The sequence below is a fragment of the Salmo salar genome, chromosome ssa11 (genome assembly GCF_905237065.1).
Source record: "Salmo salar chromosome ssa11, Ssal_v3.1, whole genome shotgun sequence".
Classification (NCBI taxonomy): Eukaryota; Metazoa; Chordata; class Actinopteri; order Salmoniformes; family Salmonidae; genus Salmo; species Salmo salar.
In genome coordinates this window covers 76,405,029-76,549,207 of record NC_059452.1, presented here as the reverse complement: position 1 = coordinate 76,549,207, position 144,179 = coordinate 76,405,029, and the positions used below count along the sequence as shown (strand labels likewise).

At 43.6% G+C, this 144,179-nt stretch overlaps 6 protein-coding genes across 17 annotated transcripts in view; all 6 read left to right on the top strand.

The window, feature by feature from the left end:
* LOC106563116 (breakpoint cluster region protein) overlaps positions 1-9,563 on the top strand; it is a 134,710-nt gene extending 125,147 nt beyond the window's left edge. Inside the window, 5 exon segments of the mRNA XM_045689934.1 lie at positions 2,809-2,948; positions 3,632-3,766; positions 3,878-3,983; positions 4,162-4,324; positions 4,429-9,563. Coding sequence (XP_045545890.1) covers positions 2,809-2,948; positions 3,632-3,766; positions 3,878-3,983; positions 4,162-4,324; positions 4,429-4,518 — 634 coding nt within the window. The 3' untranslated portion in view covers positions 4,519-9,563.
* Positions 9,564-10,061: 498 nt separating this feature from the next.
* Positions 10,062-35,243, top strand: LOC106563144 (cytospin-A). 5 transcript variants are annotated; one of them, XM_045689936.1, is made up of 15 exons: positions 10,062-10,243; positions 16,302-16,494; positions 16,617-16,779; positions 16,894-18,596; positions 18,752-18,959; positions 20,696-20,769; positions 20,981-21,150; positions 21,233-21,518; positions 27,260-27,338; positions 30,454-30,543; positions 30,707-30,824; positions 31,496-31,598; positions 33,255-33,371; positions 33,614-33,673; positions 34,369-35,243. In XM_045689936.1, exons 2-15 carry the CDS (start codon positions 16,339-16,341, stop codon positions 34,456-34,458), a joined length of 3,417 nt encoding a protein of 1,138 aa, XP_045545892.1. In that variant the 5' UTR covers positions 10,062-10,243; positions 16,302-16,338; the 3' UTR covers positions 34,459-35,243. The 5 variants fall into 5 exon arrangements, 3 of the variants coding, with proteins under 3 accessions (XP_045545892.1, XP_045545891.1, XP_045545893.1); XM_045689935.1 differs by having other exon boundaries at positions 30,451-30,543; XR_006757637.1 differs by lacking the exons at positions 31,496-31,598; positions 33,255-33,371; positions 33,614-33,673; positions 34,369-35,243 and having other exon boundaries at positions 27,262-27,338; positions 30,451-30,543.
* Positions 35,244-53,697: 18,454 nt separating this feature from the next.
* LOC106563117 (adenosine receptor A2b) lies at positions 53,698-59,256 on the top strand. The gene is made up of 2 exons (XM_014128343.2): positions 53,698-54,495; positions 57,529-59,256. The coding sequence occupies exons 1-2, from the start codon at positions 54,164-54,166 to the stop codon at positions 58,601-58,603; spliced, it is 1,407 nt and encodes a 468-aa protein (XP_013983818.1). The 5' UTR covers positions 53,698-54,163; the 3' UTR covers positions 58,604-59,256.
* A 7,752-nt stretch (positions 59,257-67,008) lies between these two features.
* Positions 67,009-72,408, top strand: LOC106563120 (small nuclear ribonucleoprotein Sm D3). Its single transcript, XM_014128352.2, has 4 exons — positions 67,009-67,140; positions 71,531-71,669; positions 71,808-72,000; positions 72,139-72,408. The coding sequence occupies exons 2-4, from the start codon at positions 71,544-71,546 to the stop codon at positions 72,204-72,206; spliced, it is 387 nt and encodes a 128-aa protein (XP_013983827.1). The 5' UTR covers positions 67,009-67,140; positions 71,531-71,543; the 3' UTR covers positions 72,207-72,408.
* A 138-nt stretch (positions 72,409-72,546) lies between these two features.
* Positions 72,547-95,483, top strand: LOC106563118 (calcium/calmodulin-dependent protein kinase kinase 2). Of its 3 annotated transcripts, XM_014128344.2 has the most exons (18): positions 72,547-73,486; positions 74,347-74,438; positions 79,614-80,200; positions 81,648-81,695; positions 82,290-82,343; positions 83,170-83,221; positions 84,381-84,514; positions 84,828-84,864; positions 85,109-85,130; positions 85,251-85,342; positions 86,515-86,714; positions 86,851-86,904; positions 87,041-87,114; positions 87,198-87,285; positions 87,377-87,508; positions 88,089-88,201; positions 88,638-88,691; positions 93,246-95,483. In XM_014128344.2, exons 3-18 carry the CDS (start codon positions 79,682-79,684, stop codon positions 93,316-93,318), a joined length of 1,746 nt encoding a protein of 581 aa, XP_013983819.2. In that variant the 5' UTR covers positions 72,547-73,486; positions 74,347-74,438; positions 79,614-79,681; the 3' UTR covers positions 93,319-95,483. The 3 variants fall into 3 exon arrangements, with proteins under 3 accessions (XP_013983819.2, XP_013983820.2, XP_013983822.2); XM_014128345.2 differs by lacking the exon at positions 74,347-74,438; XM_014128347.2 differs by lacking the exon at positions 88,638-88,691.
* A 279-nt stretch (positions 95,484-95,762) lies between these two features.
* Positions 95,763-129,210, top strand: LOC106563119 (dual specificity testis-specific protein kinase 2). Of its 6 annotated transcripts, none has more exons than XM_014128349.2 (10): positions 95,763-96,339; positions 96,792-96,916; positions 116,119-116,315; positions 121,324-121,445; positions 123,160-123,208; positions 123,530-123,679; positions 126,309-126,485; positions 126,632-126,715; positions 127,608-127,694; positions 128,424-129,210. In XM_014128349.2, exons 1-10 carry the CDS (start codon positions 96,218-96,220, stop codon positions 128,523-128,525), a joined length of 1,215 nt encoding a protein of 404 aa, XP_013983824.1. In that variant the 5' UTR covers positions 95,763-96,217; the 3' UTR covers positions 128,526-129,210. The 6 variants fall into 6 exon arrangements, with proteins under 6 accessions (XP_013983824.1, XP_013983823.1, XP_045545898.1 ...); XM_014128348.2 differs by having other exon boundaries at positions 126,309-126,515; XM_045689942.1 differs by having other exon boundaries at positions 95,763-96,374; positions 126,309-126,515.
* The last annotated feature ends 14,969 nt before the right edge of the window (positions 129,211-144,179 follow it).

Sequence of the window (144,179 nt, the reverse complement as noted above, 5' to 3'; positions counted from 1 at the left end):
CCCGTGTCACTACTCACTCACTCCCCCAGGTACAAACCCTGCTCAGGAACTGACCCGTTCCCCTCCTCCTTTAGTCTACTAAGAGAACACAAACATTGTTTCTGGTGTACAGCTGGCAAGCTTCTGTCAAGCCACTGATTAGCGCGGTCTCTGTCTGCGTCCCAAATGGCACCTCCTCCTTATACAGTGTACTACTGTTGACCTGGTCAAAAGAGAGACTCTGTAATTTTAGGGAAGGTAAATGTTATTGACAAGATGTCAACTCACACAGTCTCCCATAGATGAAAAAAAACGAATTTCCTACTTGCATTTCTCCTTGTGGACATTGCTCTGAGGTTGTCAACAGAGAATAAAGAGAGGGGTAAATAGGGACCATGAAAGAAGGGGTGAAGGGACGTTCAGATAGAGTGCAATATGTTGTTAAACAGTAAGGGACAGTTGAGGCAAAGATAGTGTATAAAGAAAGATAGTTCACTCAGGCTGTTTACCATTGAAAAAAATGGCCAGTTCCTGTCTACTTAAGGGAGTGGCTCTCCCATAGACACCAATGCGATAGCAGCTGGGTCTGGTCTACTTAGTTCATTGACTTCCATTGAAACAGAAACAATTAGGGAGTGGGATATCTCGCTTCCTCTTCCGTCTCTGGTTGAGGCCAGGCTTATGGCCAATGTTGGTGAGTGACGCTAATTGGATTGCTGGTAACGAGCGGACTAATAAGGTTTAACAGCAGAACCAATTAAGGCGACAACAGGCCCCCAATAACACCAACAGAGCGCCACCACCATCACTACTGGACCTTAGAACAACTACATAGTCACACAGAGCTGCCTGCCAGCTCAACCTGCACATTTGTAGTACATGAACCCACAACAAAACACACAGTGGTTATTGTGCATTTTGTATCCATAATAATTAATGAACGTGATAAAGTACACAGCTGATGTGTTTGGGTTCACAGCCTACAACAATGCAGCGAGAGCCAGCAGTACAGTACAGTACAGTACACACGTTATTGTCAGTGGGAATATACAGTACCAGTCAAATGTTTGGACACACCTACTCATTCAAGGGTTTTTATTTATTTTTTACTCTTTCCTACATTGTAGAATAATAGTGAAGACATCAAAACTATGAAATAACACATATGGAATCATGTAGTAACCAAGAAAAGTGTTAAACAAATCCAAATATAGTTTAGATTTTAGATTCTTCAGAGTAGCCACCCTTTCTTTGCCTTGATGACAGCTTTGCACACTCTTGGCATTCTCTCAACCAGTTTCACCTGGAATGCTTTTCCAACAGTACTGAAGGAGTTCCCACATATGCTGAGCACTTGTTGGCTGCTTTTCCTTCACTTTGCGGTACAACTCATCCTAAACCATCTCAATTTGGTTGAGGTCAGGTGATTGTGGAGGCCAGGTCATCTGATTCAGCACTCCATCACTCTCCTTCTTGATAGCCCTTACACAGCCTGGAGGTGTGTTGGGTCATTGTCCTGTTGAAAAACAAACCAGATGGGATGGCGTATCGCTGCAGAATGCTGTGGTAGCCATGCTGGTTAAGTGTGCCTTGAATTCAAAATAAATCACAGACAGTGTCACCAGCAAAGCACCCCCACACCATCACACCACCTCCTCCATGCTTCACAGTGGGAACCACACATGCGGAGATCATCCGTTCACCTACTCATCGTCTCACAAAGACATGGCGGTTGGAACCAAAAATCACTAATTTGGACTCATCAGACCAAAGGACAGATTTCCACCGGTCTAATGTCCATTGCTCATGTTTCTTGGCCCAAGCAAGTCTCTTCTTATTATTGGTGTCCTTTAGTATTGGTTTCTTTGCAGCAATTCGACCATGAAGGCCTGATTCACATTGTCTCCTCTGTCTGAACAGTTGATGTTGAGATGTGTCTGTTACTTGAACTCTGTGAAGCATTTATTTGGGCTGCAATCTGAGGCTGGTAATTCTAATGAATTTATCCTCTGCAGCAGAGGTAACTCTGGGTCTTCCTTTCCTGTGGTGGTCCTCATGAGAGCCAGTTTCATCATAGCGCTTGATGGTTTTTGCGACTGCACTTGAAGAAACTTTCAAAGTTCTTGAAATGTTCCGTATTAACTGACCTTCATGCCTTAGAGTAATGATGGACTCTAATTTCTCTTTGCTTATTTGAGCTGTTTTTGCAATAATATGGACTTGGTCTTTTACCAAATAGGGCTATATTCTGTATACCACCCCTACCTTGTCACAACACAACTGATCGGCTCAAATGCATTAACTTTTAACAAGGCACACCTATTTATTGAAATGCATTCCAGGTGACTACCTCATGAAGCTGTCATCAAGGCAAAGGGTGGCTACTTTGAAGAATCTCAAATGTAAAATATATTTTGATTTGTTTAACACTTTCTTTGGTTACTACATGATTCGACATGTGTTATTTCATAGTTTTGATGTCTTCACTATTATTCTACAATGTAGAAAATAGTCCAAATAAATAAAAACCCTGGAATGAGTAGGTGTGTCCAAACTTTTGACTGGTGCTGTATGTTGTTATTGTTTTAATAACTGCACACACATTTTTGGATACTAACACAGTTAAAGATGCAATTTGTGTGCAACCTATGCATCCAACAGAAAAACTCTTTGTGTGTGTGTGTGTGTGTGTGTGTGTGTGTGTGTGTGTGTGTGTGTGTGTGTGTGTGTGTGTGTGTGTGTGTGTGTGTGTGTGTGTGTGTGTCATTGTGTATGTATCCCCATGCCCTCTGGTATGCCATTCCTTAATTGTGTGTTTCCCCATGCCAGACGGGAGCACTCCAAGGTTCCCTACATCGTCAGACAGTGTCTGGAGGAGATTGAGCGGAGGGGGATGGAGGAAGTGGGCATCTACCGGGTCTCAGGGGTGGCTACAGACATCCAGGCCCTGAAGGCTGCCTTCGACACCAGTGAGTACCAACACCTTTCTTTCCCCTGACTCTCCCTCTCAGTGGAGCCCTGGATGTGAGAATAGGCTACAGTATAGCATACAGCATACTCTCTGTGGACGTTCTGTAGCTTGGTGGAACCAACCTTGATACGTGAAGCGAGATAGAACAATGAATGTAGCCATAAGTCTGGTTCCAGACTAGCCTCTCTGTGCACTCCCTTGTAAATTCAAGTCTGTTGGACTGACTACTATACAATCCATGTGTCCTACCCTGCTGTTTCCCCTAGGTGAACTTCTGATTATGCTGCTCCGTTTTTGGGAATCATGGGTACATTTTCTGGTTTTGCAACAACAACAAAAAAGACTAAAAGAGTTTGTGCTTAACCCCGTTTTCTTTCTTCATTTAGGCTTACTAATTCCCATGTGTGGGTGTGCTAGTGTGAGCATTTTGTGCGCGTGAGCTTGTGTGTCGGTGCATTTGCGTGAGTACGTATGTGTGTGGTGATTTCTCTGATTACGACGTATACAGCTTGCTTTGGGGAGCATGCTGTGTCCTCGGCCAGTGTCTATCTGCCAACGAACTGAGGTGCCGTGTGATTTTAGTGAATGGCAGAAAAGACAGCGGCTATCCGTCTCCCGCTCCGCTGTTGCCATGGCTACACGTTCTGTCTGTCTTCCTGAGCTCTGCCGTCTTGCCCACAGACAACAAAGACGTGTCTGTGATGATGAGTGAGATGGATGTGAACGCCATCGCCGGGACTCTGAAGCTGTACTTCAGAGAGCTGCCAGAACCCCTCTTCACCGATGACCTGTACCCCAACTTCGCAGGAGGCATTGGTTAGTCACGTGCCTTTGACCGGGCCAACAGCCACTTCTACCATTATCATATTATCATGGTATAACTCAGCACTCAGGTTAATGTGTGAATGTCGGTCTCTCTTTCTGCAGCCCTGTCTGACAGCGTTGCCAAAGAGAGCTGCATGCTGAATCTACTGTTGTCGCTGCCAGAACCCAACCTGGTTACATTCCTCTTCCTGCTGGATCACTTGAAGAGGTACACACAGACAGACACACAGACAGACACACAGACATAGAGCTACACTTAGACAAACACAGGCATTTAGAGACATGCCGATCCCAAGCAAACAAGCAGATGCTAAACTCCTTATTTGTTTGAGTAACAGAGGGATTGTTATGTCCTTTCACGTGGTGTGTCTCTCCCCGCTCCCCAGGGTGGCTGACAAGGAGAGCATCAACAAGATGTCCCTCCACAACCTGGCCACAGTGTTTGGCCCCACCCTGCTGCGGCCTGCAGAGAAGGACAGCAAGATCCCCACCAATCCCACGCAGCCTATCAGCATGGGAGACAGCTGGTCCCTGGAGGTCATGTCACAGGTAGGTGATATAGTCTCTCTCTCTCGCTCTCTCTCTCTCTCCCTCTCTCTGTCTCCCTCTTCTTTGGTATTATCGTCCCTCTCACTGTCGGTCTGTCCCCTCAGGTCCAGGTGTTGCTGTACTTCCTCCAGCTGGAGACCATCCCTACGCCGGACAGTAAGCGTCAGAGCATCCTCTTCTCCACCGAAGTGTAGAGGGTTCCACAGGGAGAGAGAGGGTGAGATAGAGACTCAAACCGAGTCTACAGTACAGTATGTCCATTTGGGAAGGCTACTGAGAGTGAGAATGGCCCTAGCTGGACTGGACTGCAGCAGGAGATTTCTTCGCCGCTGATTCTGGCCATATCCTGCAGAGGGCGCCACCACCCCCTCCGAGAACAAGCGGTCGACACCAATCCTCCTGTTGTACCGCACATCGGATGATGATAATGCATTATTACATCACACCCAATAGCCAGTGTGACTCTCTGTGCCTCTCTGACGCAACATATTCTCCTCTGTCTCTTCGCTCTCATGTCGAAGCTCCACAGCTTGTGTACGGTGTCTGGAATGAATGCCACTGCTGGACATGCCTGCTGTAACCACCAATTAATTAAACACTTCAATTTGATACTGATAAGCATGTAGGGGAAAAGGGTGTCCCGGGTTATTTCATTTGTTTTGGTATCGCTCCTGCTTGGTAAGCAGAGAAAGAGCTATTGTGTAACTTCTGACAGATTCTGTGATTTCTCATCACACTTTTGGGCTTCTCCACTTTAAGTTATTGTTGTGGAAGGTCATTCTCAGTTCTTCTCGATTTAGTTTGAAGACTTATACAGGCAAAGCAGAAATTCAATGTTTTTATTGTTTTCGTCGTGTACTGTATGCCTCTTCAGAAATGGCCAGATTGTGATGGACATCACATACACAGTATATTTGTTTTGGACAATTATGAAGGTAAGAGCCTGCACGGCGTTTTGTTTAGCCATCTCAAACGTTGAGTTATTTCTTAATCTACTGCAGAAGAGATTCAATCCGTATGTTTTACACATGATACATTAGGACCACAATGCTTAATAGGGCTATGTTGAAAAGGAAACATCTGGGTTCTCTGAAGAGGTTCTGATAGGAACATCCAGAGCTGCCAGGATCACCACACAGTTGTCCCAGGAATCCAAAACTCACACACACACAGATAGTGTATACAAGGTAAACAAGCCTTGGACAAACACAGAGAGACTGCAAGAAAGGGAACAGTTGACAGAAACAGATGATCTTTCTATAGATTATAATAGGACTGCCAACAGTTTGGACCATAAAGCAATTCTATCTAGTTGTGTTGTTTGTGTCTCAAGTAGTCCTTATTTTAAATATCCAGGAAGCAATATATTTTCTAACATAGGATTTTGTCTGCGTTCATATCGTTGGTCTGGAGATGTCATAGGAGATCTAGCAAAAAAGAATCTGTTGTTTGGCATTTTTTTTTAAACACAATTGTATTTACAGATACATTATTTACATAATCGTAAAGCTGTAATTTTTGTATTTGACTTATTTTAACAGTGTAATAATCATTGATATGAGCATAATTTATTTTGGGGGTGGGGGGTAGATACGACATCTGTTTCTTCTGATTTGATGAAAAAAGTGGTACAGGTTTCAGCCTTGAGTCCTGGGGTGATGGGAGATCATATCCTGCCTATGTAATCAGGATGTAGCCTTGTTGTGGGAATAACTGCAGTTTTGTCCAGCCTATTGTTAGCCATTTTTCCATCATGAAGGTAACACTCCCTCTATGATTTTGAATGCTGCTGTGGAAATGTCACAGCCTCTCTTCGTCCGTTGGGTAACCTTCCCAAGGAGTGTCCCAGTCCACCACCACCGACCCTGAAATCTCGCTGTGTTACTGAAGTAGTAAACAAAACAATACATTTAGTAGTATACAGTACATACAATAACGTGTTTCCTCTCGTCAACTGTCTCTGTGGTCTTGTAAAAGTAATTCTCATGTAAATGAAGGTATTTCGCCTATTTCAAATTGGTTGTTTTGATTTGCAGGCGCTCTACATTTTGGTCTAAAGTGGACCATTCTGTTGCTTTTATGAAAGAATACTTGTTTATCCTCTTTTCAATGAAGGTGACCTATCCTATTTTCACCAATATTTTTGTGGGTGTTTGGACAGCTGTCTTAAACCGTCCCGTCCCCCATGGTCTGCCTGCTAGTAACCCACAAAAGGGAAAAGAAAATGCTCTTACAATATTTTGTTCAGAAAGAAAAAAGAGAAGATTATATTAGTATGGTTTTAATTTCAGTACCTTGATTTAACATGCAGGCATGTTTGACTACATTTATTGTCTTCACTGTGTTGTCATCTATAGTGAGTTCCGAAAGTTTTGGGACAGCGACACATTTGTTTTTGTTATGGATCTGTACTCCAGCACTTTAGATTTGAAATGATACAATGAGCATGAGGTTAAAGTACAGACTGTCAGCATTGATTTGAGGGTATTTTTATCCATATAAGGTGAACCTTATAGAAATGATTGCACTGTTTGTATATAGTCCACCCATTTTAGGGGACAAAAATATTGGGACAAATTCACTTATGTGTATTAAAGTAGTCAAAAGTTAAGTATATATTTAGTTCCATATTCATTGCACACAAACTAGATCAAGCGTGTGACTCAAAACGTGTTGGATCCATTTGCTGTTTGCTTTGGTTGTTTCAGATTATTTTGTGACCAATAGAAATTAATGGTAAATAATGTATTGTGTCATTTTGGAGTCACTTTTATTGTAAATAAGAATAGAATATGTTTCTAAACACTTCTACATTAATGTGGATGCTACCATGATTACGGATAGTTCTGAATTAAAAGCATCCACATTAATTTAGAAGTGTTTAGAAACATATTCTATTCTTATTTACAATAAAGGTGACTCCAAAATGACACAATACACAATACATTATATACCATTCATTTCTACAAAATGTCCTGTAATTACTAAACGGTTCAGCCGATATGGATGAAAATATCCTCAAATTAAAGCTGACAGTCTGCACTTTAACTTCATAGTAATTGTATCATTACAAATCCAAAGTGCTGGATTACAGAGCCAAAACAACAACAAAAATTGCCACTGTCCCAATACTTTGAGCTCACTGTACTTGTTGTTGTCATTTTGGGCCGCAGGATGTGTTTTGGTTCTGATAAAGAAGCTTAAAATAGGTTATAATGTTTCATGCTGGCTGACAAATTGTTAACAAGAAACGTGTTTAGTTTACTAACTCAGAGACTGTACTACTCTCTACGCTACCGAGATTTCATGAAGGACTCCTACATTTTGACGTTAGCGGAGACATTTCTGGCAGTTTTGACTGTAGTCAGTACAGTAGGTAGTGTAAAATCTGCCATTTGTGAGTGTGTGGTTGTGTATGCAAGCATTCATGCCCACACATGCGTGCGTGAGTGAATGAATTTATGGGATAATTATTTACTGTATAAAAAAGGGAATTAAGACATGTTTCAAATCCTGACTTAACCATATGTTAACATATCAAGTAACTCAGTTCCGGTTAATAGCCATAGTCATCATTTTTAACAACACATTTCTGGCCTAATGTATCCTCACATATCCCACACACGTGTAACTACATGGAGGAAGCCATTAGCTACGAGAGAGAAAGGCAGTGCATTGACCGTTCATTTGGATCGCTTTGATCTACATAATTAGTGCTGAATGTGCACTGTTCTGCTCCATTGTGCCTCCACGCTATAGCTTTTATTCAGGATGTATGCCGTGGGTTTCAATATGTCATTGGAATTGCTGTTAGGAGACTTACTGGGTGCTTTAGTCTCCCTTGCCTTTTGAGAAAACCGATATGTCATTCTGGCACATATTTTGAGACCAATACATGACCGTAGAGTTTGGTATCTCCATTCATGGTACTAGCCTGTGTTGGAGATCTCGTCTGAATATTATGATACCAAACTGAGTCCAATTCATTTTTGGAATAAATACGATACTGACAATAGACAAATGCTTAGTCAATAACCCTCACTCTGCCTTAGCTCTGTCTACAATAACAAAATATCTCATTTTCAGCTTTTCTGTTCCAGTTCTGTGTAAAATGAAGTCTACTGTATTTACAGAGTCATCTGATGGAAATGATATTAGTAGTAACTAAGTGGTATCTATACTTGTAGGAGGACACTTTCAAAAATCACTGTCAGTTATATGACTTATGTCTAGATCATATCGCTCAAGGCTCTATGCTGTGTATCGTTCATTTGTAAGATGTCCTTTGTTTGTTTTCCAATAACAGCCAAACAGTCTGTAACCACCTGTTGTCCTAACTGTTGCTACTGTATGTGTATGTATGTATGTATGTATCAACATGTCACTAATCCAGAACATAACCTACTTTGGATGGGCTTGCACTTTCAGTTACTTTTGTTTTTAACTCCAGACTGCCCACTGTGATGCGTTAGGACATTTTCTGTTTGTAGAAAACCTTTGCAAAGAAAAGATGAAGGTTCTTTGAGTGTCTATGGGTTAGTTGTCTCTCTAACCTCGTCTTATGGTTGTACAATACATACTGCATCATGCTAGAGACAGTGCTTACATTGGATTCTTAGGTTTATTTATTGTGGTGTTCATCAAAGTGTGGCCAATACATTTAGGATGAAACAGTTGAACAACTGGGCTTCAACTGAAAGAGAACTTGGTTATTGATTGTCAGTGTGATACATCATTTTCTTCATAGGGCTAGTCGCTTCCCTTCTTTCATGAAAAAGTAATATATGGCAACATAAGATACATTGTTATTCTAAATATGTGGAATGGATTTTAAAGTCTAAAAATATGGAATATATTACTCTATGTATGACTTTAGCATTTCAGTGTATGCATACTGTATGTAGAATGAGTATTATTTCAGTACTTGTAAGGTGACATGAGCCTGGCAATAGTTTATCATAATTCATGTATTACTCTTTCTTCTTGGGAATATGTTAGATTTATTCCATGTTTTCTAGTTAACTGTATGCTAAAATGGGACTTGCTGGCCATCCACTGAAACAATTGACATTTTTCTCTTTTTCAAATTAGATTTATTTTCTTCTGGTAAACATACGTTTTGTTTTGGAGCTGTAAAAGGGATACTGTATTCTGAGGACAATACATGTTTGGAAGGCATTTGCAGCCTCTGTTTGTACAAAAAAAATGCTAAATAAAATCTCCAGTATCTATGTAAAAATGTGTCAATGCCTTATATCTTCAAGACCTAACTGTTGATCCATATGACTAGATTTGAAAGATTGTAGACATATTACCAGTGTCACCACATCACAGATTCACTACATGTCAGTATTTTATAAAATGATAAATGTTTCTCAACATCAGCAGCAGAGAAAGCCTGTATTTAGATAATATATGGCTCTGGCTGGCACCCACTTTGTATAATTTCAGCGACCAACCAAAAAGGACAGGGAGGAATCTGTCAGGCGACATCTCACAATTAGAAGCCGTAATCAGTCTACTACGGTGCTCTAGGGACCAGGGTTTATTCATTACGGTCCCTAGGAAGAGTAACGTTAGCTGCTGCTTCTGCAAAAGCGAATGGGGATCCAAATAAACAAAACAGTGTACAGTTTTAAGAACCAAACGGAAGCAAACAGAGCTAATGGAAGGAAGCGAGGCGGGACCTACCTTCATTTGTCCAATAGAAACTCTCGTTTGCGTCTTCAGTTTGAAGTAAACGCCTTCGTTTGACAACACAATCCGCGTAATGATTACCTCGGTGCTGTGTCGGCGTCCTGTCAAAGAGAAGAGAAAGAGGCTAGGGTGGGACGCCGGGGATGGAGTGCATGAAATTACCAATATTTGGACATTGTAACTTCAAACCGATTATCGCTGGTGTGAACGAACGAATTCCAGGTAAAATGGGTTGGACGTTTTTTAATTTTTTATTCTAATGTAGCTAGGTTATTAGCTAGCTAGTTAACTTAATCGAGCCAGCAGCGTCTCTGATAATTAGCTAGCTACAATGTAACAGTATCGAAACGATACACCACAAGTATCTAGCTAACTAACGTTAATTAACTAACTAACCTAATAGAAAACAAATTACCTTTTGTCTTTGCTCTCTTTGATTTCGTCAACTAGCTAACGTTAGCTAAGTCAGCTAGTTAACTAACGTTGCTTGAGGAGCTAACGTTAGCTGTCATAATTTCCAGTTGGGACGCTTAACAAATTACTCAGTGTTTTATAGCTATAACGTCGTTGGCTCTGTCAGCTCCAGTAGTTTCGAATGGCATAACGTTATAATGACAGATGTTTTTTTGTTTTCTTTATTCAGTTGTATTTTATGACAACTTCATCTCAGTTTTACCCAATATATCTTGTCCGTGAGTGCACTGCCAGTGACTTGTGTGTTGCGGTCCATTATACGCCAACCAACCTTCGTTTTTGCCTTAAGTAACGTAACCATATGTCTAATGTAACCATACTAAACATAATATATCATACTCATTTGTGACCGACCGCCTCGATTCGGTGTTATTTTGCAAAATTTGACTTTATTTTTTTATCTATTTTTTACATTGGATAAAAGTAGACTCCGAACTAGAAGATGCTGAATCATACACAGCAGTTGAGGAACAATGGGGAAAATAATTTTGCTTTGAAAGTTGATAAACTTGTAACCCCACTTTTGATGAAATGGCCCAGCACACCTACTGGAGAGCTCTTCTTTGTCCACACCCATTCAGCATAATTCACACCCTCTTAAACCTTAGTCCCACCTATCTCTTTAAGGATACACATGAGGCCATGTGCTAAACAGAGTGAGTAGTTTAGTAAACAACCAAATATTTCAAGACTAAAAGTAGTAGCCTAGAATAAGGATAAAGTAAAAAATACACGTTATCTAGTCCTTGGCCTATATCCTAATCTGATGTTGGTGCAGGTCATGTTGTTCTTCACATTACTGTTACTGTAAACACACACTATATCAAATAAGATGTTTATTTGTCACATGCACAGGAAACAGAAGGTGTAAACAGTACAGTGAAATGGTTACTTGCATATTTCCATAGTAACAATATCAAAAACAGAAAGTGTCCAGATAAATATTTTAATTATTAGATGCATACCTGACACACTTATCTAAATTAATAGGTCATGTGGACGAAATGCTATAACCATCTAGCTAAGTGGACGGGTCACTATTGTCTAGACATGTACACATGTTCATGAAATACAATAGATAGCTGTAATCACCCCCAGACACACCTGGCTAATTTGATGGGTCATGTAATCATCTGACAAAGTGGAGTCTTTTGTTTAGACATGTAGCTAGCTAGCTAAGCAATGAACTGGTGTCATCCAAACTCCTCCTACTATCAATACAAACATTGTCATAGCTGTAGTATGAATCTGCAGGTAGCTAAAGAGCTAACCAACTAGGTTCATTGTCAGCTAGCTAACATTAGGCTGTAACTAGCAATACAAATTAATTTCTGACTCAAATAATATCACTGCACAGATCATGCACGTAATGTTTGCTAACAAGCTAACATTCGCTAACTAGCGAACAGTATGCATTAAACTTGAAAAGAAAATGACTTTTTGACAAAATTAGAAATGTATATTATCTGAAAATGTAGCTAGACTCCTACCCGAATACATGGATGGCAGACTGGAACCATTTGTTTTGTTTGTAGCTACATGTTTGGCCAGTGTTGTCAAGTCACTCCGGTTCACACTGACCGTGGTGTGTGCAGAAAGTTTTTCCAACTGATCTGTCGATAGTGCCTGCTAAATTCAGGGCATCAATGTTGTTGAGAAAGGTAGCAAAACTTTTTTTGTAGTTCTCAATGGCTAACGTTGTATATTTCAAAAACAGTGCAGTAGATAGGACTATTAACACATACTGAGCAGCTCTCGCTATAGACAGAAGCATCCTACATGGTAGACCAATCCAAACTCATCTCCCGGCAGGTCCAGCCCATCCATTATCTCAGCCAATCATGGCTAGCGGGAAAGTTCCTGTCTTTTTCCATGGCTAAACCAACTAGGCTCATAATTGAACAACTTTATTTGTATTTATGGATGGAGTACAAGTTTGTTATTAAAGCACATGCAAGTTCACATGTTCAAGAAGGCATTTCTGCCAAAAACAAATGCTATTTGATTAAAAAAATACATGTTTACACGCAAATGCCTCTCCTGTGAAGTAATGACGTGCGCCATATGCCTAGTTTCCTGAAACGTGTCACATATTTACATTTACAATGTTACGTCTAGTCTGAGTCCAGGCTGGCCAGGCAGCACTCTTATAGGGCATGGTTTTAGGAGCAAGATGAGGAATTTGAGGCTAGTCTCTCTATTGCCTATCTAATGTATGATTTTATTCTCTCTCAGTTTATACATTGAAAGAGTGCAGCTTAAATATATTGTGGAGGAGCAAATGTAGGCCTATTCTCTATATAAGCATGGACAGTGAATCATGTTCTGGGTTTTGTGACAGCATTCCTTATGCATTCCTCTTCTGTGATGCTCAACTCGGGTGTTCTTGATATGATAGGGTACCTGTCAGGAGCCGTCTGGTGCTGTAAATAATGGTGCAGATGGCCTCTTAGAAGACGGCAGTGTTTTGAAAACATGGCACATATTGATTTGAGGTTCATTTGTGGGATTCAGCAGTGTTACCAGCAGTTGTTACTGTCCTGTGTGAGAGTCCCGAGTCGTACTCAAACAATGCTCACTTTAGTCTAACTGGTAGTCATCAACCAACATGATTGTACCATTCAGCTGATCTCCAATTTCCTTCCTGCTCCACAGATCAACAATTTCCCCCCATACAACCCTTTGTCCTCTACACCTCTATATCTACTCTCTAGTTATCAGCATTGTTTCCTGGTGATTGTGTCGAAAGTCTGTCCGTTCTCCAGCCTCAGCAGCACCAATCTCTATAGGCCTAGTACAAACCATACTATGCATAGTCCTTGCTCACTTCCTCCAGTATCTATCTGGTCTGATTTAGTATTGTCTTTAATTAGGTCAATAGGAAATTACAGTAGTCACTTTAACCATACCTACATGTACAAATGACCTCGACTAACCTGTACTCCCGAACATTGACTCGGTACCAGTACTGTATATAGCCTCATTGTTATGTCATTTTATTGTTACTTTATTTTTTACTTTAGTTTATTTTGTAAATATTTCCTTATTTCTTGGAACTGCATTGCTTGTAAGTAAGCATTTCACGGTAAGGTCTACACCTGTTGTATTCGGCGCATGTGACAAATACAATTTGAGTTGAGTAAGCCATGCTCAGTGGGGTTCCAAAGACTCAAGACTAAGCTCAGCTGACTTTTACCCAGTCAGTGGCTGGCTCACTCAAGGTTAGACTCTATCATTAGACTGGCTCGCCCTTGGCCTGTCCACTGATTGCATTAGCATCAAATTAGATTTTAATCATAGGCAACTGATTTGAGTTGTAGGCTAAGAGTGCATTATGAAAGCTTTAAATTATAGGCTATTTCAGATCGGTCACATTTTTATGTTTCTCCTTTAAATAGCTTCGCCCATTTTTTATTTTTTTTTAACATGTGGACTTGAAACAACAGAAATACATCTGCTGACTGACTGCCCTACCATTTGAAATTCCGTGTGTGTGTGTGTGTGTGTGTGTGTGTGTGAGAGAGACTAAATGAGGGAGTATATCCTATTCTCACACACCGCTGAGTTAAGAGTTGGTGGAAAACCTCTAGCTGCTAGTGGCTATTACCATGTCGTCCCATCCCCCTCTCCTCTTGAAGTCCAGAATTCCAGCTAGGTTATGTTAGGATTTCGTAGTCTGCTATTGTCCGGTCCATGTTCAGGGAAGAATGTCTACCCTGACCCCCTGGTACTAATATCATAAAGCTCACCATGGCCAGACTATGTTTATTTACTGTATTTTAGGCTAGGCCTATGTATTTGTTATTCATTTTATTTATTTTTTAAATGGCAAAATTCTTCTGGTAGTGGTTGTAAATAATTGAGCATAATGCTTCACTCTACAGAAGGATCTAGATTAGGTCATTTGTTCACCACTGCCACTCATTCTGTGTCTGACTGGTGTTGTTGGGTAAGTAAGCCTTTCTAGAAACTGTCTGACTCAGGGTGGTGTTGACATCTACTAGCCTCTTGTTTCAACATGATGCGCTATAAGGATTTTCCCTGTTACTGGATGCCCCATCACAGCCAGTGATCCATGTTGGTGGGCTGCTGTCTCAGGTGTGTCTCCAGACGTCCTTGTTTTGTCTGTCCGGTGTGTCTCCAGACGTCCGGTGTGTCTCCAGACGTCCTTGTTTTGTCTGTCCGGTGTGTCTCCAGACGTCCTTGTTTTGTCTGTCCGGTGTGTCTCCAGACGTCCTTGTTTTGTCTGTCCGGTGTGTCTCCAGACGTCCTTGTTTTGTCTGTCCGGTGTGTCTCCAGACGTTCTTGTTTTGTCTGTCCGGTGTGTCTCCAGACGTCCGGTGTGTCTCCAGACGTCCGGTGTGTCTCCAGACGTCCGGTGTGTCTCCAGACGTCCGGTGTGTCTCCAGACGTCCGGTGTGTCTCCAGACGTCCTTGTTTTGTCTGTCCGGTGTGTCTCCAGACGTCCGGTGTGTCTCCAGACGTCCGGTGTGTCTCCAGACGTCCGTGTTGTCTCCAGACGTCCGGTGTGTCTCCAGACGTCCTTGTTCGGTGTCTCCAGACGTCCTTGTTTTGTCTGTCCGGTGTGTCTCCAGACGTCCGGTGTGTCTCCAGACGTCCTTGTTTTGTCTGTCCGGTGTGTCTCCAGACGTCCTTGTTTTGTCTGTCCGGTGTGTCTCCAGACGTCCGGTGTGTCTCCAGACGTCCTTGTTTTGTCTGTCCGGTGTGTCTCCAGACGTCCGGTGTGTCTCCAGACGTCCTTGTTTTGTCTGCAGTACAAACGGGTCAAGTTCAAAGACAAGGGGGCTGGGGAGAGGAAATGTTTAGTAGTGTTCATAATGGTCAAGATTTATCTTGTTATATAAATCGACTGACCTGTGAATGGGGGACTTAGACTTCATCAGGCAGGCAGTATGTGATTCATTCTAGGTGATGGTGAGTAGCCTGTTCAATTTGAATAATCAGTCTTCAAGAAGAAGAGGGTCGCCATCTCAGACGTAGGTCAACATGTAGTAGAATACTTGCAAAGGCCAGCTACTGTACTGAAAGTGAAATGTTATGACTAAAGTGAGTGATTTTTCTCATTGTCTGGGCACCGTTATAGGCCTGCACACACAAGCTCCTCATGCCTTTTTAAGGCAAGGCCCAGTCGGCCTGCCCAGACCACAGTTACTGCTGCCGCAGTTCAACCGCCTCATGATGATGTGATGAGAGAGGCAGCTAGCTACACGCTTGAGACGTCCAATCACACGCTTTGCTTTGTGTGCTTTCAAACCTGCATCCAATGACCGTTCTCACCATGTGGTCTGTGTTTGTGTCTGAGAAGGAGGTAGTGCTGGCTGGCGTTTGAACATAAATAGACCGCAGCACGGGAGAATTGTAGTCATTTATTCTCTACTCCAGATTAGACAGCAACTCCTTAGCTAATACCTAGCCTCTAGATCACAGACCATGACTTCTCCCAAGAAAACTACTACCACAGGCATCAGGTAATTTACTGGATTTTTAAAAGGCAATCTAGGCTAATTGAGTGTTCTTGCAATAGATTTAAAACTAAGGATTTACAAACTAGTATTTAGAGGGGCTGCATCCTGTAACACTTGTAGTTTTTAGGCTAAGCGTTTGTCAGTCTTGTTCTTTAGTATTTATATTAGCTGTAAGAGGTTGTTGACTGAGGTTAATTATGGTGCAAAAATATGACATCGTTTTTCCTCTGAGAAACAAGAAACCCTCTGATACATGCATGTTACCACATCGTCCTGTTATTAACTCATCCTGCATGCTTGTGTGTTTTTGTTCCACACAGACTGCGCTGTAAATGTCCGAGAAACCGAGAGCCAAGTATGAGGAAAGCAACCAGGCCAGTGGCAGGCGTCTCCAAAGCCACAGTCACCAAGGCCCAGACCGTTGAGAAAGTCAAGCCTGAGGGCGCCACCACCACCATGGGCACAGCCGGCAAGAATACAGCCAAGACCTCTGCCACCGCGCCACTATCTAAGGTACAAATGCAGAAGGCAAAAGTGAGCACTGGCTTCATACTGCAACGACAACCATGGAAGCCCCTTTTATCTTTATAGGTCCAATAGCTGGTATGATAACTGTCATGTTTCTCTTTGGCCAGGCGAAGAGCAATGATGACCTGCCATCAGTAACAACAGTAGGCAGTGGAGCCTCTGCTGGGAGCAGCACTATTCCCAAGACGAAGAAGACTAGCTCTGCCCACTCTTCAAACTCCTCCACTACAGGTACCAGCAACCCAGAGGGCAAGACAAAGACCAACTCAGGTACATCATCAACACATAGAGCTACTTAGACTATGCTCTGTTTGTGATTAGCTCTGACCCATATAAAAATGCCAACTACTTGACCTTCAAAATGTACTGTATTGTACTCCTCAGGCAAGCGTGGGACCTCCTCCATGGTGAAGGAGCTTGGTTCATCCCGGGAGGGCCTGCGGGAACGCTCCAGAACTTGCACCACCAGCAGGAAGCTCTCCGGACCCTCCGATGCCTTGTCACCGCCCAAGAGAGTCCGCTGCCGGACTGTGACTGAGTCTGAGTCCCGAATGAGCAAGTCCAAGTCGAACGGGCAGCTCAGCAACAAGACGGTCCTGGAGTGCAGGGTGAAGGACCTGCTGGGCCTGGCCAAGAGCAAAGACGTGGAGATCCTCCACCTGCGCACAGAGCTCCGGGGCATCCGTGTCCAGCTAGGCCTGCCCGAGGAGGAGGAAGAGGGTGGGGGGAGCAGAGCCAGAGAAGAAGGCGAGGGAGAGGAGACTGCTGAGGCTAAGCCTCCACAGGACCAGGAGAAGGAAGCCCCTACTCCGCTCATCTCTGCAGATGTGGAATCCACTCTGCTCTTGCTACAGGACCAGAACCAGGGGATCCGCGGAGAGCTGAACATGCTGAAGAGTGAGAACCGCATGCTGAAGGACCGGCTCAACGCCCTGGGTTTCTCCCTGGAGCAGAGGCTGGACAGCCCTCTAAAGACCCTGCAAGCCCACTGCTTTAACTCAGAACTTCCCCCAGCCCGCGATGGCAGTGATGGAGATGGAGGGTGCCCACGGGCCTCTTTTTTACAGGAGGTCTCCCCACACTGCTCTGCCCGCGGCTCTACTGAAGACCTTCTTGACCCCCGGCGAGCCATTTCCCCTGAGGCGGCTGACAGCGAATGCAGCGAAGCCTACCAGCCAATCACCTCCAGCGATGATGCCCTGGATGCCCCCTCAGGTTCTGCCTCTGCCTGTGGCTCCTCCTCCGAGTCAGAGGGCGGGCCACCGAGTCACGGCGAGTGCTCCCGTAGAGGAAGCAGTGGCAACACCAGCGAGGTGTCGGTGGCCTGTCTAACGGAGCGTATTCATCAGATGGAGGAGAACCAGCACTGCACCTCTGAGGAGCTCCAGGCCACACTACAGGAGTTGGCTGACCTGCAGCAGATCACCCAGGAACTAAGCACAGAGAACGAGCGACTGGGTGAGGAGCGGACCATCCTGGTGGATTCCCTGTGCCAGCAGGGCGACCGGCTGGAGCTTTACTGCCGGCAGATGGACTACTTCCGGGGCCTGCTGGACGAGCACCGTGTGGCGTACGCCCCGGCCGACGAGGAGGACACTAAGAGCGGCCGCTACCTGGAACTGGAGCGCCGCTACGTGGACCTGACACAGGGTGCCCACTTCGAGAGGGAGCAGCTTCTGGGGGTGCAGCAGCACCTGAGCGGGGCGCTGAAAATGGCCGAGCAGGACAACGCCGAGGCCCAGGGCCTCATCTCAGCGCTGAAGGAGCGGGTGCACATGGCAGAGCGGCAGGCTGACATGGAGCGCAGGGAAAGAGCGATGGCGGCCGCAGAGCTGGAGGCCATGAGGGAGGCGGCTGGGGGGGAGCAGGCGGAGCTGGCTCGGTGCAGATTCCAGCTGGAGCAGGAGAGGCAGAGGGTGGCTGAGCTCTACTCCATCCACAACGCCGGGGACAAGACGGACATCCGCCACCTGCTAGAGAGCGAGAGGAGGGACAAGGAGAGGGCAGAGGCCGAGTCTGTTCAGCTGCAGGAGGACCTGGACCACACCCACAACGAGGCCGCCAAGCTACAGGACGACATCCGCAAGGTCACACATTCTCATAGTTAAAATGCTTTCCATTCAGATTCTCCATCAGTCCGGGATATTTTTTGAGTGTTAGTATTTCTCCCAGTTCATATCTTTGTATGTTTATGACACGTGTGCTCACACATACATCTATGTGTCTCCCATTCTCCCGTCAGCTGGAGGAGGACTTCCGTGCGTTCCGTGGCGAGGTGCAGAAGCAGTTGGCTGAGCAGAAGCGGGCCCTGGCCCAGCAGTGTTCTGAGCTGGAGGAGAGGGACACAGAGGTCTCGGACATGAAGGAGACCATCTTTGAGCTGGAGGACGAGGTGGAGCAACACCGAGCCCTCAAACTCCACGACAACCTCATGATCACAGACCTGGAGAGTGAGTGGTGGATGGATGCTAGGTTACATCCCCAAATGGCACCCTACCCTATTCCGTTTGTAGTGCACTACTTTTGACCAAGGCCAACAGGGTTCTGGTCAAAATTTGTGAACAATTTAGGGAATAGGGTGCTATTTGGGATGTGGTAGCTCTCAGGTAAATGGACTAGGGGGAAACCTGATGTGTGACCACAAGGTGGGGACGTGGGACCATTATAACACAGCCAAGTAAGCCAGTTTATCCCATCTCCATTCATTTAACCTCTCTAGGATAGGTGGCACCAAATCGTCCCACCTACGTAACAGCCAGTGTAATCCCGTGGCGCGTTATTCAAAAACCTTAGAAATGCAAAAACTTCCATTTTTCAAACATATGACTATTTTACAGCATTTTAAAGACAAGACTCTCATTAATCTAACCACACTGTCCGATTTCAAAAAGGCTTTACAACGAAAGCAAAACATTAGATTATGTCAGCAGAGTACCCAGCCAGAAATAATCAGACACCCATTTTTCAAGCTAGCATATAATGTCACATAAACCCAAACCACAGCTAAATGCAGCACTAACCTTTGATCTTCATCAGATGACAACCCTAGGACATTATGTTATACAATACATGCATGTTTTGTTCAATCAAGTTCATATTTATATCAAAAACCAGCTTTTTCCATTAGCATGTGACTAGCATGTGACTAGCATTCCCACCGAACACTGCCAGTGAATTTACTAAATTACTCACGATAAACGTTCACAAAAAGTATAACAATTATTTTAAGAATTATAGATACAGAACTCCTCTATGCACTCGATATGTCCGATTTTTAAAATAGCTTTTCGGTGAAAGCACATTTTGCAATATTCTCAGTAGATAGCCCGGCATCACAGGGCTAGCTATTTAGACACCCAGCAAGTTTAGCACTCAGAAAAGTCGCATTTACTATAAGAAAAATGTTATTACCTTTGCTGTCTTCGTCAGAATGCACTCCCAGGACTTCTACTTCAATAACAAATGTTGGTTTGGTTCAAAATAATCCATAGTTATATCCAAACAGCGGCGTTTTGTTCGTGCGTTCAAGACACTATCCGAAAGGGTAAATAAGGGTGACGAGCATGGCGCAATTCGTGACAAAAAAATTCTAAATATTCCATTACCGTACTTCGAAGCATGTGAACCGCTGTTTAAAATCCATTTTTATGCCATTTTTCTCGTAAAAAGGCGATAATATTCCGACCGGGAATCTGCATTTAGGTAAACAGAGGAAAGAAAATAAAGCATTTGGTCGACTTGGGCACGCGCCTAAGCCCACAGTACTCTGAGCGGCCACTTGCCAAACGAGATAATGTGTTTCAGCCAGAGCCTGCCTCGATATCCTTCAGCTTTTTCCCGGGCTCTGAGAGCCTATGGGAGCCGTAGGAAGTGTCACGTTATTGCAAAGATCCTAAATCTTCAATAAAAAGAGCCCAGATGAAACACAACTTGTCAGACAGGCCACTTCCTGCATGGAATCTTCTCAGGTTTTGGCCTGCCATATGAGTTCTGTTATACTCACAGACACCATTCAAACAGTTTTAGAAACTTTAGGGTGTTTTCTATCCAAAGCCAATTATTATATGCATATTCTAGTTACTGGGCAGGAGTAGTAACCAGATTAAATCGGTTTTAAATAAGTTTTTTTATCCAGCCGTGTCAATACTGCCCCCTAGCCCTAACAGGTTAATCATTTTTCTTTCAGACTCCGTAAAAAAACTACAGGACCAAAAACATGACATGGAGCGTGAGATCAAGATTCTGCATCGAAAGCTACGGGTAATTTGGGGAAGCGGGAGTTAAATGTTGCTCTGGTATGGAACATAACATGAAGATATTTAACACAGTTGTAATAAACATGGGTGTGAAGGCCCTTAGTGTTAGCCCATGGCTGCATCACTACTCCCTATATAGTGCACTACTTTTGACCAGGGCCCATAGTGACCCATGTGATGTGTGTCCATTTCTGTGTTCACACCTCCCCTTGCAGGAGGAGTCTATAGAGTGGCGTCAGTTCCAGGCCGACCTTCAGACGGCGGTGGTCATCGCCAACGACATCAAGTCCGAGGCTCAGGAGGAGATCGGGGACCTGCGGCGCCGCCTACTGGACACACAGGAGAAGAACGAGAAGATGAGCAAAGAGCTGGAGGAGCTCAAGAAGTATGTGGTCTTTGTTGTTGCGTGTGTGTGTTCCAATCTCCCTGTGTCAAAGATATTGACCATCTGTTATCTGTCTCTGTAGGCAGGATGAAGAGAGGGGCAGAGTGTATAACTACATGAATGCTGTTGAGAGGGACCTAGCTGCCCTGAGGCAGGGCATGGGTCTCAGCCGACTCTCCTCTACCTCCTCTGAGCCCTCTCCAACCGTTAAGACCCTCATCAAAAACTTTGACAACGCCTCCACTGCAGGCCCTGTCCCAACCTCCCCCACAGCAGCCGTGCCAGCAGTTACCACGATGGTTGCCCGTACACCCCTCAGCCCCAGTCCTCTGAAAACCCCACCTGCTGCTGCTATCTCTCCCATACAGGTAAGAAAAACACCCGATGGTAGACCAGTAGCCCATAAACAGCATTCTGAACCAGGTCACCAGGCAGCACAGGTCACCTCTGAGAAGGAGGAAGCTGTAGGTCTCTAACCCCATCCTGATTGGTTTGTTAGATGTCAGCCCCTCTATCGTTCCTTTCATGTGGTTCCCCTGCCTCAGCCCTGTCTTTGTAGAACTACTGAGAATTCCAGACCTATGCAAGACCTGATGGGACTTCCTGAAGGTTTCTACCCTAATAGTCAAGATGTCCTCTTCAAGTTAACTTGGGATTTATGCTCTGAATAGGTGACACATGACCTTTATGTGACAAAACAGGTTGTTTGTGTGTCAAGTCGGGTTGGATGGAGAATGAGGAAGGGTGATTCTTGAACATTAACATTTTAACTTCTAATGGGTTCAGTTTAATGTCTTGGCCAACCTTTGGTTAGAACAGGCCCAGAGGCATTTTAACCATCACAAGACCAGTCAGTGAATTAAGGCAGGCTTTCAGTGCTACCACTGCAGCATGTTGTTTGAGTTAAGCTCCTGTGTTGGTTGCCAGTGCCAGCTATGTTAGCCTTGCTCATTCTAAGGCCCTGAGTGTCAAGTCCAGTCTAAGTCTGACTTTATGGGGAATAGAGCATCTGAAAGCTCTAGATATCATTGGCACCATAGATCTGTCTCCACAGAAATAGAGCCGCGTGTCTTGAGTTAGGCATACTCCTTTTACAGGCTAAGTTTGTTGCACAGCGAGAGACAGCTCCTCATAGCTGGTTGATGAATGGAATTAAAGAAGTGTTCCTATAAGCCCATGTTGCGCAACATTTCTATAGGCTATGCATTTGCGTGAGAACAGTTTTGATGGCCTCTATTAAAAAGAGGATTCCATCAGCTTAGGCTAGGCCTACTATATTTGTTTCTCAACTTTCCTAATATTAAGCACATTGCTTTGCTTTATGACAGGGTAACCTACCTGGCTGGCATGAAAATGAACAAAATATATATATATATATATATATTTTATATATATATATATATATATATATATATATATATATATCACACATACACTACGTGGACATAGATTTATGAATTAACAGGTGTATAAAATCGAGCATACAGCCATGCAATCTCAATAGACAAACATTGGCAGTAGAATGGCCCGTATTGAAGGGCTCAGTGACATTCAACGTGGCACCATCATAGATTGCCACCTTTCCAACAAGTCAGTTGGTCCAATTTCTGCCCTGCTAGAGCTGCCCCTGTCAACTGCAAGTGCTGATATTATGAAGTGGAAACGTCTAGGAGCAATAACGGCTCAGCCACGAAGTGGTAGGCTACACCAGCTCACAGAACGGGACTGCTGAAGCGTGTAGCGCATAACAACTGTCTGTCTTCGGTTGCAACACTCACCACCAAGATCCAAACTGCCTCTGGATGCAATGTCAGTGCAAGAACTGTTTGTCGGGAGTTTCATGAAATGGCCGAGCAGCCGCACACAAGCCTAAAATCACCATGCGCAATGCAAAGTGTCGGCTGGAGTGGTGTAAAGCTTGCCACCATTGGACTTTGGAGCTGTGGAAATGTGTTCTCTGGAGTGATGAATCATACTTCACCATCTGTCAGTCCGATGGCTGAATCTAGATTTGGTGGATGCCAGGAGAACGCTACCTGCCTGAATGCATAGTGCCGACTGTAAAGTTTGGTGCAGGAGGAATAATGGTCTGGGGCTGTTTTTCATGGTTTGGGCTAGGCTCCTTAGTTCCAGTGAAGGGAAATCTTAACGCTGCAGCATACACTGACATTCTAGACGATTCTTTGCCTCCAACTTTGTGGCAACAGTTTTGGAAAGGCCCTTTCCTGTTTCAGCATAACAATGGCCCAGTGCACAAAGCAAGGTTCATACAGAAATGGTTTGTCGATCGGTCTGGAAGAACTTGACTGGCCTGCAAAGAGCCCTGACCTCAACCCCAGGAAAAGTAGCTGCTGCTTTTACAACAGGCAACGGGGATCGTAATAAAATACCAAATACCCATCGAGCACCTTTGGAATGAATTGGAAAGCCGACTGTGAATGAGCCAGGCCTAATTGACCAACATCAGTGCCCGACCTCACTAATGCTTTTGTGGCTGAATGGAAGCAAGTCCCTGCAGCAATGTTCCAACATCTAGTGGAAAGCCTTCCCAAAAGAGTGGAGGCTGTTATAGCAGCAAAGGGGGGACCAACTCCATATTCATGCCCATGATTTTGGAATGAGATGTTTGACGAGCAGGTGTCCACATACCTTTGGCCATGTAGTGTATGTAAAGACAAGATTAAATTGAGAATTGTCTGATGGGTGAGAATATAATCACTTGTGAATAATGCCCAGAGTGTACAATCAGGCAAGAAACAGCGCATGCATTTTTTTGCGACCTTTTTTTAATCCTAGTTTCATGCATCATGTGGCATATATGTTTTGCTAAGGTTTGTATCGCAACTGAAGTGGCCAAATAACTCCAAACATTGCCTATAGGCCTAGGACCCCTGAAACATGGTTGGAGAGCCCATTGACTAAAGAGCCTAGTTAAGTGTTTATTTTTGTGGGCCGTTCTAAAATATTCTAAATGAGAGACTGATGAAGTGTGTGCAGCCTGCGCAAGAAACAGAGCAGAGTGCTTGCTTTGAGAGTAGTCTCATGTAACCTTAGAATGTGTTAGAGATCAAAACATATAGCCTAACGTTTGTATCACAACTGAAGTTGCATGAATAACTCAATGAATCATATAGGAGGACATGTTTCTTTTGTTAACCACTCAACACAGAATACCCGCATATGCGCACTTCCTCGGAAATCGTTTGGGGAGAAATATCCTTTCTATTTTATTCAGCTATGTTCAATTGTATTATTACTATAAAATAATGCACAGGAATTATAAGCAAATCTTACCTGCTTAAGTGAACTAGTGTAGCCCACTGACATATGGCATAGCCAGGTTAAGACCTAACATAAGGACGACTCTGAATATGCTATTCTGTTCTTTCTGAAATAGAAACATCAATGTTTCTTTAGACCTGCCTAAAATAATGGATTTATTTTGATTGTGTAGGCTATATTATACTGAACAAAAATATAAATGCAACATGAAACAATTTCAACAATCTTACTGAGTTACAGTTCATATAATGTAATGTAATGTAAATGTAATATAAGGAAATCAGTCAATTGAAATAAATTCATTAGGCATTAATCTATGGATTTCACATGACAGGCCCACTCACTGGGGAGCCAGGCCCAGCCAATCAGAATGAGTTTTTCCCCACAAAAGGGCTTTGTTACAGACAGAAATACTCCTCAGTTTCATCAGGCTCCCGAGTGGCGCAGCGGTCTAAGGCACTGCATCTGCAGTCCCAGGCTCCATCATATCCGGCCATGATTGGGAGTCCCGTAGGGCGGTGCACAATTGGCCCAGCATCGTCTGGGTTTGTCCGGGGTAGGCTGTCATTGTAAATAAGAATTTGTTCTTAACTGACTTGCCTAGTTAAATAAAGGTTACACATCAGCTGTCCTGTGGTATCGTCTAAGACCAGCCACCTGGTGAAGAAGCCGGATGTGGAGTTCCTGGGCTGGCGTGGTTACACATGGTCTGCCGATTGGAAGTACTGCCAAATTCTCTAAAACGACATTGAAGGCGGCTTATGGTAGAGAAATTAACATTAAATTCTCTGGCAGTCAGCATGCCAATTGCACGCTCCCTAAAAACTTCAGACATCTGTGGCATTGTGTTGTGTGACACAATGGGGTTTGTTAATTTATTGTCCCCTGCACAAGGTGCACCTGTGTAAGGATCATGCTGTTTAATGAGCTTCTTGATATGATTCTTGGCATAGGAGAAATGTTCACTAACAGGGATGTAAACACATTTGTGGGATCTTTTATTTCAGCTCATGAAACATGGGACCAACACTTGCTACGTTTATATTTTTGTTCAGTATAAATAGATTTATTATACTTTTTAAAAATGTAGATGTTCCAAAGGTCCACAGCAGTGGCTTGTCGGCTATGTGTGGTAGCCGGAGATGCTAAACATGTTTATGTTAATTGGCAGTCAATTACCCGGAAGTTATTTGCATGACAATCACCGGCTGTCATGACCCCCTCAGCCCTAGGAACAGTTGCTCTTTCCATGACATAGACTGACCAGGTGAAAGCTATGATCCCTTATTGATGTCACTTGTTAAGTCCACTTCAGTCAGTGTAGATGAAGGGGAGGAGACAGTTAAAGAAGGATTTTTATGCCTTGATGTATATGTGTGCCATTCAGATGGTGAATGGGCAAGACAAAAGATTTGTACCTTTTTGGATGGGGTATGGAAGTAGGTGACAGGCGCACCAGCTTGAGTGTGTCAAGAACTGCAACGCTGCTGAGTTTTACACGCTCAACAGTTTCCCGTGTGTATCAAGAATGATCCACCACCCAAAGGACATCCAGCCAACTTGACACCATTGTGGCAACATGGGCCAGCATCTTTGTGGAATGCTTTCGACACCTTGTAGAGTCCATGCCTTGATGAATTGAGGCTGTTCTGAGGGCAAAAGGGGGTGAAGCTCAATGTTAGGAAGGTGTTCCTAATGTTTTGTACACTCTGTGTATATTACACAGATATCCAAACTGCACGTTTGTGGAGTTCTTAGTAACTCATAGGAAAAATCTTAATAGACTCATGTCCCTCAGAATTATTTTCAGAAGTTATGTTAAAAATAATGAATGTTGATGTATTTAAGGTCAAACTTGGTAGTTATTAGGCTGATGTCTCCTTTTCTATATTTGTGTCGTGTTTCATCGTTGGTTTGATTATTTGTGCCAAGTCAGTAATTGCAGGCCTCCTGGAATAGAACGAGCAGTGTAGTGAGTCAGAGAGGACAAAGCAGTGCAGGGGGGTCAAACATCTGGCCCGCGGGTAGTTTTGGGTAATAAACCCTATAGTTTCTTGACTGTCCAGCTCGCTAATAATCACTGAAGTGAAAGCTAGACAGAGGGCATCGGAAATTCCAAAAACGATGGATAGAGGACTTTTTTTTTTTGTGTGCAAATTTTGACGGTGAGGAAATCTAACCTATTTTCAGTCCTGCCATCCGGACCTCGTTGAAGACCCAATGCGGCCCCCGGGGCAAAATGAGTTTAATGCCCCTGAAATAGAGGAAACGGGCTCAAGACACTGAAAGTGTAAACTCTGTGACCCACATCCTCTTCCACTACACCATGAGTTATCCTAGCCTAGTCCCATCTGTTTAGCCTTTGTCTTGCCAACTCCGTCTCTGTCATTGCAAAGCCAACAATGTTTGGCGTGACGAGGAGTTGGCATGACAGCACAAACAACATGGATGGCACTCAGGCTAGCGTTATTGCTCTGTGGCTCAAACTCAGCACCAACATCATTACATAATGATGGTACTCTTCACCTTAATTAACAAACCCCAAAGTTTACTGATCAATTAATTTATAATTAGTAGGTTTTGTTGACTTTTATTTAATTTTTTTTACACTTTGGTGTGGTTTTCATATAAGCCCGTGGGCTTTCAACAACTGCACTCTTTTTAAAAATTGTATTTTAATAATATTTTTTTTTAATCACTTTGGTGCGACTAAAATATTAGGAAGTTCATTACTTTGAGTAGTTTAGCTCTGCTGTCCTCATTAATGAAGTATATTGCTGTAAATGCTAGTGTGTGTGTGTCTAATTCTCCTCTGTTGCTGTGTTAGAGGCACACTGTGTCGACCCCCAAACCCCTGTCCTCCATGGTGGATAAAAGGTCCAGCTACACAGACCTCAATATGCCAGGTGGGTACAACAGTCTTCATTCATATTAACTATATTCTGTTGGACAACCGTTATGACTCCAATTAGTCGACTGGTCGATTGTTTGGTCAGTAGGCTGTTGGTCGAGCAAGATTTATTTTTTTGTCGAGCAGTAGCAAATATATAGTACCCGTCAAAAGTTTGTTCACCTACTAATTTCAAGGGTTTTTCTTTATTTTTACTATTTTCTACATTGTAGAGTAACAGTGAAGACATCAAAACTATGAAATAACACTCATGGAATCATGTGGTAACCAAAAAAGTGTTAAACAAATCAAAATATGTTTGCGATTCTTCAAAGTAGCCACCCTTTGCCTTTTCCAACAGTCTTGAAGAAGTTCCTACATAGGCTGAGCACTTGTTGGCTGCTTTTCCTTCACTCTGCGGTCCAACTCATTCCAAACCATCTCAATTGGGATGAGGTTGGGTGATTGTGGAGGCCAGGTCATCTGATGCAGCAGTACCTCACTCTCCTTGGTCAAATACCCCTTACACAGCCTGGAGGTGTGTTGGGTCATTGTCCTGTTGAAAAACAAATGATAGTCCCACTCAGCGCAAACCAGATGGGATGGCGTATCACTGCAGAATGCTTTGGTAGCAATGCTGGTTAAGTGTGCCTTGAATTCTAAATAAGTCAGACAGTGTCACCAGCAACGCAGCCCCACATCACACCCCCTCCTCCATGCTTCACAGTGGGAACCACACATGCGGAGATCGTCTGTTCACCTACTCATCGTCTCACAAAGACACGGCGGTTGGAACCAAAAATCTCAAATTTACCCTCATCAGACCAAAGGACAGATTTCCACCGGTCTAATGTCCATTGCTTGTGTTTCTTGGCCCAAGCAAGTCTCTTCTTATTATTGGTGTCCTTTAGTAGTGGTTTCTTTACAGTAATTCGACCATGAAGGCCTGATTCACTCTCTCGTCTCAACAGTTGATGTTGAGATGTGTCTGTTACTTGAACTCTGTGAAGCATTTATTTGGGCTGCAATCTGAGGCTGGTAACTCTAATAAACGTATCCTCTGCAGCAGAGGTAACTCTGGGTCTTCCTTTCCTGTGGCGGTCCTCATGAGAGCCAGTTTCATCCTAGCGCTTGATGGTTTTTGCGACTGCACTTGAAGAAACTTTCAAAGTTCTTGAAATGTTCCGTATTGACTGGCCTTCAGGTCTTAAAGTAATGATGGACTGTCGTTTCTCTTTGCTTATTTGAGCTGTTCTTGCCATAATATGGACTTGGTCTTTTACCAAATAGGGCTATATTCTGTATACCACCCCTACCTTGTCACAACAAAACTGATTGGCTCAAACGCATTAAGAAGGAAAGAAATTACACAAATTAACTTTTAACAAGGCGCACCTGTTAATTGAAATGCATTCTAGGTGATTACCTCATGAATCTGGTTGAGAGAATTCCAAGAGTGTGCAAAGCTGTCTACATGATTCCATGTGTGTTATTTCATAGTTTTGATGTCTTCACTATTATTCTACAATGTAGAAAATAGTCAAAATAAAGAAAAACCCTTGAATGAATAGGTGTGTCAACTTTTGAAAATGTCTACCTGAATAGCCTACAGCACAAATAGCCTACAGCTGTGTCTGTCCCAAGCTCACTGGTGCAGGAAACTCTGAGGGCACATAATATTTTATACTATGTTGCAAGATTGCTGGAATCAGCTTCAGGGCCTGACCCAAGTTAATAGTTGATACAATGTTTTAAGTTGGTTGCAGACAGGCCATGCATAGCCAATGTGATTTGTAGGATGTTTATTTTTATCAGGATATTTTCTACCTGTGGCTGCAATGTTTTTATTTGTTGGCTTTATGTAGGCATGTTTTACATAGTTGGCAATAAAAGTTACTTTTTAGGTTTATCATTTTAATATAGATTTGGATAGAATTCTAATCAACCACATGACAATGATATTGCAATTTGAAGAGTTATTATAAATGGAACTGTTCCATGAAAATGTTCATATGAAAACCATAACTGGCACAGAGATCAGAAGAAATGGTAAGATAAATTGGCATTCCATATGAGAAAGGTTGCCGACTCCTCTAGCCTATTTCCGGCAACTTCAGGAGAGTAACGGCAGAATCTCCGAAAGCCAGCATGTGCGTTTTTAATTGTTTCTTCTGGTTATCTTGATCTCTGGCTCTCTTGAATCATTTGTGTTCTATTTCATCAAACAGTGTGCTTAAAGCATCAGACAAGCTCAATGCATATAGTTGATTTCATTAAAACACAGGGTATTTTTAATAAAAGATTCTAATTGTAATATTTTGACTAATTCGATTGGTCGAAAGAACATACGACTACGATTTCGGGCAATCACATGACATTAGTCATTTTAGTAGATGCTCTTCTCCACTTAGTCAGGGCATTCAACTAGTTTAGTAGGTTTCCTCACTGCGCCATGACATCTCAGACGAAGAACCCCGCAAGACAAGACTGCCGTCTAGGAGGTCCATGTATCGCTTGGACAGTGGTGGTTGTAACGGTAGGGCAGTGTGTAGCAGAATGGTAGGGGATTGGATAACTCCAACCCACCAGGACTGTGAGATTGACCTCAATCATGAGTGCCAGGTGTAATAATGGAAGAAGCCCCCCCCATCAGACCCAGACCCTTTAATTTTAAAATGAGGTTCATATAGCAGGCAGCCCTCAGTGGGGAGGCCACAGGCCCAGACAACAGGGCTTGGTGAAAATGGCATCCTATTCCCTGTATAGTGCACCACTTTAATGACCAGAGCCCTATAGGCCCTGGTCAAAAGTAGTGCATTTAATAGGGTGCCATTTGTGCTGCGGACCAGGAGAAATGGGAGTGTGCCACGGTGGATTTAGCCCCCCGTTCACACGCTAATTTAGAGCCACCGTTGCTAGCTCAGCTCACACTGTTTTTCCACGAAGCCTGGCACAAAAGCAGCCCACTGCTTTTGTATTTCGGGAAAAAGTCTGCTTGCATTAACAGGTATTAATGAAGGTTTTAACTTGGGCTCTGTCGTTAGCTTATTTTACTGGTAGGGCTCTTAGTTCCCCTATGGGTTCATTTAGAGTAATAGGGACTGGTGTGTGTTCTCCATCCCCAACAGCAGATCACCTGTTCCGGGCCTCCTCTGGGACCCGCACCCCCTCTGCCCTTCAGAGGGTCCCCAACATGGACTCCTCCTCCAAGTCCCTCTCAGGTGTGTGTTTACGCCACCATATGTACCTGTGTCAGGCTGTAACATAAATCTGTGCCTGTGTGCTCCAAGTGACCTGATTGCGGCTTGATAGTTAAAGTAATGTGATTGTGGTACTGATGACACTGTGGTAAGCTACTACTAAAACAGTGACCTGTGTCCCCAGTGTCTCGCAGGAGCAGTGAGGAGCTGAAGAGAGACATGTCTTCCTTAGAGAACACCTCCTCCCCCGCAGCCTCCTCCCCCACCGCCTCAGTCCCTCCCTCCACAAGGGGGCGCTTACGGTATGCACCCTCTCTCTCCATCTGTGTGCGTCAGTATCTGTGTGGCGTGCGCGGCACTATCTGTTTGTGCGTCTGTGTCCCATGTCCCCATGGCTGAACAAATAAGTAGATGAGCAAAGTGACAGACTGATTGTCCAGTCTAACAGAGGGACGCAGGGGGCGAACTGGAAATGCCAGGTCATTTGGGAGGCGTTGACTGGAAATCTAATTGACTGTAACCTGATAACCATATATTGACCGCTGACAACACACACTGCTCTGAATGGCTGAGGGGCTCGACTGAAAGGACACATTTCGTTCCTGAGCTCCATCTCTGTATTCCCCTCGCACTCTCTCTTGTCCCTCTCTCTGAGTCATTCAATCTCATGGAAGGATTCTATTGTTCACCATCTTGACATGCTAGTTGGTGAATGCAGGGGTCTGGGAGAGTATAGTTACATAGGCTGAAAGACTGATAACACGTTGCATTTTTTAGTTTTTCAATGTCCCCCCGACGTGTTGTAGATCATCTTCTGAAAGAGACACGACGAGACTGTTTCCTGGACACACAAAATTAGGCTCAATGGAGAATCTCCATAGAAAATGTATTTTAGTCTGTCTGTAAAACGCCCCTTTGTGTAGGATCCTTCTTTCTGTCAGTGTGCTCTTTCATTCCTTCTGTGTGTCCATAGGGAGGGGAGAAAAGACGCCCTGTCTGCACTGGCCAGGGAGTACGGGGGATCCAAGAGGAACGCCCTGCTCAAGTGGTGCCAGAAGAAGACTGAAGGATACCAGGTACCAGGACAATGCTTTGGTTTCTCAACCGGTTTAGATGCAGGAAAGAATATAAGATCATTACCGTTACTCTGTTTTGATCAATAGGGCCATTGCCTTATGCGCTTTCTCCAATAGCTGCAAACACAGGCGGTAAACGCTGTGTTTCCTTCCTGTTCGTTTCCAATCAGAGCCCCTTCCTACTCCTTCCAGGCTTTTAAGATGTTTACCCACCAGGAAGCATTAAGGACTGCCCTGTGTAGTTACCATGGTAGCAGTTAGGCTTTACCCTCTCCAGGAAGTGTGCCAGACTTCACCGACGTCCCGGCCCTTCCTCTGCCCTCTCCCGTTCGCTGAATCTCTGCACGGCATGGGCTGGGGCACGTTGGCACAAATGGGCATTTTGTGCTACAACAGAGACTATAAACCTCTCTTTTTTTAGGGGGGGGGGGGGCCCTATGGAGTTGCCCACGAGTTCTTAGCTGTTCAGTCTGGGAAATGGAACGACAAGGCCTTTGCTACAATGCTAAATAGCCTCTTTAGTTTGTTTTCTATTGGTCCCCTGGATCCCTTCTAAATCGTACATTTTCTCTCCACAAACAGTCTTCTCTCTTGTTCTCTTTTTTTATATACGGTATATAGGCCTATGTGGCATTGTTTTCATGAGGCCCATAGTTAATGTGCTCATTACCTGTGCTCTGTTGCTGCTCGGAGTGCTTTGTGCCAGTTGACTCACTCACTGCCATGCTCACTGTAAACACACTGCTACCAGCCAAGCCTGTCCTACCGTAGCTCAGCCCTGTTTTTCCACAGATTATACTTTAATGATCTCTGCTGGGATCCTCCTGTCGCTTGAACTCTGATGCATCGTTGATTCATATCCTCCTCTGGTAACGCACGGGGATGCATAGAGAATGCATTCCTTAAACATGCCTAATTTTTATGTTCCTTGTTTCTAAGTATGTCAGCGTTTTTAACAGTCCTTTCTCAATAGTAGTCCGGTTTTTGTGTGGGGAAGGTTTCCGAGGAAAAGACGAGTTGGCAAAGCTATGCAACCAGTGTGACTCACCATAGTTAGTGACTAGAGTGCCTTTGTCTGCAGCATGTGTAGTCCTGGTTAACACCAGTGAGACGGGTGTTGTGATCCCGGAGAGCCAGTGAATTGGGGTCCCACAGAGAGCAGTGACACCTCTTGGCAGAGTAAGCAGGCACCCCCTTCCTCTTCCATGCTCCACACTGCGGTGTCCCTTGTGTAATGGTGCCCTGGTATCTGTGCCATTTTCTTCTCCCCATGTCCCTTGACACGCAACATCTCTGATGACTGACACAGGTTCCCTGTGACCCTTAGAAGACATGTGAGGGCTGCCTTGCTGTAGGCAAGGCCTGCGTCCCAAATGGCACCCTATTCCCTATATCGTGCACTACTTTTGACCAGGGCTCATTGGGCAAGCAGAAGGGGGTGGCGAAGGTTGAAGTCAAACTCTCTCGCTCGAGTGCAAGGCAGTGTGAAGTGTAACTAGTGTGCTAAAACATGTTCCTTCTTCCACTTCCCTTGAAAGACCACAGCTTGCGTAATCTACGGTTGTTGCTGGTGGTTTGGGATGACATGGTCAAACATAAGGATAGCCTATGGCTGGGGTTTTGTTGATCCCTTACTGTTATGCTCCTTCTCTGCAGAACATCGACATCACCAACTTCAGCAGTAGCTGGAATGACGGGCTGGCCTTCTGTGCTGTTCTCCACACCTACCTGCCTGCCCACATCCCCTACCTGGAGCTCTCCAGCCAGGACAAGGTGAGAGAGGCTCCCACTGTCAACTAAGGCAGTCATGGTGGAGTCCCTGGACACAGATTAAGTCTAATCGTGGACTTAGAAGCATTTTCATTGGAGATTCTCCATTGAGCTTGCTTTATAGTCCATAGCTAGGCTTAAGCTGTGTCCAGGAAGCCGCCCCTACAAGTGTTTGGAAATTTGTGTCATGTACGCACTTTGTTGTTCGTTCATCAAAAACGTTTATTTTCTCCTTTTTCTTTCAGAAGCAGAATTTCACACTGGCTTTCCAGGCCGCGGAAAGTGTCGGGATCAAGTCCACGTTGGTAGGTGTCCGAGCTAAAAGGAACCCAAGACGGCTCCACCATTTGAACGAAAGGATATTTGACTACCACTAAAAGCATAGCAGGAAATGAGTGAGATGCTTTATTTGAGGAGGGTGAGGGAGACATTCCATGTAACTCCCTCCCCTTTGTAAGGCTTGACTGGGCAACAGAAAGATGGGGCTGATATATAGTTGCACCTACAGCAGCAATGCACACCAACGTCACATAGTTTGGCCGGCTGTAGCCTGTGAGGCCTTAAAAGAAGTGTTCATGTCAATAGCGAGCAGCTCCAGTTTATTTAGGAGCGGTGTCACACCAAGGCCAGTTGACTTCATCTTAACAAGAGACAGGCTGGGTTGCCTCTGTGGGTGATCCTCTGTTTTCCCCAATACACACGCCAGAGAGACGACAGAGGGAGGAGATTTGCTATTAAAACAACAGAGACATGCTCTCTGTGTTGACAATTATATGACCATTTAGATATTAAGTAGAGGCAGGAACACCTCTCAATCTTTCTCTGGTGGAAAGTTTTGTGACTTCTTACTCTTAGGCCAAACGAGGGGTGCTTGCTTATTCCTCACCATCTCTTACTCAGAGAATATTCTGCACGTACAATTTGCAGCGAAAGAAACTATGCAGTGTGTTACGCATTTGTATTGCAACCCATATTATCTCTCTCTGACTCACTCTCTCAGGACATTGGAGAGATGGTGTACACAGAGAGGCCTGACTGGCAGAGTGTGATGACCTACGTCACGGCCATCTACAAGTACTTTGAGACGTGACCCATCTTCAAGCCTGAACACCTCGCTGCCCCGCACACCCCAGACTACATTTCCAGCCAAGGCTGTCATCGCAACACTGGACAACCTTAGAGCAACATCAGCTAATGCTACCTGCAAGGACTTCTGGGACCCTGAGTTCTACATTTTAAGCGCTATCGCTTCACTCCATCCAATATTTTCCATGTGTACACTGCAATGTTCTACAAACTCTTGGCTTGGGACGCTCATGTGGCTTCTCAGTTAGACTGAAACCCTCGAAGACTATGCTATGGATAGACCGAGGCCCTGGGTATTGGACAATGTGTTGACCATCTGTCGCTCAACTTTCCTTGGATCAGTGACTTCCTGTATACTCAAGTCTTTTGACCTCTTGACCCCAGCCCTATGTGAACTCTGCGCTGTCAGCAGTAGCCTATAATAACGCCATGATTACCTCCAACACTACACTGCAAGTTAGGTAGTACATGTTTAGCGAGCTGAAAAATAATGTGGGTATGGATTTGGAATACTGCAGAGAACAGGACTGCGTTTTAAAAATTGCTTTGCCCAGTTTGTCCGAGCAATGACTTTAATGGTAAGTGTGCCTTACCTGATAGAGGGTCCAGCTTAACTGCAACGGTAGGTGTTGTGTACTGTTTTAGCCCGATGCTTTGCTGTGATGTACATTATCTCTTTGGAATATATATAAGTTTGGCAGATGAAGATATCTTGAACTTCACAATAGTCAGTGCCATGTTAGTCTCTTGTTTGTCATAATTGGCCAATACAATAAGCATTGACCATTAGTAACAGAAGTCAATCGCATTGAAGTCTTTTACACAATTTTACATTTTTTTTATTTTTCTCAGTCTAGCAGTCTGTTGTGTCCAAACTCTGCGAAACTGATGGTTGGCCATCATGGCCAGTCTCTGGGTGTATAGTGAGGTCAGTTGCCCTGTAGCACACCAATCCATAAATCGGCTGAACAACACAGGGAGCTAACCTGATAAGCTAACAGTTTTGTCATTACGGTAAAGGCACCGCTTACTGTTCCACAAATCCTCACTGGTTTCAAAGCACAACAACGGGAGGGGAGGCTCTTTACGCAAATGGAATGTGTTTAAACCTTCATCAATGCCATAAAAAAAACACTTTGAAGGTTTCAAAGGGTGATTCCTCATGAAACCAGGACAAAAAAAATAGACTATGATTTTGGGGATTTTCATGACATGTAATCCATAGAATGGTCCTTTGGAGGAATAATTGTTGACATACAGTGCCTTCGGAAAGTATTAAGACCCCTTGACTTTTTCCACATTTTGTTAGGTTACAGCCTTATTCTAAAATTGATTTAAATAGTTATATTTTCTACACACAATACTCCATAATTACAAAGCAAAAACTGGTTTTGTAGAAATTTTAGCTAATTTATTAAATAAAAACGGATCGCATTTATATAAGTATTCAGACCCTTTACTCAGTACTTTGTTGAAGCACGTTTGGCAGCAATTACAGCCTTGAGTCTTCTTGGGTATGACGCTACAAGTGTGGCACACCTGTATTTGGGGAGTTTCTCCCATTCTTCTCTGCAGATCCTCTCAAGCTCTGTCAGGTTGGATAGGGAGCATCGCTGCACAGCTATTTTCAGGTCTGTCCAGAGATGTTAGATCGGGTTCAAGTTTGGGCTCTGGCTGGGTCATCCAATGACATTGAGACTTGTCCCAAAGCCACTCCTGCGTTGTCTTGGCTGTGTACTTACGGTCGTTGTCTTGTTGCATGGTGAACCTTCGCCGCAGTCTGAGGTCCTGAGCACTCTGGAGCAGGTTTTCATCAAGGATCTCTGTACTTTGCTCCGTTCATCTTTGCCTCTATCCTGACTAGTCTCCCAGTCCCTGCCGTGGAAAAACATCCCCACAGCATGATAGAGATGGTGCCAGGTTTCCTCCAGATGTGACCCTTGGCATTCAGGCCAAAGAGTTCAATCTTGGTTTCATCAGACCATAGAATCTTGTTTCCTTTTAGATGCCTTTTGGCAAACTCCAAGTGGGCTGTCATGTGCTTTTTACTGAGGAGTGGCTTCCGTCTGGCCACTATATCATAAAGGCTCCCATCTTCACAGAGAGAGCTCTGTCAGAGTGACCATTGGGTTCTTGGTCACCTCCCTGACCAAGGCCCTTCTTCCCCGATTGCTCAGTTTAGCTCTAGGATGAGGCTTGTTGGTTCCAAACTTATTCAATTTAAGAATGATGGAGGCCACTGTGTTCTTGGGGTCCTTAAATGCTGCAGAAATGTTTTTGTAACTTTCCCTAGATTTGTACCTCGACGACAATCCTCTCTCGGAGCTCTACGGACAATTCCCTCGACCTCATGGCTTGGTGTTTGCTCTGACATGCACTGTCAACTGTGGGACCTAATATATACAGGTGTGTGCCTTTCCAAATCACATCCAATCAATTTAATTTACCACAGGTGGACTCCAATCAAGTTGTAGAAACATGTCAAGGATGATCAATGGAAACAGGATGCAGCTGAGCTTAATTTCGAGTCTCATAGCAAAGGGTCTGAATACTTATGTAAAAGAAGGTATTTCTGTTTTAGTTTTTTGATAAATTAGCAAAAATGTCAACTTGTTTTTGCTTTGTCATTATGGGGTATTGTGTGTAGATTTCTGAGGATATTGTTTTATGTTATCCATTTTATAAAGGCTGTAACGTAACAAAATGTTGAAGTCAAGGGGTCTGAATACTTTCCGAAGGCACTGTATGTGTCATTTTATCTAAAAGCATAATTGAGAAATCATTAATCAAAGTTGGCCTATTTCTGACATTTTGGCCTTACCCAGGCCTCCTTCAAGACTCCATGATGTTTTATCGGTACAAAGCAAACATTTGTGTCATATGAAGCTTTACCGCTTGCTCTGTAATATGAGTGAAAATATAACAAATGTGATTTGCCTATTATATGGGCATATCAAAGTTCCAGAGTGGGATCGCTGCTACTTTTAGAGTTGCAGGATGTTCAATGATACAAGTAAAATGAGGGCTGTGATTGGTTACATTGCCTACTATGCCAATTTCTCTGTATAAAATGGGTCATTACATTTTTATATTTGTTTTATATTCATTAAATTAAGAAAATTATTGAAATCAACACACATTTCAGAGCAAGCGGTATTTTTTTTTACCTTTTATTTAACTAGGCAAGTCAGTTAAGAACAAATTCTTATTTACAATGCCGGCCTAACCCGGACGACACTGGGCCAATTGTGCGCCACCCTATGGGACTCCCAACCACGGCCGGTTATGATACATTGGTAAAGCTTCATATGACACACATTTTTGCTTTGTGTCACCTACATATGAAACATTATGGAGTCTTAAGAGGCCTGCCTGGGTAAGGCTAAAATGCCAACTTTGATAAATGATTTCTCGATTATACTTTAAGAATACATTTCATGAAAATCCCCAAAATATCACGATAGCTTTTTGTCCTGGTTTCGTGAGGAATTACCCCAAAGACATTTGGTATCCTATACAGTAAAGCACTTTCCTCCAGCACAGTGAAATCAAATTAGCTAAGTATGTTGCCATGCATGGGGAAGGCGTAAAATCTTAAATTGTTTTGAGGTTGGAAAGTATACAACTGTGTGTTTGTTTGTAGTTTACATACACCTTAGCCAAATACATTTAAACTAACTTTTTCACAATTGCTGACACTTAATCCTAGTAAAAATTCCCTGTTTTAGGTCAGTTAGGATCACCACTTTATTTTAAGAATGTAAGATGCCAGAATAATAGTAGAGAATGATTTATTTCAGCTTCTATTTCTTCCATCACATTCCCAGTGGGTCAGAAGTTTACATACACTCAATTAGTATTTGGTAGCATTGCCTTTAAATTGTTTAACTTGGATCAAATTTTTCGGGTAGCCTTCCACAAGCTTCCCACAATAAGTTGGGTGAATTTTGTCCCATTCCTCCTGACAGAGCTGGTGTAACTGAGTCAGGTTTGTAGGCCTCCTTGCTCACACACACTTTTTCAGTTCTGCTCACAAATTTTCTATGGGATTGAGGTCAGGGCTTTGTGATGGCCACTCCAATACCTTGACTTTGTTGTCCTTAAGCCATTTTGCCACAACTTTGGAAGTATGCTTGGGGTCATTGTCCATTTGGAAGACCCATTTGCGACCAAGCTTTAACTTCCTGACTGATGTCAAGGAATGATGTCAAATTTTCCACCCTCATGATGCCATCTATTTTGTGAAGTGCACCAGTCTCTCCTGCAGAAAAGCACCCCCACAACATGATGCTGCCACCCTCGTGCTTCATGGTTGGGATAGTGTTCTTCGGCTTGCAAGCATCCCCCCTTTTCCTCCAAACATATCAATGGTCAGTATGGCCAAATAGTTCTATTTTTGTTTCATCAGACCAGAGGACATTTCTCCAAAAAGTACAATCTTTGTCCCCATGTGCAGTTGCAAACTGTAGTCTGGCTTTTTTATGACAGTTTTGGAGCAGTGGCTTCTTCCTTGCTGAGCGGCCTTTTAGGTTATGTCGATATAGGACTTGTTTTACTGTGGATATAGATACTTTTGTATCCGTTTCCTCCAGCATCTTCACGAGGTCCTTTTTGCTGCTGTTCTGGGATTGATTTGCACTTTCCGCACCAAAGTATGTTCATCTCTAGGAGACAGAACGCGTCTCCTTCCTGAGCGGTATGACGGCTGTGTGGTCCCATGGTGTTTATAATTGCGTACTATTGTTTGTGCAGATGAACGTGGTACCTTCAGGCGTTTGGAAATTGCTCCCAAGGATGAACCAGACTTGTGGAGGTCTACAATTCTTTTTCTGAGGTCTTGCCTGATTTCTTTTGATTTTCCCATGATGTCAAGCAAAGAGGCACTGAGTTTGAAGGTATGCCTTGAAATACATCCACAGGTACACCTCCAATTGACTCAGGCTAATTGACATCATTTATCAGAAGCTTCTAAAGCCATGACATTTTCTAGAATTTTCCAACCTGTTTAAAGGCACAGTCAACTTAGTGTATGTAAACTTCTGACCCTCTGGAATTGTGATACATTGAATTATAAGTGAAATAACCGACTTGCCAAAACTATAGTTTGTTAACAAGAAATTTTTGGAGTGGTTGAAACACTTAGTTTGGAGTCATTAAAACTCATTTATGTAAACTTATGACTTCAACTGTATGTGTGTATGAGAACTTATGAGTGGTGTTTATGGTACATGGCAAAAGTCTCCTTATCTTAAAATTCTATGTGAATAACTCACAACATTATGTTGTTGCTCATAAAGTCGTCTGATAAGGTTGCCTGACATGCCTCTGCTAAGATGAGCTACACTCATTGAATAGGTACTGGTCATTGCCAGGATTTTATATATTAGTTACCAGTCAAAAGTTTGGACACACCTACTCATTCAAGGGTTTTTCATTGTTGTACTATTTTCTACATTGTAGAATAATAGTGGTCAAATATCCCTTACATAGCCTGGAGATGTGTTGGGTCATTGTCCTGTTGAAAAGTGAATTATAGTCCTACTAAGCGCAAACCAGATAGATGAGAAGGCGTATCGCTGCAGAATGTTGTGGTAGCTATGCTGGTTAAGTTTTCCTTGAATCTAAAAAAAAATCACTGACAGGGTCACCAGCAGAGTCACACCTCCTCCATGCCTCAAAGGCATACCTGTTAATTGAAATGCATTCCAGCTGACTACCTCATGAAGCTGGTTGAGAGAATGCCAAGAGTCTAAAAAGCTGTCATCAAGGCAAAGGGTGGCAACTTTGAAGAATCTCAAATATAAAATGTTTTTATTTGTTTAACATTTTTGTTTGTTAGTACATGATTCCATATGTGTTATTTCATAGTTTTGATGTCTTCACTATCATTCTACAATGTATAAGAGTACAAATAAAGAAAAACCCTTGAATGAGGTGTGTCCAAACCGTTGACTGGTAGTGTGTGTATTTGTGTCCAAATTTTCCACGGGTAAACTGGTTTCTTCTCTTTTTGAATTTTCCTATAAATAAACTGCACCTCTGTTCACATTGTCATAGTCAAATAAAGTAAGATATTTGATATCTTCATGGTTGAAATGTTGCCCATCTGATGTCAGTGAAATAGATCAACACTGTTGTTCAGGGTTTTCCCAGTGGCTACATTTCCATTAACTTGTAAAGTATTATTTTGTTGACATTTAGAAAGCTTGCATTGAAAATACTGCGGTGTGTTTCCTATGAACTATTTTGTCGCTAAAAAAACAGCTGGATGTAATGACATCACACACAAACCTGGTGTCGAATAAAAAAGTGATTCAAGTGTTTCTATTATCCATTTAGGCAAATTGTGCGTTAATAAGTTGCTGACAGCCTGTATGCCCTCCCACCTATCTGTTTCATGTCTCAGGTAGCCCGCATGGATAGAATGCACAGTCCGTGCTATGGTGAAACTTGTGCTCCTGTAGCCTATATCTGAAATAATTGGATGGCGAAACTTGCATCCAGCCAACCAGAAAAGCAAGGCGATTAAGACAATCCTTGTGCTGCAAAGAAACATTTAGATGTAAATGTTTTAGATGTAAAACTAGATTTAGCAAGCAGTAGGTATTTAGAATTAGATTTGGAGTGGAGCTTTATAATAACGTGATGACCACGTGCCCCGCGTACCTTCAAATTTATTCCGCAATCATTTTATTTATTTTTTAAAGTTTCCATCATTTTTCGCGATGAAGAAAGTTAGACAAAACAAAAAATCCACCTATGCCGAACGGATACAAAATGTGTCGATTTTTAGAACATTTCTCCTATATCTGCCGTTTCTATTTGTTTGTTGTTGCGACATTGCTTTTATCGAATAAACCTTGATCAATGAAAACCGGCCTAATGACGTCTGATGCCTCACACTGACCACTGTGGTCATGTTGTGGTTGGGTTGGTTTCTACAGTTCCTGGCTTGCTCATTTTCATGTGTTATCTGAAGAAATGGACTGGCTAAAAAGAGCAATCGGCTACGTGACAAAGGTCACTGATGTCTCGCTGAAATAGAAATTAGATTAAAAGTAAGGTGAGCATAGCCAGAGCATGGTATGTACTGTGTGGGGAACACTTTATAAAGTAAAGAGTTGTTGAATTTATCAGTCCGTCATAGCTGACAGTCGACAGGATGCCAATGTCGTCTTATTTCCTTCCCCCACTCCTTTTATAGCGCCACTCTCTTCAGTCAATGATGGGACCTGGGCTCGTTGATGTTTGAACCATAGAGATAGATAGAGGGCTAGTACCTAAAAGCTTGTTTTATCATGGGCGGCGACATTGACGACTTTTTACTATGTTTTATTTGTCAACTGGGTGGGACTTCCTATAGGTTAAGGAAGTATCACACAATTCCATCCAGGTCACCAGGAGGGCTCAGCCAATTAATTATACTAGTTTGGAAACGTTCCATAACTGCAGGTCACAGACGCCACAATAGGACAGATGTCTATCTAAGTCTATGGTTTGAGCCTACGGGCACGATGTATTTTTGTTGGCATGTACCAGTAAAATCTCAAACTACTTACAGTATGTATCAGAGGACCATTCAATTAATAGCATTCTGAAGTACAAACTGGGTCGATTTAATTAACAGGTCTTTGAAGTTCTCAATGTAACGTTAACACTACAAGACCGTTTAACTTATTATGACATTACAAAAAGCTTTGTTAAATTTGATGAATGAGGTTGAGAAGTAGATTTAACGAAAAATGTATGTATTAAGTTTTTTATTCACTTGTGTGTGTTTGCAAGCTAATATCTATAAGCAATACAAGTATGACTGCAGTTGAGTACACTGATTAATTTAAATCACATGTTCTTATTATTTTTTACCCGTCTGTAGTGCCATACACCTCATCAGCAAGCTCTTTTATTTCCCCATTTCTACACAACTAACACACAAAGTTACATGGCTTACAGGCTTATTTTTATTTATTTATTCTACTGACTTTCTTAAAAATGTAAGCTATAATTGAATTCTTAGCCCACTTTGCTTCGCTCCACTGCAGAATAGAACATTAGATATGACTCCAAAGGCACCACAGACAGTAGATGGAAACTAAGTGGTTCTGCTGATAAAAGGAAGGTGTCACATCCTCTCCAACATCCCTCAACATGGGTTGATTGTGTGGGCTAGACCCTGAGCTTCTCTCCTCGTCAGCCTCACAAGGAAATGGTTTGTGAATGTGTTGCTGCCTGAAGATTTTTGTCAACACTCTTGTAACATGATTGCGGTCACCATGGTGCACAATTTGACACTTCTTTTATTGTCTGTTTATTTAAATTCCATAGCCGAATAATAGACAAATCAAAGCAGGTTGGCAAATATCCTTTCCGTAGACTAAATTTTGTGACATCAGGTGAGTGATGTTGACTCTCTCCTTTTAAATCCTCATTGGGCCAATGTGAGACACAGGCCCTCCTAAGGTACAATACCGGCCAAAAGTTTTAGAACACCAACTCATTCAAGGGGTTTTCTTTATTTTTACTATTTCCTACATTGTGGAATAATAGTAAGACATCAAAACTATGAAATAACACATATGGGATCATGTAGTAACCAAAAAAGTGTTAAATAAATTGAAATATATTTTATATTTGAGATTCTTCAAATAGCCACCCTTTGCCTTGATGGCTTTGCACACAGAAGCCATGAACAGGCAACATCCGCACTGAGCTAAAGGCTAGAGCTTTCCTTTCAAGGAGCGGGACTCTAACCCGGAAGCTTCTAAGAAATCCCGCTACACCCTCCAACGAACCATCAAACAGGCAAAGCGTCAATACAGGACCAAGATCGAATCCCACTACACTGGCTCTAATGCTTGTCGGATGTGGCAGGGCTTGCAAACTATCACAGATTACAAGGGAAACCCAGCCACGAGCTGTTCAGTGACACAAGCCTATCAGATGAGCTAAATACCTTCTATGCTCGCTTCAAGGCTAGCATCACTGAACCATGAATGAGAGCACCAGCTGTTCTGGATGACTGTGTGGACACACTCTCCATAGCCGATGTGAGACTTCACTGACATATTCAACCTCTCCCTGACCTTCATGTTTCAAGCATACCACTCAGTAGCAGTGCGTGTGTAAAATCACTGGGTAGCCAAGCCAGAAAAAAATGAATATTTTATTACAACCTATGTGTCACAGTATCCACAGAAAATGGTGCCCCTCCTCGGCCGGGCGGCGCTCGGCGGTCGTCGTCGCCGGTCTACTAGCTGCCACCGATCTATGTTTCTGTGTTCGTTGTGTTTTGTCTGTCTAAGTCCGCACCTGTTTTCGTTTCTGTCATTAGTGGGGGGGGTATTTAGTTTGTTCCTGTGGGTGTTGTGTGTTGTGCGGGATTATTTTTGATTGTCAGCGGGCAGTGTGGTTGTACTTTGTATGTTGCTCCAGCATTTTATTATTTGGAGTATCGATTTAAGCCGGGCTGCGCCCCGTGCGTATTTTTCGCCTCTTCATCTGGATTACCTGTTTCCCTTTTGGGGTTTTCTGCGATCTCTGTGTTGTTGATACACCTAGCGTGTTGAGTGCCATTAAACTTCGGCCTACTGAACTATCACATCCTGCATTTGACTCTGCTCCTTCCTCCTGCCCTACATACCCGTGACACTATGTGTTGTGATAATTGCGTTGTTTGCTCTATAACCTTTTAGTTTATATGCCTTGCGACTGTGAAATATACGTCTGAGACCGAGACAAAATTCAACCACATCACAAAACCGGAAAACAACCTCTGTCCGGTGAAGTGCACAAAGCATATTGCATGTACAGTAACAAACAGTTACATGACCTATTAAAGTTTCCATAATTTTCAGACTACTAAACAACTATTGATTTAGAACCACAGAGTTACCGTAAGTCGCAAAGAAAACAGGAGCTGCCTCCACTATTCCAGCACCATTTAAACTTCAATATTTCAACATCATCAAATCAGCTATGCTTAGTCTAATACAGTGACAACTAAAAAATACCAAAAATGATTTAGTTCAATCAACGTAAACTAAATATGATGTGGCTGTCTGGTTCTGATTTGTGTGTGTGTGTGCGTCTGTGCGCGTGTGTGAGTGTGTGCATATGTTCATGCAAGTAGAAAAAACATGTTGACTCACCCTACTTATAGAGAATGCCATCCTCCTGTCTTTCATGTTGAAGAAACGGTCTATGACTCTGTCATACAGTACACACTTGTATTTTTTATTGTCCTAGGCTACCTGGCTAAAATGCTTGCTTACTAGCCTAACTTCCACTCATTGTCAACGTTAGCTAGTTAACGTTAGCCTTCTACATCTAGCTACATATTAAACGTTCATTCCCTCAGTCCAGGGGCACAATGTATGAATTTATGGTTGTATCTGAATCGTTGTTGAAACCATTGGCCAGTACAGAGAATGAAGTAAAACCAGAAGTCCAAATCCCTATCTCCATTCATGGCTAATCTAGGAAAGGACCAATTTTAGCTAGCTAGCCACCAGAGGAAAACAACACAACGAGATGCAACAATTTAAGTTGTTTCTGTCAATTACGTATTTCTCTTGATGCGATGTGATAGGAGAGAAGCCAAATCCAAACTGGCTTCCCATAACATTTTCCTTTGGTGCACTCAGTTTAGCTCAACACTGATTGGCTATTCTTTTATACTTTTTTATCAAGGGAGGCAAAATGATAGCTGGCTTCCCTTGCAGTCAATGCTACGGGTGGCAACAATGTCATACTCTTTATGACCAGACAGTATCAGATAGATGGCCTGCACATACAAAGACAGAGGGGCGAAAGACAAATTGTATATATATTGTTTTAAATGTCTTGGTTAATGATTTGGGGAAGCATGGCTTCCCTTGGCATCCATGAATACACGCCACTGAGAACACCATAGCCCCTGTGCCCAAGAACGCCAAGGTAACCTGTCTAAATGACTACATCTGTACCCATGAAGTGCTTTGAAAGTCTGGTCATGGCTCACATCTTCATCCCAAACACCCTGGACCCACTCCGATTTGCATACCGCCCCAACAGATACACAGATGACTGCCCTTTCCCACCTGGACAAAAGGAACACCTACAATGAACACCTGGGGGCTACCCATCCAGGATCCAGTTGCAGAGGGAGGTGTTTAATCCCAGAGTCCTTAGCTTAGTGATGAGCTTGGAGGGCACTATGGTGTCGAACGCTGAGCTGTAGTCAATGAACAGCATTGCATTCAGCTCAGTGTTCAACACTACAGTGCCCTACAAGTTCATCACTAAGGTAAGGACCCTGGGATGAAACACCTCCCTCTGCAACTGGATCCTGGATGGGCCACCCCCAGGTGGTGAGGGTAGGCAACAACACATCCGCCACTCTGACCCTCAACACGGGGGCCCATCAGGGGTACGTGCTTAGTCCCTTCCTGTACACCCTGTTCACCCCCGACTGCGGGGTCGTGCACGACTCCAATACCATCATTAAGTTTGTAGATGACACGACGGTGGTAGGCCTGATCACCGACAATGATGAGACAGCCTATAGGGAGGAGGTCAGAGACTTGGCAGTGTGGTGCCAGGACAACAACCTCTCCCTCAACATCAGCAAGACTAAGGAGCTGATCGTGGACTACAGGAAACGGAGGGCTGAGCACGCCCCCAACCACATCGACCGGGCTGCAGTGGAGCAGGTCGAGAGCTTCGAGTTCCTCTGTGTCCACACCACAAAGGAATGATCATGGTCCACACACACACCAACACAGCTGTAAAGAGGGCACAACAATACCTCCCTCAGGAGACTGAAAAGATTCAGCATAGGCCCTCAGATCCTCAAAAAGTTCTACAGCTGCACCATTGAGAGGATCTTGACCGGCTGCATCAGCGCTTGTCTTGGCATCTAACCGCAAGGCACTGCAGAGGGTAGTGCGTACTGCCCAGCACATCACAGGGGCTAAGCTCCTTGCCATCCAGGACCTCTATACCAGGCGGTGTCAGAGGAAGGCCCTAGAAATTGTCAAAGACTCCAGCTGCTACCACACCGCAAGCAGTACTGTTGCATCAAGTCTGGAACCAACGTGTATATAGCCAAATTGTGTTTGCTAATTAATTGTGTGTTATTCTTTTTCGAATATTTTTATTTTTTTCTCTCTGCATTGTTGGGAAAGGCCCATAAGTAAACATTTCACTGTTAGTCTACACCTGCTGTTTACAAAGCGTGACAAAAAAAATAGATACATTACATTTACGTCAGAGCAATCTCTAGACCTCAGTGAGCTGGTACCCCCACAACTGTTATAGATTACCCCTGCCACAGTAAAGGGCTAGATTAGTGGTCATATGCCAGGTTTGTACTATTAGATAGATTCGTGGTCATATGCTGCTTGTACAGTAACAATGGATAGATTTGACCATGGTCTAATTTTAGCATCAGATCGGTAGAATTTCTGTGGATTCTGATGTCACTTTGGGGATTGACGTTTATCCCACCCGCAATGCTTTTCATCCACGATAAACTTCAACATGTATCAACGTAATCTGCTCATCATTGAAACTGGTCCAGGTACAGCTATTCTGAAGTAAATGTACAATTATAACAGACCAATAGTTACGTCACACACACATAGCTGAGCTGCCTAAATCCCACCTCCTCTTGACGACCTGTAAGAAAGTAATATATTGCACGTCGTCAGAACGGCGCATTGATCAGAGCATGCAACCGCGTTAACCTGTTCTAGCTTCTGAGTGCATCAAGACCGAAACCTCTCCAACAGGCGGAACATCTATATCATTTACAGCCATATTTTCCTCTAGACAAACTTTCACATTTTGAAGAAGCATGGTTTATGTGAATATTATGAATTCGCTTGTAGCCTATGGAGAGAAGGCTTGAACATATGTTGTACATTTGCGTCGGTGTATGTCTTGACAAGACAAAAAGGCAAGTATTTTTTTTATTTTTTTACTTTCACTGTATGGTTAATCATAAAGGGTAATCGGAATAACTATTGGTCGTAAATGATTCAAATGTCCCAAATCTCAAAGTGGCTCTTAATTTAATTAAGGTTAAATATAATTGTCGAAATTGTGAAATATTCGAGTTTCTTTTTGTGTCCATTTATTTCAGGTTAGACACAATAGTTTTGGTGATTTAATTTACTTGATCCCTCCTCATTAAATTAGTCAACAAAATTGAAACTGAATGGAAATATGGCTACTATAAGCTTCATAACTCAATTACTACCTATAATATACTAACATGATCAACAGACCTACTTCTTGCAGTCTTCCTGGATTGACTGAGCTGAAATTGGAATTGACCACGACTCTGCTATCTATCAATATAGAAATATGTTGATTATGTAAACATATTGAAAAACTTTATCCTGAGAATGAATATCATCTGCATCACCTGGCTATAATGCAGATGCTGATTGGTCGCTTGTTTTGGGCTATGTAGTCTCGACTCTAGACTACAACCTCAAAGACCTATTCCACGACAAGCTCTCAATTACAACAACCATAAATTATCCTCACTGTTACACCAACTATAAATTACCATCACTTTTACACCAACTATAAATTACCATCACTTTTACACCAACCGTAAATTACCCTGGCGTTGTTTGTGTCTGTATTTCAGGACAAAGATGTAGTCAAGCCGTAATTCTCCTTACATCAGCAATTCACATAGTGGTATGGCCAACAGCAACATTCCTGTTATTCGTTTTCACTCACTGTGGTGGTCCTCTCCACAACTGGTCCTTTGATTGACAGGTCTGCAATACAGTCCTTCCAAAGGATGTGCGAAGCTTATCACATCCTTCAAGGCGCACGCACGCACGCACGCACACACACACACACACACACACACACACACACACACACACACACACACACACACACACACACACACACACACACACACACACACACACACACACATTAATGCCGATTTACACACCATACATTGTACACTGACTCATAGATTACAGTACACCTATGTGCAGTCTTAGAAAAAGGTGCTATGTAGTACCTAAAAGGGTTCTTTGGCTGTCCCCAAAGGAGAACCCTTTGAAGAACCCTTTTTGATTTCAGGTAGAAACCTTTTGGGTTTCAGGTAAAAAAAAATACTTTACACAGAGGGTCCTACATGGAACCCAAAAGGGTTCTACCTGGAAACAAAAAGGGTTCTACCTGGAAACAAAAATGGGTTCTCCTATGGGGACAGCCATAGTGTACAAGCAAACAAACTGAAAAAAAGCTGCCCCATTTGAATTCCTGCACCACCTTTATCATATAACACATTAATGATCCACGTGAAGCCAGTGAAGCCAGGCACGTAGCTTATTCCTGCCTCTGAGGTTAGGTAAGGCCAGTGGTAACCTGATCTTGGAGCATTTCGTATTATCCTGTATGCAAATCTGTGACACTCCATTTAGTATGATATGTTACATTTCGTATGGTATGTATTAATTTGTGGATGTCTATCACCCATTTTGTACCAGTCAAAAGTTTGGAATCATGTAGTAACCAAAAAAGTGTTAAAAAAATGTAAATATATTTTATATTTGAGATTCTTCAAAGTAGCCACCCTTTACCTTGATGACAGCTTTGCACACTCATGGCATTCTCTCAACCAGCTTCACCTGGAATGCTTTCCCAACAGTCTTGAAGAAGTTCCCACTTATGCTGAGCATTTGTTGGCTGTGGTCCAACTCATCCCAAACCATCTCAATTGGGTTGAGGTCGGGTGATTGTGGAGGCCAGGTCATCTGATGCAGCACTCCATCATTCTCATTCTTGGTCAAATAGCCCTTACACAGCCTGGATGTGTGTTGGGTCATTGTCCTGTTAAAAAACAATTGATAGTCCCACTAAGCACAAACCAGATGGGATGGCTTATCGCTGCAGAATGCTGTAGTAGCCATGTTGGTTAAGTGTGCCATGAATTCAAAATAAATCACAGACAGTGTCACCAGCAAAGCACCCCCACACCATCACATCTCCTCCTCCATGCTTCACGGTGGGAACCACACTTCACGGTGGGAACCACACATGCGGAGATCATCCGTTCACCTACTCTACATCTCACCAAAAAGACACAGTGGTTGGAAACAAAAAACTCAAAAGTTGGACTCATCAGACCAAAGGACAGATTTCCACCGGTGTAATGTCCATTGCTCGTGTTTCTTGGCCCAAGCAAGTATCTTCTTCTTATTGGTGTCCTTTAGTAGTAGTTTCTTTGCAGCAATTCGACCAGGCCTGATTCACGCAGTCTCCTCTGAACAGTTGATGTTGAGATGTGTCTGTTTACTTGAACTCTGTGAAGCATTTATTTGTGCTGCAATTTGTGAGGCTGGTAACTCTAATGAACTTATCCTCTGCAGCAGAGGTAAGTCTGGGTCTTCCTTTCCTGTGGCGGTCCTCATGAGAGCCAGTTTCATCCTAGTACTTGATGGTTTTTGCGACTGCACTTGAAGACACTTTAAAAGTTCTTGACATTTTCCGTATTAACTGACCTTCATGTCTTAAAGTAATGATGGACTGTCGTTTCTCTTTTATTTGAGCTGTTCTTGCCATAATATGGACTTGGTCTTTTACCTGTCTTCTATATACCACCCCTACCTTGTCAAAACACAACTGATTGGCTCAAATGCATTAAGAAGGAAAGAAATTCCACAAATTACATTTGAACAAGGCACACCTATTAATTGAAATGCATTCCAGGTGACTACCTCATGAGGCTGAGGGAGAGAATGCCAAGAGTCTGAAAAGCTGTCATCAAGGCATGATTTGCTTAACACTTTTGGTTACTACATGATTCCATATGTGTTAGTTTTTAATGTCTTCACTATTTTTCTGAAATGTAGAAAATTGTAAAAAAAAATATTTAAAAAACCCTTGAATGAGTAGGTGTGTACAAACTTTTGACTGGTACTGTTATCATGTCACCTAAATACACTACTCGACCAAGAGTATGTGGACACCTGCTTGTCGAACATCTCATTCCACAATCATGGGCATTAATATGGAGTTGGTCACCCCTTTGCTGCTATAACAGCCTCCACTTTTCTGAGAAGGCTTTCCACTAGATGTTGGAACACTGCTGTGGGGACTTGGTTTCATTCAGTTACAAGAGCATTAGTGAGGTCGGGCATGGATGTTGGGCGATTAGGCCTGGCTCGCAGTCGGCATTCTAATTCATCCCAAAGGTGTTTGATGGAGTTGAGATCAGGGCTCTGTGCAGGCCAGTTAAGTTCTTCCACACCGATCGCGACAAACCATTTTTGTATGGACCTCGGTTTGTGAACAGGGGCGTTGTCATTCTGAAATAAGAAAGAGCCTTCCCCAAACTGTTGCCACAAAGTTGGAAGCACAGAATCGTCTAGAATGTAATTGTATGCTGTAGCATTAAGATTTCCCTTCACTGGAACTAGGGGGCCTAGCACGAACCATGAAAAACAACACCTGGACCATTATTCCTCCTCCACCAAACTTTACAGTTGGCACTATGCATTGGGGCAGGTAGCATTCTCCTGGCATCCACCAAACCCAGATTTGTCCGTCAGACAGCCAGATGGTAAAGCGTGATTCATCACTGCAGAGAATGTGTTTCCACTGCTCCAGAGTCCAATGGCGGCTTACACCACTCCAGCCGACGCTTTGCATAGCGCATGGTGATCTTAGGCTTGTGTGCGTCTGCTTGGCCATGGAAACCCATTTCATGAAGCTCCTGACGAACAGTTCTTGTGCTGACGTTGCTTCCAGAGGCAGTTTGGAACTCAACGATTTTAATGCGCTACGCACTTCAGCACTCAGCGTCCCGTTCTGTGAGCTTGTGTGGCCTACTACTTTGGAGCTGAACCGTTTTTGCTCCTAGACGTTTCTTTACGATAACTGCTCTTACAGTTGACCGGGGCAGCTCTAGCAGGGCAGACATTTGACAAACTGACTTGTTGGAAAGGTGGCATCCTATGACGGTGCCACGTTAAAAGTCACTGAGCTCTTCAGTAAGGCGTTTCTACTGCCAATGTTTGTCTATGGAGATTGCATGGCTGTATGCTCGATTTATACACCTGTTAGCAATGGGTGTGGCTGAATTAGCCGAATCTACTAACTTGAAGGGGCTTCCACATATTTTTGTATATATAGTGTATGTGGATATTCGTCTGACATGTTGCCTAAATATGTATGGACAAAACATTATGCACACCTGCTCTGACCAGGTGAATCCAAGTGAAATCTATGATCCCTTATCTATGATCCTCAATCAGTGTAGATGAAGAGGAGGGGACAGTTAAGACATGGAGTGTGTATGTGTGCCGTTCAGAGGGTGAATGGGCAAGACAAAATATTTGAACGGGGTATGGTAGTAGGTGCCAGGCGCACCAATTTGTGTCAAGAATTGCAACACTGCTGGGTTTAACCCACGCTCAACAGTTTCCCGTCTGTTTCAAGAATGGTCCTCCACCTAAAGGACATCCAGCCAACTTGACCCTACTGTGGGAAGCATTGGAGTCAACATGGGCCAGCATCCCTGTAGAACGCTTTCAACACCTTGTAGAGTCCATGCCCTGATGAATTGAGACTGTTCTGAAGTCAAAAGGGGGATGCAACTCAATATTAGGAAGGTGTTCCTAATGTTTTGTATACTCAGTGTCTATAGGACATGCACTTTGCCTTCAAACCCCACTAATTGCCCTCAGTACACTTCAGAAGGAAGAGCCCATGTTATGATGTGTCATTGTAGTTGAGAAGACCAGGTTGTGGAAATGTCAGCTTCCATTTATCAGCCTGTCTGTCTGCCCACTAACTTACTCTCGAGGAATTCTATCCCTGACCAGCACCCCTATTACGACCCTTTGCCCCCCTCTCCCTAGATTACACTGTCCTTATACCACTCCAGAGGGGCACAGTGGGTTGCAGGGTGAGGGAGGGGGTGAGGTGTAACAAACGGCCCCTTTGACCCTTGGGGCCAGGATTAAAGAGCATTCGCTCTGATTAAAAGCATGTTTCTTTTTCATATTCGCTCTGCCACGATCTCAGACATGGCTGCCAACACAGAGTTCATTGGGTTCCAGGGGAAGGAGCTGTCAAATCTTTGTCTAGACTTGATAGCCAAGAGGGTTCCCAAGAGGGTTGATAGCCAAGAAGATATTCAAGAGCCAAGAGGGCCTGATAACAACGAGCTACTTACTATAAACAGAAGAAAAGACCAGACCCCTGCATATTATCAGTAAGGGAACAGCAGTGTTTACGCTTTAGAAATGCTTCCTCTCATACCACGTCATGGTTTCCCTCTGTCTACTGTTCTGTCATCATACTGAACATTCAAGTGGTAATATCCATTTGTACAGATCCAGAGGTGTATGTTCGTTCAAAACTGTTCTTTTGAAATATTGTACAATTTTCCTGACCTCAATCATCAAGGTTTGTATAAGGATATTAAAGTGAGGCTGATACACAGTAATAACTGGCACTGTCCTGTGGAACCCACTACACTCAATAGACTAGCCCACATTTAAATCTCTCTTTGTTAAGGGGTTTGTACTGGCAACAGGAAGGAAAGGGGGATACCTCGTCAGTTGTACAACTGAACGCATTCAACTGAAATGTGTCTTCTGCATTTAACCCAACCCCTCTGAATGAGAGAGGTGCTGGGGGCTGCCTTAATCGACATAGTGAACAGTGGGTTAACAGCCTTGCTCAGGGGCAGAACGACAGATTTTTACCTTGGGGATTCGATCCAGCAACCTTTCCGTTACTGGCCCAACACTCCTACCCGCCAGGCTACCGAATGCAAACAATTGCTTTAGATTTAGAATAACCTGACTGACTATAGTAAATGCTTTGGAGAAGACGACCACACATTGAATAGAACAAGCACAGCCATGTTAATGATTACTATAGAAACTAGCTGTGTCGCCATAATTGCATTATTGTGACAGGGTCTGATGATGTGTGAGCTTTTTGGGGAGGGAAGCTGTTCTAAAATAAAAATCAGTATTTTGGAAAACAGAGCTGCTGGCTTTGGAAGACAGATTGCTGTTGTGACCTGGTGTGTGTTGGTTGACCTGCAGCCTGTTTGTACAGGGACTTGTGATGAGATTGTTCGTTCTCTCTCTCTCTCTCTCTCTCTCTCTCTCTCTCTCTCTCTCTCTCTCTCTCTCTCTCTCTCTCTCTCTCTCTCTCTCTCTCTCTCTCTCTCTCTCTCTCTCTCTCTCTCTCTCCCCCCCGCAGGACACTGATCTTCATGTGACAGTGGGTTGGCCACGGCAACACTCCGCCCCCTCCCAGTGTCCAGCCACCGAGGAGGTTGCTGAGGTTAGCAACAGAAAGCACGATTGGACAGAAGAAGTGGAAGAAGAAGAGAAGCAAAAAACCTTCTGTAGAGTGACAGTACATTAGAGTGAATCTCAAATCTCAACTCACTTCTCCATTTGCTGTGTGGTTGGCAGTGGCACCATTTCCTGGGCGTCGGGTGTATAAACAGGAAGTGGTTAGTGGTGGTGGGGCCTGCTAATCACTGAAGGGACAGTCTCTGGCAGCACTGCAATAGCACCTCACGTGTGTGTGTGTGTGTGTGTGAGGCTTGCTGTTGGAGGGGGAGTGTCTGCACGTGTAGCGATGCGTGTAGAGACGAGGAAGCCCCTTCCCTGCTACCTGACTCAGACTCTGGCTGTGACCTTCAACGTGACCCCAGCCCCACCATGCTGAACAATGCCTCCCTGGTCTACATCGCCCTGGAGCTGGTCATAGCCTTTCTGGCTGTGACCGGTAACATGCTGGTCTGCTGGGCCGTGTGCCTCAACAGCACCTTGCAGAGCATCACCAACTACTTCGTGGTGTCCCTGGCGGTGGCAGATATCGCTGTGGGCTTGCTGGCCATCCCCTTCGCCATCACCATCAGCACGGGCTTCTGTGCCAACTTCCACGGCTGCCTGTTCATCGCCTGCTTCGTACTGGTGCTCACCCAGAGCTCCATCTTCAGCCTGCTGGCCATCGCTGTGGACCGCTACATCGCCATCAAGTGCCCCCTCAGGTGATCTTAGCAGGGGAGGAGAGGGAGGGGATTGGAGGGGGTGGGACTGGGCTGAGGAAGGTGGTGACACTCTGCTCCTGTTTTCTTTCTAGAAACCAACAATGAAACATAAACAGGTATCATCGATGTTTAACACAATGTTTTATTTGCAGAACACCAAAGGCAGATCCTCTGTCCTGTTAGATCTTGGCTGTGATCTAAGTGACGCACAACAAAATGCATTTGTGTATCAAAACACATTATAGTGAGGTTATTTGATTAGGGTTCATCTCCCCACCGCAGGGCAGACAGAGGTAAATGTCTCCACAGGCTTCATTGGGTTAGTGTTTGTGTGCTGTTGGAAAGACTAAAAGGACTAAAGGCGTTGATCGTTATCATCCTGGTAAATCAACACCAAGGGAGAGCGGTGAGGGGGCAGGCCCAGGCACCGTATCGATAGAAAGGCCAGTGTTCTCACCTTAAACAGCCCTGGTGAACCTTACCAGAAACGTGCATCAGCTCACGTAGTCTCTCTGTCAGTGTGACGGGGTGAACATAGAGCATCGTCATCCCTCTTCAATCCATAGTCAGTTTCCCCAAAGAATGTAGGAACGTGTTTTAATTTCCTTACAATTCAATGTACATTTATAGTCTTTATAGTCTTGCCTTTAATAGCAAATGGAGATTGTTTATACATAACAATAACTGGAATAAACAATATTTTTGTGGATGTCAAGTAGGGTTAGATGAGTTAATAATTTTGACAATTATTTGTTGTCTTTATTAGTTATGTCTAATGGTCTTTTATAATGTGTTGTATGTGGAACGTCCCATGTGCCTCTTCTATTCTATACTGGTCTGTGACTGTGTAGCCGATTAGGATCTGTCAAACTCAACCCTCAGCCTGAATTGTGTCCATTTGCGCTGCCGGAAGAGCTTGTCAAGTCTTAGCTTTAGCGAGTGAGAGAGCGTTGTTATTTTTCTGTTTTCCAGTTCTCCATCAGGGTGTGATGACAGGTAGATAATGCTATCTGCTCAACACCAGTCATTAGCAACATTAACTGCAACAAATTGCTTGCAATAAAAATCGAGATAGCTAGTTTATTAGGGCGCTATATAATGTTTGCTTAATAAGGCACTCAAGCTTGCTTAAGGGGCAAATATGTAACTTTGAACATTTGTTAAGGGTTATTTGCTGCCATTCTAATAACATTTGAAACAAAACAAAACAACAACTTATTTTAAATAGGCTATGTCACAATTACCGTACACCATCATTTTCCCCTGTGGGCATATAATACTAAAACAACGCAGACTATGGAAGTTTTTACGCACATCCCAAACGGGACCTGCATGGCTAAAATAATGTGGGCCTGCCTACAATGCAGAGATAAAAAGGGAATCTCAGCTCACTGTTTTACTCCTCTCAAACTTGATATTTTAATACATCTTTGGGGATTAAGATGTATTTCCAATCGGTCTCAGGAGCCAAACCCTTTATCGGCAGTATTGACTACTTCGCGATTGCATTGGGAATTTAAACTAAATACAAAGTATACATTCATCAAAGGCACATTGGTCTACTCTTGTTCCACGCGAATATGGACAGTGTGCGTCGTGGCTGGATAGGCTGTGTTTCCGCTCTCAAAATTCATGGCATAACCAACTGCGTTACCTCTAAAAACAGTTTTTGTTTGATCTTAAATATCCCTAACAGCGCTGCCTGAAATTAGAACTTTGGATCATGTTTTTAAGGACACACCTCAAATATTTCCAACCAGCCCATCTAAACTGAAGACAGATAAATTCCCGAACCTGGCGTTAGGTCTAGAAAATGCCAGAGCGCCAGTTTTTACATTACGAATTTGCAAGCTAACGTACTTTTGACACTAGCGCCGCCTTAACCGCCAGCCGAAAATAGAACCCTTAAAAAGTAACCTACCCAACCCTGTTTCCATCAGGCTACAATCAAACAACTCAACCTGCAAACAACTTGGCAACAACCAAATAGTTCAACTTGCAAATCCCTTTTCTTTATGAGAGTGAAATATTAAGACACGCATTAATGCTTCATAGTACACATGTGTGGGTAATCAAAGCCACTGTTTGGCCACAGTCGCAATTGCAATTTTGATTCTCCCGTGGGAAGGCATTGCTTTCATGGAAAAGTCCTAAAGCAGGTGTTTATTGCAAAAGGGCCCAGCCAGTATGTGTGTGTATGTGTGTGTGTGTGTGTGTGTGTGTGTGTGTGTGTGTGTGGATATGAATGAGCTTTCATTGGAGCCAGAGCTTTGGTGCCAATGACCATAGATCCAAGGGGCTTAATAAACTTGCCGCCGCCCTGGTCCAGAGAGGTCTCAGTCAAAGAGGCCTAAATCCCCCCTGGACCCCCAAACCCACCCCCATAACCACAAACAACAGGGTCATGTGTCTGTGGTGCTGTCCTCTGACTTCCACCCTGGTGTACATTATGAACTCCGGTTTAGACATGACCAATGGAAGAATACAGACAGCAAAACTTGTTAATATAGCCTGGTACCTTGTTCATGACGGCAACACTGATTTCCATTTGTCTAATGTCTGATGCAGAAACAAAGCAAAGCCAAGAAGGGTTACATCAGACTATAGATAAGCTTTTGTGCAATGTTCCCTAAATCACAATACAGGTAGGAAATGATTTCTTAAATCTAAATGTAGTACGTGACCTGATATCCACTGCTCCATGTCCTAGTATGGCAGGACTGGTCGAGTATCCCAAACAATGGACTCATTTTCCAAGAGCTTACTACTATATATGCAAATACTAGTATGTTCTCGGGATAAAGGCTTTTTACCCTCTGAAGCCTGTCCCATATGTTCTCTAAGCTCTCTGATTACAGGAAGTAAAAGTCATTGGTTGGGTCCAGGAAAGGTGAACTTGCTTTCTTATTGAGTGTTACTGGGAATGTCTGGACTTGAATAAAGGAGCCCTCTCATCCTGGGAGCATTTCTGTGTCATGTAACAATATAAAATGCCTATATGAATTCCTCTCATGTTTTCATGTGATCCTCTAGGTATAACAGTCTTGTGACGTCCGGGAGGGCAAAGGGCATCATCGCAGTGTGCTGGGTTCTCTCTGTGGGCATCGGCCTCACACCCATGCTGGGCTGGAACAGGGGTGTCAACGGCACCAACAGCAGCTCGTGCCCCGAAGGCATGACAGAGTGCCTGTTCGAGGGTGTGGTCACCCTGGAATACATGGTCTACTTCAACTTCTTCGGTTGTGTGCTGGTGCCCCTGCTGGCCATGCTGGTCATCTACGCCCGCATCTTCATGGCGGCGCGGCACCAGCTGAGACTGATGGACCTGAAGCTGGCTCACATGCACGCCCCTGGGGCATGCTCATCGTCCACATCGTCCCGCTCCACCCTGCAGAAGGAGGTCCACGCAGCCAAGTCTCTGGCCATCATTGTGGGGCTGTTCGCCCTCTGCTGGTTGCCCCTTCACATCATCAACTGCTTCAACCTATTCTGCCAGGACTGTGGGCGCCCGCACGTCTGGGTGATGAACATCGCCATCATCCTGTCCCACGCCAACTCCGTGGTTAACCCCTTCATCTATGCATACCGCATCCGGGAGTTCCGCCACACCTTCCGCAGGATCCTGCGCAAGCACATCCTGGGGCACCGGGAGGGGCATGGAGCTGGGGGAGGGGGTGGCAGAGGGCTGGGTAGCAGCAGCAGTATCACACGTGCCTCTACTCGCATCAGCATGGTGGACAGCTCATGTGGCACCATGGGGAACAATTATTCCCTGGAGCCCAGCCCCAAACTTAGCCCCGCTCGGACCCCCATAGAGATCCATAGAGCTGGGAAAGAAGCTTACTCTGACTCCTGCCAATGGTCACCACCACAGTCAGACCCTGCACCAATCAGCTCCATTGAAAACGGACACAACAAAGGTGATGTCCCGGTGTCTCCCAGGCAGCAGCAATGCATCATGGGATGTGCGGACCAAAGTGGGGTTGAGACTACAAAAGAGTTGATGGAGGTGAAGGACAGTGGGAACATATCCTTTGTGCACGTCAGGCCTCTGTCCCCCACACTAACCAGCCCTAACCACTCAGTAGAACTCACTGAGGTGTCATGACATAGTTATCCCCATGATGGACAAGTTACTGATACCCCAACGTACATCATCAACTAGGAGGGGGAGAAGTGAGGGACCAGGTCAAAAGCATGTTCCCTTCATCTGTAAAATAAATTCTACCGAAATATTGGAAGTGGTTGCACTGACTGGAAATATATTTTCTTTCTTTATGGGGGAGACTTCTTAGCCTGAAAGGGCAACAACAAACTGGTATTAAATCACGTCTAGCAATTGAGCTTTTTTCTTTCTTCAAATGATTGTATCTGTTGTTCTTGTTTACTTATCACATAGCTGTTATTGGTGGACACATTTTGTACACGTTTCCTCTGAGGCTTTTTACTGTAGTCTAATAGTCTTTCAGAATTGAACATGTATGACGATATAAATGAATGGTCTGATCTACTGAGCACCTGTCATATGCTGACAGATTATGACCGAAACCATATTGACCCTGGAAACTGTCCAGTACGGTATGACTCAATATTTGGTATTGCTGGCCAACCACTACTGAGTTAATGCAACTACTGTATGTCAGTGTGAGACTTCGGGAATGTATTCTCTCTCTCTCTTGCAATGCATTATTCCTCCAATTGTGTCATATCATGTTTTCAAATGCTTGTCAGATTATTAAAAGACCAAAATAAGCTATGTTATCACTGTGTATGTGTTTTTTTTAAGTGAGTCCTGTTGAGGAGAGTGCATTATACAGCAAGTCACATATCGCTAGAAAAGGGTTCCAAAAGGGTTCTTCGCCTGTCCCCATAGAACTCTTTTTAGTTCCAGGTAGAACCCTATTTGATTCCAGGTAGAAATCTTTTGGGTTCCATGTAAAACCCTCTGTGGAAAGGGTTCTACATAAACCCAAAAGGGTTCTACCTGGAACCAAAAAAGGGTTCTTCAAAGGGTTATCCTATGGGGACAGCTGGTAGAACTCTTTTAGGTTCTAGATAGCACCTTTTTTTCTAAGATTGTAGAAATCTAGTAGTTTCTATAGAAAGCTATGACACTGCATCTGATTGGACAGTAAATCGCAGCATCCTATGATTGCACGCTCACTGCTGAAGTGAAAACAAATTACATTACTCCCAAGGGGAAAATGTATTGTTCCATGTAGCCTCCATATATAGCCTCTGTAACAATGAGTCTTGCTTATCTTACAGCCAAATATACTCTGTGTATATCTACTGAACGTATGAGGATGTCAAATCGATAACCTGGTCAAAAGCACCAGTCACCCGATACAAATCTATTGAGTAACAAGATAATAGTAATCATTTTACTTCAGAGCCAGAATCCCCTACAAGCATTGCCAACAAGGCAAAACACACTGTTCTCTCACTGTTCAAATAAAAGTGGACACATCTTTAACCTCCCCCCCACACCACACACACACACACACACACACACACACACACCACACACACACACACACACACACACACACACACACACACACACACACACACACACACGCTCACCAACTGGTGTGACTGTGCTTACAGAGTACTTGCTGACGCCAGTCACTGGGCCTAATGCAATGGAAATAAAATAAAGGTGCATTTGATGTCTTTTATTGTGCCATTACACCTTCCTTTTCCTCATTAAAACGCTCCTCCACTGTGGGAAAGACCTACATTAAGCAGTGTTTGCTCCCCAGCGCAATCGAGTGATGTGGAGGAAGAGTTCTCTCCATAAGTGCTACCAGCTTAGTTTAAAAAAAATATGCATTGCATTTATTGAGCATCTATCATAACATTATGCAGTGAATGAAAATGGAAGGTGGACATTAGCAAATGGCTCTTAAAAATGCTTTGTGTTGTGTTACTATGATAAACACGAGATAAAGGAAATCTGAAAATGAGCTCTATAACTTACAATGATTTCGGTAACCATCATAAAATCTCTAATTAATCACTGTGGTATGTTTTTGCCTTCTGAATGACATAATCAATCATAGTGAAAGCTTGGTAAAAAGAAAGGTTTCAGGTGGAGGCCTTGGCGCCATGGTGTCCTGCAAGAAAACAATGGCTCATTCAAGTGGGTTACGTTTACAGCGAGTCATATAGTAAATGTAACACACAGACAGCCTGGCAATAGTATACAACATTTGTCTGGTGGGTGCCATCATAGATTATACACATAATTAGCCTACCTGATCATCACTATGGTTATTGGTTTGTAAACATGCCATTACAAGCCCTTACATGTGTCTCTGCAGCATTCTCGCCACACATGCGGTCACATACTGCAAATAGGAACGAGGGGACACGTGATGGGGGTCACCTTAGGGTCATGATAGGGAGCTGCACCAAATGATTGATGTAGTATAATAATTGGTTATGCTTATGCTGTATTAATAGAAGGGGAAGGACTATAAGACCCTATCCACACTACATTTATAGGGTCCTGGACCACAGATTAGCAACATATGTATTATAAAGTTTAATACTGTCCCACAGTTCTTTTCTAGTCTCTGCCTCTTATAGAAACGGTCTGAGCAGATGTGTGAGCCATTGCGGTCAAAACTTGGTGTCTGTGAGAAATCGCCTCAAGGCTAAAAGAGATACATAGACACAGACCCCTCCCAGGGAGTAAATAGATAAGAGACAAGTCAGACATACCACTGTAAGCCATACGTGAATGGAAAATGACTGCTGAGCCCTTGTTTCACTGTATATGCATGGGCTTGGTCTCATGAGTAGAAGGTGTTGATGTAGGCAGTTACATCACTAGGGGTTGACTGCAAGTATATTAAAGCAACTTAAAGCAACTTTGACAAAATAATAATAATTTAAAAAAAAAAATAAAGAAAAAAAAATATATAAAGAAAAAAAGAATAAATAAATAATAAATAAATCAACTTTGACCTTTTTTATTTTGCAGAAATTACTCTGAAACATATGTGCTGTGTTTCCGTTGTCAACTTCTGTCTGCAATTGCATTAATAAAGGTTTGATTGATTTACTTAAAGAAGATATTGTCTGACTGCTGATTTCACCAATAAGCCAATGCTTGACAAGGAACAAGGAACCTACCCCGACGTGCCCTCAGATTAATGTCTCTAGGTTATTGGCACAAACTAAATACAGTGGGGGAAAAAAGTATTTAGTCAGCCACCAATTGTGCAAGTTCCCCCACTTAAAAAGATGAGAGAGGCCTGTAATTTTCATCATAGGTACATGTCAGCTATGACAGACAAAATGAGAAAAAAAATCCAGAAAATCACATTGTAGGATTTTTTATGAATTTATTTGCAAATTATGGTGGAAAATAAGTATTTGGTCACCTACAAACAAGCAAGATTTCTGGCTCTCACAGACCTGTAACTTCTTCTTTATTAAGAGGCTCCTCTGTCCTCCACTTGTTACCTGTAGAAATGGCACCTGTTTGAACTTGTTATCAGTATAAAAGACACCTGTCCACAACCTCAAACAGTCACACTCCAAACTCCACTATGGCCAAGACCAAAGAGCTGTCAAAGGACACCAGAAACAAAATTGTAGACCTGCACCAGGCTGGGAAGACTGCATCTGCAATAGGTAAGCAGCTTGGTTTGAAGAAATCAACTGTGGGAGCAATTATTAGGAAATGGAAGACATACAAGACCACTGATAATCTCCCTCGATCTGGGGCTCCACGCAAGATCTCACCCCGTGGGGTCAAAATTATCACAAGAACGGTGAGCAAAAATCCCAGAACCACACGGGGGGACCTAGTGAATGACCTGCAGAGAGCTGGGACCAAAGTAACAAAGCCTACCATGAGTAACACACTACGCCGCCAGGGACTCAAATCCTGCAGTGCCAGACGTGTCCCCCTGCTTAAGCCAGTACATGTCCAGGCCCATCTGAAGTTTGCTAGAGAGCATTTGGATGATCCAGAAGAGGATTGGGAGAATGTCATATGGTCAGATGAAACCAAAATATAACTTTTTGGTAAAAACTCAACTCGTCGTGTTTGGAGGACAAAGAATGCTGAGTTGCATCCAAAGAACACCATACCTACTGTGAAGCATGGGGGTGGAAACATCATGCTTTGTGGCTGTTTTTCTGCAAAGGGACCAGGACGACTGATCCGTGTAAAGAAAAGAATGAATGCGGCCATGTATCGTGAGATTTTGAGTGAAAACCTCCTTCCATCAGCAAGGGCATTGACGATGAAACATGGCTGGGTCTTGCAGCATGACAATGATCCCAAACACACCGCCCGGGCAACAAAGGAGTGGCTTCGTAAGAAGCACATTTCAAGGTCCTGGAGTGGCCTAGCCAGTCTCCAGATCTCAACCCCATAGACAATCTTTGGATGGAGTTGAAAGTCAGTGTTGCCCAGCGACAGCCCCAAAACATCACTGCTCTAGAGGAGATCTGCATGGCGGAATGGGCCAAAATACCAGCAACAGTGTGTGAAAACCTTGTGAAGACTTACAGAAAACGTTTGACCTGTGTCATTGCCAACAAAGGGTATATAACAAAGTATTGAGATAGACTTTTGTTATTGACCAAATACTTATTTTCCACCATCATTTGCAAATAAATTCATTAAAAATCCTACAATGTGATTTTCTGGATTTTTTTTCTCATTTTGTCTGTCATCGTTGAAGTGTACATATGATGAAAATTACAGGCCTCTCTCATCTTTTTAAGTGGAAGAACTTGCACAATTGGTGGCTGACTAAATACTTTTTTCCCCCACTGTAAGTGTGCATTTAAGGTAACAGCTGGACGGAGAGATGTGTAGATCAGGGTCCCTGGCAGGTTTATTTGAAGCTTGAATTGGGTTTTGGTCTGAAGCTGAGAGCAGGGCCGGTCCCATGCATAGGCGACATACAGTGCCTTCGGGAAAAGTATTCAGACCTCTTGGCTTTTTCCACATTTTGTTAGGTTATAGCCTTATTCTAAAATGTATTAAATTGTTTTTTTTCCCGTCATCAATCTACACACAATTCCCCATAATGACAAAGCAAAAACTGTTTTTTATAAATTTGTGCAAATTTATAAAATATAATAAAACAGAAATATCACATTTACTTAAGTATTCAGACCCTTTACTCAGTACTTTGTTGAAGCACCTTTGGCAGCGATTACAGCCTCGAGTCTTCTTGGGTATGACTCTACAAGCTTGGCACATCTGTATTTTGGGAGTTTCTCACGTTCTTTTCAGCAGATCCTCTCAAGCTCTGTCAGGCTGGATGGGGAGCGTTGCTGCATGGCTATTTTCAGATCTCTCCAGAGATGTTCGATCGGGTTCAAGTCTGGGCTCTGGCTGGGCCACTCAAGGACATTCAGAGACTTGTCCCAAAGCCACTCCTGTGTTATCTTGGCTGTGTGCTTAGGGTCGTTGTCCTGTTGGAAGATGAATCTTCGCCCCAGTCTGAGGTCCTGGAGCAGGTTTTCATCAAGGATCTCTGTACTTTGCTCTGTTCATCTTTCCCTTTATCTTGACTAGTCTCCCAGTCCCTGCCGCTGACAAAAACCCCCACAGCATGTTGCTGCCACCACCATGCTTCACTGTAGAGATGGTGCCAGGTTTCCTACAGACGTGACGCTTGGCATTCAGGCCAAAGAGTTCAATCTTGGTTTCATCAGACCAGGGAATCTTGTTTCAATCAATTGAATGTACCACAGGTGGACCAATCAAGTTGTAGAAACATCTCAAGGATGATCAATGGAAACAGGATGCACCTGAGCTGAATTTCGAGTCTCATAGCAAAGGGTCTGAATACCTATGTATATAAGATATTTCAGTTTTTTGTAAAAATTTCTAAAAACTTGTTTTCACTTTGTCATTATGGGGTATTGTGTGTAGATTGATGAGGAAATTGTTTTATTTAATCCATTTTAGAAAAAGGCTGTAATGTAACAAAATGTGGAAAAAGTCAAGGTCAGTAAGCTGTCACTTTTTAAACATTTTCATTTAACCGTTATTTAACTAGGCAAGTCAGTTAAGAATTTATGTTTATTTACAATGACGGCCAACCGGGGAACACTGAACTGCCTTGTTCAGGGGAAGCACGACAGATTTTTACCTTGTCAGCTCGGAGATTCGATCCAGCAACCTTTCGGTTACTGGCCCAACGCTCTAACCACTAGGCTACCTGTCGCCCCTTAGGGGCCCCAACCCCCAAAAATGAATTTGTATTATTATTATTATTAATACGCCCTAACAATGAGTATACAGTATTAGTTCTCCATGTCCGACAAGAAGTATTGAGCTGCGGCTTGGAATATTCTATGTAATGTATTCTTAGTGAATTTTGTTTTTTACAACTGTTCAGAGAAATTAGTCATTGAAGTTCTTAGGTTGATATCGAATCCTACATCCTGATGTTACCAGGTTCTGACCACTAGATGGTGCTGTGCTATTAAAATATATTTTTTTAAAGAATCCCCCCCTCAATTTTAAAGGGATAGTTCACCCAAATTACAAAATTACATATTGGTTTCCTTACCCTGTAAACAGTTAATGGACAAGGTATGACAACAACTCATACTTTGGTTTTGTTTACTTGGCCACTGTTTCAAATGCTAACTTTTTAGGAAGTCAATGGTACCTATATTAGCATTTTGCGGTTAATATCTAAATCACCTATAAGTAACATCATTGAGTTACACAATCAATTTTTAGATACTTTAGGATGATTTCGACATGAAGCGTGAAATTGCTAACAGGTACTATTGACTTGCATTGGATTTGAAACAGTGGACAACACTGTTGTGGATTGCTGTCATACCTTGTCCATAAACTGGAAACCAATATCTCTTTAAAAAACAAAATAACCTGGAACAGCACCATCTTGTGGCCAGAACCTGGTAATATCAGGATGTAGGATGGGACATAAATCTAACAACTTCAATGACTAATTTCTCTGAGCAGTGAAAAAAAAAACATCAAAACAATTCACTGATAAAACATTACATACAGTAGGATGAAGAAACAATACTCAGAGCCGCAGCGCCATACTACTTGTCAGACATAGAGAACTGAAACTAGTTCTGAAAGTAACACTCACAAGCCAAAAGTGGTCGACGGAAACTTCTAACTACATCACATATGTGCATATATGTGCACCACATCATTGCTCTCTAGCACTGTTCTGTCCACTGAGCCATTGGGCCCGCCTGGCAACCTCATTGGATAATGCTGGGCAGGCCTCTTTCTAGCTGTCATTCAAACGCAAAGGGCTGAATCTCATTGGCTAGAACTCGAATTGCTAGGGGGCTGGCCCATGTGTTGGGAAATGTAGTAAAATTGCACAGCACAGCCTCAAGAAAAATGTGGCTTCAAACTAGGTATTTCATGGTTAATTGAGGTAAAATAGTAATTCTGCTCATAGATTATGCATGTGTGAACTACACATTGACACATCCAGCCCAAATACTTTTAGTTGCCAAATTAACGGAGCATGTCTTTAAGTATATTTGAGCAGTTACATTTACTTTTGATACTTATGTATATTTAAAAGCAAATACTTTTAGATTTTTACTCAAGTAGCATTTTACTGGGTGTCTTATAACAATTGGGTACTTTTTCCACTACTAGATTCAACAGTGGTGTACAATCCTGTAGTACACCAATACTGACAAAAGGGAGGAGCATTGAGAGGGTGCATTGCTTAGAATGAATTACAGTTGCCTACATTACTTCATCCAGTGGCAGCCAGGGTCATGGCAATGTTTATCACACCAGCTGTGAAACTGACCAAACACTCTGAGGCGCTTTGAAGGAAGCACGAAACAAATGTTGTAGTTGTCATTGTCAATTAGCCTGAGAAACAGGAGAAATTAGCAAAAGTGGAAGTCGACTTAAGTATCAAAAGTAAAAGTAAAAGTATAAATAATTTAAAATGTCTTATATTAAGCAAACCAGACAGCCTGATTTTCTAGTTTTTTAATTTACTGATAGCAAGGGGCACGCTCCAACACTAAGATATTATTTACAAACAAAACATGTGCTTAGTGAGTCCGCCAGATCAGAGGCAGCAGGGATGATCAGGGATGTTCTCTTATTAAGTGTGTGAGACCATTTTCCTGTCCTGCTAAGCATTCAAAATGTAAGAAGTACTTTTAGGTGTCAGGGAAAATTCTTTAGGAATGCAGGGAAGTAAAAGTAATCAAAAATATAAACAGTAAAGTAAAGTACAGATACCGCAAAAAACGACTTAAGTAGTACTTTCAAGTATTTTTACTTAAGAACTTTACATCACTGAGTGAAAATGATAAAAAAATGGATTTCACATTGTACGTATATTTAATTTGTTTAAACACGTTAATCTAAACACGTTAATTTATTTTTTACAGTAGGACCATCTGTATTGAAAGAAGTGGGGTATGTCGAGAAAGACAACAAGTCCCATGAGGCATCACTTCATGTTTTAACCGGAAGCACTTTTTTCTTCTTCCTTTCTCAAGTTGCATTCTGGGTAGTAGGAAAACGCACAAAGTATTCTCGCTGTTCGTTCATTCATTCGTTGCACGTTGGGTAAGCTTGAAATACAGAATACGAAAATCAAGAAAGAACAACTTCGTTCACTTTGAAAGGTAAACAAACTACCAATGTTGAATGTTTGCTGTAGTTAATGTAGGTAGTTAGTTACCTGTTGTGTTAGTTGCTAGATTGCTTTTACTATCAGCGAGGTCGACACCCACCCTTGCCAGCATGCTAGACCCACAGATTAGTATTTTTATTTATTTAGCTAGGCAAGTCAGTTAATAAGAACACATTTTTATTTTACAATTTTGGCCTACCCCGGCTAAACACTCCACTAATCCGGACGACGCTGGGCTAATTGTGCCGCCCTATGGGACTCGTCATCACGGCCGTTTGTGATACAGCCCGGGCTCGAACCAGGGACTGTAGTGACTCTTCTAGCACTGAGACGCAGTGCCTTAGACCTTTGCGCCGCTCGGGAGCCTATAGTTAACTATGTTTGGCTGTTTTTAAAGTCCTATTTTTATTTACCTGGCTCAGAAATTAACTATCAACATTGGTACAAAAACTCCCTTATATTTTCAGTAGAATTGAAAAGGTGTGTTACTTTGTTTACAATGTAGTCCAAAACATAAGGCCATGCTCAGATTAAGTGTTAAATAGTCACATGTGCAGGTGTGATTGCAGGGTCTAGTGAAAATCGTAGGCTTCGAGCTCCAACATGTAGGACTAAATAACTAGGCCTACAGAGAATTGAATACCTTTGCCACAGTAATTGTAAGCCAGGCCAGGTGACAATACAATTGCAAAGAACCGCCACAGGTAGGAGGAAACCAGGAAGGAACCACTCAAGAGGGAGTACATCCTCTGGTTGGCCAATTACAAGTTCAGTGCATCTCATTTTACCAATAGTCCAAGGCTGAATCGGGCAAAGCATGCCATTGCCAACAATGGAGACCGATCTTGAACTGGGTCAGCAAGGTGAGTGCATGAACTGAAGACCACACATCGTAGGGGTCGGTTTTCCAGATCCCGAAGGACTCTGGCTCAGCACAACCAGGGGTAAGGCTGAGCAGATCAAGTACTTTATATACAGTTGAAGTTGGAAGTTTCTTGTTAACAAACTATAGTTTTGGCAAGTCGGTTAGGACATTTTATTTATTTCACCTTTATTTAACCAGGTAGGCTAGTTGAGGACAAGTTCTCATTTGCAACTGCGACCTGGACAAGATAAAGCATAGCAGTTCGACACATACAACACAGAGTTACACATGGAATAAACAAAACATACAGTAGAACAAAAGAAAACAAAATGCCTATATACACTGAGTGCAAATGAGGTAAGTTAAGGCAATAAATAGGCCATGGTGGCGAAGTAATTACAATATAGCCATTAAACACTGGAATGGTAGATGTGCAGAAGATGAATGTGCAAGTAGAGATACTGGGGTGCAAAGGAGGAAGAGATAAATAAATACAGTATGGGGATGAGGTAGATAGATGGGCTGTTTACAGATGGGCTATGTACAGGTGCAGTGATCTGTGAGCTGCTCTGACAGCTGGTGCTTAAAGCTAGTGAGGGAGATATGAGTCTCCAGCTTCAGAGATTTTTGCAGTTCATTCCAGTCATTGGCAGCAGAGAACTGGAAGGAAAGACGACCAAAGGATGAATTGGCTTTGGGGGTGACCAGTGAGATATACCTGCTGGAGCGCGTGCTATGAGTGGGTGCTGCTATGGTGACCAGTGAGCTGAGATAAGGCGGGGCTTTACCTAACATAGACTTGTAGATGACCTGTAGCCTGTGGGTTTGGCAACGAGGATGAAGCGAGGGCCAACCAACGAGAGCGTACAGGTCGCAATGGTGGGTAGTGTATGGGGCTTTGGTGACAAAACAGATGGCACTGTGATAGACTGCATCCAGTTTGTTGAGTAGAGTGTTGGAGGCTATTTTATAGATGACATCACCAAAGTCGAGGATTGGTAGGATGGTCAGTTTTACGAGGGTATGTTTGGCAGCATGAGTGAAGGATGCTTTGTTGTGATATAGGAAGCCAATTCTAGATTTAATTTTGGATTGGAGATGCTTAATGTGAGTCTGGAAGGAGAGTTTACAGTCTAACCAGACACCCAGGTATTTGTAATTGTCCACGTATTCTAAGTCAGAGCCGTCCAGAGTAGTGATGCTGGACGGGCGGGCAGGTGCGGGCAGTGATCGATAGAATAGCATGCATTTAGTTGTACTTGCGTTTAAGAGCAGTTGGAGGCCACGGAAGGAGAGTTGTATGGCTTTGAAGCTCGTCTGGAGGTTAGTTAACAGTGTCCAAAGAGGGGCCAGAAGTATACAGAATGGTGTTGTCTGCGTAGAGGTGGATCAGAGAATCACCAGCAGCAAGAGCAACATCATTGATGTATACAGAGAAGAGAGTCGGCCCGAGAATTGAACCCTGTGGCACACCCATAGAGACTGCCAGAGTTCCGGACAACAGGCCCTCCGATTTGACACACTGAACTCTATCAGAGAAGTAGTTGGTAAACCAGGCGAGGCAATCATTTGAGAAACCAAGGCTGTCGAGTCTGCCAATAAGAATGTGGTGATTGACAGAGTCGAAAGCCTCGGCCAGGTCCATGAATACGGCTGCACAGTGATGGCGGTTATGTCTTTTAGAACCTTGAGCGTGGCTGAGGTGCACCCATGACCAGCTCTGAAACCAGATTGCATAGTGGAGAAGGTACGGTGGGATTCGAAATGGTCGGTAATCTGTTTAACTTGGCTTTCAAAGACCTTAGAAAGACAGGGTAGGATAGATATAGGTCTGTAGCAGTTTGGGTCTAGAGTGTCACCCCCTTTGGAGAGGGGGATGACGTGGCAGCTTTCCAATCTTTGGGAATCTCAGACAATACGAAAGAGGTTGAACAGGCTAGTAACAGGGGTTACAACAATTTCGGCAGATAATTTTAGAGAGGGTCCAGATTGTCTAGCCCGGCTGATTTGTATGGGTCCAGATTTTGCAGCTCTTACAGAATATCAGCTATCTGTGTTTGGGTGAAGGAGAAATGGTGGGGGCTTTTGCTGTGGAGGGTGCCGGGCAGTTGACCGGGGTAGGGGTAGCCAGGTGGAAAGCATGGCCAGCCGTAGAGAAATGCTTATTGAAATTCTCAATTACTTGTGCATGACACAAGTCATTTTTTCAACAATTGTTTACAGACAGATTATTTCACTTATAATTCACTGTATCACAATTCCAGTGGGTCAGAAGTTTACTTACACTAAGTTGACTGTGCCTTTAAACAGCTTGGAAATTTCCAGAAAATTATGTCATGGCTTTAGGAGCTTCTCAGAAGAAAATAAATTGTAGACCTCCACAAGTCTGGTTCGTCCTTGGGAGCAATTTCCAAACGCTTGAAGGTACCACGTTCATCTGTACAAACAATAGTACGCAAGTATAAACACCGTGGGATCACGCAGCCGTCATACCGCTCAGGAAGGAGACGCGTTCTGTCTCCCTAGAGATGAACGTACTTTGGTGCGAAAAGTGCAAATCAATCCCAGAACAGTAAAGGACCTTGTGAAGATGCTGGAGGAAACGGGTACAAAAGTATCTATATCCACAGTAAAACGAGTCCTATATCCTGAAAGGCCGCTCAGCAAGGAAGCCCACTGCTCCAAAACCACCGTTTAAAAAAAGCCAGACTACGGTTTGCAAATGCACATGGGGACAAAGATCGTACTTTTTGGAGAAATGTCCTCTTGTCTGATGAAACAAAATGGAACTGTTTGGCCATGATGACCATTGTTATGTTTGGAGGAAATGGGGGAGGCTTGCAAGCCGAAGAACACCATCCCAACCGTGAAGCACGGGGGTGGCAGCAGCATGTTGTGGGGGTGCTTTGCTGTAGGAGGGTTTGGTGCACTTCACAAAATAGAACATTTTTGGGTAGAACTGAAAAAGCTTGTGCAAGCAAGGAGGCCTACAAACCTGACTCAGTTACACCAGCTCTCAGGAGGAATGGGCCAAAATTCACCCAACTTATTGTGGGAAGCTTGTGGAAGGCTACCCAAAAGTTTGACCCAAGTTAAACAATTTAAAGGCAATGCTACCAAACACTCAATTAGTATATGTAAACTTCTGACCCACTGGGAATGTGATGAAAGAAATAAAAGTTGAAATAAATAATTCTCTTTACTATTATTCTGACATTTCACATTCGTAAAATAAAGTGGTGACCCTAACTGACCTAAGACAAGGAATTTTTACTATGATTAAATGTCAGGAATTGTGAAACTGAGTTTAAATGTATTTGGCTAAGGTGTATGTAAACTTCCGACTTCAACTGTATTATATGTGTATATACGTGTGTATACATGTATGGTAGGCTAGTCTAATCCTTTCCATTTTACTCAAACCAAATGCTGTCTCTTTTTTATACCTTTTGTTTTGTGATGGGTGCCAATTGTTTTCTGCGGACAATGAGTCTATACCTTGTCTCTGTTTCTACAGGACCCTTGCAAATATGTCCATTGGCGTGCCCATCAAAGTTCTGCATGAAGCCGAGGGCCACATTGTGACCTGTGAGACCAACACTGGTGAAGTCTACAGGGGCAAGCTCATTGAGGCTGAGGACAACATGAACTGCCAGGTAGGTCTTCTGATTGCCTTTAGCATTCAGACAAATGATCTTGTTTTAGGGGATATTTGTGAGCTCATCGGTATAGGTAGGGATGTGTTTGTCCCTTTTTTTTGAGTTGTGTATTAAGTGTATATAGCTTCCTTTCAGATGTCCAATATCACTGTGACGCATCGGGATGGCCGTGTAGCCCAGTTGGAACAGGTCTATATCCGGGGCAGCAAGATTCGCTTCCTGATCCTACCGGACATGTTAAAAAACGCCCCCATGTTAAAGAGCATGAAAAACAAGAACCAGGGATCTGGAGCAGGAAGGGGGAAGGCAGCCATTCTCAAAGCTCAGGGTGAGTGCTGCTGCTTCTACATGCACCTATGGAGAATGAGAGGCAATTTCTCATTTGCGCTCAACTAAGGATTTAAAATAAAAATGCAATTAACTGGTAACTTCTGCATCTTTGACAAATTGTCTTTTTTTTCTGCAGTGGCTGCAAGAGGACGGGGTCGTGGTGGAGGGATGGGAAGAGGAACCATTTTCCAGAAAAGGCGGTAGTATCTGTGTTGGTTAATTTAAAATGATCGCATTGTACAGTTTTTTTTTCTTTTTTTTTCTTTACAGAATTGGGTACTCTACTTGATCTAAATCTTTTGCTAGCCTTTTTAATATTTTTTTTCAAGACCTGTGTTTTGACATGGTATGTTTTATTTTTTTTATTTTGTGAAATAAATTGTTCCCATGTCAATTTGTATTTGAATTGCCTTTGGTCTCAATCTAATTCTTATCATGTGTTTTGTAAACAGGTGTAGACTAACAGTGAAATGCTTATTTACTGGCCCTTTCCAACAATACTGAGAAATGTCAAATTAATAGAGAAATAATAACATGAGGAATAAATACACAATGAGTAACTTGACTATATACGTGGGGTGCCAGTACTGAGTTGCTGTGCAGGGGTACAAGGTAATTAAGTACATATAGGTAGGGATGAAGTAACTAACAGGATTGCTAATAAATAGTAGCAGCAGTGTATGTGAAGGGTCAATTCAGATAGTCCGGTTAACTAATTAGCAGTTATGGGGCGGTAGAAGCTGTTTAGGGTCCTGTTGGTTCCAGGCTTGCTGTGCGGTACCAGAGTGAACACTGTGATTTTGGGGGGCTGGAGTCTGACAATTTTTAGGTCCTTCCTCTGACACCGCCTGGTATAGAGCTCCTGGATGTACTGCCCTCTATTGTCTTGTGGTTGGATGCCAAGCAGTTGCCATACCAAGCGGGGATGCAGCCAGTCAAGATGCTCTCAATGGTGCTGTAGAACATTCTGAAGGGGCAGCGGCTTTGTCATGCCTTCACGACTGTGTGGACTCTTGAGTGATTGTGATGTGCAATGCAAATACTTTTTGGCCATTATTTTACCTGGTTTTCTTGGTCGTGAAATATCGTTTTTGCACCACATGGTGGAGACAGAATGAATCAAGGCTACATTATGCTACTATGCCAAGAAAGGCCAATGCCATGCAAACTTAGTGTTTTAGCTATGCTTCCGACAATTAGGGCCGAATATCTATTTTTCCTTTTGTGAATATTCAGGGAGGGATAAATAAAACGTAACTGTCAGAGCGTCCAGCATATGGTCCACAACCTACAGCGTTTCACCCGCTGGCCACACGGTGTCTGCCCAGCTGGATTGGTTCTTCAGAGAATGCTCGCCACCTATCACGATGCGTCGTTCACTTTCTTCATGTAGCTAGATATTTCACCAGCAACATCAACGCTGTTTCATACAGTCAGGTGGCTACCATACGGAACGCCCTTAGTTCATAATTGCACATGAAAAGGTAAGTTTTACATCAACGATTAGATGGTAACGTTATTTCTACCGTGCGTCACGTTTGTGGCCGAGAGATTGTTTTTACAAAGCGTGAGCGTTGCACCCACTAATCTTCGTTTAGGTTTGCAATCTAGCTAGCGATACATATTTTATGCTGTAGCTTGCTAGTTTAATGTAAACTGTTATGAATGTGAACCTTCCAGGGCGCTTTTGATGTTCCGAGTGTGTATGCTTTTGCGATATTCATCGCCCTTGTCTCGCGCCCAGGACATTCTCTATCCGGCCATGAACATTTTAACCTGCAAACTGGATTTACTTTATCTAAGAAATGTCATGGAATTAACCTTTAGTTTGCGTCTACTGATTGTTTTGATGTGCTAAATGACGTGCCCCCGCCCGTCACGCGGCTGGGGTCCTATATGTTTTGTGTATGTACAGGCCATCGGAAACATCTGGTTACCGACGATAATAATTGTGGCTTTGCAGAATAACATTGACATTGATGCAAATTACTATCTATTCAATTGAGGACTGACCATATCGATAAGTCATGGCAGCTACGGTCAAATCATCATGATACCGAACTTTCCACGTGCACGCTTGCAGCATCTCTGTTTGGTCAAATGTATACCAAATGGGCCTAATAATCGGCACCTTCAGTCCCATTGAGGCCTCTGCATCAATAGTACAGTACAGCAGCTGTAGTCTGCTTGAGAGAGGAGACTCGTTTTGCCATTCACAGGCTCATCTGGTCTCGGACTATCTACAGATCAGTGACAGGGTTGATCTCTAATGATGCTTAGAATACTCCTCTGCTCCAGATGCCATTGTGTTGTTTACCTCAGAGCAGCATCTGTTTGTTTCCAGGGCTGGAAACAAGCTGCTTCTTCAGCGATCCACCATAGTGAGGGATCACAGAAGTTGAACGGCTTTAGCCTCAGATCTCTAGGAGCAAGGCAGTAAGTTGTCTGTCTTTGCCTGCCATGGACTCCATTATAGCTGCCTTGACAAAAAGTGACAATGTGTAAATAAGTGATCTTGCTACTGTGTGTGTGTGTGTGTGTGTGTGTGAATTTCTCAATCACTGACTGTGTGCATTAGCATCTCAAGCAAGTGGAAATAGATGCCGAGAAACAGGTCAAGACCCATCTGAGATCAAAGTAGGTCACGGGTAGTGCCCTCAGATTCTATTATAGGTTCAGACACTGGGTTAGGCAGGCTAGCTAGGCCTACATCTTGGGTCACTTCTCACCAAGTTTCTCTTCTCTCCTCAAGCTAAATCAGGCTTTTGTGGGAACAGTGTGGGTACATTAAAAGAGAGAGGTTCCCAAAACACTAAATATGCTCAGTTGTGATTAGGGTTGCAAAGGGTGGGAAATGTTCCATAGGAAGTTGAGCCCTGGAACCTTTCTTAAATTCATCAGAAGTTAGCTTATAACAGTGAACCTTTTTTGAGGGATAACCTTAAGGCAATTCTAGGTCTTGTGGCATATTTTGGTTAAACTATCCCCAATTCAATGGAATTGCAACCCTCTGCATGCACAGTACATTTTTCCATCACATGTACAGCTGATTCTCAAGATCTTGCACACTAATGAGATGCTATTGAGCCCACACTACTACACTGTCTGAGCAGGGGACTACATGCTTTCTGGTAAGTTTTGATTACAATACTGGGTGGGGTCAATATATTTTATATGACGTACATTCTTTTTTTGTTAACGAGTAAATAGTAGCCTTCAACAACGTGTGTTTAAATCATTTCTAACTTGTTAACAGTCTCTGCTAGTTAGTTTTTGCTACCATGTGGGTTTTAGCTTGCTTGAGCCTGCTGTTTCCATACATGTTTCATTTTTAAATATTTATCTTAATCTAACTGCTTAACTATTTATCTGTACATGGAATTGTATATATTATTTTTTTTACTCTTTTCTTTTGTAATCTTTACATGAAAATGCTACAGGCACTATCTGATGTGTGGAGACATTTCACTGCAGCTGATGTAGAAGGAAAAGCTGTGTACATTTGCAAATACTGTGCCAAATCATATGTGAAGAATGCAACAAAGATAAAGAATCATCTGGCCAAGTGCATAAAGTTCCCTCAGCGCTCACAACAAGCAACCTCTGACAAAAGTCCCTCTACTTCTATTCGAGGTGAAAATGATGTATCAGACACCTTATCGATAGCAACAGCTCATGGTCCTCCTGGAATCAGATGCTTTTTTGACTCAATGGAGGAACGCAGTCAGAGAAATGCTGATGAATGTCTTGCTCGAGCTGTGTATGCAACTGGTTCACCTCTGATGCTCACAGGTAATGTTTATTGGAAGAGATTTCTGATTGTTATTCACCCAGCATACACCCCTCCAACCAGACATGGTTGATCTACTCATTTGCTGGATGCAGAGTTCAACAGAGTTCAAGTGCAGGTCAAGCAAATCATAGAGAAAGCAGACTGTATTGCAATCGTCTCTGATGGGTGGTCGAATGTTCGTGGGAAATGAATAATTAACTACATCTCCACCCCTCAACCAGTATTCTACAGGAGCACAGACACAAGGGACAACAGACACACAGGTCTCTACATTGCAGATGAGCTGAAGGCAGTCATCAATGACCTTGGTTGGACCACAGAAGGTATTTGCACTGGTGACAGACAATGCTGTGAACATGAAGGCTGCCTGGTCTAAAGTGAAGGAGTTTTACCCTCACATCACACCCATTGGCTGTGCTGCTCATGCATTGAATCTGCTCCTCAATGATGTTGTGGCACTGAAAACAATGGATACACTCTACAAGAGAGCCAAGGAAATGGTTAGGTATGTGAAGGCTCATCAAGTTATAGCAGCAATCTACCTCACCAAGCAAAGTGAGAAGAATGAGATCACCACATTGAAGCTGCCCAGCAACACCCGTTGGGGTGGTGTTGTCATCATGTTTGACAGTCTCCTGGAGGGGAAGGAGTCTCTCCAAGAAATGGCCATATCACAGTCTGCCGATATGGACAGCCCCATCAAGAGGATCCTCCTGGATGATGTACTTTGGGAGAGAGTGGTAAGCAGCCTGAAACTCCTGAAACCTATAGCAGTAGCCATTGCACGGATTGAGGGAGACAATGCCATCCTGTCTGATGTTCAGACTCTGCTTGCAGATGTAAGAGAAGAAATCCGTACTGCCCTGCCCACTTCACTGTTGCTCCAACCAGAGGAAATTGCAGTTCTGAAATACATCAAAAAGCATGAAGACTTCTGCCTGAAGCCCATACACGCCGCAGTGTATGTTGGACCCCAAGTATGCTGGCAAGAGCATCCTGTCTGGAGATCAACAAGGCCTATGGTGTCATCACTACTGTGTCTCGCCACCTTGGCCTGGATGAGAACAAGGTTCTTGGCAGTCTGGCAAAGTACAATTCCAAGCAAGGGCTTTGGGATGGAGATGCAATATGGCAGTCGTGCCAACATATCTCATCAGCCACCTGGTAGAAGGGACTTTGTGGATCTGAGGCTCTTTCCCCTGTTGCCTCCATCATCCTCCAAATCCCACCAACATCAGCCGCCTCAGAGCGCAACTGGTCCTTGTTTGGGAACACACACACCAAAGCACGCAACAGGATGACCAATATAAGAGTTGAAAAATTGGTGGCAATCCGGGCAAATTTGAGCCTCTTTGAGCCAGACAACGAGCCATCCTCAACAAGGTTGGAAAGTGACAGTGAAGATGAGGCCTCAGAGTCTGATGTTCAAGAGGTGGACATTGAGGAGGTCCAGGTAGAAGACATGGAAGCCTGAGAGGAAGACAACCAAAGCTTTGGTTTCTAGACAATCATTTTACAGATGTATGTTGAAACCGTTTTTGAGAGATGTGATGGATCATTGGGGATCATTCAATATTCCCTTTCTTTTGTTGTTAAGTGAAATCATCCCATGTGAAGAGTCAACTCATTTAATTAAAGTTCAATTCGTGACTAAATAGTTTTTTTTTTATTTCTATTGGAAGGATTTAATCATTTGAAATGATGTCTACTTATAAGGTAAAAGGTTTATGTTTCTGTCTCCATATGATATGGTAAATATATCCAATGCGAAAAACATCTACATTTAAATGGTATTAATATTCATTTTAATATAATCCCATTAATTCCCACGGAAAGTTTCCACCTCTGAATATTCCCTAAAATGTGCAGCGCTTGTTGTGATGCCATTTATATGATGTTAGGTTGCACAGGACATTCTTATAATGTTGACAGAACACCTGGTCTAAGTTCTTTAAATTAACTTATGGTAGTTGTCTGGGATGTTGCAAGAATATTCTTGTGATATTCACATAGGTTGCACAGGACAAATAAGTCACAGTTTAGTTTAGTCAACATGGGAGGGTACAGTGCTCTGCTCTGAAAATAATGATGGGGCACTTTGTTGTTTATTCTCTGTTGAAACTGGCCCCTGTTTGATAGTGTTATTGTGTTGTTACTTGGTAACGAATGACAGAGGAAGATTCCCAAGGGTTCCACGTCATGTTCTGGAAATGTCTCTCTTCTTCAAAAGATAAACACACAAGAATCACTGCTCCAGCCTGTTTTCCCCTGGCAACACTGGGGCCACTAACTTTTTCAGTTGTTGGCACCGGCCCATGATTAAACATTTTGTTGCTGCGTCACGCAATATAAAAAACAATAATCACCTTATAAAGTTACTCACAGTGAAATAAGCAGTTGAAACAATAACAAAGTGTTCTCTCCGCCACTGTTTCGGTCGGTAAAAAGCTGAGGGAAGAGGCTGGAGAAGTTGGGGTCAATTTCAATTCAGGAAGTACACTGAAATTCACATTTTCTTCAATGTTTTTTAATTGGAATTGGGGTTTGGTTTACTTTCTGAATTGACCCGGAATTGAAATGGAATTGACCCCAACCCTGGTGTTTAGTAGGAGATGTAATGAGGTAGGGGTCATTGGTGAGGTACAGCAGGTACCAACAGGGAGAAAGGCTACACAGAGCCTCTACATAGGCTTCGACAACACAAGCCACGAGCACCCACTCCAAACTGAGTGGGAGACGTGATTGAGGGGACAGGGAGGGGGTGGATAGAAGTGGTGTGAGGCAGAGCAGGAGAGACACAGAAGACAGAGATTATACAGAGGCAGCTATAGGGAGTTGTATCAATAGAGAAAATGTGAAAGCCAGAGTTCAGGAGAGAGCATAAGCAATTCACTCCCAGAAGACTGGTGGTAAAGAAAGAGGGAGGGAGGGATGTATAGAAGAGATAGACAGTGTGGAGGCAAGGGGGGGGGAAAGAGTAGAGTCAAGGCCACCTGGATGGGGCGTCTCTTCCCACACACCTTCTCCTTGTTGTGAACTTGGCTGGGGGATGAGTATATTTTTTCCTGTCTGCTTTGATTTCAGTCTATGTACGCACACACTGAGCTCCAATCCCCTCAGCACCATGTCAGGAATCAACCTGCCGAGAGAAACCGCTCCGTCTTTACCACCCTTGACTGGCAGAGTCAACATCAGAACAGATAATGGACCCAGATTGGGTTGTGAACAGGGGGGTGTACTTGAGGTAGAGGTAAACAACCATGTTTGGCTAGAATAGATAACCTAACCCCCTATAGAGACTTTGGGAGTCCAACCATTCTGAGAAGTTGTTACTGATTCCTGCCCTGTTTGAAGTTGTTAGCACATGGAGAAGCAGTATGCTAGTAACGTTGCCTAGCCTAAGTTCAAACAGCTGTAGGTTGATTTGGTTCTGAACAATGTTTTTGCTCATCTTGTTAGGATTTGTTTGTTGGCACCGCAACTCATTTTCAGTTGAAAGAGCTAAGATAATGTTGCAGGTTGGAATTCCAAGTGTGTCTGGCTCATCTTACATTTACATTTGAGTTACATTTAGCAGGCGCTCTTATCCAGAGCAACATACAGTTTTGCTATTTTGCCAATGAGCAAGGTCAGGACCAAGGCTCTATGTCTGTCTACAGACCTGTGTTGTAAATGATAATTAAAATGTCTGTGTCTGTCTACAGACCTGTGTTGTAAATGATAACTAAAATGTCTGACCTTTAGGCTTTTTCATTGTTCATCAAGTCCTCAGTGTTGGAAAGTGAAATATCATTTTTATTTTGTGTTTTTGCTTCTAGTGCTCTGCTCTCCTGATGTAGACCACTGATGGAGCAGCGACATACAGGCTCTGGGAACAGTCGTTGTCATGTTTCCATGTGTTTCCTCCTGGCCCTCTGCTGAGCCCCCGTCGCCCTGCGGCCATGCCTCCCTGCCCACACACACTCACACACAGCCCCTGCCTGACCTACTGTGCAGCTGCCCCGCCCCGAAGATGAACCCCCGCCCCGTGCCAGACTACATGGAGTCCCTCATCGTGGTGACCGAGTACGAGCCCAAGGGGGGTGATGAGGTGGAGGACATGGAGTGCTCCGAGACCCCTGAGCCCGGTGCGCCCCCCTTCAGAACCCACTCCTGCGACCTGCTGTCCCACTCTGTGGGCAGCCCCGAGGCCCTGTCCCCTGAGCCCCAGGGGCACAGAGGAAGACTAAATCTGTCAGACCGGAAGCTGTCCCTGCAGGAGCGCTCCCAGACGGCGTCGTCCCCCAACGGGCGCTACATCTACCCCTCGCTGCCCTACTCGCCCATCACCTCGCCCCACTCCTCCCCCCGGCTGCCCCGTAGACCCACCGTGGAGTCTCACCGCGTCTCCATCACTGACCTACAGGTAGGCAACGCCGCCACAGCCCTTCTGCCTTTTAACCCCCCCCGACGGTCTTTGGAATAAAACACCATTTTGTGTTAGCCAAACTCTATGAACACACATCAGCTGAACTTGTGCATTTGTCTCCAGTGGTAAATGAAGCAGCATACTGGTATAAAGGTTGAGCATATGTGAAGGTAAGGTCTATGGTGTTAGTAGATGCCAGCTCACTCCCCAGTAGATCTCAGAAGCGTAGTCCAGTAGGCTCCCTGTAGAGATGGGCTGTGTCCCAAATGGCACCCTATTCCCTGCATAGTGCACTACTTTTGACCCGAGCCCTATGGGCCCTGCTATTTGGGATGCAGACATGGGCTGCATTCCACACACTTAAAAGGCACACCCTCCTCTACTAACCCTCACCTTATGGTCCTTGGGGGAATCCCTGCGTCCATCTTTGCCATCGGTCCAAACAATTAGCCAAGCAAGAAAAGTTGGCAACGAAAGCCCCTCAGCCCTCGTTTGTGTTAGAGTGTACATTTATTTTCACTCCGGGGCCTGAAACGCCCCAAAATTCAATTTGCCATGATTGTACATCCGCTAAGAAAAGTCATTCAACACGTAAAACCAACATCAATATGGAGAAGTCAACATACAAGTGGAAGTAAAAACAAATGTAAATAAGTTAGAAATTGTGCTACTAATGCACATGACGGCACAAACACGTCTCGTAAAAGCTTTTGGAAACGTTAGCTAGCGCATACAACTTTCCCTGACGTCACACTTATACGTTGTCATTTTCGATTTACCTGATATCGTCGGCTGGCTAGTATTCGATGCCTGTGGATGTGTTTGTTGTCTTCTAGCCACGATATGAAATTCAATCATAATTGACTGTAGCGCATACAAAGCACACACAGTAGCTACCGGGGGTTCCACGATGACTGAAAAACACAACCGTGGGACGAGTGAAGAATTTCCTGGGCAAGGGCGGTCCATTTAAAATGAATTCATTCCTCCCTCGCACTGCAAGTGTCAACTCATCATACGTCATGATACGTCATCAGAAGTGTCCACTTAATCTGAGGGCTGAGGGGAGAAGGTGTGTCTTTTACACGTTTGGAATGCAGCCATGATCTCTCTGCTTGCTAGGCTGTTTCCCTGCTCCCTGAACACCCCTAGACTTTACAGGATAAAAAACTAGCAGATTCCATTACTCATGTATGGTACAGGCTTATATATTTTTTTAATGTTTAGTCATGCTGACTTCTGGTAGTTTGTTTTCCAAGTTGAAACAAAAAGGAAGGTTTTGTTAGTGAACACATTGCTTTTACATGGATTGTTGGTTCTCCTAATTCGACACCTCGTGTGGTTCTGGCAGACCAAGAAAAATGCATTAGTCACGCAAAGACGTCAGCTTCTCTCTCTCTCGTCTCTCTGTCTCTCTCTCTCTCTGTCTCTCTCTCTCTCAAAGGACTGCGTGCAGCTCAACCAGTACAAGCTGAAAGATGAAATCGGAAAGGTACTTTCGTGGCTCCTCAAAGCACTTCACCATTTCTCTATCTATGGCTTACTGTGCGTGTTTAAAAAGTCGGGAGGATCATTAAGGACACGGTTGCCGTCATTCTCACTTCTCCCTGCCAGCCTTGTCCTCATTTCAAATTCCCTAAAATCCCTGGCCTAGGGAGAGTTAGAGGAGGATGAGAGGCTGTTATAAATAGCCCTAGTCCCCTCTCCTCTCCTTGGGCAGAGTGGGTCTGTTCTGTGTGAAGCAGTAGACAATGGGAGCCTCAGGATGGGTGAAGTTGGAGAGAGTTCTGCCTGCTGTCTGTGTGCGTGTACGTGTGTGTGTGTGTGTGTGTGTGTGTGTGTGTGTGTGTGTGTGGTGGAAGGGGGGTGGGTAGATTTACATTTTACTGTACTTGATTTGAAGCAGCTGGTTCTCATTGAGAGTACTCGGCCCACACATTTCCGGTGGGTCAGCTTGGGAGAGCTATTGTGTGTGTGTGTGTGTGGGTGGGTGTTCTTTTGAGTGTGTACTGTAGGTTTTTATTTGTGTGGATGATTGACAGCTACTGAATGTCACACTGCCTGTGCTCTCCTGTTCTCTGACAAGGGCTCCTATGGTGTTGTCAAGCTGGCCTACAATGAAGACAACAACACTTATTACGTGAGTCCTGCTGGCCATCTTACACAAACAAACACACACACACACACACACACACACACACACACACACACACACACACACACACAGTGGCGATTTTAGCATGTACAGTTGAAGTCAGAAGTTTACATACATCTTAGCCAAATACATTTAAACTCAGTTTTTCACAATTCCTAACATTTAATACTAGTAAATATTCCCTGTCTTAGGTCAGTGAGGATCACCACTTTATTTTAAGAATGTGAAATGTCAGAATAATATTTGAGATAATGATTTATTTCAGCTTTTATTTCTTTCATCACATTCCCAGTGGGTCAGAAGTTTACATACACTCAATTAGTATTTGGTAGCATTGCCTTTAAATTGTTTAACTTGGGTCAAACGTTTCGGGTAGCCTTCCACACGCTTCCCACAATAAGTTGGGTGAATTTTGGCCCATTCCTCCTGAGCTTGTGTAACTGAGTCAGATTTGTAGGCCTCCTTGCTCGCACACGCCTTTTCAGTTCTGCCCCTCCTGCAGCAAAGCACCCCCACAACATGATGCTGCCACTCCTGTGCTTCACGGTTGAGATGTTGTTCTTCGGCTTGTAAGCCTCCCCCTTTTTCCTCCAAACATAACGATGGTCATTATGGCCAAGCAGTTCTATTTTTGCTCCAGCCATTACCACAAGCCCGTCCTCCCCAATTAAGGTGCCACCAACCTCCTGCGATGTGCACAGGTTTGTAGCATGTAACTACAATCCCCTTTACTGTACATCTCTCCATACTTTGATGTCAGACCTCTCTCTCTCTCTGCTCCCTCTCTCTCCTCCTCCCTCTCTCCCTCCAGGCGATGAAAGTGCTGTCCAAGAAGAGGCTGATGAGGCAGGCAGGTTTCCCACGTAAGTACTGAGCCTGAGGCATATGGTCAACCCAGCAGGGAGTAGATAGACTATTCTAGGACAGTACAGTGAGACTTTGCTGCTGTAGACCAGTGGTCACCAACCTTTTTCTGAGTCAAGATGCAAGCCAAGATCTACCGCTCAGATAAAAAAAAAACATGTGCCTATTGAAAACAGTTTTGTGGCGATGAGGTTTGTAGTAGGCTACATCACCGCGTGTTGGCTATGCTTGAATTACCCTGCCAATGTTCTTCTCAGACCATTTTGAAATTATATTAAAAAAAATGTAGATATATGATCATGATAATGCACAGCTGAGTGAGCAATATAATTGGCTTTTTATTTCATTTTACTGGACTGATGGTCAGTCTGAGGGGAGGGAGCAGCGGTGAGGCTGCCTCTCACCCGACTCCCCGTCCCTCCTCTCTCCCTCCCTCCACTGAGAATATATCCCTCCACTGAGAATAATATTACTCAATATAAAAAAGTTGACAAGCCGCTAATAATAACAATGCAAACTTATGGGAACACTTTGCTGTACTCGTTCATACGGCTGCAGTGCTGGTTGCAGCGTGAGTGGAAGTAGGGAGAATGCACATTTTATGGCTCATAAAAGTTTTGAACAAAGTGTTGACAGTGCTGAATAATGACTTAAACATGAACTTACTCATCAGTGCTTTGCTGTATTCGTTGACTCTCTCCAGTCATGGTTTTGAAGTCTCTCAGTGTCAACTTTGCTGTGTGTTCGAAGTTTCTTTTTACAGTCTATGGCTCGAGGGAACTGTGCAAACACAGTGATCTGAGCTATCTGATTGGCCAGCTGTAGGCCTGTAGGTGCACTTGATTTGCTCTCTGGGCCTGCCGGGTAGGCGGAGTTCTACGTTCAGACACATGAAATGGTTCAAAATGGGAACACTTTGCCTTTCCGGTGCTAGGACTGCTGAATCAAGTGCACCTACCATCAACAGCGCCAAAAAATAAATAGGAACGCAAGGCTTTATTGTTGTTGTTTTTCTTACAGAAATGTTTGGTGATCGACTAGGAATGCCTTGGAGATCGACTAGTCGATCGCGATCGACTGGTTGGTGACCGCTGCTGTACACTAACAAGGCCACTACACTTTCTCCCCTCCCTCCCCTCTCCCCCCTCCTTCTTGTAGGGAGACCACCCCCCCGCGGAGCCAAAGCAGTCCCCGAAGGCCCCCCTCAGCCAAAAGGACCACTGGAACGGGTCTACCAGGAGATTGCCATCCTAAAAAAGCTGGACCATCCCAATGTAGTGAAGCTGGTGGAGGTGAGGCTCTACAGTCTGGATGGTGTTTGTCCTCTTTAACTCAAGCTGTTGTGTATTGCCAATGCATAATACATTTGTAACACACTGTGTCACTGTTTTGAGTTCAGTGTTATTTTCATGAAACAGGAACCTCCCTGCTTCAATTGTTTTGTCAAAACTGTTATACAATATTATTGTGAGTGCTCGTTGGCATCGTGGCACTGTCAGTGATTGCAAGTGGATTTGCGTTTACAACAGACTGCTAGTGTTGTAGTGTGCCGTCGGTCTAGTATGTGTGCTCCTCTAAACCTGCGCCCCTCTCTTCTCCTGCCAGGTTCTTGACGACCCTGGTGAGGACCATCTGTACATGGGTAAGATTGGCCTGATTCTCCGCTTGGCAACGCATACACACACCCACCAATAGATATCCTTCAGTTCACGTTACACAGTCACTGTTCAACATCGTTACGACTGATCGTTATGAGGTGTGAGATACACACGTCCCACTCACTTCCTAATCAGACCCACTCACAGATGTGATCATTTTAATCGTGATAATTAACTAGCTAAAGCGTTGATGATGTAGTACCGACGGCCTCTCTGTTCTGTTTACAGTGTTCGAGCTGGTCAAAAAGGGGTGAGTCGATCCTCTTGTTACTGTAATCAGTATAAGCTGGAGTGAGCTCAATCTCGTTAAGCACTGACGCTCAATTTACTGCTCTCTCGCTGTGTCTGTGTGTGTGTCGCTCGTTCACAGGGCTGTGATGGAGGAGTTGCCCACGGACAAGCCGCTGAATGAGGACCAGGCTCGGTTCTACTTCCAAGACCTGGTCAGGGGGATTGAGTTCTGTGAGTGGATTCTCTTCTCTAATCACAATACTGTCTGTGCTCTCCCTCTCTTTGCTGCTGCACACCGGTAGCTTGCCTGTGTTCCCTATAAATGCTGCTGTGAATGAATAAAGATTTGCACCCACACCCTGGCTGCAAAGCCGAAACATCTGTGTACGCGATCCCTGATGCAGTGAAAATAATACAAATGAAGCAAGCTTCTTGCGACCTCTTTTTGAGTGTGGACCCATCACACCTTTTTTGCTTGTCTGAAATGACGGGTTTTACGCACCCACCAAACATTTGGGAGAGCACAATGGTCTTCTTCTGATTAGCTACTCTTCCGCTCTTCAGCCACTCACTGCCTCCTTTCCCCAATGCACATAATCACAATGACTTTCAGTGGCATTATTGCACTCAAGCACAGGGTGCATCCTAAGTGGCACCCTATTTCCTACATGGGGCTCTGGTCAAAGTAGTGCACTATATAGGGCATAGGGTGCCATTCGGGACACACCCAGGCTCACCACAAGCTCTGTCTTCTACCGGAGCAGTACAAACGGAGAGATGGAGGGAGAGAGATGCACTGTAAGGATACTACAAGCAGCACTCAAACCTCTCTTCCTCTCCCACATACAACTACTCAGACACGCCCCCCCCCTTCACTTTAACACAAAGAATCCTCATTTCCCTGTATCTTCAGGAGGTGTTATACAGAGGTGTGTTTGTAGCAGATTGAGATGGCACCGGAACAACTCACCCACAGCTTAAAATGGTGCCACTGAATCAGATCCTTTTCAGTGGCGCAAATGCTTAGTAGGTTGTCAAATCAAACTTGATTTGCCACATGCGCCGAATACAACAAGTGTAGACTTTACCGTGAAATGCTTACTTACAAGCCCTTAACCAACGGTGCAGTTCAAGAAGAAGAAAATATTTACCAAGTAGGCTAAAATAAAAAGTCATAATCAAAAGTAGCACAGTAAGAACAACAAGCAGGCGGTCATGTGTTTGCGGGCAGAGGGTCACTAGTTGGAGCCGTGCTATGGACAGGGACTGTGAAGGAAGCCATACCGTTTAGCAGCACAGTGGCGCTGGTTACAGAAGGAGAAATGAAAAGTAGTAAAATGTATGCCTCGTTACCGTGAGAACGTCTGCTAAATGACTAATAACACTGTGCTGTTGTTGTCCAGTGCATTACCAGAGGATCATCCACCGGGACATCAAGCCCTCTAACCTCCTGGTCGGGGAGGACGGTCACATTAAGATCGCTGACTTCGGGGTCAGTAACCAGTTCGAGGGGGCCGACGCCCTCCTGACCAGCACGGTAGGCACGCCCGCCTTCCTCGCCCCCGAGACCCTCTCCGAGACCAGGAAGAACTTCTCCGGCAAGGTGAATGAGCTTCTCTCACCCCCTGGAAGGCTCTTTGGGAATGAAATATGATCTATTTCCTCTCTGAAATTCCTTAAGGGCAGCTGTTATGAGGAAATTATGTGGGTTTTTAAGTGAATTCTGTTTCTTCTTCTAGGCATTGGATGTTTGGGCCATGGGAGTGACGCTGTACTGTTTCGTGTTCGGAGTGGTAAACCTCTCCTCCTACCGTGCTCTATATGTTATTACAATCCACAGCTGCATAATGCAATAGTTCAGCCTTATGACCGATACGGAACATGTTTCACCTGACGCGTTTCTCATTTGAATGTGACTCCTGTCGACAGTGTCCCTTTATGGATGAACGCATCATCAGTCTTCATCAGAAGATCAAGACTCAGCCAGTGGAGGTGCCAGAGCAGTGAGTTCTCCATTCAACTCTATTGGGAGGGATACGATCCATGGTTAATGAAGGACCCCTAACGCTTGTTGTGACCCCTACAGTTCAGACTTATCTGACGATCTGAAAGATCTGCTACTGAAGATGCTTGACAAGAATCCAGAAACCAGGATATCAGTACCGCAGATTAAGGTCGGGCTTCTTAGTGATTTGTGTGTGTGTGTGTTTGTAATGCATTTAGTGTGTGTGGCTGCATCACGTTGGGCCTCTCTGCTCCCTCCAGGTGCACCCGTGGGTGACGCGGCAAGGAGCGGAGCCCCTCCCTCTGGAGGATGATAACTGCTGCATGCTGATCGAGGTGACCGAGGAGGAGGTGGAGAACTCTGTCAAACACATCCCCAGCCTGGCCACTGTGGTGAGTGGTGGGAGGAGGACACACACAGGCCACGCTGCACTGCCTTCATAGCTAGAATCTGTAGTTGATACTTCCGTTTTTTTGGACTTATTAATGAATGATATATGGTCATTTGATTCTTGAAGAATGTAACTTAGAAATGCCTCATGAGCTTAGTTCAACTGTCGTACCCCATCAGAACCCAGAATATAAGCTTGTTTTGCTCCAATGTTTGTAAGCATCGTAAATGTAAACGAACACTGCACAGCCTCAAAACATGGTTAAAACTATCATTTTGATATCCATATATCTGTTTATGAATTAAAGAGGGGTTATATTTCTCCAGGCCTGTCCCTCAGCTTTTTACCAAAACAGGGGCTTTGATTGTTTCATCGACAATTACTGTTGTACAGCGGGGTAGTTACACTGGTTACAAAGAAGTTCTAAAGTAATTACACCACAAGGGCAACTTGATATGAAGTGTTGTAACTAATAAAAGACTGTTTGACCAGAAAAAGTGAATGAATGAATCTGCTCATAGCCACTCTGCTCTGTGACTGGTGTCATTCCAGCCCATTCAAATGTCTCTCTGTCTCTGTAGATCCTGGTGAGGACCATGCTGAGGAAGCGCTCCTTTGGGAACCCCTTTGACTGGGGCCGTCAGAGAACCGAAGACCGAGGCACCGGTCTGTCTGCACCAGGACACATGCTCACGTAAGTCCCCCTCGCTTAGGCCTTTTACGCTGCTCTCTAGTCAGTGGATGAAACATATTTTCTAAGCAGCGAGGGTTGCAAAATATCTGTATTTTTCTCAGGTTTTCCCAAAATCCTGGATGTAGGATTCTGGATTTTCTACTTATTTCTGGAACATTTCTAGAAAACCTGGCAATTTTAAGAAAGTTTCCAGAAATGTGCATCCCTAAAATCACTTAATAATGTAATGTAGCTTCATATTGCAATAGAAAAGCTCAGTGTTGGGGGTTCTTTTGTACATGGCTAACTATTCTTTTCTTGCAAAATTGATTCTTAATTGTCATTAAATGATAGTAGGATGTCACGTAGGTGGTGATAAGATTTACTTGTGATATACTTGTCTGTGCTTGCTGTAGCAACCTCTTAATCTGTCCCCCCCCTCCCTCCTGCCCGCCAGCAAAGGGAGAGCGGGCAATGTGAGATACTGCTACATTCATAGTAACCAAAGAAGGTAAAGGACAATGGGCCTGCCACTGCCTTGCCTGCCTATCTATCTCAGTACTATTCAAGTGGTATGAAACTCACAAGTCCATAGGCATGAGTGGTGTTCGTCGTCAAGTTCTCCTGTGTAGCAGATCAACATGCAGTTAAGGGAATAATTATAGCCAATACACAGGGGTACTTGAAACTAGAGGTCGACCGATTATGATTTTTCAACGCCGATACCGATTATTGGAGGACCCCGGAAAAGCCGATACCGGTTAATCGGCCGATTTATAATAAAAAAAAAAAAAAAAACATGTATTTGTATTAATGACAATTACAACAATACTGAATGAACACTTTTTTTAAAACTTAATATATCAATCAAATCAATTTAGCCTCAAATAAATAATGAAACATGTTCCATTTGGTTTAAATAATGCAAAAACAATGTTTTGGAGAAGAAAGTAAAAGTGCAATATGTGCCATGTAAAAAAGCTAACGTTTAAGTTCCTTGCTCAGAACATGAGAACATATGAAAGCTGGTGGTTCCTTTTAACATGAGTCTTCAATATTCCCAGGTAAGAAGTTTTAGGTTGAGGTTATTGTAGGAATTATAGGACTATTTCTCTCTATACCATTTGTATTTCACATACCTTTGACTATTGGATGTTCTTGCCAGTGTAACAGTATAGCTTCCGTCCCTCTCCTCGCCCCTTCCTGGGCTCGAACCAGGAACACATCGACAACAGCCACCCTCGAAGCATCATTACCCATCGCTCCACAAAAGCCGCGGCCCTTGCAGAGCAAGGGGAACAACTACTCCAAGTCTCAGAGCGAGTGACGTTTGAAACGCTATTAGCGCGCACCCCGCTAACTAGCTAGCCATTTCACATCGGTTACACCAGCCTAATCTTGGGAGTTGATAGGCTTGAAGTCATAAACAGCACAATGCTTGAAGCATTGCGAAGAGCTGCTGGCAAACGCACGAAAGTGCTGTTTGAATGAATGCTTACGAGCCTGCTGCTGCCTACCACCGCTCAGTCAGACTGCTCTATCAAATATCAAATCATAGACTTAATTATAACATAATAACATACAGAAATACGAGCCTTAGATCATTAATATGGTCAAATCCGGAAACTATCATTTCGAAAATAGAACATTTATTCTTTCAGTGAAATACGGAACCGTTCCGTATTTTATCTAACGGGTGGCATCCATAAGTCTAAATATTCCTGTTACATTGCACAACCTTCAATGTTATGTCATAATTACGTAAAATTCTGGCAAATTAGTTCGCAACGAGCCAGGCGGCCCAAACTGTTGCATATACCGACTCTGCGTGCAATGAACGCAAGAGAAGTGACACAATTTCCCTAGTTTAATATTGCCTGTTAACATGAATTTCTTTTAACTAAATATGCAGGTTTAAAAATATATACTTCTGTGTATTGATTTTAAGAAAGGCATTGATGTTTATGGTTAGGTACATTCGTGCAACGATTGTGCTTTTTTCGCAAATGCGCTTTTGTTAAATCATCCCCCGTTTGGTGAAGTTGGCTGTCTTTGTTAGGAAGAAATAGTCTTCACAGTTCGCAACGAGCCAGGCGGCCCAAACTGCTGCATATACCCTGACTCTGTTGCACAGAACGCAAGAGAAGTGACACAATTTCCCTAGTTAAAAGAAATTCATGTTAGCAGGCAATATTAACTAAATATGCAGGTTTAAAAATATATACTTGTGTATTGATTTTAAGAAAGGCGTTGATGTTTATGGTTAGGTACACATTGGTGCAACAACAGTGCTTTTTTCGCGAATGCGCTTCTTAACCTCCCTGGGCAAGGTGGGACGCTGGAAGGTGAACCTCCATCCCAGTCTTAAATCTCTGGAAGACTGAAACAGGTTTCCCTCAAGAATTTCCCTGTATTTATCGCCATCCTTCAATTCTGACCACTTTCCCAGTCCCTGTCGATGGAAAAACATCCCCACAGCATGATGCTGCCACCACCATGCTTCACTGTGGGGATGGTGTTCTCGTGGTGATGCGAGGTGTTGGGTTTGTGACAGACATAGCGTTTTCCTTGATGGCCAAAAAGCTCAATTTTAGTCTCATCTGACCAGAGTACCTTCTTCCATATGTTTGGCGAGTCTCCCACATGCCTTTTGGCGAACACCAAACAGCAGAGATACTCCAATCTCTGCTGTGGAGCTTTGCAGCTCCTTCAGGGTTATCTTTGGTCTCTTTGTTGCCTCTCTGATTAACCTCCCTAGTCAACAGCCAGTGGAATCGCGTGGCGCGAAATACAAATACCTCAAAAATGCTATAACTTCAATTTCTCAAACATATGACTATTTTACACCATTTTAAAGACAAGACTCTCGTTAATCTAACCACATTGTCCGATTTCAAAAAGGCTTTACAGTGAAAGCAAAACATTAGATTATGTCAGGAGAGTACCCTGCCAAAAATAATCACACAGCCATTTTCAAAGCAAGTATATATGTCACAAAAACCAAAACCACAGCTAAATGCAGCACTAACCTTTGATGATCTTCATCAGATGACACTCCTAGGACATTATGTTATACAATATATGCATGTTTTGTTCAATCAAGTCAATATTTATATAAAAAAACAGCTTTTTACATTAGCATGTGATGTTCAGAACTAGCATACCCACCGAAAACTTCCGGTGAATTTACTAAATTACTCACGATTAACGTTCACAAAATACATAACAATTATTTTAAGAATTATAGATACAGAACTCCTTTATGCAATTGCGGTGTCAGATTTTAAAATAGCTTTTCGGCGAAAGCACATTTTGCAATATTCTGAGTACATAGCCCGGCCATCACGGCTAGCTAATTTGACACCCACCAAGTTTGGCCCTCACCAAACTCAGATTTACTATAAGAAAAATTGGATTACCTTTGCTGTTCTTCGTCAGAATGCACTCCCAGGACTTCTACTTCAACAACAAATGTTGTTTTGGTTCCAAATAATCCATAGTTATATCCAAATACCGCCATTTTGTTCATGCGTTCAGGTAACTATCCGAAGGGTGACGCGCGAGCGCATTTCGTGACAAAGAAATTCAAAATATTCCATTACCGTACTTCGAAGCATGTCAAACGCTGTTTAAAATCAATTTTTATGCGATTTTTCTTGTAAAATAGCGATAATATTCCAACCGGGCGACGTTGTATTCATTCAAAGGCTGAAAGAACAAAATGGAGAATTCTCATGAACGCGCATCTCCAGTGTCACTGTCCCCAGCCTGACCAGTAACAAACAGAGCTGTGGACTTCGACCAGAGACTGCAGACATCTCATTCCACTTTCTGGCGCCTTCTGAGAGCCAATGGAAGCCTTAGAAAATGTCACGTTACAGCAGAGATGCAGTATTTTCGATAGAGATGCAACAGAAGGAAAACAAATTGTCAGACAGGGCACTTCCTGTATGGAATCTTCTCAGGTTTTGGCCTGCCATATGAGTTCTGTTATACTCACAGACGCCATTCAAACAGTTTTAGAAACTTTAGAGTGTTTTCTATCAAAATTGACTAATTATATGCATATTCCGGTTCTGGGCAAGAGTAGTAACCAGTTTAAATCGGGTATGTTTTTTTTATCCGGCCGTGCAAATACTGCCCCCTAGCCCCAACAGGTTAAATCACCCGGTTGGCAAAGTAGGCTATGCTTCAATGATAAATTAACATGCACCGCATCGATTATATGCAACGCAGGACAAGCTAGATAAACTAGTAATATCATCAACCATGTGTAGTTAACTAGTGATTATGTTAAGATAGATTTTTTTATAAGATACGTTTAATGCTAGCTAGCAGCTTACCTTGGCTCCTTGCTGCACTCGCATAACAGGTAGTCAGCCTGCCACGCAGTCTCCTCGTGGAGTGCAATGTAATCGGCCATGATCGGTGTCCAAAAATGCCAATTACCGATTGTTATGAAAATTTGAAATCAGCCCTAATTAATCGGCCATTCCGATTAATCGGTCGACCTCTACTTGAAACCATGTCTGGGAACCTCTTGCTGATCCCCAACTGGGGTGACATGGTGTTCCCTTACGACCAAGTGCAATCTAAGGTGTTTCTGGCCAAGTGTGAACTGTACAGCAATGTGCAGAGCAGAAACCGGCAAGTCAGCATAATTAGAATGAATCAATCTCATCCTTGGCCAAGCACTTATAGAACTGCAGCCTAAACACTTTTCCTGTGAAAACCCTGATTTTAAATTTGGCCGAATATCTGTATTTAAAAAATGGGTCACTGATTCCTCCGCATGCAGCATCACAATACCCTCCTCCCTCCCAAGGACATACCAGTGAACTACTTTGATGTTTTTTTTAATCTCTGACCTGAATGTTCAACTAACAGCTTGCTAAGTTCCCTCTCTGTGCAATCTCTCCAGTTATGTCGCTAACAAGCGAATGGTTCCGCTGAGTTTCCCAGCTAAACTGAGGTTAACTAGCTGTATCTCTACAGTGATAGAATTGACACAGCTACTTAGCACTGATGGCTGTATTGAATTCTGCTCCTCCGGTTTGTTTCCTAGGAAACAAGAGAGCGGGGAGGGCATGAGAAGTATGGACCTGCCCTTGGTGGGCGAAGATGAGGCTCTTTCCTGATGCGGTGTGGTTTCTCAGCGCGAGGGTGGAGGCATGCTAGCGAATTATGTTGGTTGAAGCCACTAATGTCTTTTGCGGAGGTGGACAGGACTGTTCTAGGGATGTGACGGGGGCCTGAACACCCTTTTGGTGAAAGCTCCCTCCTGACTGTCACTCACTAACACCCATCTGTAATGCATGCTCATGTTTCTAGTCATAGCATGCTCTGTCTCAGGCTTCTGATATAAAGGTCTGTATTAGCCTAGGTACATGTGTTTCTCCAGCCTCTCCTCCGTTTGAAAAGGCTCTGATGTTTACTGCAGGGGTATGGGGGACGGGAGAGTGTGTTTGGGGACACATATTAGTAGAGCAAGTTACTTGACTATGATTGTCTGGACCACTCATCATTAATTTGGACAGTTTTGTAACGATAAACAGGAGAGGTTTATTGAAACGAAAGATAGAGAAAAAGAAGCTTTGCTACGTTCATAGTATGCATGTGAGTTTGTTTCCTTCCCAATACACCCATTGTATACGCTACATAAGTTGCACGTTCATAGAATTAGTTATTGATGCATAATCTCTTTCTTTGATTCATTCAGTCCTCACTAATGGTTTGTTGTACAATGTCTCCCAGTTACTACAACTGGTAAAGAGCTTTTTAAAAACGACGTGTTTTCTAACGTGTTTACTTCTCAAACGTGCAGCGGGTCAAGGGGATGATACAATGTTGAAGCTCAAGTCAAAATAATGTGTTTGTGGCATGTTTGTTTCTTTAAGCTTTTTACATGGTAATAGATTGACGGGTGTGGTTTTTAAACATCTCATTTTCAGGACACCAAAAAGAAAATCAATTGTGTATTTTGTAAACGAATAGCAAACACCTTTAAAACAAGTGATTATTTCTATTGCAATGTCATTGTGAAATTATATGAATTATTTTCTCTTACAAATTCATTTCACTCCCAGGCATATAGTGTGGCTGCAGACCTCTTGTACAAATCTATGCATGGCATATCTGTTATGGAAATGTTGGAATTCATTTGACATAGATAAAGTTGTCATCAGATATGGTAAGATACAAACGTGCTAGTAGAAATCAGACATTGCCACTGGGTTGCAACTCTTTCCATGTCTAAGCGGTCGAATGATCTCCCTAGTTGTCTTGTGGCATGTTTTTTTTTTTAAATGTTTACCTCTTGCCTTTTTTTGCACGTTGTTAGACAGTGTTTGTGTATGGATAGCTACAGTCACTGGACATGTTTGGTTCCATAGTATATCATTGAAACGACATTAATTCAACAATTAATGCTTCCAACATACAGATTTTTTTCAGCACCAACGTGTTGAATATATGACAAAGGTACACATTTTTTGGGGGGGGGGTGAACATTTCTTGCATGTCACTGCTGTATGTTAAAAACAATCTGAATTGTATGTTGTGTGTTTTTTAAGACTTATTACTTACTATGCATACGAAATGTCACTCTGTGGTGCAACGCTCGACCCTGTCATTGGTCTGTCATGTATACTGTGTTGTTAGATGGTACAGTATCTAATTGAGGTCTCTGTATACAGTAGCTGACCGCTTACTATGGCAGTACCTGTTTGGAGATCTCACCATCTTGTGTAAAATGTTCAGGAATAATATTACGGAATATTAAAATGAAGGAGAAGATACTGACTATGACCTCAGTCCAGATCAGAAGCGGCGGTTCGAGCGCTGGGCCTGTAACCGAAAGGTTGCTAGTTTGAATCCCTGAGCCGACGAGGGAAGAACATTTAAATTACAACTTATTTTATCACTCCACATCAAAGTGCTCCCCTCCCCTTCATTATATCAAAGAAGAGGTTGGGTTTGACTACAGGGCTGAATTAAATGCAACCCACAGAATTCTGTATTTGTATTTATACATATATTTAATCTTCGCTTTTTGTTTCAGTCTTTGCCCAATATTATTGAAAGGGCTAGGATTACCTTTACTGTCCATATCACACAATGTACTGTAGAATAATGCCATCCATTGTAGTGAGAGCTTTGGTGCCTCTACCCAAATGCATGCCAACATACTATTAAAAATACCATTGAATTGTCATAGCATAACAGAGCTTCTCACAAAACAAGAGCTCATAATGATTGAATCTATATTATCCAGTTCATTATGAGTAAATGACAGTTAACTTTCTGCAATGTGTCCTGTCTCTGTCACATTTATTGTTGGGTATTTTGCTGTAGGGTATTGTTGAAGCAGTTGGTTCACACGTTTTCAGGCCATCATAGGTAATGGCCATACTGTATGAACATCAATTTATGTTACTCAAAATGACCACCAGAGTGCATCCTGTGCCATTTCATGATACAATATGGACTCTGCATATTCACTGCCTCGGTCAAAAATACATGCCTATAGCTGAAATAATACTTATAAGCCTAATAGGTGAAGGTATTATAAGAGTTGTATTCAACAAGTTTGCTTGCAGCTGGTTTATATCTATGGTGAATTAGTTTAATATGTGGAATAGGGATGTTATTTAATAAATAAAGAATGGTTCAGTTATTGCCGGGTTAACATTTTGGGAGGTCATCTAGACTTGCTTTACAGAACACAGAAGTGAAAAGGTTATGAGAACAAACGGTTCTTTAGAATACCAAAGTTTCCCATTGCGGCAGCAGTGGCAGCTGTCTGTGGTGTGGGAGGGAGGGAAAGCCACTACTGGGCAACGCTGTCATTGGTCTCACTTTTTAACGAGTGACCGGTTGAAGGGCAGTGTGTCATGTAATTGCAGGGAGGCAACAGATAAGGCATGCATTTAATCTGATTTCATCAACCTGCTTGGGTTTTGTTTCTGCACAACAACTGAAACCGACGGTGACTGATTGGGATTGAGGCATTGTTTACTCTGTTTGTGAGACACTCGCATGAACGCGCTAAACGTGTTGCAGAACTGGCGCAACCTCTATGGGAAATATCAATTTTCATCTACGACGCAGCCAGGGAAGTTCATTGAAGAAAACGCTGAAATATACAACAGTTTGCCGCAGTAAGTAGTAAGGTGTCTACACCTTCGATTGATAGGTGAGGTTTAGAATGATATCATATCTCAATAAAATTATAAATGTTACGTAATATAAATCAGCTGTTAATTGCATCATTGACACATTTATTAAGCCTACCATCCTAAAATAGAATACATTTTTATGGCAAGTAATGCGTAGTTTACTAGTTTGAAACATAAAGATACCCGTAACGTGATCATGCACGAATAAGCGCTGAAACATGCAACAGGTGCTCTCTTATAGGTCCCTATGTCATCCAGATTACACAAGTAGCCCACTGAAAGTGCAATAATAGTTTTATCACCAATAGTGGAATGTTTCATGTGTATCTTGTGGTATGTCAGTGACACTTGTTTGCATGTTTAATCACCTTTAGTTGCGTTGTCCCTGTCTGTTCGCTTTGTGTTCATAATGTATGTGGTCTGGTCTCTCTCAGCTGCTGGACAAAGGCACTCACTTCTGCTGCTCTTGCTTGTGTCTACACACACTGTGGGCCTGACTGTGCACCCCTCCTGTCCACCCCTCACAAGATGCATATGAATAGCTTAGTGAACCGATGGAGTAAGTAGTACACTCTTTTAGTCCATCCATATGCTTGCAACAGCTTACTTACTACTTACTGACTTACTTTCTTTTCTTCCTTTGCCCTCAATTCCTCCAGATTCCTGCCCTTGAAAGAAAATAATTGGAGAAAAGCTCTTGTTGAAAGTGATTGCGTTGCTTAAATCCTGTATCTGTGCACCCCAGAGTTTAACAATGTTATATTATCCATCAGCAATGCAGGTGCTTCCCATTTTTCAAGGGCTTAGACTACTGAAATATGGCTTGCCTAATGATGTAAACTAAACTTAGATTGTGCCAAGCCAGTCACAGTGATAAAGTAGATCTAAACTTGTGTTGAAATCAGTTCATTTTCTTGAGCTGAAAGAAAAAGGTTGTACAGTAATAAATATGATGTAATTACGGTAATAACCGGATAATAACATGATTGGTCAATTATTTCACCTTGACTGACTGCTGATTTTGCAATACCAATTTGAATCACCTTGGAGTTCTGAGTGTCAGGTGAGCAGTGCGGTAATCTCCCTCAATATTTTTCTTTGTTTTGTTATTTATTGTTGGGCGAGATACAGGTACACTATCCGTTTCAAATTATATGTTTATAAAACCTGTAGGCTTCCCCTCAAAAAAAGGAAAAAGAACATCAAAGACTTATTTTGCGGCAGTGCTGCCTGCCAGCAGTAATCATCTCTAATTGATTGAGAGATTCAATAAGCTATACTCAGTAAGTAACATACTGTGAATGAATTGTATAACTTTGCCCCAGAAGCATTTAACATCATATGGAGGAATGTGCTTCCCTGATTTAGGGGACACAGTGAACAGTGGGGAGTGAACAGTTGGGAGTTGGGGATCAATCTCATCGTAAAAAGTTTCCTTGGTGTTAAATACAGTCTGTGAACAAACTTAAGTTAATATTTCGGATTACGGAATGCCAAGGTCATATATTTCCATATTCTGTTCCCGTTAACAGGGTTGTTCAGATTCTGTTACATCTGTGGACCATACTTTTGTAATGGCTAGCTCAGAATAAGAGCTTTCCAAAAGTTGTTCATATATTATAGTCATACAGTGCCTTCGGGAAGTATTCAGATCCTTTACTCAGTACTTTGTTGAAGCACCTTAGGCAGCGATTACAACCTCGAGTCTTCCTGGGTATGACGCTACAAGCTTGGCACACCTGTATTTGGGGAGTTTGTCCCATTCTTCTCTGCAGATCCTCTCAAGCTCTATCAGGTTGGTTGGGAAGCGTTGCTGCACAGCTATTTTCAGGTCTCTCCAGAGATGTTCGATCGGGTTCAAGTCCAAGCTCTGGCTGGGCCACTGAAGGACATTCAGAGACTTGTCCCGAAGCCTTTCCTGCGTTGTCTTGGCTGTGTGCTTAGGGTCGTGGTCCTGTTGGAAGATGAACCTTCGCCCCAGTCTGAGGTCCTGAGCGCTCTGGAGCAGGTTTTCATCAAGGATCTCGCTATACTTTGCCGCTGAAAAACATCCCCACAGCATGATGCTGCCACCACCATGCTTCACCATAGAAATGGTGCCAGGTTTCCTCCAGACGTGACGCTTGGCATTCAGGCCAAAGAGTTTCATCAGACCAGAAAATCTTGTTTCTCATGGTCTGAGAATCTTTAGGTGCCTTTTGGCAATCTCCAAGCAGGCTGTCATGTGCTTTTTACTGAGGAGTGGTTTCCATCTGGTCACTTTACCATAAAGGCCTGATTGGTGGAGTGCTGCAGAGATGGTAGTGCTTCTGGATGGTTGTCCCATCTCCACAGAAGAACTCTAGAGCTCTGTCAAAGTGATTGTCAGGTTCTTGGTCACCTCCCTGACCAAGAACCTTCTCCCCCGATTGCTCAGTTTGGCCGGGTGGCCAGCTCTAGGAAGAGTTTTAGGGATTCCAAACTTCTTCCATTTAAGAATGATTGAGGCCACTGTGTTCTTGGGGACCTTCAATGCTGCAGAATTTTTTTCGTACCCTTCCGCAGATCTGTGCCTCGACACATTCCTGTCTCGGCACTCTAGGGATAATTCCTTCGTCCTCATAGCTTGGTTTTTACTCTGACATGCACTGTCAACTGTGGGACATAATATAGACAGCTGTGTGCCTTTCCAAATCATGTCCCATCAATTGAATTTAACATAGGTGGACTCCAATGAAGTTGTAGAAACATCTCAATGGAAACAGGATGCACCTGAGCTCAATTTCGAGTCTCATAGCAAAGGGTCTGAATACTTATGTAAATAAGGAATTTCTGTTTTTTTAATACATTTGCAAACATTTCAAAAATCCTGTTTTCACTTTGTCATTATGCGGTATTGTGTGTAGATTAGGGTTGCTGTCCCCAATTCAGTGGAATTGCAACCCTCTGCATGCACAGTGCATTCTATCACATGTTCAGCTGATTCTCAAGATCTTGCACACTAATGAGATGATATTGAGCCCACACTTCTACACTGTCTGAGCCAAGGACAACATGCTTTCTGGTAAGTTTTGATTACAATACTGGGTGGGATGAATATATTTTATATGACATACATGATTTTTGTTAACTAGTAAATAGTAGCCTACAGCAAAGTGTGTTTAAATAATTTCTAACTTGTTAATCATTTTTGCGAGTTAGTTTTTGCTACCATGTGGGTTTTAGCTTGCTTGAGCCTGCTAACTGAGGAGTGTTAATTCACCTGTTTCCATATATGTTTCATTTTAAAACATTTATCTTACAAAGGAGCTGTTTAATCTAACTGCTTAACTATTTATCTGTACATGGAATTGTATTATTCTTTTTTTTACTCCTTTTTCCCCTTATTTTTACAGAAAAATGCCACGGGCACTATCTGATGTGTGGAGACATTTCACTGCAGCTAATGTAGAAGGAAACACAGTGTACATTTGCAAATACTGTGCCAAATCACATGTGAAGAATGCAACAAGGATGCAGAATCATCTGGCCAAGTGCATAACGTTCCCTCAGTGCTCACAACAAGCAACCTCTGACAAAAGTCCCTCTACTTCTATTCGAGGTGAAAATGATGTATCAGACACCTTATCGATAGCAACAGCTCATGGTCCTCCTGGAATCAGATGTTTTTTTGACTCAATGGAGGAACGTAGTCAGAGAAATGCTTATGAATGTCTTGCTCGAGCTGTGTATGCAACTGGTTCACCTGTGATGCTCACAGGTAATGTGTATTGGGAGAGATTTCTGAATGTTCTTCACCCAGCATACACCCCTCCAACCAGACATGATTTATCTACTAATTTGCTGTATGCAGAGTTCAAGTGAAGGTCAAGCAAATCATAGAGAAAGCAGACTGTATTGCAATCATCTCTGACAGGTGGCCGAATGTTCGTGGGCCAGGAATAATTCACTACATCATCTCCACCCCTCAACCAGTATTCTACAAGAGCACAGATACAAGGGACAACAGACACACCGGTCTCTACATTGCAGATGAGCTGAAGGCAGTCATCAATGACCTTGGACCACAGAAGGCATTTGCACTGGTGACAGACAATGCTGCGAACATGAAGGCTGCTTGGTCTAAAGTGGAAGAGTCCTGCTCTCACATCACACCCATTGGCTGTGCTGTTAATGCATTGAATCTGCTCCTCAAGGACATCATGGCACTGGAAACAATGGATACACTCCACAAGAGAGCCAAGGAAATTGTTAGGTATGTGAAGGGTCATCAAGTTATAACCGCAATCTACCTGACCAAGCAAAGTGAGAAGAATAAGAGCACCACATTGAAGCTGCCCAGCAACACCTGTTGGGGTGGTGTTGTCATCATGTTTGACAGTCTCCTGGAGGTGAAGGAGTCTCTCCAAGAAATGGCCATATCACAGTCTGCCGATATGGACAGCACCATCAAAAGGCTCCTCCTGGATGATGTATTTTGGGAGAGAGTGGTAAGCATCCTGAAACTCCTGAAACCTATAGCAGCAGCCATTGTATGGATTGAGGGAGACAATGCAATCCTGTCTGATGTTCAGACTCTGCTTGCAGATGTAAGAGAAGAAATCCGTACTACCCTGCACTTCACTGTTGCTCCAAGCAGAGGAAACTGCAATTCTGAAATACATCAAAAAGCATGAAGACTTCTGCCTGAAGCCCATACACGCCACATCATACATGTTGGTCCCCAAGTATGCTGGCAAGAGCATCCTGTCTGGTACAGAGATCAACTTGGCCTGTGATGTCATCACTACCGTGTCTCGCCTCCTTGGCCTGGATGAGGGCAAGGTTCTTGGCAGTCTGGCAAAGTACACTTCCAAGCAAGGGCTTTGGGATGGAGATGCAATATGGCAGTCGTGCCAACATATCTTATAAGCCACCTGGTGGAAGGGACTTTGTGGAGCTGAGGCTCTTTCCCCTGTTGCCTCCATCATCCTCCAAATCCCACCAACATCAGCCACCTCAGAGTGCAACTGGTCCTTGTTTGGGAACACGCACGCAACAGGATGACCAATATAAGGCTTGACAATTGGTGGCCATCCGGGCAAATTTGAGGCTTTTTGAGCCTGACAACGAGCCATCCTCAACAAGGTTGGAAAGTGACAGTGAGGTTGAGGCCTCAGAGTCTGATGTTCAAGAGGTGGACATTGAGGAGGTCCAGGGAGAAGACATGGAAGCTTGAGAGGAAGACAACCAAAGCTTTAGTTTCTAGACTATCATTTTACAGATGTATGTTGAAACCGTTTTTGGGAGATGCGATGGATCATTGGGGATCATTCAATATTCCCTTTCTTTTGTTGTTCAGTGAAATCATCCCATGTGAAGAGTCAACTCATTTAATTCAAGTTCAATTCATAACTATTTTTTTTTCTTTTGGAAGGATTTAGTCATTTGCAATTATGTCTACTTATGATAAGGTAAAATGTTTGTTTCTGTCTGCATATGATATGGTAAATACATCCAATGAAAAACCATCTTAATTTAAATGGTATTAATATTAATTAGCATATATTTCTGTTAATTCCCATATATTCCAGTTAATTCCCACGGAAAGTTTCCACCTCTGCTGTTCACAGAACAGTGCAAACTGACTCTAACCAGAATAGAAAGAGTAGGAGGCCCCAGTGCACAACTGAGCAAGAGGACAAGTTCATTAGAGTGTGTAGTTTGAGAAACAGAAGCCTCACAAGTCCTCAACCGGCAGCTTCATTAAATAGTACCCGCAAAACACCAGTCTCAACGTCAACAGTGAAGAAGCGACTCCAGGATGCTGGCCTTCTAGGCAGAGTTGCAATGAAAAATCCATATCTCAGACTGGCCAATAAAAAGAAAAGATTAAGATGGGAAAAAGAACACAGACACTGGAAAGAGAAGCTCTACCTAGAAGGCCAGCATCCCGGAGTCACCTCTTCACTGTTGACATTGAGACTGGTGTTTTGTGGGTAGTGTTTAAACCGCGCTATGGATTTTATCCCAAAAGCCAGAATGGGGAGATTTGGGAAGCATTGAAGTACAGATATTCAGCCGTAGCAATATATTAATTTTGACAAAATATATTTGTCTGGTTAAAGCAACTGAGATATTAGTCCATCAAATGAGGTCGAATTGAATTGAGTGTTCTGTTACGTTTCTGGCAATGGTTTTATCTAAGGAAGGAAATGTCTATTCCCTAATATTTAAAATGGGCAACTATTGGGATTCCATAAGTAGAGATGCCATAGGGCAGATTTGGTCAGATTTATTTTATAACTTGAGCAAAAGTAGGATGGGATCACCTTGCTTGATACTTCTAGTTATTCTGAACGGAACAAAGCATGTATTGCCTTTTTATTGCTATGGCTGAGGGATTGGCATATAGTATTTTAATCATATTAATTCAATTAATAAGTCCCATATGTTCCAAAACCAACCAAAGATATGACCATTCTAGTCAATCAAAAGCTTTTTCTGCGTCGAGAGAGAGAACTGCCCAAGGAGCTTTGGTTTCTGATGAAGCATGTAAGATATGTAATAGATGACGGAGGTTATCTGAGGATAATCGTTTTTTAACAAACCCTCTTTACTCCAGATGTACCAATCTGTGTTTATCAAAGATAGGGGGCATCCTTACCTTTTTATTTTTTATAATAGCAAAATTAGTGCTCTATTTACATCCCTTCCAATTGAACCTTTGTGAACAGCTGTGTTTATGATTTAAAGTAACGGTGGACCTAATTGGTTCCAAAATGTTAAATAGACCATCACAACCAGGTAATTTGCCTTTATTCATGCTATCCAATGCCCTTTTGATTTCATGGAGAGAGACGTGGGCTTCCAGCAAGGCGGCTTCCTCAGTTGAGAGAAGAGGAGTTCATATATCTTTTAAAAAAGACGACTCAATCTTTGTTAGATTACTTTTTAGATATTACTGCATGGTCGGAACTAGAAGCACAAACATTTCGCAACACTCGCATTAACATCTACTAACCATGTGTATGTGACCAATAAAATTTGATTTGATTTGATCGGGCTTGGTGTGGATTTACAATCAGAGGTGTACAATTCTTTATTAAAATGGGGAGAATCTTTGGTTAATACATTTTGGTTCTGATAGTAATTCACCTGATTCAAATTCAATAGTTGCTATATCAGCTAATTGATTATTACTGCGTAGCTTGTTGGCCAGTAAACAACTGGGACGGTTACCATGGAAGTAAAGGTTGAGTCTAACTCGATGGATGGCACATTCTTCTCTCTGTATTATCAATAGATTTAGTTATCTCGTGACTTTGAAAAGAGTAGTTGCTACCTGGTTTGAAAAAAGTGTTTGTTGAGAACACTCTTAACATCGTTAAATCTTTTCCAATTCTGATATCTTCTTTAATTGTGATTTTATTCATGGCGTCCCAAAGAATCCGAGGATCATCGACAGAATTTTTGTTAATAATTTTGAATTCATTCAATTCAGTTCAAATTGTTCACAGAGAGTAGGATCTCTTGTAGTAAGGAAAAGCATCATCTTATGGCTCTTTTAGTAGATTCTGAAATGTGTATCTGGCAGTAATAATCATTATGATCAGATAGATTCATGCTGTATGTCAAATTTCTATTTTCTTGATGAAAGGAAATAGAGGAGTAGATAATAGTACAAAATCGATTTGGGAGAATGTTTTGTGCCTGTTTGAATAGAAAGTGTGTTCTCTTGCTTTACGGTTATGAGCTCGCTAGGCATCAATGGAATCAGAGAGTTGGAGAGCCTTGGTTGCCTGTGGCTTGTAGTTGGTCTTATTAGATTTGTCCAGGAGCAGGGCAAGAACAGAAACTGTGCCACAGCCCGCCCGAACGAGGACAGAGGAGGACAAGTCATAAACCAGGGCCTTCAGTACAGGAAGCTCTGTAAAAGGGGTGGGCTACAGTTGATTCAGTGCTTGATATACAGGTAAGACAGAAAATTAACTTTACATTATTATAGTTCACATACTGTATTTTTGTATTGATATTTACACTGACTGGATGCACATCCAGTATACCTGAAGATTTAATAAAATATCAGCACACTTGATAGAAATATTGTATGGATGAAATTATTTGCATCAGCCTTTGTAAGAGGTACGCAAGGTAGCCTACGGGTCTACAGTGAGGGAAAAAAGTATTTGATCCCCTGCTGAATTTGTACGTTTGCCCACTGACAAAGAAATTATCAGTCTATAATTTTAATGGTAGGTTTATTTGAACAGTGAGAGGCAGAATAACAACAAAAAAATCCAGAAAAAAGCATGTCAAAAATGTTAGAAAATGATTTGCATTTTAAATAAATATTTGACCCCTCTGCAAAACATGACTTAGTACTTGGTGGCAAAACCCTTGTTGGCAATCACAGAGGTCAGACGTTTCTTGTAGTTGGCCACCAGGTTTGCACACATCTCAGGAGGGATTTTGTCCAACTGCTCTTTGCAGATCTTCTCCAAATCAGTAAGGTTTCGAGGCTGACGTTTGGCAACTCGAAACTTCAGCTCCCTCCACAGATTTTCTATGGGATTAAGGTCTGGAGATTGGCTAGGCCACTCCAGGACCTTAATGTGCTTCTTCTTGAGCCACTCCTTTGTTGCCTTGTCCGTGTGTTTTGGGTCATTGTCATGCTGGAATACCCATCCACGATCCATTTTCAATGCCCTGGCTGAGAGAAGGAGGTTCTCACCCAAGATTTGACGGTACATGGCCCCGTCCATCGTCCCTTTGATGCGGTGAAGTTGTCCTGTCCCCTTAGCAGAAAAACACCCCCAAAGCATAATGTTTCCACCTCCATGTTTGACGGTGGGGATGGTGTTCTTGGGGTCATAGGCAGCATTCCTCCTCCTCCAAACACTACAAGTTGAGTTGATGCCAAAGAGCTCCATTTTGGTCTCATCTGACCACAACACTTTCACCCAGTTGTCCTCTGAATCATTCAGATGTTCATCGGCAAACTTCAGACGGGCATGTATATGTGCTTTCTTGAGCAGGGGGACCTTCACGGCGTAGTGTGTTACCAATTGTTTTCTTGGTGACTATGGTCCCAGCTGCCTTGAAATCATTGACAAGATCCTCCCGTGTAGTTCTGGGCTGATTCCTCACCGTTCTCATGATCATTGCAACTCCACGAGGTGAGATCTTGCATGGAGCCTCAGGCCATGGGAGATTGACAGTTCTTTTGTGTTTCTTCCATTTGCGAATAATCGCACCAACTGTTGTCACCTTCTCACCAAGCTGCTTGGCGATGGTCTTGTAGCCCATTCCAGCCTTGTGTAGGTCTACAATCTTGTCCCTGACATCCTTGGAGAGCTCTTTGGTCTTGGCCATGGTGGAGAGTTTGGAATCTGATTGATTGATTGATTGCTTCTGTGGACAGGTGTCTTTTATACAGGTAACAAACTGAGATTAGGAGCACTCCCTTTAAGAGTGTGCTCCTAATCTCAGCTCGTTACCTATATAAAAGACACCTGGGAGCCAGAAATCTTTCTGATTGAGAGGGGGTCAAATACTTATTTCCCTCATTAAAATGAAAATCAATTTATAACATTTTTGACATGTGTTTTTCAGGATTTTTTTGTTGTTATTCTGTCTCTCACAGTTCAAATAAACCTACCATTAAAATTATAGACTGATCATTTCTTTGTCAGTGGGCAAATGTACAAAATCAGCAGGGGATCAAATACTTTTTTCCCTCACTGTATCCATGGTGCATTAGACAAAGACAATATGACTGTCAAACACATCCGTGTTAATTTGTCTCTGAGCCTGGGGAACAGCACAGGCTCTTCTCATGGCGTTTCCATGAAAAGATCAGATCTGTCACCCAGTGTCCTTTCTGCAGGTACAAAGCATTCATCAGATCTAGAAGTCATTCTCACTCACTTAGAGAAGGAATGAGAAATGCTCTTAAGAATGTTCTCTCCCGCTACGAGTGATGTACATTTTGTCTGTGCTTTCTGTTTGCCATGTACCGTCCTTGGTTAAATTTATATTATTGCTCTGTGGTGTTTCACTACTGGGACATTTTTGTGGTAGCAGTCGATTGTTCAGTTGGAGCAAAGTAGCTGAATGAATGTGCGTAGGTCATCTGTGGGGGTTTGTCCATGGACAAGGAGGTCGATTCATTAGGGGCTTAGCCACACGAGTTAGCCTTTCTCTGTGTGCCACAACGCTGGCACGCAATTGCTGGCTGAACCCTGCCACGTGGTGACCAGCTCTTTTTTAAAATGACTTTTACCCCTTTTTTTCTCCCGAATTTCGTGATATTCAATTGGTAGTTACAGCCTTGTCCGATCGCTGCAACTCCCGTACGGACTTGGGAGAGGCGAAGGTCGAGAGCCATGCGTCCTCCGAAACACGTCCCGGCTAAGCCGCACTGCTTGCTTAACCTGGAAGCCAGCCGCACCAATGTGTCGGAGGAAACACCGTACAGCTGGCGACCGTAGTCAGCGAGCAAACCCTCCCCCAACCCGGACGACGCTGGGCCAATTGTGCGACGCCTGGGTCTCCCAGTCGCGGCCGGCTAAGACAAAGCCTGGGATTGAACCAGAGTCTGTAGTGACACCTCTAGCACTGTGATGCTGTGCCTTCTGACATCCTGGATTGTTTTAGATGACACACAGGCAAGGTAGATCCTTCCTACAGCCCCGTTTTCTCTCCTGGCCAAGGTTAATCCTTCATAAAAAGTAACTTGCATGACTGGCCACACTTTTACTTGAAACGTATCTACTTAAAAAGCCTGCTTACAAAATTGAAATGAAACAACCTGAATCCCACACGAAGCTGCTGCTTTGTACATAGTTCTGGTCAGGTAAAATATTAATCCCAAATAAACTGTTTTCATGGGTATTGTTTGTTTAGTTGGTGTAGAACCCAGTAATATCCTATCCATTGCATTGTATAGTAGGTGCCCCCCGCTGCTTCTAGCCAGAGTCTCTGTGGGCTCTCTGATGGTGTGCCAGGGTAACAGTGGTACTGTAGAGAGTTCACCACCAGTAGCAGACTGTGCTCCAGCAGTAGCTAGGTTGGAAGGGAGCTGTCCTGGGCAGGTCTGTGGAATGTGTCAGAGCTGTGAGGATTAGCTGAGCCTTTGAACATCAGGTTGTTCTGTACTCAGGCGCCTGGCCTGGTAGCCTGGTACTGAACCATTCTCACCCATTCCATCTATTCATTCCCTTCAATAAATGCTGGGCCTAGATTGTAATTTGTCTTTGGTTGGTCAAGTGTTTCTCAGAAAGCTGATCCAGTAATAATGCTATCAGGCTTCAGTCACTGACGTCTGATTGATACTCCGTAAGTCTGACTTTGATTACCACCAGCACTTGACAAGATAATGTGACCTGGAGAATGACAATGGAGCAAAACGTGTACAGCACATGTGATTAAAGGAATACAATCTGTCGATATTCAGTTGAAGTCAGAAGTTTACATACACCTTAGCCAAATACATTTAAACTCAGTTTTTCACAATTCCTGACATTTAATCCTAGTAAAAATTCCCTGTCTTAGGTCAGTTAGGATCACCACTTTTTTTTTAAGAATGTGAAATGTCAGAATAATAGTAGAGAGAATTATTTATTTCAGATTTGATTTTTTTCATCACATTCCCCGTGGATCATACGTTTACATACACTCAATTAGTATTTGGTAGCATTGCCTTTAAATTGTTTAACTTGGGTCAAACGTTTCAGGTAGCCTTCCACAAGCTTCCCACAATAAGTTGGGTGAATTTTGGCCCAATCCTCCTGAGCTGGTGTAACTGAGTCAGGTTTGTAGGCCTCCTTGCTCGCACAAGCTTTTTCAGTTCTGCCCACAAATTTTATATAGGATTGAGGTCAGGGCTTTGTGATGGCCACTCCAATACCTTGACTTTGTTGTCCTTAAGCCATTTTGCCACAACTTTGGAAGTATGCTTGGGGTTATTGTCCATTTGGAAGATCCATTTGCGATCAAACTAACATCCTGACTGATGTCTTGAGATGTTGCTTCAATATATCCACATAATTTTCCTACCTCACTATGCCATCTATTTTGTGAAGTGCACCAGTCCTTCCTGCAGCAAAGCACCCCCACAACATGATGCTGCCACCCCCGTGCTTCACGGTTGGGATGGTATTCTTCGGCTTGCAAGCCTCCCCCTTTTTCCTCCAAACATAACAATGGTCATTATGGCCAAACAGTTCTATTTTTGTTTCATCAGACCAGAGGACATTTCTCCAAAAAGTACAATCTTTGTCCCCATGTGCAGTTGCAAACCGTTGTCTGGCTTTTTTATGGCGGTTTTGGAGCAGTGGCTTCTTCCTTGCTGAGCGGCCTTTCAGGTTATGTCAATATAGGACTCGTTTTACTGTGGATATAGATCCTTTTGTACCTGTTTCCTCCAGCATCTTCACAAGGTCCTTTGTTGTTCTGGGATTGATTTGCACTTTTCGCACCAAAGTATGTTCATCTGGGACCACGGCTGCGTGTGATGTCAAATAGCCTATCAGAAGCTTCTAAAGCCATGACATCATTTTCTGGAATTTTCCAAGCTGTTTAAAGGTACAGTCACCTTAGTGTATGTAAACTTCTGACCCACTGGATTTGTGATACAGTGATTTATAAGTGAAGTAATCTGTCTGTAAACAATTGTTGGTAACATTACTTGTGTCATGCACAAAGTAGATGTCCTAACCGACTTGCCAGAACTATAGTTTGTTAACAAGAAATGTATGGAGTGGTTGAAAAATGAGTTTTAATAACTCCAACCTAAGTGTATGTAAACTTCCGACTTCAACTGTTGGTCTCTCATGACAAATATAATGATCACGGCATTAGGAGCTTAGAGCACCCTACCCAAGATGCCTAGCCATTCAGCATGAAGATATCTACAGTCCCACACCCTGAATAACTTCCTGATGGAGTCAGTGTTTTGTATGTTTTACATGATGAATCTTCAACTCTGCCTGGGTGGTTTCCTTACATAGTCTTTTCCAGCAGTTTAACACACACACACACACACACACACACACACACACATTATTTTGTATTTTTTTATTTTTTTTTAGTCATTTAGCAGTCGCTCTTATCCAGAGCGACTTACAGTAGTGAATGCATACATTTCATACATTTTATTTCTGTGCTGGCCCCCCGTGGGAATCGAACCCACAACCCTGGCGTTGCAAACACCATGCTCTACCAACTGAGCTACAGGGATTTTTTTGTCCTAGCATTTTTTTGTCCTAGCGCACACACACACACACACACACACACACACACACACACACACACACACACACACACACACACACACACACACACACACACACACACACACACACACACACACACACACACACACACACACACACACACACACACACACACACACACACACACACACACACACACACACACACACACACACACACACACACACACACACACACACACACACACACAGAGAGAGCCCGCCGCACACCTTATGTAAGCAGCAGGTCGTGACTCCGGGAGCTAAACCGTCTAGGTTGACAGGAAGTAACCTGAGAGTGTTGTGTCACAGGGGCCAGGGCCAGAGAGGGAGGGAGCAGAGAGCCATGTCAGAGGGGACGGGGCCAGAAAGTGAGGGAGCAGAGAGCCAGCAGCAGCTCTAGAGTTCCACTAGACTGAATTATTTACCCAGCACAGCAAAGCCCAACCAGGTCAGGACACGATGCTTCTTTCCATCAACACAATTCCAAACCCTGCCAGCTCTCCATGCAGCCTCATGACACAGGAGCATAAATTAATTATTATCCACGCGTGGGAGGCCTATTTGGAAAAGCTCTATTCCGTCACTTTTCAACCTGATCTCAATTGTTGCATCGCCTATAAGGATCTTAGACTAACTGTATTGCATATGAGAGTGATATCAACTTGCAAATTGCGTATTAAATAACGCATTGAGTCTGAGCCAGCCTGTGCTGCTGGTCAGTGTAAGGTTGTTGTTGTTGATCAGGTTTCTTTGTATATATTGTTATGCTCATCACATCACCCACACAAGGCCTTGTTCTTTTTGACTCCCCCGTCTTTGGCCCTCTCATGAAATCAGGGCTGAGTGGCTCTTTGATTGTTTAGTGGTGGGTGGCCCTCCACATGTCCAACAACGCTTAACCCAGTTTGCATCGTGATTGCCTCTCTCTCTCTCTCTCTCCCATCTATCACTCACTGTCTTTCCATACTTATACAGGGTACATACCGTACTCCCATTAGCGCAACCACATTCTCTTTTCAGTAGCTCGTATACTCAGACATGTCGTACTCACACATTCATTTCTCCTTGGGAATTACACAGGCAGACAAAGACTGGCACAGAGTCTGCTTAATGCTCCAGAGGACCACTCAGTGCAAACCCCTGCAAGAGTCCGAATAAACCCTCACACAGGGGCGCAACTTTGGTTTTAGAAGTGGGGGACACACACATATATATATATACGGAAAGAGTGTGCAAAGCTGTCATCAAGGTAAATGGTGGCTACTTTGAAGAATCTCAAATATAAAATATATTTTGGTTACTACATGATTCCGTATGTGTTATTTCATAGTTTTGATGTCTTCACTATTATTCTACAATGTAAAAAATAAAGAAAAACCCTTGAATGAGTAGGTGTGTCCAAACTTTTGATTGGTACTATGTATTTATTTTTATCCAGTCGGATAAACACTCCAAACAGCCTATACTACCGCTCGGAGACGTCCGCATGGTCCTAAAGCACACCGCTGCCTCTTTTTGTATCACATTCCAATTATAAACTGGGGGGGACAAAAATGCGACTTCAGAATGACATGTCCCCCCCCCCCGTCCCCAGTGAAAGTTGCGCCCCTGCCCTCACACATACACGGTATAGTGTTCAGGCAGGAAGTTTAGCTCACACAAACTCAGCTAGTTCTCATGAATCTACACATGCGCACGCACTCACACATACACGCGTGCATGAGCACACAGACATGCGCATACACACACACATGAGGAAGGCCTTTCTGCCCACTCTCCTGCACGCTTTGAGAGTTTTAGTGGGAGAGAATGTGAGGAGGAAGCGCAGAACAGTTTCAGTCCTATAAGAGAAGAAATGTGCTACGGTAAGGGACCTGCCAAGCAGGTTTCTGTGTCTGTGTGTCATGTACAATAGGTGATAGCTCATGGAAGCAGAAAGTTAATATTTCACCAGGTAATTGCCTGTTTGTGTTGATATGACACTGTACTACACTGTACTGTTTGTGTTGATATGACACTGTACTGTACACCATGGTTGTTAGAAATAAATATATTACAAAGCAAAAGATGGGTGCAGAAAGGAAACATTAGCCTATCAATGAAAGATTATTGGATATGACTAGATATTGACTGTGTGCAGTGAAATATGCATGATGCACATATCCCATAGTGCTGAAAGGCTGATGCTGGAATGAAGGAAATAAAAGGGACACTGTATGCAGATAGGAGCAGAAGCAATCGTTTCACAGTTGACATGAGACAGGAAGTCTGGGGTAAAGGATTTCAGATCTATCTCTCTATGTAAAACCCTTAACCCCTTTATCCCTTCTGGGACCTAAATGGGCTGATTATGATTCCCATATTAGGGCTACAGCCCTTATGTAAGTTATCTAACATGTCCTCCTTCCAAGCCCGGTCTGCATGTCTGTACACAACATTACGCCTTGTTTAGCTCAGTCGCTGAGTGAGAGGAGGTTATTCCACTCCTCACAGTTTTTGTCTGTTATAACATTGTCAATCATCTGTCTATAGTGATGTGCTTTGTGCCACTGTGGGGGGGGGGATGTGTCAGGATGCCCGGGGTTGCAGATATAGCCAGGGGGTAGACTGATGGACTCATTGGACTGATGGCTGTGCTGACTGCAGAGTGGAGTGTGGATGCTAGGACTGCCCATGGGAGTTTGGACTGATGGACTGATGGCTGTGCAGTGGAGTGTGGATGCTAGGACTGCCCATGGGAGTTTGGACTGATGGCTGTGCAGTGGAGTGTGGATGCTAGGACTGCCCATGGGAGTTTGGACTGATGGACTGATGGCTGTGCAGTGGAGTGTGGATGCTAGGACTGCCCATGGGAGTTTGGATTGAGCCTTTGCTGTAAAAGGATGGTTAAAGAGAAAGAAAGCCATTACTGGCAAGCCCCCACGTCATATATGGCTAAGGATTGAGCCGTGATGGCTTTTTAATGTTGGGATGACGTTACAAGCTCTCATCCACACTGACGTATTCATCTGTTGTTGATGAAATAATATCTGTCTTGTACACAATGGGCCTGCGGCACGTAACACACACACACATAAATGTGCACCGACTCTTTGTGCTCTCGCTTTTCCAATCTCTCTCTCATCCATTCAACAAGTCATGACTCATTTCTCAAGACAAATGTTTTCTTGATTTTAAGGTAGAATCCTTAATCGAGAGTCAACAAAGAACAATCAACAAGGACAGTCAACAAGTGATTGTGGTTTACTAGGAGCCACAAATATGTTACTTTTAATAGTCAACTTTATTTGCATGTTAGAGGAAGGTGATGCAGGTTGTGTGAGGTGTTTTGACCCAGTTTGGGAAAGACACTGTCAAAGTCTACGGAAATAACATCTCCAAACCCCTATCCATCCCAACACATATAGTGCCTTCAGAAAGTATTCACACCCTTTCACTATTTCCACATTTTGTTGTGTTACAGCCTGACTTTAACATACTTTACATTTAGAATGTGTCACTGGCCTACACATAATACCCCATAATGTCAAAATGGTATTATGTTTTTAGAAATGTTTACAAATTAATAAAAAATTATGAAATGTCTTGAGTCAGTAAGTATTCAACCCCTTTGTTATGGCAAGCCTAAATAAGTTGAGGAGAAAAAATGTGTTTAACAAGTCATATAATAAGTTGCATGGACTCTGTGTGCATTAATAGTGTTTAACATGATTTTTGAATGATTACCTCATCTCTGTACCCCACACATACAATTATATGTAAGGTCCCTCAGTCGAGCAGTGGATTTCACACACAGATTCAACCACAAAGACCAGGGAGGTTTTCCAATGCCTCGCAAAGAAGGGCACCTATTGGTAGATGGTTAAATACACTGGGGAGCCAGGCCCAGCCAATCAGAATGAGTTTATCCCCACAAAAGGGCTTTATTACAGACAGAAATACTCTTCAGTTTATGGTAGAGCAATGAACATTCAATTCTCTAGCAATACCTCTAGTGGACATTCCTGCAGTCAGCATGCCAATTGCACGCTCCCTCAAAACTTGAGACATCTATGGCACTGTGTTGGTGACAAAACTGCACATTTTAGAGTGGCCTTTTATTGTCCCCAGCACAAGGTGCACCTGTGTAGTGATCATGCTGTTTAATCAGCTTCTTGATATGCCACACCTGTCAGGCAGATGGATTATCTTGATAAAGAATAAAATGCTTATTAACAGGGATGTAAACACATTTCTGAACAAAATCTGATGAGAGATATATAATATGTTTGTGCATATGGAATTTTGGGGGGTCTTTTATTTAGACTCATGAAACATGGGACCAGCACTTTACATGTTGCGTTTATATTTGTGGTTGTTACATCAAGATAATTTCATCATCATCATCAGAAGTATGTATATGTTGAAATTGCATAGAAACTTCTACTTAGAAATTCTACTTTTTCATCCTGAACTGTATTCAATATACAGTATATTGGGTGGCTGAAATGATGTTGAATGTTATATTTGATTAGACAATACATTGATAATGTTGAAACAACATTGATTCAACCAGAGTGTGCCCAGAGGGCCATGACTGTATTATTGTGGATTATGACATTCCTTGGAGTACTGAACTCTTGGCCTTACTTTGTTTGTAAGACTCTCTGACCTTTCAGATGAAGTCCCTGTCTCAGAGGCCTTGTCTTGCCAGTGGCCTGTGTTTACACATGGCAGGAAGGTGTAATACAGGGGCATGTATGTGACCTGCACCTTAATTGGGGAGGACGTGCTCGTGTTACTGGCTGGTGCGCTATTAGTGGAATGGTATCAGACACATGGTTTCCATGTGTTTGATGCCATGCCATTTGCTCCGTTCCAGCCATTATTAAGAGCCGTCCTCCCCTCAGCAGCCTCCACTGGTGACCTGTGTGTAGCCTGGTAGTTGGTCAGAGTTCACTGGCTTTCTCATCTCCACTCAGGGCACACGGCCACGGTTGCCTAACTGGTAATTTGCCGTAGCGTCTTTCCGCAAAGATACCATCGTCATTCCATTTTCTTACCCAACCGTGATATTCCAACTGGGGCTCGACCAATTTCTGTCTCTTTTATCGCGTCGGATATGTTGGAAAATAGTGAGAATGGAGAAAAAATAAGTCCTCTCAAGGCCCTCGGGAAGAAAATAGAAAGCGTGTTCTGTTTTTTTCTGCGGATAAAGAGGGACCTTGGGATGACGGGACAAATCTGTCACTTCACTTTAGGGAACTTGGCAGTCTGGGAAGTCATGTTTAACTCAGTCTGTCACATCAAGGCTGAACTATCTGCCTCAAGGGTGAATTCCCCACCCAATCCACTCCATGTCAAAGTGACAACATCAGATGTTGCCAGAAACCGAATAGAGATCACTGTAGCCATATTGTGGCCACTTGTCACTTGTGATTGAAGACTTTTCATTAAAGACGTTCCAGCTCTTGCGCTAAACTGACCCTAGAGGATTTGTAAACACTTAAGAATCTAGTTTCTCATGGCCTCTTCCTGGTTAATGGTTGCCTTGGCCTAGATGGTGACATTGCCATAACAAACAATGTTCTACACATAAAACTGATTTGATTACATCTATGTCACCATGTGTACTTTCCCACTAAAGTATTGTCACGCCTACCTTATCTGATCATCGCGCTGAAAATATTTAGCGTAACCATTTTCAACTCTGCACCATTGCAGAAGCTATGAGAAGCTTGTCTGATTAAATTCCTGTGAACAAGCCTCTCTCAGTGAGGAGACAACAAGTAGGAGGTTGTTTGGCCTTGAACAGGGGTCACATACAGTAACCAAGGCTTTAGCCTTGTGTTTTCTGTCTTGGAGCTGAAAGCACCAATGACATATGCTGTTGTGATGGTGTCATAGACCTCTACTTACGTATGTGTTTGTAGTTTTAAGGTTATACACCGCAAAAGCAAAGAATAATCAATCTAAAAACCGCGATTGTGCGTCTCCAACTGGGTGTTAAACCTGACCTAACCACAGTTAGGTCAGCCAATAGTAGATTACCTTGACAAATTACGTCTGAAATTAGATTTCTCACAGAAGTACCATATTGACTTACAACTTGTAATCTAACTGCCAAGTATATCAGTCTTGAAGATACAAGTCAAAGATTACTGGTGTTCTTAGATGGAAATTGCAAAGTTATTTGGAATTAATTCTAATGCATTCAAAATATTTTCTGTGCAAATTATGTTTTCGTCTCAGAATGTCTTTCATCTCACCAAACAGTTCTCCCTTTCCTCTGAATCTGTTTCATTTGCATTTTAAATTAGTATATTTATCTTTCAAATCACTCCCACTTTACTTAAAGATGAAAACTATTTTCTTTTTCAGAAGCTTTTTTTCTCATGTTTACTAGTTTTGAATGTTTGCCTCCAAAATTTCTAAATTGGGTTGAAGGAGAGCATAGCGATATTTCTAGTGCCTCTGATGTCTTTAACACTGGGATATGGATAGTGAGTGAGACTGTCTGACCCTGTGACCCTGTGCCTCACCAGACGAGCTGTCTAGGATGAGGTGTGAGGTGGAGGTGACCCCTGAACCCAGCAGCCCCACACTGCTCGGAGAGGCAGCAGACACCTACTGCCAGGTGGACAGATGGCAAAAGCTACGCACCGCCGTCCGCAAGCTGGAATTCTGGGAAGACTTCAGTGCTGAGCTGATTGGGAGTGGCTTCTTCTCCAAGGTGTACAAGGTACGAACTGTTCCATTTGAAAACGGCTGGATTTTTTTTATTCTGTGTACGATTGTGTGCGTGAAAGATAGAGCAAAAAAGAATTGACCTTCCACACACCCTCTAATTACAGTCTATGATTTACTTCCCATTAATTACCATGTTTGTTCCAGTTACGATTACCTCATTAAATCAGCATATTTCAAAAGTGGCATCAAGCTTTATATGGCACACATCCAGATAAGTGTACTACAACATATTTAACAGAATACATACTGTACATACAATACAGTCCCATACAAAGAGCAACCTACATTTTGTCTCCTGCCAACTCCGGTGTCAAAACTGACAGCATTATGCCTTGGCTGATCCCTTAAACACCCCTCAGAGCATCAGACACAACATGCCCAAGTAATTACACTGCAAACATGTTCTTCTCTGCGTTCATATTCCCACGAGACAAAGGAACACAGTTTAAGTTCCCTTAATACTGTCTAGGTGTGAGGTGCTGTCTGTAGAGTCAAATGAACAACATTTCAATTTTCATGACTGAACACTGGCAGCGTCTTCAACAGTCCTAGTCCTTTTCCTTTGAGGCCATGTCAGGTCACAATTGTAGCAGGGCCACCGTGGCTTTCCTGCTATTATTAGCATGTTTGTCTTGAGCTGGAACTCCCAGATGCTCAGATAAGGATCAGAGATAATGGCGCCGGAGGAGATGGCTGCCGTTTTACGGTCTCCTAACCAATTGTGCTATTGTGTGTGTTTTTTCTCGTGTTATTTGTAACTTATTTTGTACATAATGTTTCTGCCACTATCTCTTATGACCGAAAAGAGCTTCTAGATATCAGAACAGTGAGTACTCACCCCATACTGGACAAAGATTTTGTCTTTAATGAGTCGGACGCAAGGGATTTACTTCAGACACAGGACAAGGCCCAAATCCCCATCATTCGCATGAAGAAGAGACGGAGATATAGGGGTCGTAGGTCGGGGTGCCTTGTAAGAATCAGTGGGTAACCCGTCTCTACCATCAGTCCTATTAGCCAACATGCAATCATTGCATAATAATCTGGATGAGCAAGGCCCTCCTACCAACGGGACATTAAAAACTGTACTACTGTATCTTACGTTTCACGAGTCGTGGCTGAACGACGACATGGAAAACATACAGTGAGGGGGAAAAAGTATTTGATCCCCTGCTGATTTTGTACATTTGCCCACTGACAAAGAAATGATCGGTCTATAATTTTAATGGTAGGTTTATTTGAACTGTGAGAGACAGAATAACAACAACAAAAAATCCAGAAAAATGCATGTCAAAAATGTTATAAATTGATTTGCATTTTAATGAGGGAAATAAGTATTTGACCCCCTCTCAATCAGAAAGATTTCTGGCTCCCAGGTGTCTTTTATACAGGTAACGAGCTGGGATTAGGAGCACACTCTTAAAGGGAGTGCTCCTAATCTCAGCTTGTTACCTGTATAAAAGACACCTGTCCACAGAAGCAATCAATCACTCAATCAGATTCCAAACTCTCCACCATGGCCAAGACCAAAGTGCTCTCCAAGGATGTCAGGGACAAGATTGTAGACCTACACAAGGCTGGAATGGGCTACAAGACCATCGCCAAGCAGCTTGGTGAGAAGGTGACAACAGTTGGTGCGATTATTCGCAAATGGAAGAAACACAAAATAACTGTCAATCTCCCATGGCCTGAGGCTCCATGCAAGATCTCACCTCGTGGAGATGCAATGATCATGAGAACGGTGAGGAATCAGCCCAGAACTACACGGGAGGATTTTGTCAATGATTTCAAGGCAGCTGGGACCATAGTCACCAAGAACACAATTGGTAACACACTACGCCGTGAAGGACTGAAATCCTGCAGCGCCCGCGAGGTCCCCCTGCTCAAGAAAGCACATATACATGCCAGTCTGAAGTTTGTCAATGAACATCTGAATGATTCAGAGGACAACTGAGTGAAAGTGTTGTGGTCAGATGAGACCAAAATGGAGCCCTTTGGCATCAACTCAACTCGCCGTGTTTGGAGGAGGAGGAATGCTGCCTATGACCCCAGGAGGAATGCTGCCTATGACCTGCCTAACACCATCCCCACCGTCAAACATGGAGGTGGAAACATTATGCTTTGGGGGTGTTTTTCTGCTAAGGGGACAGGACAACTTCACCGCAATACAGGGACAATGGACGGGGCCATGTACCGTCAAATCTTGGGTGAGAACCTCCTTCCCTCAGCCAGGGCATTGAAAAAGGGTCGTGGATGGGTATTCCAGCATGACAATGACCCAAAACACACGGCCAAGGCAACAAAGGAGTGGCTCAAGAAGAAGCACATTAAGGTCCTGGAGTGGCCTAGCCAGTCTCCAGACCTTAATCCCATAGAAAATCTGTGGAGGGAGCTGAAGGTTCGAGTTGCCAAACGTCAGCCTCGAAACCTTAATGACTTGGAGAAGATCTGGAAAGAGGAGTGGGACAAAATCCCTCCTGAGATGTGTGCAAACCTGGCGGCCAACTACAAGAAACGTCTGACCTCTGTGATTGCCCACAAGGGTTTTGCCACCAAGTACTAAGTCATGTTTTGCAGAGGGGTCAAATACTTATTTCCCTCATTAAAATGCAAATAATTTTATAACATTTTTGACATGCGTTTTTCTGGATTTTTTCGTTGTTATTCTGTCTCTCACTGTTCAAATAAACCTACCATTAAACTTCTAGACTGATAATTTCTTTGTCAGTGGGCAAACGTACAAAATCAGTAGGGGATCAAATACTTTTTTCCCTCACTGTACAGCCGGCTGGGTTTTCCGTGCATCGGCAAGATAGAACAGTGGGGTGGTGGTCTGTGTCTATTTGTCAATAACAGCTGTTGCACAAAATGTCATATTAATTTAGTCTCTAGCTTTTGCTCGCCTGAGGTAGAGTTTCTCATGATAAGCTGTAGACACACTGTATACCAAGAGAGTTTTCATCTATATTTTTCATAGCTGTCTAGTTACCACCACAAACTGTTTCTGGCACAAAGACCGCACTCAATGAGCTGTATAAAGCCATAAGGAAAAAAAAATGCTCATCCAGAGGCAGCGCTCCTAGTAGCCCGGGACTTTAATGCAGGGAAACTTACATTTCTACCAGCATGTTACATGTGCAAACAGAGGGAAAAAAACTCTCGACCACCTTTACGCCACACACAGAGACACGTACAAAGCACTCCCCTGCCCTCCATTTGGTAAATCTAACCATAACTCTATCCTCTCGATTCCTGCTTACAAGCTAAAACTAAAGCAGGAAGTACCAGTGACTCGCTCAATACGGAAGTGGTCAGATGATACAGATGCTAAGCTACAGGACTGTGTTGCTAGCACAGACTGGAATATGTTCTGGGATTCTTCCGATGTCATTGAGGAGTACACCACATCAGTCACTGGCTTCGTCAATAAGTCCATCGATGACGTCGTCCCCACAGTGACCGTACGTACATACAGTACCCCAACCAGAAGCCATGGATTACAGGCAACATCCGCACTGAGCTAAAGGGTAGAGCTGATGCTTTCAAGGAGCAGGACTCTAACACGGACGCGTATAATAAATCCCGCTATGCCCTCCAACGAACAATCAAACAAGCAAAGCGTCAATACAGGACTAAGATTGAATCCTACTGCACCAGCTCCGACACTCATCGGATGTGGCAGGGCTTGCAAACTATTACGGACGACAAAGGGAAGCACAGCCATGAATTGCCCAGTGACACGAGCCTACCAGACGAGCTAAATTACTTCTATGCGCGCTTCAAGGCAAACAACACTGAGCATGCATGAGAGCACCAGCTATTCGGGATGACTGTGTGATCACGCTCTCCGTAGCCAATGTGAGTAAGACCGTTAAACAGGTCAACATTCACAAGGCCACAGGACCAGACGGATTACCAGGACGTGTACTCTGAGCATGCGCTGACCAACTGGCAAGTGTCTTCACTGACATTTTCAACATGTCCCTGACCGAGTCTGTAATACCAACATGTTTCAAGCAGACCCTGTGCCCAAGAACACCTAGGTAACCTGCCTAAATGACTACCGACCCGTAGCACTCACGTCTAAAGTCATGAAGTGCTTTGAAAGGCTGGTCATGGCTCACATCAACACCATTATCCCAGAAACCCTAGACCCACATCAATTTGCATACCGCCCCAACAGATCCACAGATGATGCAATCTCTGTTGCACTCCACACTGCCCTTTCTCATCTGGACAAAAGGAACACCTATATGAGAATGCTATTCATTGACTACAGCTCAGCATTCAACACCATAGTGCCCTTAAAGCTCATCACTAAGCTAAGGACCCTAGGACTGAACACCTCCCTCTGCAACTGGATCCTGGACCTCCTGACGGGCTGCCCCCAGGTGGTAAGGGTAGATAACAACACATCTGCCACGCCGATCCTCAACACAGGGGCCCCTCAGGGGTGCGTGCTCAGTCCACTCCTGTCCACACCTATATACAAGACGGTGTCAGAGGAACGCCCTAAAAATTGTCAAAGACTCCAGCCACCCTAGTCATCGACTGTTCTCTCTGCTACCGCACAGCAAGCGGTACCGGAGCGCCAAGTCTAGGTCCAAAAGGCTTCTTAAAACCTCTTAAGGATCCACTCCTTTTTTTTCATTTGGGATGCAGACAGAGGACGCTACTGTGGAGGACGCTACTGTGGAGGCAACATGGTGTACCACTGAACCAGTGTTGCCTTCAGAGAGACAATAGGATGCAGTAAACTTTAATCACCTCAGGAAGTTAAGGCTGTTGCTTAAGTCGTTCTATTTTTAGGGTTAGCTTTTGTGTTGGTATACAATAATCGATTCACTGTCTGTTTTGCTCGTTCGCTCCAGTTCATAGAGATCCAGCCTCGTTTACAACTTGTACAAATGCAGAATAGTGAGATCGCGCCAACTGTTGTCAATCAAACCTGAGCAAGGACGGCTCTGTAAAAATACAGTATATCGCCCTCTGTTGTCTAGGTGTCACACTGTACCACAAGAAAAGTGATGGTGGTCAAGATCTATAAGAACGACGTGGACCAGGACAGCATCGTACGAGAGATCAGTCTACTGCGGAAGCTCTCACACCCCAACATTGTCAGGTCAGTCCCCTGTCCAACATACACTGCTCAAAAAAATAAAGGGAACACTTAAACAACACAATGTAACTCCAAGTCAATCACACTTCTGTGAAATCAAACTGTCCACTTAGGAAGCAACACTGATTGACAATAAATTGCACATGCTGTTGTGCAAATGGAATAGACAACAGGTGGAAATTATAGGCAATTAGCAAGACACCCCCAATAAAGGAGTGGTTCTGCAGGTGGTGACCAAAGACCACTTCTCAGTTCCTATGCTTCCTGGCTGATGTTTTGGTCACTTTTGAATGCTGGCGGTGCTTTCACTCTAGTGGTAGCATGAGACGGAGTCTACAAACCACACAAGTGGCTCAGGTAGTGCAGCTCATCCAGGATGGCACATCAATGCGAGCTGTGGCAAGAAGGTTTGCTGTGTCTGTCAGCGTAGTGTCCAGAGCATGGAGGCGCTACCAGGAGACAGGCCAGGACATCAGGAGACGTGGAGGAGGCCGTAGGAGGGCAACAACCCAGCAGCAGGACCGCTACCTCCGCTTTTGTGCAAGGAGGAGCAGGAGGAGCACTGCCAGAGCCCTATAAAATGACCTCCAGCAGGCCACAAATGTGCATGTGTCTGCTCAAACGGTCAGAAACAGACTCCATGAGGGTGGTATGAGGGCCCGACGTCCACAGGTGGGGGTTGTGCTTACAGCCCAACACCGTGCAGGACGTTTGGCATTTGCCAGAGAACACCAAGATTGGCAAATTCGCCACTGGCGCCCTGTGCTCTTCACAGATGAAAGCAGGTTCACACTGAGCACATGTGACAGACGTGACAGAGTCTGGAGACGCCGTGGAGAACGTTCTGCTGCCTACATCATCCTCCGGCATGACCGGTTTGGCGGTGGGTCAGTCATGGTGTGGGGTGGCATTTCTTTGGGGGGCCGCACAGCCCTCCATGTGCTCGCCAGAGGTAGCCTGACTGCCATTAGGTACCGAGATGAGATCCTCAGACCCCTTGTGAGACCATATGCTGGTGCGGTTGGTCCTGGGTTCCTCCCAATGCAAGACAATGCTAGACCTCATGTGGCTGGAGTGTGTCAGCAGTTCCTGCAAGAGGAAGGCATTGATGCTATGAACTGGCCCACCCGTTCCCCAGACCTGAATCCAATTGAGCACATTTGGGACATCATGTCTCGCTCCATCCACCAACGCCACGTTGCACCACAGACTGTCCAGGAGTTGGCGGATGCTTTAGTCCAGGTCTGGGAGGAGATCCCTCAGGAGACCGTCAGCCACCTCATCAGGAGCATGCCCAGGCGTTGTAGGGAGGTCATACAGGCACGTGGAGGCCACACACACTACTGAGCCTCATTTTTACTTGTTTTAAGGACATTACATCAAAGTTGGATCAGCCTGTAGTGTGGTTTTTCCACTTTAATTTTGAGTGTGACTCCAAATCCAGACCTCCATGGGTTGATAAATTGGATTTCCATTGATTATTTTTGTGTGATTTTGTTGTCAGCACATTCAACTATGTAAAGAAAAAAGTATTTAATAAGATTATTTCATTCATTCAGATCTAGGATGTGTTATTTTAGTGTTCCCTTTATTTTTTTGAGCAGTGTATATGACAAATGCCTGTTTTTAGAGGAAGATGTGTAGTTGTTGCAAAAGCAGCTTAACATTGTGACACTAATGCTAACTATTATTATTATCCGTTGCTGATTCTTCCTAGGTATCTTGGAATCTGCTTGCGGGAGGATAAGCTGTATCCGATACTGGAGGTAAGATTGTCAGTTTGTTTGTGATCGTGTTGATAATCACAGATAGCAGATGTTTTCCTCTCAGTACATGTGTGCATTTCACCATAGTAGCAGTGTTGGAAGGGAAGAGACTGGTGTGCCTATGTAAAACTCATAGAAACCCGATCTATATGGTATAGCACATAGAAACACATAAGGGATCTCAACGGCACATTCCCTCCTCTGTATTTGAGCACCTGGCTGTAGTCACGGTTGTTGGAGGGAATAGATTGCCGTGTATGTGTATAACCCATGGATCTAGGATATCTATGGTTCTTACACAGCCTCCCTCTGTGCTGTCAGTATGTGAGTGGGGGCTGTCTGGAGGACCTCTTGGCCCAGGAGGACGTGTCTCTGTGTTGGAGGGAGAAGGTGGACCTGGCCTGTGACATCAGCAGAGGCATGACCTACCTGCACTACAAGAACATCTACCACAGAGACCTCAACTCCAAGGTACACACACACACACACACACACCACGGTCGGGCTCGGGTCACGTCTGGACAGATAACTAATGTCACGACTTCCGCTGAAGTCGGTCCCTCTCCTTGTTCGGGCGGCGTTCGGCGGTCGACGTCACCGGCCTTCTAGCCATCGCCGATCCACCTTTCATTTTCCATTGGTTTTGTCTTGTCTTCCTCACACCTGGTTCCAATTCCATCAATTACATGTTGTGTATTTAACCCTCTGTTCCCCCCATGTCCTTGTCTGGAATTGTTTCTTGTAGTGCTTGTGCACGTTATGTTGGTGGATACCGGGTTTTGTTTGACCCATTCATTGATTGTTCTGTTTACGGTGGTTTTTATGTTTATTAAACGACACCGTTGTAAATCAGTTTTCGCTGTCCTGCGCCTGACTTCTCTGCCGCCAGTACGCACCACGTTACAACTACGGTGGTGCCAGTCCAAAGTACCTTACTAATGCAATCTGGGCTCCAAATAAAAAAAAGCACGGCACTTTCATTTGACGTCATTTTTTTCCCATGTATCAGACGTGAGTTGGATGTTGATTGAAGGTATCAAGGACAAGTAAAGTAAATGTTTCTGATTATTTCTTGATCTGTAAATCACATAACTGGGGTCAGCCGACTATTTTCTCAAGCACGTAGCTGTGGAGCCGCCTAAGACATCCAATATATCTGCCCTCTACACAAACCCTCCTAATAGGGACCTCACCTAATGCCGATTTGACCTCCACCAGCTTTCTCAGAACTGAACCTTTCACTGTTTCACTGTGTACAACACAAATGCCAAGCTCCAGGGTTTAAATTATTCATCGCCAGTTTTAGTTCCTCTGGACAACTATGTGAAAGGATAAGAATAAGCCTTTTCTCAAAGGCTGCATCGCAAATGGCAACTATTCCTACTTCATTAGGCAGTACCATAAGGGATGCTGCCAGACAGGCCCAACTCCTGCACATGTACATTATACAGTAAGTCAGTCAGTAAGCTTTGTCCAAGCCAAAACAGCCCAAAGGGCAGGGGCCTGTCTCCTGTTTCTGTAGCGTGAGGCGCCATGATGTACAAGTACACCCCCTGGACAGGACTCTAGTCTATAGTACTAGTAAGAAGGGGCTAAGGTTGGGTGTATTCCACCTCCTAGATAATCCTGTATGTGAACGAGATGAAAGGGGGGTTGTTTATATACAAACCACGCACACACACGCACGTCTCCGTTTCTCATCATCTGTCCAGCACAGTCCAAACTCCTCTCTTTGGTGGTAAAACACATCAGTGATGAGATTACGATGGGCTGTTTGGTTGTGATCCTTCCCGTTGCTGTGTCATTACAGGCCCATGGTGTGTCAGGAAACGCCCTGCATGCTCTAACTAGCACCAGCCAAGACTCTCCACCAGCACCAAGGACAGAGGTTACGGAGAACTCTATACTCTGTTTTATATAACACAGATACTGATCTTCTCTGTCTAGCCACTGACCCATAGGTCTACATACGGATCCTGTCTAAATCACTGTCACAGACTTATTGGTCGAAAATTACTGTTCCGCTCTGTCGTCACTAGTATCGGGACAACAAAATGTCCACCTCGGCCCCCCAGGTCACCTCTGAATAATTGACTGTTCAGAGAGGATGGCTGGTGAAGGGACGTTTCAGACCAGATTATGAGGCAGCCTGCTAAACCAGCTGGTTTCATATGGGTACTGTTTAATGCAGGAGCCATAGGCAGATCAGTAATGTTAAGTGTGTTTTGACAGTTGTATCCAATATTATGACTGTGTTCTGTTCTCCATCCCTGTGCCTCTTTTCACATTTGAGAATCTTGTGGTTTGATCTCCAGTAAGTACAGTGATAAGTCATACCTGTCAGCACTCCAACACTGAATAAAGAGGTGTTTCGTATCATGTAGAAATACACAGACTTTCTATGGAATTAGGTTGCTACCTCCAGGCTGAAATGCAAAGAGACGTTTATTGAATGGATGATGTTTATGTTGCCTTGTCGTGTGGATGTAGAAGTGTCACACTGACCTCTTGTGGTTAACATGTTGCACTGCAGTGTGACGACTGTATGACTTCAATGACTGTGTTTCCTGTGAACACCAGCTCTATGAATATCTACTGTACATTTCAAGCTGCAATATGTAACGTTTTGGGCGACCTGACAAAATTCACGTAGAAATGTGAGTTATTGATCTGTCATTCTCATTGAAAGCAAGTCTAAGAGGCTTCTGTTCAATGTTCAATGTTCTGTTCAATGTGCTCTATTTTTATGCTTCCCATTTTTGTGTCTTTTTTACTTTTGGTTTTGTACACCAGTGTCAAACAGCTGAACATACAATATTTTTGGTTATGGAAAATATATTTCACAGCGATTTAGATGGTACAATGATTCTCTACACTATACTGATTGTTTTGTCACAGAAACTGAAATTAACTAGAAAATGGTGGAGCGATTCTGCATAGTGCAGTATACATTTTTATGTCAACTTTATAGTCAATTTAAATATATTTAATAGATTTGATAGTAGTGACCAGTCATGGGAGTAATATTTTGAACGTGTGTGTGTGTGTGTGTGTGTGTGTAGAACTGTCGTCTAACGTTGTCTGAACATTGTGTGTTCAGAACTGTCTGATCCGGGAGACGTATCGGGGCAGGGAGGCGGTGGTGACAGACTTTGGTCTGGCCAGAGAGGTGATGGTGGAACTGCCGGTCAACGACCCCGAGAGGAAGATGTCTCTGGTGGGATCTGCCTTCTGGATGGCCCCTGAGATGCTCCGAGGGGAACCCTACGACCGCAAGGTCGGTAGCCTACACACTCTCTGCATCCCAGTTTAGTGCACTACTTTTTACTGTCTATTTAACGTTCATTTAACACATGTAGTAATTCATAACAATGTAATAATGGAAGTAGGACTTGAGTAAACAAGATAACTGCTTTTCTCCAGGTGGACGTCTTCTCCTTTGGGATCATGCTGTGTGAGATTCTGGGTCGGATCCCAGCAGATCCTGAGATCCTTCCCAGAACACGGGTGAACACAAAACACACGCAGACACTGGCGCACGCACGCACGCACGCGCACAAACACACACAAACACACACACACACACACACACACACACACACACACACACACACACACACACACACACACACACACACACACACACACACACACACACACACACACACACACACACACACACACACACACTTCCTAAACCTCTAAACCCAACCTGTACCCTTACCTTAACATTAACCCAAAAAACCTAACCTTAAACCTAACCTTAGTTCTAAAACCCTAAAACTAACCCTAAACCTAATTCTAACATTCATTCCAACCTTAACCCCCCTAGAAATAGCATTTGACATTGTGGGGACCAACAAAATGTCCCCGGTTTGTCAAATTTTGGTTTGTTTACTATTCCTGTGGTCCCCACAAGTATAGTTAAACACGTCCACACACACACACACACACACGTCTAGTGACTTGATAGCACTGTTAGTTGCTAGGCCATTAGTGACAGTGACATTGTCCCTGTCTGTCGTCCCTGGGGTGATCAAGACAAGGTCAGAGACACCGGGAGCAGAGAGAGACTTTTAATGTGCTCATTGAGGTTTCACTTAAATTTGTTTTGTTTTGTGACATTTGTCATTGGAAGTGGGAGGACCGCAGGGTCAGTTAGTCACCCTACTATCCTATCCATACAGTACTTGTTCTGCAAATTCGTCACTAGTCCCTGGTTATCAAAAGTGGGGTGAACAGTAGCCTACAGCAAAAGTCTCCTTGTTTGCCATGACATTGGTTATCTGATCTAGCTCTCTGACCTGTAACTACTTAGTGATAATCTATGGCCCCATACACACACATGTTGTACAAATGGTGTACAATGCATTTGACTTTGTGTTTGTTCTCCCTGCAGGACTATGGTCTAGACATGGAGGCCTTCAGTAAGATGGTGCAGGGTTGTCCACGACGCATCCTGGAGCTGTCAGCCAACTGCTGTCTGGTCAGTGGGGACGGGACAGAGAGAGAGAGAGAGAGAGAGAGAGAGAGAGAGAGAGAGAGAGAGAGAGAGAGAGAGAGAGAGAGAGAGAGAGAGAGAGAGAGAGAGAGAGAGAGAGAGAGAGAGAGAGAGAGAGAGAGAGAGAGAGAGAGAGAGAGAGAGAGAGAGAGAGAGAGAGAGAGAGAGAGAGAGAGAGAGAGAGAGAGAGAGAGAGAGAGAGAGAGAGAGAGAGAGAGAGAGAGAGAGAGAGAGAGAGAGAGAGAGAGAGAGAGAGAGAGAGAGAGAGAGAGAGAGAGAGAGAGAGAGAGAGAGAGAGAGAGAGAGAGAGAGAGAGAGAGAGAGAGAGAGAGAGAGAGAGAGAGAGAGAGAGAGAGAGAGAGAGAGACCCCTGTATGAAATTGAGAGATTTAGGATTAATTTCAAACACGTTGTATGACCGACCAACACATTGTGTTTATTTAGGTGTGCCTTTTAAAAGTCATTTCAGTTTGAGCCAACATCCACAGCGTTTATCATGAATGCGATCTCCGTGAGCGTCTGGAAAATTCCATTTAAAAGGCGCACTGTCTGTGTTTCAGTGCGTAGAGTTAGAATGCACTTTGACGGCATTTGAACATGCTTTGAATGATCCAGGTAATAGAATCCGCCTCAATAACAAGAGTGTGAGAAAGACTTGCATGTGCGATCTACTGCAGAAGCTAACACTTGTTGTCCTCTTGTCCTGTGGTTCAGATGGATGCGTTTCGGAGACCCTCCTTCTCAGAGTTGCTGGACGAGTTAGAGGACATCGCTGAGAGCCTGGAACCCCCCGACCCAGACCTGACCACGGGGTGAGGGTGTGGGGTCACCGTGTACCCCCAAACCCCTCCAGGAGCATGTGGACTACAGCAGGCAGCCACTCCAAAGTCTTATACAGCAGAGGAACTTTATACTCCAGGACCAATCTACAGTAACACATGCAGGGCTCACAATGCAGCTCTCCCTGCTGACTCTGTGTGACTCTCTGAAACAGAACCGGATGACCGAAAGTTCAATAGGATGGCGGAATTGTGCCATTGTGTGGGTGAGGACCAAACTACACTCTTTCTTTCTCTCATTCCCTCTCTCATCCTTTCTGGTTTGTAATGTCGCATATTTTCTGTTGATGAACAGAGTTGGCAGGTGTTAGGTAAGGGTTAGTGTTCAGTGGTGTTCAGTACTAGGGTTAAGTAGGCAGAGGAAGGAGCACTATCCCTCGCTCTCAGGATGTGAATGAAGTAATACTAAACTCAATGAAACACTAAACCTCAGCAAGACTTTAGCTGCAGTTGTGTATCAGTTTATATGTAATGCCTTTTTGTCTTGTCATGCTTGTACAATAACGATTTTGCTTCACCCTTTTTGTGGGGATACATTTTGTTTACCATATCAAATCCATACAGTACTCTGTTTATATTTTGTGTTTTTAGTTGCTATGGGAAACTAGGATCTTGCTTACTTAAAGAATATTTAAAACATTGTAATAAAATGCATGAATTGACTTGTGTATTTACTTGAACTGGACTTTCCATGGGTGAAAAAAAGATGGACACAATTTTGCTCGTTAGCCTCATCAGCTTAAAGTCTTTAGATGGTGTCTGGCTAAAACCAATCTGTTGAATAATTCAAAACAATATGTGGTTATTCACTCAGAAAATGGGCTTGGAGATCTTTCTTCATTCTGAAATTCTCATATTTCCTTTTTACTGCAACAGGGGAATCTAAAGGTGATTCCTCTATTGCTTACTCCAGACTATTGATACAGTGCCTTTGGGAAGTATTCAGACCCCTTGACTATTTCCACATTTTGTACGTTACAGCCGTATTCTAAAATGGATTAAATAAAACATTTTCCTCATCAATCTACACACAATACCCCATAATGACAAAGTGAACACAGGTTTTTATAAATGTTATTACCTTATTTACATAAGTATTCAGACTCTTTGCTATGAGACTGGAAATTGAGCTCAGGTGCATCCTGTTTCCATTGATCATCCTGGAGATGTTTCTACAACTTGATTAGAGTCCTCCTGTAAATTGAATTGATTAAACATTATTTGGAAAAGTACACACCTGTCTATTTAAGTGCATGTCAGAGCAAAAACCAAGCCATAAGGTTGAAGGAATTGTCCGTAGAGCTCCGAGACAGGATTGTGTCGAGGCACAGATCTGGGGAAGGGTACCAGAACATTTCTGCAGCATTGAAGGTCCCCAAGAACACAGTGGCCTCCATCATTCTTAAATGGAAGAAGTTTGGAACCACCAAGACTCTTCCTAGAGCTGGTCGCCCGGCCAAACTGAGCAATCGGGGGAAAAGGGCCTTGGTCATTGAGGTGACCAAGAACCTGATGGTCACTGTGACAGAGTTCCTCTTTGGAGAGGAACTCTCCAGAAGGACAACCATCTCTGCAGCACTCCACCAATTAGGCCTTTGTGGTAGAGTGGCCAGACGGAAGCCACTCCTCAGTAAAAGCCACATGACAGCCCATTTGGATTTTGCCAAAAGGCACCTAAAAACTCTCAAACCATGAGAAACAAGATTATCTGGTCTGATGAAAGCAAGATTGAACTCTTTGGCCTGAATGCCAAGCATCACGTCTGGAGGAAACATGGCACCATCCCTACGGTGAAGCATAGTGTTGGCAGCATCATGCTGTGGGAATGTTTTTCAGTGGCAGGGACTGGGAGACTGGTCAGGAGAGAGGCAAAGATGAATGGAGCAAAGGTTCACCTTCCAACAGGACAATGACCCTCAGCACACAGCCAAGACAACGCAGGAGTGGCTTCGGCACAAGTCTCTGAATGTCCTTGAGTGGCCCAGCCAGAGCCCGGACTTGAACCTGATCAAACAACCCAGGAGAGACCTGAAAATAGCTGTGCAGCGACACCCCATCCTACCTGACAGAGCTTGAGAGGATCTGCAGAGAATGCAAGAAACTCCCCAGATACAGGTGTGCCAAGCTTGTAGCGTCATATCCAAGAAGACTCGAGGCTGTAATCGCTGCCAAAGGTGCTTCAACAAAGTACTGAGTAAAGGGGTCTGAATACTTATGTCATATTTCAGTTTTTTGTTTGCTTTGTCATTATGGGGTATTGTGTGTAGATTGATGAGGGGGAAAAAACAATTGAATCAATTTTAGAATAAGGCTGTAATGTAACAAATTGGAAAAAGTCAAGGGGTCTGAATACTTTCCAAAGGCGCTGTATGTCACGCCATGGCTGCCTGATTCCCTTGTTGTTGTGGAAGCAATACAAATGGAAAAAGCTCTTTAAAATTAAGGAGGCTATTTCCTACGGAAGTCCAGAGAGGGCAAATGAATTAAAGCAATCATTTTGGCGAGATCACAAGATCATTTTCTCGTGATCGCGACGTAACAAAAGTTGTTTTATCACGAGATAACCTCTATAAAGAGGAGTGGACATATTGACAATAGATTGACGGTATGGCTGAAGCAGCAGAGCCAACGGTGGATCAGTGCCTCCGTTTTTATTTTGATCAGGCATTAACTCAGGCAAAAATGGCATTATGTCTGTCAGCTATAGATGGCTTCCAGTTTTGGCTCCAATACAATACAATTTTAAAGACAAAAAAATGTGGTTGCCCATCCATTTTAAATGTGAATTCTCAGTGCAGGAAAAGTTAACATTGAGGTCTGTGGTTGCAGACTACCAATGAAAGTTTACCAAAGTTTACCAAAGTTTACCAGACTACCAATCTCTTGAATCTCTTTAATAGTTTTAACAGGGAGGTTAGCCTGTCAATAGCAGCAAAAACACAGTCACATACAACAATTAAAAAGTAGTACATACAAATAAAAATAGAAGAACAGGTAAAGTGAATCACTTGTGGTTTCTAAATACTCCAACACTTCATGTAGGCTACAGTCCATTTGTCATTTCAGCCAAAAATGGTGGTCAAAATGTGATGCTGAAGGACAGCTCCGCAATTCATTTAGTTGTAAAATCATCTCATTTACTAGACACATACTAACACATGCAGTTTGTTTGGAATTTGTAATTCCTCAGTTTGCCATTGTTTGCCTTTAATTGCTGGAGCCTTGATTAGAAGGCCCCGGCCTGTACAGTAGTAGCACATGGCTACTTTCAACAGATATGCTCTAATATATATTTGTAGAGTCTTACTGCAACTGGTTAACTATGACACTGCTGTTAAATGATTATTAATATGTCGACTCCTAGAGAGTTTCTCTCGTGATCTCGGCTAAACAACTTTTGTTGTCGTGATCATGAGATAAGTCGTGATCTCTACATAACGAGCTCATTTTTTATTCATTCGTATGTCCTCTCTGGACTTCCGTAATTTCCTGAGGGTTAACAGCATAATGGTTTAAAAATGTTTACTCTTTGTCCAACAGAAGGGTTTACGTTTTGACCGTGATTTGTGCCAATCAATGGGACATCGTCAAAGGCAAGAAAAACGGCAAGAAAATCACTTGCATTTGAAAGACCTATTTTCTCCACCTCTAAATGAACTTGACAGCACTCGGCTCTCCTGCTCTGAGAGAGATAGCTAATCCCCTGCAATTCTATGGCTACTGATCTAGTGCTTGAAAAACGCGAAAGGACACCATGGACCGGCTGGGTACAGTTGGGGCGACAAGCCGCTCTTCGGATAATTGATGAACACAGATCAAAAATCTATTTGGGGCTGAGGAGCACAGCGGGAGGAGGGTAATAATTCACTCGAGGTAGGCTAATCATTTACAATGTGTGTGTAATACTGGGAAAAGGACGTGGAGTGATCGGAACAAGGCTCAGCCTCGCTGCATTGGGGTGTTAGAGAGCGGGGGTGAAACAGGAGGTTAGGATGATGAAGTTGGGTGAAACTCAAACTGTGGAAAACAGCATTAGTTAGCATTCCAAGCAAGTAAACACTCCCCCTGTGTGAAAGAGGAAAATTATGTGAAGTGCAAATGAGAAAAAGCCAGGGAAGCAAAACAACTCTATGATGTACAGATCCACTCTTCAGAGATTTCTCATTATGAATGGTAAGAAGAGCAGCAAAACAAAACAAAGAGCTGGAACCAGGGACAGACTGGGACCAGAAATCAGCCCTGGCATTTCTAACACACGGGCCCATTTTCTTCCTTGAGGCCCACATTATTAGCCAAATCATTATAATTCGGGGAGATTGGCAGAGTCAGGGTGGAGACCTGAGCCAACTCCTCGTGCTTACCGTGGGGAGAGTATGACTGGTCAGGCACCGTGTTATGCGGTGAAGCGCACGGTGTCTCCAGTGCGCAGCCACAGCCCGGTGCGCTCTGTGAAAGCTCCCCGCAGTTGCCGTGCTAGAGTGGGCATTCAGCCAGGAAGGATTGAGCCGGCTCAGCGTTCCTGGTCTCCGGTGCGTCTCTTCGGCCCAGGTTATCCTGCGCCAGCTCTACACACGGTACCCCCAGTTCGCCAGCACAACCCAGTGCGGCTTGTTCCAGCTCCCCACACTTGCTGGGCTATGGGGGGATCCAGCCAGGACGAGTTGTGCCAGCACTGTGCTCTAGACCTCCGGTGCGCCTCCACGGTCCAGTGTGTCCTGCGCTGGCTCTACGCACTATGCCTTCAGTGCGCCTTCATAGCCCAGTGCGTCCCGTGCCAGCTCTCCACACTCACTGAGCTAAAATGGGCATCCAGACAGGGCGGGTTGTGCCAGCCCCATGCTCCAGACCTCCAGTTCGTCTTCCCAGTCTGGTGAGACCTGTTCCGGCTCCACGTAAGAAGCCTCCAGTGATGATCCATGGTCCGAAGCCTCCAGTGATGATCCATGGCACAAAGCCTCCAGTGATGATCCATGGCCCGGAGCCTGTAGTGATGATCCATGGCACGAAGCCTCCAGTGATAATCCATGGCCTGGAGCCTCCAGTGATAATCCATGGCAAGAAGCCTGTAGGGATGATCCATGGCCCGGAGCCTGTAGGGATGATCCATGGCACGAAGCCTCCAGTGATAATCCATGGCCCAGAGCCTCCAGTGATGATCCATGGCACAAAGCCTCCAGTGATGATCCATGGTGCGGAGCCTGCAGTGATGATCCATGGCACGGAGCCTGCAGCTGCGGTCGGCAGTCCAGAACCTCCAGCGGGGGTTCCCAGTTCAGAGCCTCCGGCGATGATCCACGGTCCGGTTCCTCCTCCTCCGATCCACGGTCCGGTGATACAAAAGCGGAGGGATCAGCTGGCGGAGTGGGGGCCACCAAGATTAGATGCCCACCCGGACCCTCCCCTATAGGTTCAGGTTTGCGGCCGGGAGTCCGCACCTTTGGGGGGGGGGGTACTGTCACGCCCTGACCTTAGAGAGCCGTGTTTTTTCTCTATTTGGTTAGGTCAGGGTGTGGGGTGGGCATTCTATGCATTCTATTTCTTTGTTTTGGCCGAGTATGGTTTCCAATCAGAGGCAGCTGTCTATCGGTGTCTCTGATTGGGAATCATACATCGGCAGCCTTTTTCCCACCTGTGTTTGTGGGTAGTTGTTTTCTGTTTTGTATTTTCTACCTGACGGAACTGTTGGCTTTTCGTTTTGTTATTTTTGTTTGAGTGTTTCTTTGTTTAATAAATCATGAGCACTTACCACGCTGCGCTTTGGTCCACTCCTTCCGCTGAAAGTCGTTACACAGGCCCACTGGGCTAAAGAGATCCATCTTTAACCCAGTGGGTCTGTCTATATTGGGGTTGTTGCACCGAATTATAATGATTTGGCTAATAATGTGGGCCTCAAGGAAGAAAATGGGCCAGTTTAAGGGCCTTGACAAAAAAAATGGGCCCGTGTGTTAGAAATGCCAGGGCTAATTTCTGGTCCCAGTCTGTCCTTGGTTCCAGCTCTTTGTTTTGTTTTGCTGCTCTGCTTACCATTCATAATGAGAAATCTCTGAAGAGTGGATTTGTACATCATACTGCCCAAACTGTCCTTTGACCAGTCCGTTTCCAGCAGAAACATAGGTGGAATTGATATTTGCAACCATAACCTACCAAACATTAGTAGGAAGTGATGAAAAAGGGAAAGGGAAGAGAAAGGGGGATACCTAGTCAGTTGTACAACTGAATGCATTCAACTGAAATGTGTCTTCCGCATTTAACCCAACCCCTCTAAATCAGAGAGGTGCGGAAGGCTGCCTTAATCGACATCCACGTCTTCGGTGCCCGGGGAACTGTGGGTTATCTGCCTTGCTCAGGGGCAGAAGGACAGATTTTTACCTAAACCAAGGCATATTAAAGTGAACCATTCCAGTTCTGTTATAAACAATGACCAAGATGGCTGATCAAATCCCAAGGGGCAAACATATCAAAGCGTAAAAAGTCTTTGATCAACTTGGACCAGATTTACACTACAGCACTCATTTCATCACAAAGCTTTGTTTACCAGGCAGCACTGCACACAGTCAATTCAGATCAAAGGCTGTTTTAGGTGTTGTGGTATAGCTAAGCCAACGGGGGGCACCTGGGGGAACGGGGTGTGTGGGGGGGGGGGACCAAACCCCCATGTCAGCAGACGGGAAGGGCTGATTGCGAGGGGATGGTGAACCTTCGCTCCTGATCCACATTTAATTGTTTACCGGAGAGAATAAAGGGAGTGAGGGAAAAACACAAACAAACAAAGGATAAAGGTCAGCAGTTTTAGAATTGCACTGGTTCCTGTCTTGTTCCTCCGCTTCTCTTGTTTCTCCCTGCCCTTCCCTGGTCTCCTCATTTGGAGAGATGCCCTCTAAAGAGAAGGAGGGAGCTGACGAAGCAGGTGAGGGAGGGAGGAAAAGATAGAGGGATGTAAGGAGAAGAGGATTTTTTGGGAATTAGAGGAGGGATCTGTTGTAGTACAAGAAGCTAGGTTACCGCAGTCTGTATAAAATATTAAGAGAAAGTCTGGTGGTACTTTAGCATTACTGTCGGGTGAAGAGATATCCATTTCCTGAATATGTTTTGTGTAAGGAGTCTGGGGACATCGGAGATGCTACAGGGAATTTAGGCCATGTAAAATTGATTCCAATCTCCCAAAGTACTTCACAAGGAAAATAACCCTCAGTTAGAACTTGTTTGAAAAATTAATAGTGTGGTTCTATGAAATTCACACGCACGCATGCACGCACACACGCACACACACACACACCTTTTAATCTCTATGCAGAATCTTCAAATCACAAGGCACCGCACCTCGCAGCATCAGAGAAATGTTCAAAACGTATGCCCTGGGAGTGGAAAAGTAACAAATTAATTCTGTAAATTCAGAGTTCCACACTCCTGACTCTGATTTTGAGATGCTAACATAAACATGGAAGCCCCTTTTCAGCACTTCCATCAGCTGAGCATCGAGGAGAGAGAAAAGAGAGAGAGAGACGAGCAGTGAGGGGTTCTAGCAGAGACAGACTGTACTGTAGTCAGCTCTCCTTAGACAGGCGTCTCGTCTCACGTGTTTAGCCCATGAGCCCAACAAGCTCACTGCTTCTCTCACTAACTACCTGTTATCCCACTTACTAGCCCTCCCCCTCCCTCCTGCACATTACTGCTCTGGGTAAACACAGTGTACAAATCATTAGGAACACCTTCGTAATATTGAGTTGCACCCTGCTTTGCCCTCAGAACAGCTTCAGTATATCCAGTCATTTAGGAAAGCTAAGGCTAGCTTTTTCAAACAGAAATGTGCGTCCTGTAGCACTAATTACAAAAAGTTTTGGGACACTGTAAAGTCAATGGAGAATAAGAGCACCTCCTCCCAGCTGCCCACTGCACTGAGCATAGGAAACACTGTCATCACGATAAATCTACAATAATCTATCATTTAATCAATAAGCATTTTTCTACGGCTGGCCGTGCTTTCCACCTGGCTACCCCTACCCCGGCCAGCATCTCAGCACCCCCTGCAGAAACCTAAACAATATCATAAACGCCGTCGATAAAAGACAGTACTGTGCATCCGTCTTCATCGACCTGACCAAGGCTTTCGACTCTGTCAATCACCGCATTCTTATCGGCAGACTCAATAGCCTTGGCTTCTCAAATGACTGCCTCGCCTGGTTTACCAACTACTTCTCAGATAGCGTTCAGTGAGTCAAATCAGATGGGCCTGTTGTACAGACCTCTGGCAGTCTCTATGGGTGTGCCACAGGGTTCAATTCACGGGCCGACTCTTTTCTCTGTATACATCAATGATGTCGCTCTTGCTGCTGGTGATTCTCTGATCCACCTCTACGCAGACGACACCATTCTGTATACATCTGGCCCTTCTTTGGACACTGTGCTAACAAACCTCCAAACAAGCTTCAACGCCATACAACAGTCCTTCTGTGGCCTCCAACTGCTTTAAATGCTAGTAAAATTAAGTGCATGCTCTTCAACCGATTGCTGCCCGCACCTGCCCGCCCGACTAGCATCACTACTATGGACGGTTCTGACCTAGAATATGTGGACAACTACAAATACCTAGGTGTCTGGTTAGACTGTAAGCTCTCCTTCCAGACTCACATCAAACATCTCCAATCCAAAATTAAATCTAGAATCGGCTTCCTATTTCGCAACAAAGCCTCCTTCACCCATGCTGCCAAACATACCCTCGTAAAACTGACTATCCTGCCAATCCTCGACTTCGGCGATGTCATTTACAAAATAGCCTCCAACACTCTACTCAACAAACTGGATGCAGTCTATCACAGTGCCATCCGTTTTGTCACCAAAGCCCCATATACGACCCACCACTGCAACCTGTATGCTCTCGTTGGATGGGCCTCACTACATATCCGTCGCCAAACCCACTGGCTCCAGGTCATCTATAAGTCTTTGCTAGGTAAAGCCCCGCCTTATCTCAGCTCACTGGTCACCATAGCAACGCCCACCCGTAGCACGCGCTCCAGCAGGTATATCTCACTGGTCACCCCCAAAGCCAACACCTCCTTTCCTTCCAGTTCTCTGCTGCCAATGACTGGAACGAATTGCAAAAATCACTGAAGCTGGAGTCTTATATCTCCCTCTCTAACTTTAAGCATCAGCTGTCAGAGCAGCTTACCGATCACTGTACCTGTACACAGCCAATCTGTAAATAGCACACCCAACTACCTCATCCCCATATTATTACTTACCCTCTTGCTCTTTTGCACCCCAGTATCTCTACCTGCACATCATCATCTGCACATCTATCACTCCAGTATTAATGCTAAATTGTAATTATTTTGCCTCTATGGCCTATTTATTGCCTACCTTCCTACTCTTCTACATTTGCACGAACAGTACATAGATTTTTCTTTTATATTGTGCTATTGATTGTACATTTGTTTATGTGTAACTCTGTGTTGTTGTTTTTGTCGCACTGCTTTGCTTTATCTTGGCCAGGTCGCAGTTGTAAAGGAGAACTTGTTCTCAACTGGCCTACCTGGTTAAATTAAGGTGAAATAAAATAAAAATAAAAATAACATTTGTCAGGTCATGGACTGTACAAGGTGTTGAAAGCGTTCCACAGGGATGCTGGCCCATGTTGACTCCAATGGTTCCCACAGTTGTGTCAAGTTGGCTGGATATCATTTGGGTGGTGGACCATTCCTGATACACACAGGAAACTGTTGAGTGTGAAAAACCCAGCAGCGTTGTAGTTCTTGACACACTCAAACCGGTGCACCTGGCACCTGCTACCATACCCCGTACAAAGGCACTTAAATATTTTGTCTTGCCCATTCACACTCTGAATGGAACACATACACAATCCATGTCTCAAGGCTTAAAAATCCTTCTTTAACCTGCCCACTCCCCTTCATCTACACTGACTGAAGTGGATTTAACAAGTTACATCAATTAGGGATCATACCGTAGCGTAAACCTGGATTCCCCTGGTCAGTCTGTCATGGAAAGGTGTTCCTACCATTTTGTACACTCTGTGTATATACACAAAAGTCTTTGTTTCACAACTTACGAAACTGAAGTATTTTCTACTGAAACAAACGTATATTCTCCGGAAAGGCCTAACTTTCCATCTCCAGTGTACACTCAATAGTGCATCAACAGTAGGCAGCCGTAGCTCCTCCATCCACAGTGACTGAGACCTTGTGTTGTACACACCACAAGGTAACGGAAGCATTGGGTACATTATTTTGAGCTGATTCATATGTTACAGCTAGCATTTGGCATTGTAAACTGACCTAAAAGAAACAGACAGCTTGCCACTGCAGATGGCTCGTTCCAAATGACTATTTCTGTGTGTTCTGGTTGGTTAATTGCTCTGCCTTATCATTACGCTCAGTCATCTCAATAACACCTGTGAACAGTAGGTGGTACATACACTGGCAGGCACACACGCAGACGCACACACTCACCGGAACACACTCTGTTTCCAAATGCTCCAAATGGTGATGGATGACATGTTTAGAGCATTAGGCTATGCTCTAGACGATTCTCTATTTCTGAGTTCAACCCAGTGAAAAGTCAGGGGGAGAGAGAGAGAGGGAAAGAGAGAGAGAGGGAGGGAGGGAGGGAGGGAGGGAGGGAGGGAGGGAGGGAGGGAGGGAGGGAGGGAGAGAGAGAAACCGAGTAAGAGAAGGAGAGAGGATATTAAAAAAGATCAATTCCTCCTTATCTTCACCCAGCAGACACCCTGTCAATAATGGCCTAATGTGACATAATCATTAGGCCTACTGATGAGAATCACAGGTAGCCAACAATAGGTTGTTAAATCAATAAAACGTCACAATAAGGTGCAGAGCGTTCGAATGGAGACCCCCAGCTCCGCTGAAATCAGTGACAACTGCGTGCCGTTTTCAAGGGATTGTTAAATAAATGTTAACTATTTGGTTGTAATATCATCACCTCTCGAAAAGCATAAGTCAGAAATACACATTTCTGATTATACCATGCAAAACAATTGCGCACATTTACAGTCGCTCTATCATCAGAGTTATACAGCAGTCACTGCATGCTGTTCATGACCAGTAAACATCAATTGATCATGTCACTTCAGATACGTGAGGGTAGCCTGACAATATCTCTCAATATTGGCCACCATTAACTGGACATTTGAGTGATATAAAACCAAATGAACTATACCTGAGTGGTTTAGGTTATTTCCCATCCTTTGTGGGCTCTGCCTGTCAAGCAGCAGAAGGGCGCGTTTGCCCACGTACTGTTAGCTGGTAATGTTTACATTGCAAGCTACTGATAGAAACGTTGTATAGTTGAATAAACATACACTCAGCGGCTAGTTTATAAGGTACACCACCTCATTCACAAAAATTGATCGCTCCTATAGACAGTGAGTCACGTGGCCGTGGCTTATTATATAAAGCAGGCAGACAGGCATCGAGGCATTCAGTTACTGTTCGATAGAACGTTAGAATGGACCTAGGCACCGTTGAGCGTGGTATGATCGTTGGTGACAGGCGCGCCGGATCCAGTATCTCAGAAACGGCCAGCCTCCTCGGCTTTTCCAGCACGACAGTGTCTAGCATTTACCGAGAATGGTGCGACAAACAAAAAACATCCAGTCAGCAGCAGTCCTGTGGGCAAAAACAGCTCATTGATGAGAGGTCGAAGGAGAACGGCAAGAATTGTGCAAGCTAACAGCCAGGCCACAAACAGACAAATAACGGTGCAGTACAACAGTGGTGTGCAGAACGACATCTCGGAATGCACAAATCATCTGTCCTTGTCGCGGATGGGAGCAGATGACCAGCAGACGACTACACGTTCCACTCATTTACATTTACATTTTACATTTACGTCATTTAGCAGACGCTCTTATCCAGAGCGACTTACAAATTGGTGCATTCACCTTAAGATATCCAGTGGAACAACCACTTTAGAATAGTACATCTGTATATCTTTTTTTTTTTTTTGGGGGGGGGAGCACCATTGGGGTGCCAGAGCAGCGAACAGTTTTGACTGGGCTGAGTGGGAACTGTGCTTCCGCAGAGGTAGGGGGGCCAGCATGCCAGAGGTGGATGAACGCAGTGCCCTTGTTTGGGTGTAGGGCCTGATCAGAGCCTGAAGGTACGGAGGTGCCGTTCCCCTCACACTCCTATCAGCTAAAAACAAGAAGAAGCTGCTCCAGTGGGCACGCGATGACCAACATTGGAAAAACATCGCCTGGAACATGACAGTGAATTTAGTTTACTTGAGTATCATGCGCAATCCCCAGACTTCAACCCAATAGATTATCTTTGGGATGAGATGGAAGGGGCTGTTCGCAGCATGCATGTACCGCCGTCCAATCTGCAGCAACGGCTAGATACCATCGCGTCAGCATGGCCCAACATCCCTGTGGGATGTTTCCGACTCCTTGTAGAATGCCCCGAAGAATTCAGGTTGTTCTGAAGGCAAAGGGGTGGGTACTAGATCGGTGTACCTAATAAACTGGCCCGTGAGTGTATAGTGGTACCTAGTTAGCTAACATCCCCTTGTCAACATTGTTTTTAAGTGTCCAATCACGATTGCTGCTGACAGACATAAAGGCTACATTGATTGACATCAAATTGGCTAGCTAGCTAATAACAGATCACGTCAATATGCCCCCGAGCAGTCAAATCGAACGCTCCGCTCCCTATTGGGATGTTTTATTGATAATGACCTATTGCCAGAGAAAACTCTCCTGATTATTTCCATTACTGTCTGATTTACGATATACTTACTTGGTAGTTGGTACATGTACCTATCTGGCATCAACCTGGACGTTTAACAATCAACTAGAATGTGTATGCGGGTCATTCTTGAATAGTGGTGGTAAATGCCCTTGGCACCATGTAAAAACACTTGAAAATTACAAAAACATGACATATAATACATTTTCATGTTTTATTGAGCTGTTATTTAATAACAAAACACGTTAGGCCTTTATATGTTTGTATTTGTACACTTTGTATAAACTACAGAGGGCTAGCAAATTGGGTTGTCCCATTGGTGTTGTGTAGTGACATGGGGATTCAGAGATATTTATCTATTAACTTTAATGCTAGACAGTGAACAAAAGTATTTATGCGTCACAATGCAGTGCATTGTGTACGATTTGGCTGCTGGGGAGCAAGGAAACCCCCAGCTCCGCTAAAACGATTGACAACTACTTGCCGTTTTCAAGGGATTGTTAAATAAATGTTTGAACTATTTTGTTTTAATATCATCACTTCATGAAGAGCATAATCAGAAATACACATTTCCACATTTAGCTCTATCATCAGTTATACAGCAAGTTACTGCATGCTTTTCAATAAACATCAATTGATCATGTCATTTCAGATACGTGAGGGTAGCCTATCCATTTGGCATGAACAGTTGAAGTCGGAAGTTTACATACACATAGGTTGGAGTCATTAAAACTCGTTTTTAAACCACTCCACAAATTTCTTGTAAACAAACTATTGTTTTGGCAAGTCGGATAGGACATCTACTTTGTGCATGACACATGCCATTTTTCCAACAATTGCTTACAGACAGATTATTTCACTTATTATTCACTGTATCACAATTCCAGTGGGTCAGAAGTTTACATACACTAAGTTGACCGTGCCTTCAAACAGCTTGGAAAATTCCAGAAAATGATGTCATGGCTTTAGAAGCTTCTGATAGGCTAATTGACATCATTTGAGTCAATTGTAGGTGTACCTGTGAATGTATTTCAATGCCTACCTTCAAACTCAGTGCCTCTTTGATTGACATCATGGGAAAATCTAAAGAAATCAGCCAAGACCTCAGAAAACAAATTGTAGACCTCCACAAGTCTGGTTCATCCTTGGGAGCGTTTTCCAAATGCCTGAATGTACCATGTTCATCTGTACAAACAATAGTACGCAAATATAAACACCATGCGACCACACAGCCGTCATACCACTCAGGAAGGAGACGCGTTCTGTCTCCTTGAGATTAACATACTTTGGTGCAAAAAGTGCAAATCAATCCCAGAACAACAGCAAAAGACCTTGTGACGATGCTGGAGGAAACAGGTACAAAATTATCTATATCCACAGTAAAAGGAGTCCTATATCGACATAACCTGAAAGGCCGTTCAGCAAGAAAGAAGCCACTGCTCCAAAACCGTCATTTAAAAAAGCCAGACTATGGTTTCCAACTGCACATGAGGACAAAGATCGTACTTTTTGGATAAATGTCCTCTGGTCTGATGAAACAAAAATAGAACTGTTTGGCCATAATTACCATTGTTATGTTTGGAGGAAAAAGAGGGATGTTTGCAAGCCGAAGAACACCATCCCAACCGTGAAGCACGGGGGTGGCAGCATCATGTTGTGGGGGTGCTTTGCTGCAGGAGGGACTGGTCCACATCAAAAATAGATGGCATCATGAGGGTGGAAAAATATGTGGATATATTAAAGCAAGATATCAGTCAGGAAGTTAAAGCTTGGTCGCAAATGGGTCTTCCAAATGCACAATAACTCCAAGCATACTTTCAAAGTTATGGCAAAATGGCCAACAAAGTCAAGGTATTGGAGTGGCCATCACAAAGCCCTGACCTCAATCCTATAGGGAATTTGTGGGCAGAACTGAAAAAGCGTGTGCGAGCAAGGAGGCCTACAAACTTGACTCAGTTACACCAACTCTGTCAAGAGGAATGGGCAAAAATTTACCCAACTTATTGTGGGAAGCTTGTGGAAGCTTGTGGCTACCCGAAACATTTGACCCAAGTTAAACAATTTAAAAGCAATGCTACCAAATACTAATTGAGTGTATGTAAACTTCTGACCCACTGGGAATGTGATGAAAGAAATAAAAGCTGAAATAAATCATTCACTCTACTATTATTCTGACATTTCACATTCTTAAAATAAAGTGGTGATCCTAACTTACCTAAAACAGGGAATATTTACTAGGATTAGATTACTTGTGTGATGCACAAAGTAGATGTCCTAACCGACTTGCCTAAACTATAGTTTGTTAACAAGAAATGTGTGGAGTGGTTGAAAAACGAGTTTTAATGATTCCAACCTAAGTGTATGTAAACTTCCGACTTCAACTGTATATAATGAGCATCGTCAACAGGGGGAACATATTATGTGTACGCTAATAAGCTTTAAGTCATTAAGAAACCATATTAGTTTATTTAGAATGGGAAGATGTACCCAAATACATCTAAATAAAAATAAAACAAGAAAAATTATGTAAATTCTTTCCAAAATGCCATGCCCATGCTGGAGCAACAATCCACAAAGAGATTTATTGCCTCACCACGTTGTTCACTTTCACCAGCTGCTGCCTCAGATCCCCCACCACCTACATGGAGGACAGGAGAGTTTCTGACAGGACGTCACTGGAGCTTATCTTCTGTCCTCGCTCCTCCTGTCTCCTTTTCAGCCCTTTCAACTTTTGAGAGATGGTCTAAGATTCACTTCTGTATGAAGGAACATTCTCCAGTGATTATTTTAGTTTTGTGACAGGGAGATAAATTGAGAATTCGGAGGCGGGTGAGCCCCTATTTGGTGGTGGTGACGGGATTAGAATTAGGGTTGGAGCTATAGTTTGGGTTATGGAGGGTTGTGGTTGAGGC

Coding starts and splice junctions, on each gene's coding strand:
- LOC106563144 (XM_045689935.1), top strand. CDS start 16,339: ATGAGGAAAGCAACCAGGCCAGTGGCAGGCGTCTCCAAAGCCACAGTC. Junction 18,960..20,695: donor CATGATCACAGACCTGGAGA/GTGAGTGGTGGA, acceptor TTTTTCTTTCAG/ACTCCGTAAAAAAACTACAG. Junction 33,372..33,613: donor AGCTCTCCAGCCAGGACAAG/GTGAGAGAGGCT, acceptor TTTTTCTTTCAG/AAGCAGAATTTCACACTGGC.
- LOC106563117 (XM_014128343.2), top strand. CDS start 54,164: ATGCTGAACAATGCCTCCCTGGTCTACATCGCCCTGGAGCTGGTCATA. Junction 54,496..57,528: donor GCCATCAAGTGCCCCCTCAG/GTGATCTTAGCA, acceptor GTGATCCTCTAG/GTATAACAGTCTTGTGACGT.
- LOC106563120 (XM_014128352.2), top strand. CDS start 71,544: ATGTCCATTGGCGTGCCCATCAAAGTTCTGCATGAAGCCGAGGGCCAC. Junction 71,670..71,807: donor AGGACAACATGAACTGCCAG/GTAGGTCTTCTG, acceptor GCTTCCTTTCAG/ATGTCCAATATCACTGTGAC. Junction 72,001..72,138: donor AGCCATTCTCAAAGCTCAGG/GTGAGTGCTGCT, acceptor TTTTTTCTGCAG/TGGCTGCAAGAGGACGGGGT.
- LOC106563118 (XM_014128345.2), top strand. CDS start 79,682: ATGTTTCCATGTGTTTCCTCCTGGCCCTCTGCTGAGCCCCCGTCGCCC. Junction 86,905..87,040: donor ACTGTTTCGTGTTCGGAGTG/GTAAACCTCTCC, acceptor TCCTGTCGACAG/TGTCCCTTTATGGATGAACG. Junction 87,286..87,376: donor TATCAGTACCGCAGATTAAG/GTCGGGCTTCTT, acceptor TGCTCCCTCCAG/GTGCACCCGTGGGTGACGCG.
- LOC106563119 (XM_014128348.2), top strand. CDS start 96,218: ATGAACGCGCTAAACGTGTTGCAGAACTGGCGCAACCTCTATGGGAAA. Junction 126,516..126,631: donor TACACACTCTCTGCATCCCA/GTTTAGTGCACT, acceptor GCTTTTCTCCAG/GTGGACGTCTTCTCCTTTGG. Junction 126,716..127,607: donor AGATCCTTCCCAGAACACGG/GTGAACACAAAA, acceptor TTCTCCCTGCAG/GACTATGGTCTAGACATGGA.